Source organism: Natator depressus, chromosome 4 (genome assembly GCF_965152275.1).
Source record: "Natator depressus isolate rNatDep1 chromosome 4, rNatDep2.hap1, whole genome shotgun sequence".
NCBI classification, from domain to species: Eukaryota; Metazoa; Chordata; order Testudines; family Cheloniidae; genus Natator; species Natator depressus.
In genome coordinates, this window is record NC_134237.1 from 120971269 (window position 1) to 121115447 (window position 144179).

The 144179-nt window shown below is 41.2% G+C and overlaps 3 protein-coding genes across 5 annotated transcripts in view; 2 read left to right on the forward strand and 1 right to left on the reverse strand.

Moving 5' to 3' along the window:
• Window positions 1–215: 215 nt before the first annotated feature.
• GRK4 (G protein-coupled receptor kinase 4) lies at window positions 216–73764 on the reverse strand. The gene is made up of 16 exons (XM_074951778.1): window positions 73707–73764; window positions 54845–54940; window positions 52826–52938; window positions 43457–43534; window positions 39933–40033; window positions 35326–35418; window positions 34118–34181; window positions 33592–33732; window positions 23907–24097; window positions 9541–9578; window positions 7348–7437; window positions 5487–5695; window positions 4354–4491; window positions 3435–3572; window positions 1994–2125; window positions 216–269 (listed from the first exon to the last, which is right to left on the reverse strand). The coding sequence occupies exons 1-16, from the start codon at window positions 73756–73758 to the stop codon at window positions 216–218; spliced, it is 1728 nt and encodes a 575-aa protein (XP_074807879.1). The 5' UTR covers window positions 73759–73764.
• A 562-nt stretch (window positions 73765–74326) lies between these two features.
• On the forward strand, window positions 74327–110331 carry NOP14 (NOP14 nucleolar protein). The gene is made up of 18 exons (XM_074951779.1): window positions 74327–74838; window positions 80985–81119; window positions 82640–82781; window positions 84840–84985; window positions 86697–86834; window positions 88745–88867; window positions 89922–90053; window positions 91490–91772; window positions 93067–93197; window positions 93469–93554; window positions 94373–94508; window positions 96187–96288; window positions 101057–101210; window positions 103499–103658; window positions 106191–106338; window positions 108062–108180; window positions 109468–109623; window positions 110019–110331. The coding sequence occupies exons 1-18, from the start codon at window positions 74641–74643 to the stop codon at window positions 110116–110118; spliced, it is 2589 nt and encodes an 862-aa protein (XP_074807880.1). The 5' UTR covers window positions 74327–74640; the 3' UTR covers window positions 110119–110331.
• Window positions 110332–124667: 14336 nt separating this feature from the next.
• Window positions 124668–144179, forward strand: part of MFSD10 (major facilitator superfamily domain containing 10) — a 33718-nt gene continuing 14206 nt past the window's right edge. The window contains exons 1-7 of one of the 3 annotated variants that reach the window (XM_074951794.1): window positions 124668–124782; window positions 130432–130624; window positions 134929–135025; window positions 137133–137236; window positions 138373–138531; window positions 140101–140289; window positions 143111–143219. In XM_074951794.1, the coding sequence (XP_074807895.1) occupies window positions 130451–130624; window positions 134929–135025; window positions 137133–137236; window positions 138373–138531; window positions 140101–140289; window positions 143111–143219 (832 nt within the window). In that variant the 5' untranslated portion in view covers window positions 124668–124782; window positions 130432–130450. Of the gene's footprint in view, window positions 124783–124923; window positions 125037–130431; window positions 130625–134928; window positions 135026–137132; window positions 137237–138372; window positions 138532–140100; window positions 140290–143110; window positions 143220–144179 lie in introns of those variants that run through there. The other 2 variants (XM_074951793.1, XM_074951795.1) reach the window with 2 other exon arrangements.

Genomic DNA, 144179 nt, shown 5'->3' on the forward strand with positions numbered 1-144179 from the left:
ACATAATATATCACACACTTACACTTAAGTGGCACTCATGGCTTTTTTACAATAAAGATTTAGTGAAAATATACATCTTAACACTTCAAACTAAAGTACAAATATACAATATCTGAAAGCCCATACATAATTTTTTAAATTTATAATACACTTTACATAGATAAAAACATTCAGAGTTCATTCATCCTTTTATTTTTGGACTATAATTCTCTGATTTAGAGTCTAGAGGACTCCTCTTCATCATCAATGTAACCAGATTTAAAACAGACCTGAGAAAGAGACAAGACAAAATGGCTGCATTTAGTTAAATAAGTAGCACAGCTGGTGTTTTGTGGCTGATTTGTTTTTTTGTTTGTTTGTTTGTTTTAAATAGAGTCCATATAATTTTTCTGCTAAATAAGTAGTTTTGTGGATATCAAAAGGAAGCAGCAGGCACCTCGAACCAAAGCTCAGACCATTTTCACTTCGTCTAACTTTATTTTAATTCTTTCCTTGTGAAGTCAGTAATAGAAGACAAGATTTATAAACAGTATTTCATAGCCAATTGAAGGACCTCAACCCATAAAACATTTGCAAACATTCTTCATCAATACAAAGCCCAGTTTTTGAGGATAGCTTAGGCAAAAGAAAAATTATAATCAGCAATAAGAATGCAAAGTAAAACTGAGGTCAAAAGACCAACATTTTGACTGCAACCATGCTAGCCTAGGAACTATTGGTACATTTGCAAATTAGTTTTCATTCACCAGATGGGCTAGCACAGTGCCTGCAAAAGCTGAAGACAGTATTTTGTTATGTAGTCTCCTGTATATCAGCCAGAGACAACTGTACTGGATGAATCAGTAACAAAATGTCATATTACTGTGTAAATTAGCCTACATATTTTGGTTCTATGTTTTAAGGCCTCAGTGGATTTTCTGATACTTGGACAGTGTAGGTATTAAAATATTTCTTCTTTTATATTTTTTCATATGAATAGCTGAATGTTCACATTCAGTGGAAACAGTTTCAAATCAAAATAATGCAGATGTATAGTCTTCCCTCAGTGTAGATATCTAGCTCTGAATAACTTAAATGGGAATCATGCATAGGCAGCCAAAGAAGACTAGATTCCTGAATAACGTATAATCGGGTAACACATCATTCCTAGGTTAAAAACAAACTGGAAATTTTCTTATAGGTACAGATCAAATATATTTTCTAAAAATGGAACTCTGTTGTTTTTCCTTGCTTAAAGTGTCTTTTTTATTGTAACCAAAAGGTCAGTTCACACCAACATTCAAATGCCCAACTGATGACAAAAATGTTTAATATGCAATTATATTGCACAGCTATATTGTAGATGCTTCATGATTTGTTCCTAGCAATTTAAAGTAACTAAATCTCTATTGAAAGCCAACATTACTTCTATGGTTCTTTACTGGGATGAACTCATCCTTCTCAAAACAATTTCACTCCGAATTTGTATGTGCTGGTCTGCATGTGGAACACACTAACAAACAGCCTATATCGTTCAAATCTATATGCAACAGACTATATTAAGACAAACTATGTTTCTCATGTCTTTTATGATAAATATTTTGGGGTACAATTCCTAAAGATTGGTCAATTTTAAGATATTTTAATATATTTATTAAACATTAGGTCTTAGAAGTGGAGTCAACTTGTTGTTTGGGAGATGGTGTAGCTATACATGGGTTTCCCAGTGAACAACAACTTATCTCAAAATCTACACACCCTTAAAATATCCTGATGTTTGTCTCCTAACATTTTTTTCTTCGGAGTCACTGTCCATTCAGTGATCATATCAGACATCGACATTTAGTCCAATCTACAGTTTTGATGATTTTTTTCCATTATAAGCCTTTTTTATGCATAGTGAGAGATGATCATTTGATAAACATTTTAAATTAATTTAAAAAGCAAAGGCAAAAAAGTAATTATATATTTGTATTGTATAAGAAAAACAAAAAGCCATAGGCAGTACTCTTACCCCTCTCCTGAAGAGTCTGTGAAAGAAGCCTCTCTTTGGTCTAGGAGTATCTTTGCTCGTATCTAGGTCTGTTGACAAGGTGACATCAGTTTCATATATATTGAGTTCTTGAAAGCATTCTGTTTCAATCATCTACATGGAAAGAGAAGAGATACAAATGAAAAACTCAGTCATATAAAGACCTCCAGACATTATTCCAGTTCATGTAAGTTAAGAGTGGCCGGTGGGCTAATGGCAAGTTGCCAGCATAACAACTGGATTCTTTGCTGAACCAGGGCCACATAGAGGAAGACACAAAGTAGCTTTAACCACCTTTGTTCAACCTAAAAGGTATTTTATTTTACAATTAGTCCCCAAAAGCCAGCACGGCTGCCAGGGATCAGCCGGAGACAGCTGCTTTCCTTACCACACCATCTTTATTGCACAGGCCAGTCCACTGGATTTATGGCTCCTTTGTGACAGTGATCAGGCAAAAAGCAGACACAGCATAAACATAAATCTGGGCCCTTATGTGAAGAAACTAAGACCAGCTTTCTATAATTCTTGCTTGAACCATAACATAAAAGCACTCATATAAGTATACCCCACATCCCCCCACCCCACCCCACCCCACCCACACACACACACTTACACTTCGCTGCTGAAATTTCCATTGCCCAAACTGCAACATGCACAACTTCTTGAACTGGAACTGGATTTAATCCATGCCAGATACATAAACATGGATATCTCTTTCTCCCTGTTTCAGGGCAGCCTAACCTGGAGCAGGTGAAGCTGCATATGAAGTCTCATTAATTACAATCAATCCAGTGTGCCCGCCACATTGGTAGGGCGAATTAACTCTAAACATGGTCCTAAATGAATTCATTCATTAGTCAGTTTGGAATACTTATTTAGGAAGCAATATCAAGTAATGTTTGACTAAAGTAATAACTGCTTTTCTGAAAGCCTAGAGCAAGGAGAGTCCACAGAGTTCTACACTGTGGCTCTTGGCTGTTCTCAACATGAATACACAGGTAAGATCTATTTGAGATGCCTGTAAAAACAGCTAACGTTGAGTACATTTATTTTTTTGTACTTTGAATGGCACTCCTTCAAGTCCCACTGTTTTGAATGATAATATTAGAAATCTTTCAGAGACAGGGTAAAAACAAGAAGTGTGCTCATTGTAGCGGATGCTATTGTTTTCTAGGCAGCATTCACTAAAGCATAGGGTGGTGCAGCTTCCATCTGTTCAATTTTATGCAAGTTACATGTGGCTCTTGGACTCCTGTCAAATCGTCAGTGGGACTGTTGGGAACATTCTGGAGCAAATGCTTGAAGTAAAAAGGAAGTTTCATTATAAAGTCTGGTTAAGGAAGTTAAACAGTTTTGTTTAAACATTTTTAAATGTTCATTATTGTTACACTAACACAAACAGGACTTGTTCAAAGTACAGTACCTCATTTTGCCAAGGGATTGAGACACAGCCTGTAACAAATTTGGAATAGAAATCATCATCTGTATTATCCAGGTTCACGCCTTTTACTGTGGAGAATTGCTCTATATCCAAGACATCCTTACAATACACCGCACGTGGCTGCAATATGAAACAATGATTGCTTCTTTGAGATAATTTTTATTTTCAGAGAAAATTGGGCAATTAAAAAAAAATATCTTCAGTTCACATTGTTTCCTATTCACTATTTATTTACCTGAACACTGAAAGGATACCACTACACCCTCTAGACTAGTACAGCTTAACCAGTGGTGTGAGACCTGTAGGGGGTCATGAAAGGACACCCAGTGGGTTGCATGCAACCAAGAGCAGCAAAATTAATGGTCACTAGGAGCCATGGGGAGCCCTAACAAAGGAAGTACTATAGCAGCTTGCTCCCTCTCACTTCCTGAGGCTGTGGTAGTTGACTCCTGCTCTGCCCACTCACTCCCAATCCCAGAGATGTTTCTCAGTGCCCAACCTTCATTTGTCAGGACAGGGGAAGTAGTGATTTAAAGAGCTGGGGAACCAACTTCACAGCCCCTTGGAGCTGTACTTTATTCCATGGATCTCAAAACCCTTTACAAAAGGAAGTGCCATATAAATAGCTAAATATCATCATTAAACAACACTGAATTACATTTGCATTGTGTTGCCCATTTAAATAATTTTGTTAGGACTCTCTGGAGATAGGACTCTCCTAAGTCTTTGCACAAAATTCAGGTCAATCATCTACAAATATTGCCACCTCCCTATTCAACCCCTTTTGCAGATAATAACTAGCTTCTGCACCCTTCCTATTTTCCAGTGCAAATTGATTTAATTAGCATAGAAGTATATTGTGTCTATTTAAGTACTAGACACATCTGTCTCATCTACTTACATCTGGTAAAAACGGAGGTTCTAACATGTTTGCTTCCAGTCTCTTGAAGTTAATATTCTTGAAAATGGGATGCTGCTTTACAGCAGCAGCTCCATCTCCAGTGCACCCCAATCTTTCCTTTGGATCTTTGGCAAGTAACTGCACAGACATAGCGAACAGATCATTGAATTCGTCCTTTATACATGCCCTTTTAAAGTTATCTTTACAGCATTTTTCAATAGAAAAATATATATTAGTTTTATTTGGCTCCTTTGCTTACTGAAATCTGCAATTGAAAGCTGTACCAAAATGTTAACTTTTAAAGAACTGGAAATCTGAAATATGTGGCTTAAGAGCATTAAAGTATTTTCATTAGACTAGTTTAAATTAAAAACATTCTGTTTTTTAATTATTATAGATTCTACCCATAGAGATAACTTAGCAGCTCATTAAACATACTTATGTTTATATGCTTGGTGATCATATATGCTTTGCCACATATCTCGCTTTTCTCAAATGCAGATCTAAAATTGGTACAGTATCTTACTAATTCTAGACAAGACATTTTTGTAAATCAACCAGAACAGATATATATTATAAATATTTTTCTAAAGAACTCTTCAACTGTGTAACTGCATGTTATCTACCACATTTAACTGGATTTTACTTCAATCGATAAAGGTTAAAAAAAAATCATGCTGTCCTATTATGTGGTCTTTTTCTTTACACAAGAGAACTACTATGCTGCTTTTCTATCACATCTTCCCCATATTAAATCCCAGGGTTTTTGTCTTGAGAAGGCTTAACTCTGCCCTTGGTTATGCTATGTTCAAACTGGTTTAGCTTGAGGATATGGACTACTACACTTATAAAGTACACCATTTTGTAAGCTACGCTGCAACAAACATGATCTTCCTTCAAGCATTAAGAGAAGTCCTCAGTTCCTAAGTCTGACAACAACAGCATGGAATTGTTTATGGACTTCTATCACATCAATCGTTGAATCACAAAAAGAGATGAAAACGACCTATGCAGGTCACCTAAGCCATGAAGTATGAAAAATTTCCAACATAATAAAGACACTAAAATTTAAAATTTCAGCTCTTTAAAGAGTTAGAAATTTAATTTCCAAACCTCTACGTCTCTTCACCCACCATCCTGCAGATGGATTTTGTCTCCTCTGAGAATTTGTCCGAGTACACTTCCTGGTCTTCCTTCACTCTTCGCTCTATCTCATTCACTTTGACCTTTTCCTTACGCTTCCTGAATGGTGATTGTCCCTGAATCATTTCATAAATTAGGCAGCCAAGACCCCACCAGTCAGGGCTGAATGTATAGCTTTCATTGTTGAGGATTTCTGGAGCTACCAAAAATAAAAAAATAGAAAGATTCATGTGTTTTAGTTGTTTTCCATTATTTGATCAGTAAAACAAATCCACTAAGCTAACATTGCACTCTGCCTAAAAAGAGACTGTACAGTAATAGTCGATGTCCAGAGTTACAGAAAGTCCTTATTCCCATATTAAGCGCTTTTTTGCTCAGCTAACTGTAGGTCTTTAATTGCTTCTTTTCTAAATCAATATGAGCCTTGAGCCATTTTTTAAAAGAAGGTAAAATTTTCACAAGCTAAGCACCTAAGATTTAGGAGTCCAAGCCACATTTTCAAAAGTGACTTATGCACTTAGGAGCCTAGAGTCTAACTGAATGTCAATGAGATTTAGGTGCTTTTGAAAATTTTACCCAGAATAATTAACTTTTTGAGATGGCTATATATAAAATTTAATTTTGTAGTTTTATCAGACATGACCTTGTGAAGCTGGCAGACCAGGTGCCAGCTCATGCCAAGGTCCCTAAGCCTCACTGAACACTTTCAAGTGCATCGCTGGAAACCAGCCTTGCTTACTTGTTTGTTAGCACTATCAGAATAAATATTAGAGTTATAACAATGCGTTTAGACTTTATGGAATGTTTGTAGGATGCTGCATGCATTAATCCTACTTATATCTGTATCCCATGTTATAAGGTAACGTTTAAACATTTTCTCTGTAACTATAAAAATATTTGTTAAGACTGTAAATTTCCCACAGTCAGGAGACAAGCATTACCATGTGTGAAATATTAGTTTACCCCAAGAGGTGTTATTTCCTGGCCATCTGGAAGGACTGCTGAATCCAAATGGGCCATTTTGGAACACAGACTTTGTCAATTGTCCCCCCACCCACCCACAAAGAGGTTATGTGCAGGAGCGCTCATCCTATCAGCTTGGATTCTATGGTGAGGGGGGATAAAAATCCCTGACAAGGAGAAACTGGATTTTTTATGCTGTCTGGACTCTCAGGGACAAATATTCCTAAACCTAAGCAAGAGATCCCCATGCTGCCTGGCATGGGTCAGCCTGAAAGGCCATGCAGAGCTGCTTATTATAGAAGCTTATAGTACCTTTTTAACCCTAAGACTAACTCATTTGTGTACATGTTTTTTAACCTTGTTAAAAAAAGAACTCTTATTTTCTTAGTTAATAAATCTTTAGTTAGTTTATTACAGGATTAACTACAGGCATTGTACTCTGATCTCAGCCCAAAGACTACTGACCTGAGGTAAGTGACTAGTCCTTTGGGACTGGAAGTAACCTGAATATTCTGATTTTTGGTATAAAATGACCATCTATCACATACTTGCCTGGGTGGCAAGATAGACTGGAATGCCCAAGGGGACTGTCTGTGTCTGCATAGTAAGACTGGTTATTGTGCTAGTAGTTCACACTTGTTACCGGGTTGGTGAAATCTAATTATATAATATACAGTCTGCCCTGCTTTTTGACAGTCTGCCCAGAGGCTGGAACCATTACAGACAGCATGACACACCTATTCACATACTGTACCCTTTCTTCACACTAAGAATGTCCCAAAACCAAATCAAACCCAGTATGATTCTGTATTCTAGAGTCACCTATACTTAAGCAAGTGTAATCGACCTCACTAGTATGGTTTAGCTAGATAAAGACATTTTACATACCCATGTATCCAACTGTTCCAACCCGCCCTCGGACTGTTTCTCTTTCTGGGATCTGCACAGCTAATCCAAGATCTGAAATCCTGATGTGTCCTATTTACATTGAAATTAATTGCACAAATTCAACAAGGAATAAAATATTAGCATTTTCAAATATATGGGATTTCCATAATATCCTTCACCCTCCATCCCCCCGAAAAAGAAAAAAAAAATCACTTATTAGGCCTAAGACATTACCTACACCGATGGAAGGGCTTCTTCCATGGGCATAGGTAGTATATCTCCCCAAGAGGCGGTATTTAGTTCAACCGAAGAATTCTTCGGTGTACCTAGCGCTGGTCTATAAGGGGGGTTAGGTTAGTATGGCTACATCTATGAGGGGTATGGATTTTTCACACCCCTGACAGACTACGCGATCCTGAAGTAAATTCCACACCCCCCAAGAGACATAGCCATAAGCTCTTTAATCAGTTTCATCAAAAAACACGTTTGTGTGGTCTTATCCTTCCATTTAACAAATTGGAAAAAAATGAGGCACAGAACTAATATGCTCAAGTTCACACAAGAAATTTGTGGCTGAGCATGGAACAGAATACTTCACATGAAAACATGACTGTAGGCTGAATAGGCTTTATGAGTTTCCATTTCAACTCCTATGTTTATTCAGCAGCCACAGGAATGGCAATATAGTATCATATTTAAGTCTTATTCTACTGTATTAAGCTTCTTGACTTCTTAGCAGAACGTTGGCGCTTGCTCCATTTCCTTCCTTACATGAGAGACTATGCAAAATTATCAGTTTCCTCTCGAAGACATTGTAATAAGTAGAACAGAGTGAAAACCAGAATATCCATCCCACAGGAAATTCTGATATTTCAACATTTGTTTCACATACTGAATCAAAATTTTTCAAAGAACAAGTTCCAAATCAAAAATTTTTGAAAGTGTAAAATTAAATTAAATATTTTCAAGTCAGTTCAACATTAAACTGCATCAGCCAATGGTTCTGCAATGCCTCAAGGAGTTGTAATTCAGGTGTGTCATGCCCTTATTCCTCTGCATAGGCCAGGCTCCCTAATCAGATTACAGCTACTATGATACACTACACTCATTTAACTCCCATAAGGCACCATGTTGCTTGGTGAGAGGGGAGACCACAGTGCATCATCGGAGAGAGTCCACCCACGGAGCCAATTCCACAGGGAAAAATGGGAGCAACACAAATTACCCAAACCACAACTTTCACGAGATACTGTGTCACCATAGGTAGTTGCAGCTCAATGTTGAACTGACTCAAAATTAAATATTTTGGTTCAGTTCAACAAACCAAAATATTTTGATTTGGGTTGGATGTATTCCTAACAAACTAATTGATTTTTGTGCTAGGGGATAAAAATCAAAATAATCAGGCAAAAATCTAAATTTTGCCACACACACAAAAAAATCAGTTCGGTAGAAATTGTATTTTCCACTGAAAAAATCATTTAAATGGAAAATTTCCAACCAGCTTTAGTAATAAGAAAAAGAAAACACATTTTGATAGCTTTTAGGACAGGGGCAATGTCTTCATACATGTTTGTACAGTGCCTAGAATAGTAGGGCAATCTCAGTGCAGGTCTCTAAGCTTAACTGTAGTATGAATATTACATAATTTTGCATAGAGCATTTAGAAGCAACTGATAAAAATGAAGAATATCATATATAAATTAGCACACAAGTGGAAGATCCTAGATACAAACTAGACTTTCACAAAAAATTCTTGTAAATGGGAAGACGGTGATAAAAATAGATTTTATATAAATGATGATGCCCCATTTTGTAAGTGTCTCAGACTAAGTCTTTTACTCCTGGGGGAAATCTGTGCTACTGTGCACACCTGTATGAATCCTTGTTTGCAGAATTCAGGAAAAATTGTCTTCCAGTCAACCCTGTGAAGACCTCAATTAGCTACATTAGATCCAGTACTAAAAGCTGTCTGAAAGAATCAAAGAATGAAATTGCAGTGTGTTCTATTACTTTCGGTAAAGCAAGAACAGCTAATTTTTTCCCACTCATATAAGCACACTTGCATGCTAATATTTTATTATGTCTAGTATTATAGAGAAATTGCTAAATCCCCTTAAATTTCTTTGCACTGTACTCAGAATACATTTACACGTTTTTAGTGTACATGCCAAGAAGTTTATGTTTATTTACCACGGTCATCAAGGAGAATATTTTCAGGCTTCACGTCTCTACAAAGCAAAAACAAAACAAAAACCAAGTTATCTACAAAGGAAAATTATAGCCACTATCAGGTGTAGTTTTTGCAGAAACTACAAAATTGCTTTCCTTACAAAAGCGGGACTTACGTGTGAAGAGACTATAAGAATCTCAAGTTTTGCAACTTTATCTTTTATAATACATATTTAAACAAAAACCTGATGAACTATAGATTAGGAAGCTTAACAGTAGAAATTTTAGAAACTGATCCCTTCCCCCCCTGCAGAAGACTATGATGAATCCAAAACAAAATTTCCCTGGAAAATGTTGACTTTGGGGGGATGGAGGAAAATCTAAACACATCAACACACACACACACACACACTTTAGGCAAAACCCTGGTGTTCAGTGTTTTGACAGAAAAGTTGACTTTTCTTTGGAAAGCAGATACTCTTCAGGAAAAATTTAATGTAGCTGATTTGCAATGAAACATTGGGTTTTCAGCTACATTAAATTTTTTTAACTTGAATCTGATCCCAGTATAGGTAGAGAGGAAAGTTTTCAACCAGCCCTAGTCAAGAGATCTCTCTACCTATATTGGTATCAGATACATGACAGCTACTACCATTTTAAAAATACATTTGTTGTAAACAACATTCTTATAGATTCGTAGATATTTAGGTCAGAAGGGACCATTATGATCATCTAGTCTGACCTCCTGCACAACGCAGGCCACAGAATTTCACCCACCACTCCTACAAAAAAAACCTCACACCTATATCTGTGCTATTTGCTATCTGTGCAAATCGTAGTTTAAAGACTTCAAGGAGCAGAGAATCCTCCAGCAAGTGACCCATGCCCCATGCTACAGAGGAAGGCGAAAAACCTCCAGGGCCTCTTCCAATCTGCCCGGGAGGAAAATTCCTTCCCGACCCCAAATATGGCCATCAGCTAAACCCTGAGCATATGGGCAAGATTCATCAGCCAGCTACTACAGAAAATTCTTTCCTGGGTAACTCAGATCTCACCCCATCTAATAGCCCATCACAGGCCATTGGGCCTATTTATGAATATTTAATTACCAAAACCATGTTATCCCATCATACCATCTCCTCCATAAACTTATAGAGTTTAATCTTAAAGCCAGATAGATCTTTTGCCCCCACTGCTTCCCTTGGAAGGCTATTCCAAAACTTCACTCCTCTGATGGTTAAAAACCTTCGTCTAATTTCTAGTCTAAATTTCCTAGTGGCCAGTTTATATCCGTTTGTTCTTGTGTCCACATTGGTACAGAGCTTAAATAATTCCTCTCCCTCTCTGGTATTTATCCCTCTGATATATTTATAGAGAGAATCATATCTCCCCTCAGCCTTCTTTTGGTTAGGCTAAACAAGCCAAGCTCCCTGAGTCTCCTTTCATAAGACAAGTTTTCCATTCCTCGGATCATCCTAGTAGGAATGGAATAGCTTGCATAGCTTCCCTAACGTACATGGACAGGGATTTTTCTCCCGGGCCCGTCCCACCTCACAGAGCCCTAGAGCCCGGGCTCTGGCCAGAGCCCAACGCCTACACTGCAATTAAACAGCTGGTTAGCCTGAACCCCACAAGCCTGAGTTAGCTGGCATGGGCCAGCTATGGGTGTCTAACTGCAGTGTAGACATACCCCTCAACTCCCTCTGCAGTTTCACCTGGGTTAGCTGTGTGTTTGTGTCCTACCACTGTTCTGAAGTGTGGCTTTATAATGTTAAGTAGTTGCTATTCAAGGTATCTGAATTTCATTAGTGGAGGAAGAGATTCCAAAGAATATGTCTGAGCACATGCTGATGGTAACAATCATCAGAACCCCGATTCCTGCCTATTACACAGAATGAGGAAATTGACAAAATACAACTTCAAAAGCCTACTCAATGACTCCCGTTATGTTGGATTTATCTGCATTCACTTTCTACTTAACACAAATGTCTGAAGGATTTTTTCTGCTGAACGTATTAGCAAGTTTTGCATTAAATGTACTTCAGTTTGTTAAATTAAGAACATAGAATACCGAGTATTAGGGATGTCAAGCAATTAAAAAAATTAATCGTGATTAATCGTGCTGTTAAACATAATAAAATACCATTTATTTAAATATTTTGAGTGTTTTCTACATTTTCAAATATACTGATTTCAATTATAACAGAATTCAAAGTGTACAGTGCTCACTTTATATTTATTTTGATTACAAATATTTGCACTGTAAAAAACAAAAGAGATAGTATTTTTCAATTCACCTAATACAAGTACTGTAGTACAATCTCTTTATCATGAAAGTTGAACTTAAAAATGTAGAATTATGGACAAAAAAATAACTGCATTCAAAAATAAAACAAAGTCCACTCTGCCCTATTTTTTGTTCAGCCAATCGCTCAGACAAACAAGTTTGTTTACATTTGCAGGAGATAATGCTGCCCGCTTCTTGTTCACAATGTCACCTGAAAGTGAGAACACGTGTTCTCATAGCACTGTTGTAGCTGGCGATTCATATGTCCCTTCATGCTTCAACTATGATTCCAGAGGACACGTGTCCATGCTGATGATGGGTTCTGCTCGATAACAATCCAAAGCAGTGCAGACCGACGCATGTTCATTTTCATCACCTGAGTCAGATGCCACCAGCAGAAGGTTGATTTTCTTTTTTGGTGGTTCGGGGTCTGTAGTTTCTGCTTCAGAGTGTTGCTCTTTTAAGACTTCTGAACGCATGATCCACACCTCATCCCTCTCAGATTTTTAAACAGATTCTTAAACCTTGGGTCATGGGCTGTAGCTATCTTTAGAAATCTCACATTGGTACCTTCTTTGTGTTTTGTCAAATCTGCAGTGAAAGTGTTCTTAAAATGAACAACATGTGCCAAGTCATCCTCTGAGACTACTATGACATGAAATATATGGCAGAATGTGCATAAAATAGAGCCGGAGACATACAATTCTCCCCCCAAGGAGTTCAGTCACCAATTTAATTAATGCATTATTTGTTTAATGAGCGTCATCAGCATGGAAGCCTGTCCTCTGGAATGGTGGCCAAAGCATGAAGGGGCATACGAATGTTTAGCATAACTGGCATGTAAAAATACCTTGCAATGCCGGCTACAAAAGTCCCATATGCACACCTGTTGTCACTTTCTGGTGACATTGCAAATAAGAAGTTGGCAGCATTATCTCCCGTAAATATAAACAAACTTGGTTGTCTTAGCAATTGGCTAAACAAGCAGGACTGAGTGGACTTGTAGGCTCCAAAGTTTTGCATGGTTTTCTTTCTGAGTGCAGTTATGGAACAAAAACAAAATAAATCTACATTTGTAAGTTGCACTTTCAGAATAAAGAGATTGCACTACAGTACTTGTATGAAGTGAATTGAAAAATACTGTTTATTTTTACAGTGCAAATATTTGTAATAAAAAATAAGAATATAAAGTGAGCACTGTACACTTTGTATTCTGTGTTGTAATTGAAATCAATATATTTGAAAATGTAGAAAAACATCCACAGATATTTAATAAATTTCAATTGGTATTTTATTGTTTAACAATGCAATTAAAACTGTGATTAATCATGATTAATTTTTTTCAGTTAATCGCGTGAGTTAACAGAGATTAATCGACATCCCTACTGAGTATACAAAATAGCAAAGAATTTTATTTTGTGTTGCAATTCTGTACTTAACCATAGTATGTTTTGCACTTGCCTTAAATACCATTGATAAACCATATCTTCCCAATTAAAAAAAAGATTTATAAAGACGCATAAAATGTTTGACAGGGTTCCTTCCCCACTCTGAACTTTAGGGTACAGATGTGGGAACCCGCATGAAAGACACCCTTATTCTTACCAGCTTAGGTTAAAAACTTCCCCAAGGTACAAATTTTGCCTTGTCCTTGAACCGTATGCTGCTACCACCAAGCGTTTTAAACAAAGAACAGGGAAAGAGACCACTTGGAGACATCTTCCCCCCAGAATATCCACCCCAAGCCCTACACCCCCTTTCCTGGAGAGGCTTGAGAATAATATCCTAACCAATTTGTTACAAAATCATCAGAGGCCCAAACTCCTGGATCTTGGAACAATGGAAAAATCAGTCAGGTTCTTAAAAGAAGGATTTTATTTTTTTTAAAAAAAGGTAAAAATCATTTCTGTAAAATCAGGATGGAAAATACTTTACAGGGTATTCAGATTCAAAACACAGAGGATCCCCCTCTGGGCAAAACCTTAAAGTTACAGAAAACAGGAATAAACCTCCCTCTTAACACAGGGAAAATTCACATAAAACAAAAGAAACTAATCCGCCTTGCCTGTCTTACCTATACTGGTTGCAATATTGGAGACTTGGATTAGGATGGGTTGGAGAAGATGGATTTCTGTCTGGCCTCTCTCAATCCCAAGAGAGAACAACCACGTAAACAAAGAGCACAAAACAAAAGCCTTCCCCCCCACCCCAAGATTTGAAAGTATTTTGTTCCCTTATTGGTCCTTTGGGTCAGGCGCCAGCCAGGTTAGCTGAGCTTCTTAACCCTTTACAGGTAACAGGATGTTGCCTCTGGCCAGGAGGGATTTTATAGCACTGTATACAGCAAGGTAGTTACCCTTCCCTTTATATTTATGACATTGTTAAATTATGTTTTAAATTGTTTCCACTTTTCATAGCATAAAGACAACACACAAACTAAAACAGAAAACTTAATATAGGTATAATTCTCCTTAAGAGATAATATCTAAAACCATAACAGCACAAATTTTTAATAAATTGTAATAATTGTAATAAATAAGGACAATTCTGAATAAAAGAAGATGATGCATTGAACAATTTAGATCAAATTAAATCTGGTAACACTTCAAGATTCATATTCACAAATTAACCCATTTCTTGGCAGTACATCTTCATTTCATTATTCTTAGAATAATGGTGATGTACATTTGCTCATGTTCAGGTTTTACTGAGTATATAACCAGTGAGATCAGCTAGATGCAGACTATTTAGGAGATCAACAAATCAGTGTAGTCAGTGCAATATTTTTCTTCAAGTAAATGAAGATTAAAAACAAACACATGGCAAAGGATTAAAACAATGTGATTTAAAACCATGATTTTGAACCTGTGGTCCGTGGACACCTGGGGTTCCACAGACGATGTCCAAGGGATCCATGAAAGGTAACGATGAAAATAAAGTTTCAAATTCCAGAAAAGACATTCAATTTTTCTGATCAATCAAAAGTATATGAATACCCCCACCTACCCCATCAAATCTAGAAGTGTTGTCGTTACCATAGAAGCTCACAGTTTAGTGCCTTTTCTCACACTGTGTCAAATGCCATGCCTAGCACATGCAACATTTATAATTACATTTGGTTCAGTCAGTTTTAACCCTAAGACTTCTGTGGTAGGGGCCCATGCACCACTGGTTGAATTTCCAAAGAGGTCCTCGATTTGGAATTTTTTTAGGGGTCCGCAAATGAAAAAAAAGCGTTGAAAACCACAGATTTAAGAGACTACAAAGATAATGGTGGTCAGAAGGTAGTGATTTGGAAAGCATTTCTGTTTCACATAGAGAAAGTTAAGAATATTTTTTAAAGACTGCATAAATTTTAGGCTGAAAAATCTAATCTCCTTTAAGGATTCGAATCTGTTTAGAATTTACATGCCATAGTTTACCCAAACACAGTACTCTCTGCCTAATTAGGACAACTCCCAGGGAACTGATTAAAACCTAACCATACTTAATAGCAATGACTGTTGTTTAATGGGGATAGTAATTAATTTCTGGCATGATTTTGACAGCCATTAGCTCAAGAACTACTGGAGCTACAATCCAGCTGTTGAATGGTGCCTAAGATGAGTTTCCAGGCCTGGTGGTTTACGAGATATTGGACTTCGGAGCTGATGGTGCTTTTTCTTCTTGGGCTGCTCTTATTTGAGATAGCAGCTTTTTTTTTTTATGCCATGGCAAAGTCACCATCCTTGCTGGAAACACAGGCCCCAATCCTGCATTGTGATCCCTAAGTATGTAACACTTCACTTGAATGGACCACAATATAGGATCAGGGCCGCAGCAGGCAACTTTAATGTTGGGAATGGAGACCTCATGACTGGACTTTTTTCTGCAGCCAGGGAAATGTGAGAAGATTGTAAGAGGCATAGAAGTAAAACTGGATTTTAAAAAAATAAATACTAGAAATTACACAAGGGCTGGTTCTGTGGCCATTATGTTCTACATGGAAGCACATGTATAAAAACCCAAACCATCACAAAGACTACACAAAAACCCAGCTGCACCTTAATGTTGGATAAGTGAATTAAAATCCCTGGATGAAAGGTGCTGTAAGTACAGAATATTGTTAATATTCCTGCTTAATTGGGGCACATTTCAGTGATTTAGTGATATGCAAAGGACAGAACGAGCATGAGACACGTGGTAAAGATATAAGCATCACTAAAAGCAGTTTTCAGTCCTCCTTTGCTGTGATACGTGTACAGAGTGATCCCATGTCCTGGAAAACCAGCAATGTCCTTGTTTTCAGGGCCTGTGCATGTATGTTTTTTCAAAGCAGTGTTCTGTCCCAGTTTTTGTAACCCCGTGAAGACTCTGAGCAGCTGCAGGAGTTGTTAGCCAGCAAGGCTGGACACTAGGTTATCAAGTGCAGGGACCAGCTACCAACAGGCTGGCCACATACTGCCATGTTTCCTTCCTCTTCCATGAGCATGACAGACAGATCCTCTTGAAATCCTGGACTCTTTGAGGGCTAGTGCAGTTTCCTGGTCTTGTTTACAAAAGCTCTCTCCCCCTCCTTCCCAGGCACATAATCCTATTTCAAAGATGCTCGTAACCCTACTACATTGCACCAGGAACGGGACTGTAGGAGAGAAAGGGAAGCAAGTTGTAACCCTTTCTTCCGTAAGTACAGCTTTTTCTCTTGGAAAAAATCTGGTCACCCTTATCTAGTCAGGAGATGTCAGAACAGCTTCACGACTGCTTAATCTTGGCTGTTAGCTTGCTTTTACGTGCCAACAACTTATGGTAATATGCTATGCAGAGAGTCTCACAAGCTGCCACCAAGCAGGCTCATTCGTAATGCAGGTAGTGCCCTCTGGGCTGTCCTTTAAAACACAATGGGCCCCTGTAGCTTGACAACAATATTACTATCACTCTCTAAAGAAAGAAAAGGAGTACTTGTGGCACCTTAGAGTGACTAACAAATTTATCTGAGCATAAGCTTTCGTGAGCTACAGCTCACTTCATCGGATGCATGTAGTGGAAAATACAGTGGGGAGATTTTATATACACAGAGAACATGAAACAATGGGTGTTACCATACATACTGTAACAAGAGTGATCAGGTAAGGTTAGCTATTACCAGCAGGAGAGCGGAGGGAGAAAAAAAACCTTTTGTAGTGAGGTTCCCTGCCCCTCTCCCGCCCTCCAGCTGGTAATAGCTCACCTGACCTGATCACTCTTGTTACAGTGTGTATGGTAATTTTGACCATTTAACATTTTATTTTAAAATATAAAGTTATTTGGAAATTGAATAAAATAAATTGAAATTTGCTGTGTTTCAGTGTTAGTGAATCTGCATTTTTTTTTTTGCCAAAAACAAAACAAAAAAACCGATGACTTTCAGTCAAAAAGTTTCACTCTGTCATTGGTGATGACCAAGGTGTCCTAATAAAGAAAATTATATTGGTTCAAGTTAATCCTGCCACTTTAGAGATTAAGAAACGAACAGAACACCACAATGCTTTCAGCTCCTCCTGAAGGAATTACATTAGCAACTGAAGATAAAATCATTCCCAGAAGTGTGTAGACATTGATTCTGGACATACAACAATGAATTTTGGCACTGCAAGTTGCTGTATAGGTTTAAGAGCAATTCTGGTTAAGCAAAATGTGTTAAGATCAGTTCAGTTTTCTTCCATTGCACACTACGGGCCCATCTGCGCTGAGAAACTCAATTTTAAGAGTGTTGAGCACCCTCACTGAACTCCATTTAAAGTGAATAGAAGCTACAAGAGTTTGTGAGTTCTGGAAAGTCAGGCTTTAGATAATTATACTAGATAAACAGCAGTAAAACCAATCTGGACTACAACATAACATTACTATTATTCGTATTATCGGACTGCCTAGGAGTCCCAGTCATGGATCAGGCCCCATTGTGCTAGGCACTGTATGAACACAGAACAAAATGACAATCCCTGTTCCAAAGAGATTACAATCTTGATCCTGTTCCAGTTTTCAAGATCAGTTCTTGAAAAGTTTTTAAAGTGAAAAATGTTGCAGTTTTATTGTGTGTTAAGAATGGAGCTGAAGTTAACAGTTAATGGCCTCCAGAATGCTTTCCATGTAGCTAAAGGAGGAGCGCACTGTTTCATAAATCTATTGATGAACATTCCTCCCGTCCCAACCAAGTACAAGTCACCACTGGAAAATTCTTGTGATAGGTTATTGAAATAAAGTGGGCACAGTCCACTATCTAAAAAGAGGATGATTTTTTCAATGTAGGTATGTATGCCTAAACAAGGTAATGCTACTGATTTCAATTTGATTCATATCAGGGATTACTCACATGTAGAGAGTGGCAATGCACAAGAAGATTCAAGCTCTCTCAAATGGTCAGCACAATTCTAGATGACAAATGAGTGAAGTAAAATATTTATGAATTAATGCTCCAGTTCTACAATGTGCTGAGCATCCTGAACTACCAATTAAATCCATGGCAGTTGAGGGCACTCTGTTTCTTTCAGGGTCAGGATCATGGCTTGTGAAGAGTTGTGGCATCTTTAAGGCAGAAAAAGCATTAAGAAAGATAAATAGATTTTATGAAATTGGATTACTGATGTCTTAGTGTATAATAATGCAAGCAGAAGATTTTAAGTGCACCCTGCCCCCCCAACTCCCTGCACCTCGCACCCCTCCTGCACCCCAACTCCCTGCCCTGAGTTCCGTGCCACACCCTGCACCCCAACTCCCTGCTCTGAGCCCCCACCACACCCTGCACCCCAACTCCCTGCCCTGAGCCCCGTTGTATCCCACACCCCTCCTGCACCCCAACCCCCTGCCCTGAGCTCCCTCCCACAGTCCGCACCTCTCCTGCACCCCTGCTGAGCCCCCTCCTGCACCCCAACCACCTTCTCCGAGCACCATCATACACCCCTTCTCTGCCCCAATCCCTTGCCCTGAGCTCATGCCTGCACACTGCACCCCCTCCCACACCCCGCACTCCCTCCCCCGGCCCTGCATACAATTTCCCCATCCAGATGTGGCCCTCGGCCCAAAAAGTTTGCCCACCCCGATCTACTCTCAGATATTATTTTAAAAGCTAACAGCAATAGAGGACCTTCTGTACTGGAGGAAAGTGTAGAGAGGTAGAGCATGTTAATTATTACAGTTGGAGAAGAAAACAAATTTGTAAAACACAAACTGGACTCAACTGAAAACCAAGTCAAGTTACATGAGGAGGATTACGGATTTTTCCACCAAATCCTGCGTGGAGGAAGTCAAATTATCTGTATAAATTTCTTCAAACTGACTGCCTTACGTTTTAGGCTTTACCATTTCCACATAGATAGATTCCTATTAAGAAATCAGAAAGCTCAAGAATTAAACACAAGATTTTAATCACCACAAAATGCAAGTGACCTATGTTCTGAACATAGCTGTGGAAACGGATTATATTTTCTACATGATTTCTATAATCAGATTTTACAATTACTATATTCCTGATTCTATAAAGAAAAGCATTTGAAAACACTAATCAATTAACATTTTTTAGGGGTAGCTTCTTCCCTGACAGGTACAGTATATCAAAACAACAAACCTCTTTCTGCTTTAGATGAAACTGACCATTTTATATTGAAGAAGGGGAGAGAGATTTGACAGAGTCCACATTGCAGTCATAATATCATCCAGATATTTTCTAGTTTTATTCCTCAGGGATCACTGAGTGTCAGACCTTATTTCCAAATGCCTACTTTTTTGACCATTTACATATTAGGCAGGGACTGCTTTACCAAGTCTTACACTGTGCTGCATAGATAGTATAAGTATTAGGACTGAACGTAAGTCTTTTTCCTGAATGTGTGCAAATTATCCAATATATGGATGTGTACTTATCTCTGCTCATTGGTTCTCTTACATATGAAGAAATGCAGAAAGCAATAAGAATAGTTTTGGTTTCTGACTGGGACATAACTTTATCCTGAGTTATTTGCAGTGATATTCTGAAGGTACTGCACAGGAATGAGATTGTTGTTGAACATCAGACAGTTTTGCAAGACTGATGTCTCTAAGAAGCACTTATTTCATCAATTTCTATCATCATTTATTATATTGCATAAGGAAGGAGAGGGCTCAGACTCAAGCAAGAACATACAAGATTGTAGAATTTTTAACAGAAAATAAAAAACAGGGATCCAACAAGCAGGTAAGGCTCAATCTCTTTCAGGTTATGTTAATATTTAACAAACTAGGTTCAAACACTCATCACAGCTTTTTATTTAACCCTGAATTAAAGGATCCAGCCACAGGCCCTGTTGAGGTGGCAGCACTTCAGAAATGAGTCTGGCAGTCTCAACCTAGCTCGCTTCTTATGGTCATCTCAGAAACCACTAGACAATTTGGCACAATTAACAGTGCCCGATCTATGACTCGGGGTGCTGTAGATTAGGATTAATATGTATCTGCAGATTTGGGTAGAAAAGAACATAACAATGGCCTTACTGGATCAAACCATTAGTTCATCTAGCTTAGTATCCTCCCTTCTGACAGTGGCCAGTAACAAAAGCTTTAGAGGGAATGAACAGAATAGGGAAATTTATAGAGTGATCCCTGTCCTTCAGTCCCAGATTCTAGCAGTCAAAGATTTCGGGACACCCAGAGCATGGTGTTGCATCCCTGACCATCTTGGCCAATAGCTAATATCTTTCATGAACATGTCTTTCTTTTTCCACCCTGTTATACTTTTGGCCTTCACAACATCCCCAGCAATGAGTTCCACAAGTTGCCTGAGCGTTGTGTGAAGTACTTCATTTTGTTTTTTTTAAACCTGCTGTCTATTAATTTTATTAGGTGACCCCAGTTCTTGTGTTATGTTATTCACTTTCTCCACATCACTCATGATTTTATGGACCTCTACCATATCCCCCTTAGTCATCTCTTTTCTAAACTAAAAACAGTCCACAACTTCTTAATCTCTCCTCATATGGAATTTGTTCCATACTCCTAATAATTTTTGTTGCCATTCTCTGTACTTTTTCCATTTCTAACGTATCTTTTTTGAAATGAGGTGACCAGAACTGCATGCAGTATTCAAGGTATGGGTATACCATGGATTTATATAGTGGCATTATGATATTTTCAGTCTTATTATCTATCCCTTTCCTAATGGTTCCTAACATTCTGTTAGCTTTTTTGACTGCTGCAGCACATAGAGCAGATGTTTTCAGAGAGCTATCCACAATGACTCCAAGATCTCTTTCTTGAGCAGTAACATAATTTAGACCCCACCACCTTGTATGTATAGTTGGGATTATGTTTTCCAATGTGCATTACTTTGCATTTATCAACACTGAATTTCATCTGCCATTTTGTTGCCCAGTTACAAAGGGATCTCACAAAACTGGGTAACTCTTTGGTCAGCTTTGGAGTGAACTATCTTGCGTAATTTGGTATCATCTGCATATTTGCTACTTCACTGTTTACCCCCTTTTCCAGATCATTTATGAATATGTTGAACTGCCCTGGTCCCAGTACAGATCCTTGGGGGATCCCGCTATTTACCAATCTCCATTGTGAAAACTGACCATTTATTCCCTCACTTTAACCAAATATTTGTTTTAACCCTATCTTTTAATCAGTTACTTATCCATGAAAAAAGAAGAAAGAAAAGGAGTACTTGTGGCACCTTAGAGACTAACCAGTTTATTTGAGCATGAGCTTTCGTGAGCTACAGCTCACTTCATCGGATGCATAGCATATCGTGGAAACTGCAGAAGACATTATATACACACAGACCATGAAACAAAAACTTCCTCCCACCTCACTGTCCTGCTGGTAACAGCTTATCTAAAGTGATCATCAGGGAGGGCCATTTCCAGCACAAATCCAGGTTCTCTCACCCTTCCCCCCCCCCCCCCCAAAGACACACATACAAACTCACTCTCCTGCTGGTAATAGCCCATCCCTCTTTGAAACCTCTCTTTATAATGCGCATGATAATCAAGGAGGGGGGTGTGTGGGGGGGGGGTGAGAAAACCTGGATTAGTGCTGGAAATGACCCACCTTGATTATCATGCGCATTATAAAGAGAGGTTTCAAAGAGGGATGGGCTATTACCAGCAGGAGAGTGAGTTTGTATGTGTGTCTTTGGGGGGGGGGGGGGAAGGGTGAGAGAACCTGGATTTGTGCTGGAAATGGCCCTCCCTGATGATCACTTTAGATAAGCTGTTACCAGCAGGACAGTGGGGTGGGAGGAAGTTTTGTTTCATGGTCTCTGTGTGTATATAATGTCTTCTGCAGTTTCCACGATATGCTATGCATCCGATGAAGTGAGCTGTAGCTCACGAAAGCTCATGCTCAAATAAACTGGTTAGTCTCTAAGGTGCCACAAGTACTCCTTTTCTTTTTTCTTTTTACGAATACAGACTAACACGGCTGTTACTCTGAAACTTATCCATGAAAGAACCTTTCCTATTAGCCATGATTACTTATTTTGCTTAAGAGCCTTTGATGTGGGACCTTGTCAAAGGCTTTCTGAAACTCCAATTACACTATATCAACTGGATCACCTTGTTCACATGTTTACCAATACCCTGAAAGAATTCTCATGAACTTGTGAGGCATAATTTCTCTTTACATGCCTCTTTCTCAAAATATCATGTTAATATGTGTCTGATAATTCTGTTCATTATGATCATTTCAACCAGTTTGTCTGGCAATGAAGTTAGGCTTACTAGCCTGTAACTGCCAGGATTGCATCTCAAACCTTTTTAAAAAAATCAGTGTTGCATTAGTTACCCTCCAGTCATCTGGTACACAAAGCTGATTTAAGTAATAGGGTACATACCACAGTTAGTAGTTCAATTACATGCATGAGTTCCTTCAGAACTCTTCAGAGAATACCATTTGGTCCTGGTGACTTATTACCATTTAATTTAAAACTTGCTCAGCATCAAATGAAACCTATTGCAATTGTCATCCACTTCCATAAATGCTCTTTTCACTCAAACCATTTAAAAAAGGAAAAGGATTCAAATGCTGTTTATGAATAATTGACAGACTGCTGCTTAATTAACTGAGAAACACACTAGTATAGATATAGACAATAGAAAAGCCTATTCGTTGTTAGGATAAACTACTAACCCAGTATGGAAGAAACATCAATAGTTATATACTATTAAAGAAAGTAAGTTGAAGTACTTTCAAATTAAAAGTAATATTAAGGGAAGAAGGATGATTTTGTAGTGAAGCCACAAGTCTGAAAGACCTGGATTTTATCTCTGACTCTGCCATTGACTTCCTGTAATACCTTGGGCAAGTCATTTGACCTTTGCATGTATCAATGTCTTCCCCTTTCCCAACATTTTATCTATGAGGAAAAGAGCCCCCTTTTTTATAGTTTTATGCACACATTCACAATCCCAGGTTATACTAGGTGCTTTACAGAACAAATAAAGAAGTAAGAACCTTGACCCAAAGTGTTTACAACTGAGTTTATCCTCATTCATTGCAGCACATCTGAAGTACAGCAGAGGTTAATGACAGACACAGATCATAGCAATAAAGTCACATGGTTATTCAGTTATGGTATGTGCACATCTTGATGGTTCAGTTAATTTAATAAAAACAATGTTTTGTGTGAGACAGAGCCTGGCCTAGGAATTATATGAGAGATATTTCAGATGGGTGCCATGGTAAGTGGCATTCCCCAGTTGTACAGCATTCCCCACCACTGAATTTGTACTTGCAGGGATCTCCTCTCTCTACATCTGAATATTGTTATGTCCCTGACACGCATCATTTTCCAGGGAGAATTCTTCCATTATTTTATAATAGTCAACCATGGATTGATGCTTATTTTAAGTGTATACAGACTTTTTGGATAAGAATTTTAACAGAAGAGGGATTAGGAAACAGCATTTCCAATTTCCAATTCCAATTCCCACCACAGTCAGAAAAAAAAAAATGCACAATTCAATGGAACTAATAGATCATTAGCACACAGAAATAGGTATACAAAATAACTTAACAGCTTTGAAGCAAGAAAAGTCAATTTAATCCTATATGCAAACATGCAGAGTTGACAAGTTTCAAGACATACATTATTGCAGTTAACACTTACCTGTAAACAATTCTCTCTCTGTGTAAGTCCTCCAAGCCGCAGCAGAGCTCTGCAGCATAGAAAACAGCCCTTTCTTCATCAAAGCCAGGATTTCCCATGTTGTAAATGTGAAACTTCAAATCCCCTCCATTCATAATGGTTAATACTAAACAAAGGGCATCTTTAGTCTCATAGGTGTAGGATAAACTAACCTAAAGACAAAAAATACTTGTTGGTTCATTCATGACCCCCAATTTCATCCCTTCTTTCTAATTCAGTCAGTAGATAGTACTTTTATAATCAACTAATTAGGCAATAGGTTAACTCTGCTAATGTTATGTTTTGGACAACCAGCCATTTTAAATTTTCCAGAGAGTATGGAGAAAACCCCAAACAATCACCATTGTTAATTCTGGGGCAAAAGAATCCAAGCTGATCATCAGCCAAGACCAATACCACAGTATGATAAAAACTTGTATAGGAGAATGGCTTATGCCCCCTGAAACACCACCCAGACACTGGATCTCTTATTGGCAGTGCTCTTCAGTTTTCAGTCCATATGGATGAAGATAATAACTTGCACACAGAATACCTTTCCATGTACACTCAGAAATGAGTAATCACTGTTTCCAAAAAGTGAGACTTAGAGAAGCACAGAGAGCTGTAAATTGCCCCAAGTCCGACAGAGTCAATGACAGACCAAAGTATATAACCCAGAATGCCCAACTTCAAGTCCCTTACTCTAGTGGCTAGAGTAGTAATTTCCTTTCTTGATAACAGCACCCTTTAACCGTGAAATGAAGAGCTGCACAAAGCCAAGCATAGTATCTCCTCTCATTGGTTAGCTGGAGGCACAGTATCCAGAATGAGGCACCAGCAGGGCAGGCAGAGAAGTGAAAAAGCCAGAGGGGGAGAGGAGACAAACAAAATAAAAATACAAAGTGGAAAAAAGCTACATCAGAACAGCCACAGGAGTCTGTATAACATCCTGCATACAAAATACATCTCAAAATGTTTGCTTAAATTCAGTACAAACAGAAACACACATCATACATTGTCCAAGAAGCGAGGTATGGACAGTATGGTAAATAAAAGTGAAACACTCAGTTATAAAGCCAATACCCAGACACTTAAGGTATGTCTACACTGCAATTAAAAACCGCAGCTGGCCTGTGCCAGCTGACTCAGGCTCATGGGGCTTTCACTGCAAGGCTGTTTCATTGCAGTGTAGACTTCCAGGTTCAGGCTGGAGTCCAGGCTCAAAGACCCTGCAAGGTGGGGAGTCCTAGAGCCTGGGCTCCAACCTGAACCCAGAAGTCTACGCTACAATGAAACAGCCTTGTGGCCCGAGCCCTGCAAGCCTGAGTCAACTGGCACAGGCCAGCTGCACGTGTCTAATTGCAGTGTAGACAGACCCTAAGAGCCACAAACAAGAAGAGATTATGTGCTTTCAGAGATCTTTCCAGAGATAAAAAGTTGATGAGATGAAGAAATATAGGGATGTTGTTCCAGACCACAGAACTGAAGAAGGAAGCCTAGTATCTATGGCAAGATTGTGTGAAAAGAGGTAAAACTAGAGAGACACCCTGTGGCTATTTCTAGACTAGAATTCTTGCTGAGGCTGGTACTCAAGTTAACTGGCAATTAAATGACTTGACACCACAAATATTTGTTCCAGTAAACAGAACACTGTGGCTTACCCTAGAATTCGGTGGGTCTTGATTAGCATTTACAAAGGTGTTAAGCAAGTAGAGATAACTGGCAGTTGATTAACTTGCAGTAAAATCTCTAGCCTAGACATAGCCTGTGTGTGAAGCAAGTCTGTGGAAATATTTAAAAATGCAGAAGGCAGTTTTAAACTGGATCCTATTCAATGTACATGTGCAGTGGCAATTTTCCTATCAAAACTGTGTCTCATTCATATTCCTCATCCTGCCCATGTGCTATACGTGTTGATGTTAGTGCATGTTTGGGAACTCAGCTATTCCTTAGTTCCTCAGGGTGCAGCAAGACAGAAGATTGTTTTGCACATGAAGCAAATAAACTTTGAGATGTCTTCCTATACAAAAACCTGGGCAATAAGGTGACTGGCTAACAGAGGTACAGATGGTTAGGCTGATACAGCTATGCAACAGATAAACTAGGTTAGAACCAAGTTGCAGCCTGATAATCCCATTCTAGCCCTGACTGTAAGCAGAGTTGACATGTGATACAACCACATATTAGAAATAGTGTGTCAAATAAGGGCAAAAGTCAAATGCAGAGTCAGTCATGTTATAACCTTATATCTGCAATGTAGACAGGTCTTTACGGTGCTCTGCTATTCCCACTAGACAAATGCAACTCCCAAGTGAAATGAAGTTGGAACTACCCTCTAATTCTTTCACGTATAAATCCCATGAGAGGGAGATCAATATTACATATTTTATTTCTCAGAGACAGATAGAATGGTGGCTACCCTTATCAATTTTTCAGGATTCTATATTGACAAATTCTATGATGCATGAGTTAGTCTTTAAAGTTAACTGGCCTTCATTTTAAAGGACTTGAACATTTTAGCTTTTATAGGTAGCTAAATGCTCATTACTATGAACAGATGGGATTAGCATTGGTCACAGAATGGAAAGAGAGTCAATATTAATAGATTAAAGGCAGAGGGAACATTATCTAATCTACTCTCCGGCATAAAAAACACCATAGAATTTTTCCTGTGATTCTTGTATCAAATCCAATAACATCTGTTTGAGCAAAAGCATATATTTTTGAAAGAATTTATTCTTGTCAAAAGATGGAGAATCTATCACATCCCCAGGTAAACTGTTCTAACAGTAAATTATGCTTACTTAAAAATGTGCACCTTATTTCTAGTCTGAAAGTTGTCTAGCTTCAGTTTCCAGCCATTATATTATACCTGCTCTACTAAATTAAGGAGCAATTTTTTCCCCATGTAGATACTTTTAAAATGTGATCAAATTACCTTTAAAACCTTTTCTTGGATAAACTAAACTGATTGAGCTTCTTTAATCTCTCATTTTAAGGCTGCTTTTTAATTTTTTTTTCCAGTTTGCCAACATAGTTTTTAAAAAGTGTTGAGACCAGACTGGACATAATCAGAGTCGATAAAAAATATTTTTTAATTTGAAAATTGGATTTGTTTAAAATGAAATTAATTTCTTTTTTAAAAATAAAGCTGTTTAAAATTATATTTGAAATGACACTCTCTCTTAAGGTCTAAACTTAATATAATCTATTCAAATAAAAAAATATACTGCATTAATGAGCCCTCCTTTAGTTATACACAGAGAAAACCTTTAACTTCTGAGGTCAACTCAGCCTGCATTAAGTAAGTATTTGTATTATTTTCAGTCTTTACAATGGAAGTGAATCTGGATATTTACACTTTTCCAAATGCAAGTTCTTTCAGTTTCTCTTGTGTAGAAAAGCTTTTGCCTTAATTATTTTTGGTTTCAGTTTAGCTAGTAGGTGCAGAGAGAATGTTTTCTTTATTTGTACTATTTCCTTTGAAGTCAAGTAACCAACTGAGAGATGATGAAGCAGGAAAGCTTGTTTTCCTCTTCCAACCTATAAACAAAAATCAGGTGGGAGAGGATGAAATCTATTACTTCTAAAAACTTGATGGATATGTGGTCAAATTTTCAAAGAGATATTTAATACCTGATGAAATCTTCAAAAGTCTCTGAACAGATTACCTGCCTAATGTCCATTGATTTCAATAGTAGTTGTGCACCTCCCCCAGTTTAGGCACTTTTGAAAAGCCCACTACGCAGCTAAGTTTTTAGGCACCTAAATACCTTTGAAAGCTGGCCCATTGTGATCAGAAACAGTCAATTCACTAAACTACTGTAAATATTTCATTTAATATAACAGGGGTGGTCAAACTGTGGCTTGGGAGCCGCATGCAGCTCTTTTAGAGTTAAAGTGCGGCTCGCGGAGCTCCCAATGCCCCCATCATTCTCCACCTACCAGACTTGGGAAAGGGAGGGGGAACTTGGATCCTCTGCCTTGCAGTAGGGTGGTGGGGTATGGGCTTCTGCCCAGTGGGAAGGGGATTGTCGGGGCTTCAGTCCCACAGGAAACCCCAGCCAGGGCTCAGGGCTTCAGCAGTGGGCAGCTGAAGCCCCGAGCCCCGGCAGGTACCTCCAGTGGGACAGAAGCCCCAAGCCCCAGCAGGCACGCCCCGGCTCTCCAACTTCTGAAGATTGTCATATGTGGCTCGGGGTGGGGGCGGGGGGGGGGGGTCAGAAAGTTTGGCCATCCCTGTAATAAGTTAATTTTCCAACATATTTAAGGTAGTTTTATTTATCTAGATATAAATATCTAGGGAACTTTTAGCACACAGCATCAGGTGCACGACGGCAGTTAGTGCATGACACATTGGAGGACTGTAGATTTATACCCCAGTCTACTGCACGCTAACTGTTCACCTAAACATAAAAAAACAAAAGCAAACCACACTTTTAAATGTTGGCTCTGTGCAATTTCAATTGAATTCCAATGTCCATCTTGACACAAATGAGTAAAAGAGGTCATCTAATAAAAACAGAAAGGTGGCATTCACTATTCTAACATAATAAAAATGTAAAAAAAAATCACAATTAAGAATTTGCATAAATGTATGTTAAAGCATTATACTTTCTTAAATACATGTGTACATATGTAAAGCAGTGGTTCTCAACATGCAGGCCGCACGTGGCCCAATTAGCACACAGCTGTGGCCCAGCCAGCCCGCTGGCTGCTTTCTGGCTCTGCATGGTAGGCTCAAGGTCCAGGCTGCAGGCTCCTGCCTGCCCTACACAGCACCACACCAAGGTCGGGGTCCAGGCTGTGGGCTCTGGGCTGCCCTCCCGACCCCGCACAGCAGCAGAGTCCCCAACCCTGCACTGTCCCCCGGCCCTGCGTAGTGGGGTCAGGGTCCCTGCCGCCTGCCCTGCATCCAGCACTTTGCTCCTGGCCCCACTCTGTGGAGGGGACTCTGGGCAGAGGGCGCTGGGTACTGTGGTTCTCAACCTGCAGCCTAGGTAACACTTTGTGGGCCGCATATGCATATGATGGGTCTCCACAGATCTAAAGCTAGATTCACAAAGGGTCTTAGGCACCTAGAAACAACACAGGAACAACACTGCAATCCACAAAGCCTGAGTTAGGCATCCAGGCTCCCAGTACAATGAATGGGGAGAGAAAAGTGCCTTAGACTACGATTCACAAAAGTCAGCCTGCTAGGTGGGGAGCTGCCTAAGCTAGCAAATGTGAGATGCTGGTGAGAGGGGTGTGTGCTAAGCCCTGCCACTCTCACAGAGATAGGCACCTAAGTCAGGACTGTCGGAGGGTGCCTATATCTGTGATTCTAAGCTGTGAATCCTCTCCTGAAGGGAAGCACCTAAGGCCTTTTTTTGCAAGAAGCCAGGGGGAAAGAGGATAGAGGAAAAGAAAGAGGAGCACCTCCCTTATAACTTTTAGTCCAAGCAGGGATGTGGGAGCGCTCCGGTTCAAGTCACCCCTACATCTGAGGAGAAGGGATTTGAACAGAGATCTGCTACCTCTCAAGTGAGTGCCCTAACCACTGGGCTACAGGATATTCTGATGAGGCTCACCCTCAGTCTCTCCTATTGAAGCTGTTGTACTTTGGATAAACAACTGAATAGTAATTGGGCTAGACAGAGAGAGAAAAAAGCACCAGTATAAGAATGACTCAATAGCCCGGATTAATGCTCTAGCCACCAAACAGCACCCATCCTCCCACCCATGGAATTAGGACCCAGTCTTATGAGGTACTGGGCACACTGTGCTAGTCCCATTTTTTTCTTTTGGGGCTGAGAAGGAAATTTTCCTCTCACTGCCAGATTGGCCCAGGCGGGCTGGGTTTTTTTCCCACCTTCCCCAAAGCTCATTAGGGACCCAGTGGAATAGGTAAGAAGGTTAGGTCAAGATGTCACATCTTAGTAGGGAGCAAGTGTCCAGGGTCCAATTAGCTGATAAACCAGAGCTGGAAGGGGATTTAAGGGAAGGTCTCCTGTAAAGAAGCCTGGGGCTTCTAAAGTCTGATACAGTGGGGAATCAACCCTCCCTTTTCCCAGCCTCCCTTAACTTTCACATGAGGGGCAGGCAGCAGGGTCCCAGCAATAGCCTGGGACCAGGCTGGGAAAGGGAAGTCCCAAATAGATGGAAATAGAGGAAAGAATGAAGACCTGAACTGTATGATTTATTGCTGAGTAATCCCACATAAATTAATACAGCTGCCACCTAATTAAGCTAAATCCTTTGCATCCTCATCCTGAGTGGCCAAGAGGAAGTTGTTTCCCTAAAGAAAGTTCAAAGTAGTACAAATGCAAAACAAGATTTAAATCATTAATTAAAACAAGCTTTCTTGATTTCTAATTAAAATCATGATTAAAATTGGTGATTTAAAAATCAAAGTAATTTAAATCAATCCACCCAGCCAGTAATGGTCTCGGTCATGCCACATAACATGGTAATATTGCCTCCCTACTTCAACTTGATACGTCCCTACCCTAGAGGTCCAAGGATCACATCTACTCTTTTAGCAACCACATTGCACAGGGAGAGCTAGAGTAAGATTACTTTTATTCTTTTGAAGTGATGTTACACAATTGGAATCTCCATCATTGGAGAATTTTTAAGAGCAGGTTTGACAAACACCTCTCAAGGATGATCTAGATAATACTTATCTTTGAAAAGTCATGGAAGATGGGAGAGATTCCAGAAGACTGGAAAAGGGCAAATGTAGTGCCAATCTATAAAAAAAGGGACATAAGGACAACCCAGAGAATTACAGACCAGTCAGCTTAACTTCTGTACCCAGGAAGATAATGGAGCAATTAGTTAAGCAATCAATTTGCAAACATCTAGAAGATAATACGGTGATAAGTAATAGTCAGCATGGATTTGTCAAGAACAAATTGTGTCAAACCAACCCGACACCTTTCTTTGACAGGGTAACAAACCTTGTGGATGGGGGCAGGGAGAAGCGGTAGATACTGTCTCCCATGACCTTCTCAGAAACAAATTAGGGAAATGCAACCTAGATGGAGCTACTATAAGGTGGGTGCATAACTGGTTGGAAAACTGTTCCCAGAGAGTAGTTATCAGTGGTTCACAGTCATGCTGGAAGGGCATAATGAGGGGGTCCCACAGGGATCAATTCTGAGTCCGGTTCTGTTGAATATCTTCATCAATGATTTAGATGATGGCACAGAGAGTACACTGAAAGTTTGCGGACAATACCAAGCTGGGAGGGAGGAGTTGCAAGTGCTTTGGAGGATAGGATTATAATTCAAAATGATCTGGACGAAATGGTCTGAAGTAAATAGGATGAAATTCAATAAGGACAAATGCAAAATACTCCATTTAGGAAGGAACAATCAATTGCACACATACAAAATGGGAAATGACTGTGTAGGAAGGAGTACTGCGGAAAGGGATCTGGGGGTCATAGTGGACCACAAGCTAACTATGGGTCAACAGTGTAACACTATTGCAAAAAAAGTGAACATCATTCTGGGATGTATTAGCAGGAGTGTTGTAAACAAGACACGAAAAGTAATTCTTCTGCTTTACTCTGCGCTGATTAGGCCCCAACTGGAGTATTGTATCCAGTTCTGGGCACCACATTTCAGGAAAGGTGTGGACAAATTGGAGAAAGCCAAGAGAAGAGCAACAAAAATGATTAAAGATCTAGAAAACATGACCTATGAGGGAAGATTGAAAAAATTGGGTTTGTTTAGTCTGGAAAAGAGAAGACTGAGAGGGTACATCATAAAGGTTTTCAAGTACATAAAAGGTTGTTACAAGGAAGAAGGAGAAAAATTGTTCTTCTTAACCGCTGAGGATAGGACAAGAAGCAATGAGCTTAAATTGCAGCAAGGAAGGTTTAGGTTGGACATTAGGAAAAACTTGTTAACTGTCAGGGTGGCTGAGCACTGGAATAAATTGCCCAGGGAGGTTGTGGAATCTCCATCATTGGAGATTTTTGAGAACAGGTTAGACAAACATCTCTCAGGGATGATCTAGAGAATACTTAGTCCTGCCATGAGTGCAGGGGACTGGACTAGATGACCTCTTGAGGTCCCTTCCAGTCCTAGGATTATATGAATTAAAGTCACATTAGCATTTTAAAACTTTCATACAGGGAAGAGTGTTACGGTATAGGTAGATGTAGCAAGATCAAATAAAGTTTCAGTTTTAATATCTAGTGCAGCCTTATAACTTATACTTGCAGGAAAATGATTGTGGATTGTGAGCCTTGTCTTCACAGGTGAAAAAATATTATCCTTTATAGGAATCTATTTACGCATGGCTTAAGATGCTAATGAGATTTCTTTGGCTAGCATGGTTTCCCTTCTCTAAGCTACCAGAATTCTATGTTTGTTTAGAATAAAGTTTATCTTCTCCTATGCAGAATCTATAAAAGCAAAAACTTAGAAGCTCAAGCGCTTTACAACTCTCTCTGAAACATAAAACAAAATACATCTATTAATGGATTTTAACTAGACATTTATGGATAGCTAATCTTTAAATAATAGCAATTCACTAATAAAGATAGATGATCCTAGCTGGAAAAACAGTTTTCTTAACATATGTATTCCTTGTATTTTAGGCCATCACATCTGTTATTTAGTGATCAGGGCTGTGAGTTGGTCATAATTTATTGGGAAATGTCATGGTGAAAGAGTTGAGACATGGAAATGATGTTGAGTTAAAAACCATCAGCACTCATACTTTTTATTTTATACCCAACACAGCTTTTCAATTCACCTCCCTTTCAACTGTATTGCATAGGCAGTGAGAACTTTCTGACATCAAAATTGCTGTAGAGCAGCTACTTTTCATAATTCTCTTAGCATGTATATGGCATTATAGTGATGAATGTGATTGAAATAGCTACAGATATAAGAAACAAATATATACATTTAAAAACTTAAATAGGTGATCTTATAGACCTTCGGGGAATTATAGTTCTCACTAGTATAGTATATTGTACCACCACTGTGTTGTCATTGACCTCCTGGTTCCCATGCAGTCTATGGTTGAACTCTGCAGCTCTCCATTATGACCTCTCAGTATTCCTCCACTTACCATACTATTTACCCACAGCATTCAAAAGTCTTAAGAAGTTAAAAGTTGTGTATTTTTGTTGGGGAAAAAACTGATATAATGGAAACCATGATTCCAATGAAAGTCAAAATAAAGGTCTAACCTCCCAAGTTGCTCAGGAATAGCAGTAGGATTCAGAAGAAGCAAGTATAGATTTGGGGAGAGGTGTGGAGCAATAAGACTAAGGAGAACATTACTAAATTGAGTGGCCATATTAGCAACCATTGGCTGCAGCAAAACTAGGATCACATTCATCATTCAGATCACAGTCTGGCCCTCTTTTAAATAGGGAGAAATTTACCAGAATTATATACATTAACATAAGACAAAGCACCTTGGCTGTAGACTAGACAAAACTGATAGGCCAGAAATAACACATACATCCCACGCAGACCTAAAATGTACAGGGTAACATTGCAAAGATAATTGTGTAACTGGACTATTAAGCACAGTTGAGCAGATTTTAATTATGGAAGAGTATTGCTGACCAGCTGCCACTGGAAGAGATATGAATAAAGACAGGCCTATGAGAGACAAACTTGTATATTTCACAAGGCCAGAAATATATACTTACTACAAATCTACTATTCACTTTTTCTAAAATTCTTTTTTCATTTAATGCCATCGATTCTCCTTTTCTCTTCTTTATTCTCTTTTTTTCTAGCTTTTTACAAGCATACATTTTTCCTGTTGCCCGCACTTGGCAAGCACATACCTAATGGAAAGAGGAAAGATATGTCAGATGTATCAGATTTTAATACTGGAACAAAAACAGTTTTCTCTTTTCAAACCCCCCTCTGGAGCCAGAGGACAAGTAAAATACAAGAGAATCAACTAAACTGTTTCATGGGTGGACACACTGGGTTGTTTGTTTTGGGGGGTTTTTTTTGTAACAACCGTGAAAAAAGAATTGCTACACAAACCGTCTTGTTAGGTGCAAGTGTTTAAAAGTAAAAATGCTGCCTGTTCGGTTTGGTAAATTGGCAAATTACAAATGATCTAATCAAATCTGTTATTTATTCAAAGAACGAAGAGTGTAAGTCACCTTTTCCCCGTGTTCAAGGAGTTGCAAACACAAGTAGAGTTCTCACAGTACTCACCTCTCCAAATCCTCCTTTGCCTAGTACTCGGTAATGTCTAAATGTGTTCTTGGTTACTGGTTGCCTAATTGACAGAATGGAATAATTACTGGTCTCACTTCCAATTATATTTTTTTTGTTTTTCTTTCAGAGCCCTGTTTGTTTCTGTTTCTTCCCTCTTTTCCTATATAACTTCCATGACCACCAGACTACCCAATGCCTTTCCTTCAGCTGAGCGGATGAAAGGATTAGAATAGAAACTGAATACCAAAGGAAAGGTGCTTTTGCTCATGGACACTAGCTCCCCCTTGTGGGCAGCAAGCAGTCACTACAAGCAGAATGAACAAAAATTTAGGATCTATGCCACCCCACCGCCATGCATGTTGGTTGTTCTTCTCATGCATGGTTTGTGAGGAGACAATATTTCAAGCTGGGATTTTCAAGTGTTCACCACTGACTCAATTCTGTTCCCACTGAAGCCAATACAATTTTTACCACCTTGCTTGTTCTATGTTTCAGAGGTATTTGGTCTAGTGGTCTGAATAAAAGTTTCCTAGTTTTCCTCCTGCATCTATGTCTAGCTTGCTTAAGGTTTTTCCAGTAATAGAAGCCTACAGTGAAAATTATGGTTAGGCACCTAGGAGCCTAAAGGAGCAGGCTTGATTGTTCAGTACTTTTGACATTCAGCAACTGCCACTGACCTCCCTGGAGCTTCTAGGTGACAGCTCTTCTGAAAAAATTCAGGCCACTTATTTAATGGCTTAAAATATGGATATAGGATCCTAAACATAGGCCCCTCTTTTAAAAATCTTGGTTGGGCAAGTCACTTAACCTGTGCCTCAATTAACCCACCTGTAAAACCAGCTAATTATCTGACCGTACAGTTGTCTGTAAGGATTAATATAATTGTATTAGAATAGCACCCAAGGCACCAATCAAGCTCAGAACCCCGTTGGGGTTTGCACTATACAAACACATAGAAAGATTTTTAAAAGTTTAGAGTAGTTAAATGTAAAATGCTTTGAGGTCATTAAACAGATGCTTTAATTATTAATACGTCTACTACAGCTCCACTTGTTTGTCATCTCATCAGCCCATTACACCTTGTCTTTTACACTGTATGTTCTTTGAGGCAGAGAATGTCATTTACTATATTTGTACAATGGGGCCCCAGGTTGGCTAGCTTTTGCGTACTACTGCAATGAGTGTTACATATGAAAATACCTTACCTTTCCAACCATTTCCACTGTAAAAAATGGGAGAAATAGATGCTTTGTTGGTAAGCTTCAAATGGTGCTCCACTTAAATAATCCTGGATAACCCTGCAAAAACAATCCATGTTTATGTTGGTAGACTGGCACTATCAGGGATGAGAAGCTAACCACTTCATTAGACACCAATTTAGATGTATCAATTAATCTGGAGGAAGGTGGAGTGAACATATTACTGCACTACACAATGAGTTTACCACACCGCACTACAAAATGAGTTTACTGGTCCTGCCTCAGAGAGAGTGAGCAGTTAGTACAATTCCACTGAGAACTATGCCTGTAGGGTCACTAGTGAGTGCAGAGGTAACAGATCTTGCTTATTTTAGCAGGAAAATTTAAAATAATTCTTGAGGAATTAGAGATCAAAATGACTGATGCACCAGTAGATCTAATTTTAAGGTGGCACGGGAGGTGAGACATCCCCGCATAAGCATGTCCTGTTTGGGGATTGCATGTAGAGGCCTGCACTCCCTTCCCGCTGACCATAAGGAGATCCAATTTTGGGACAAGAGGTGAGGGTGTCAGGTGTCGAGACAAAAACAAAAGCACTTCTGATCAGCTTTCCAAGGCAAGCCTGATCAGAAGATGTGGCTCACCTTGAGAGCTGGTATCATTGTCCTATCATGAGTACAGATGCAGTGATTTTAAAAGATGTCTGTACATCAACAGCATGGTACTATTGAAAGAGGGATGAGATTGCAATTTAGCTAGATCAAAAATCCTTGAAGAGCTCCCACTGTGCTTCTATTTTTTACCCACATGCATTCCTTTCCCAGAAAGTCTCCATCACCTATACCTTTCCCAGAGATAGCATCAACATTAAAAAGAACAGGAGTACTTGTGGCACCTTAGAGACTAACAAATTTATTTGAGCATAAGCTTTCGTGGGCTACAGCCCACTTCATCGAATGCATGCGGTGGAAAATACAGTAGGACGATTTTATATACACAGAGAACATGAAACAATGGGTGTTACCATACACGCTATAATGAGAGTGATCAGTTAAGGTGAGCTATTACCAGCAGGAGAGGGGGGGGAAAAATAACAAAAAAAAACACACAGTCTATCAGGTTACATTACAACTGCCAAAAAACTTCATTGCAAAATTAGATCTCTGAAGACTCATAGGACAACTGACAAACACCTTTTAAATCAGAGTTATAAGCAGCACAGTTAACAAGGCCTTTGAATTCCCAGATGCAGGTCAATGATTCAAACGGAACAAAAGTATTTTGTGCCTTGAGATGAAACACTCTTTAAAGCACAGACTCTGGTTTGACATAGTTAACTGATTCAAAACAAGTACACTTAAAGGACTAATTGTTAATGGTTTAAACATGGATTTAAGGCAAAATTCTCCTTTTAAGATCAGTTTGCCACATTACAGAGAGAAATTATCTTTAAAATGTGATTAAGTACTCAATGATTTTTCCCGAATTCTTTTCCAGAATAATCCTGCTAGGCAGTGGGTGTGTTGAGAATGTTACTTATTAATACTAGACAATTGTTTCAGATGGGTTTTATCAAAACTGTTAAAGTGGTTTTGGAATACAAGTTCCACTGCTAAGGTGACAGAGTTGCAATGCACAGTTTTGCATCCATATCTTTCATTTACAGAATGCATGTAATTGTGCCCACCGAAATAAATGCCTTGTTTGGTGGGGAAAAAAATAAAAGCCCCTCTGTGTCTATGCAGAGCAGACAGGATCTCAATTTTTAAAGACCAATACAAAGTAATTGCCTAGCATACAAATTATCTGCCTCAGAAGAATATAGAGCTGAGTGGACCCTTTTCTGGTATTTGAACTTGGATCATTAAAACCACCCTTCCAAACCTGACGGTTAGGCCTCTGCACCACTTCCCTCAAACTAAGCAACACAATGCAAGATGAGATAAAAGGTGAGAAAGCTTCATCTTCCTTGCTGAACACAGACATTCACTCAAAGTCCAAAAAAAGAGGTGGTCATCTGTTTAACTTCTTAGTAGTGTGTATTCTGTGTGTCTTTTTTTATTCTCAAATTATGCAGAGTATTTAGTTTTCAGTTGCATAAGCTGTGACTCAAATGTTGCAGGCTTTCAGGCAGACATGATCAAGCATGCATAGAAGAACCAGTAATATTAGAAGTGTAAGGGCTCTAGGAGACCAAACATTTGTAAATATGTACAATCCTTTCAAGAAGAGTCCTTTGCCTGGTGTAGGTGTCTGCAATGTCACTGTATTACTTGAGAACAAAACAAGTTGTGGTAAATAGTCAGTAATATTAATCATGATCGCTCATTTAAAACTGATTTTCAACCATAATGTTGAAATACTGTTGTTGGCCACAGTCACATGGATTCTAAATAGGTATCCCTTTGTTTATCCCTGGACACTGCCAACTTCAAGTCTAGACAGTTTCCAAAAAAATTACTTAATAGAAGTTTTGGGTATTACACAAGTCTTGATTTATGATTTTACACTTTTTTTTTTTTAAATTAAAGGAAAGGAAAAATAGTTTCTCTCCTTTACTGAAGTAAAAAATAGTCCCCTACAAATGGGGGGGGGGGGCAATGAAACTATACACAAAGTAAAACTGGAATAAAGAGAAATATTTTTCTCATCTATTTCAGATATAAAATCTTAGCTGTTACCATTAATAATGGGTACAAAAATTTCAGGAAGTAGTGTGATTTTTTTCTTAATCTGAGGTTTTTTAAATGCAGTAAATCAGAATATTTCCCTATCAATTTGATTGGTTCACAAGAACAAAAGAATTAAGAGAAATAGAAAGGCAGGTTAACTCTGCTGCCCATGAACAGCCCTAAAGACTTCAGTTGGACATTGTGCAATCAGAATGCTCTGCCTCCATAGATCACTTTGAAGAACAGGAGCCTTTATCCCTTCCCACCTTTTCCACAAATATATGGGATTCATACAGCTAAATTCCAGAAACTTAGTTATTCATCCCCTGAAGTTCAAAGAAATTTGTCCTAAACCACATTTAAATGTTTAGGATTTTTTTTTTTATTTTAAATGATGAGCACTCCATCCCCTCCAGACTCCCCTTCCACCAGCAACTCAGACAGATCCCAAGTCATGATGCACAGTGAGGAGGCCTTCGATCCTCACCAACTGTGTCTGCAAAAGGAACATTTGCCTAAGTAAAGGTCTTCTAGCTTCCACCAGCCAATTTATTCTGATATACTGCTTTGTTTCAATAGAGGTGTAAGTTGCCACCATTTCCCACAGCCAGCCACTAGTGCAGGAGTGGCCAACCTGAGCCTGACAAGGAGCCAGAATTTACTAATGTACATTGCCAAAGAGCCACAGTAACACGTCAACAGCCCCCCATCAGCTCCCCCACCCTGCTCCCAGCACCTTCCACCCACTGGCAGCCGCCAATCAGCACCTCCCAATCAGCTGTTTTGTGGCATGCAGGAGGCTTGGATGGGGAGGGAGAGGAGCAAGGGCATAGACTCAGGGGAGGGGACAGGAAGGGGTGGAGTGGGGGCAGGGCCTGTGGCAGAGACAGGGGTTGAGCAGTGAGCACCCCTCGGCACATTGGAAAGTTGGTGCCTGTAGCTCCAGACCTGGAGTCAGTGCCTATACAAGGAGCCACATATTAACTTCCAAAGAGCTGCATGTGGCTCCGGAGCCACAGGTTGGCCACCCCTGCACTAGTGGGTTCTTAAGAAGCAATAGTTTTTACTGTTCTTGAAGTGACAATCTCAGCTTCCAGAATCATATCTTGTCCTATTTGTCTGCTATCTTGAGATCAGAGCACTTCAAGGACAACCTAATGACTCCTGAGCTAGCAATGTAATTAGTATTGCCATCTGTCCTGAAAATTGTAGGACCGTCCTGCTGTGTAAGCATTGGGCCTGCAATTCTTTTATAAACAGGCTGCTCCAATAAAGGATTTCCTAGCACAGTCTAAAAACAAGACAAGGAAACTGCCCTCAACACGTCTCTGTACATCTAAAATCCTGACTTGTAAGAGGAAAAATATACAGTTCTCCCACATTCAGTTTTTTGAACTTGTGAAAATACTTGCCTGGTAGCGTAGTGTGCTAAGTCATTATGGAGACTCCAAAAAACTAATTTAAAAACGAAAGAGGGAATTTAACTCTGTTTTTAAGTGCGAATTTCATCAGTTTTAAAAGTGGAATCATTACTGAATCCTCAATAAATACTAAAAGGGGGCTGCAAACAACAACAGTTGCAGAACTTCCAGAAACCAAAAAACCTAGTTTTAGCTTGATAAACATGTTTTTGGTCTGTATGTATTCTGCTCTCGCATTGTATTTGTGTCCCAGATTATGTCTTTGGACACATTTGTGCAACTCCCATCAAAGTCAAGGCACAATAATAATCTCACTTCTGTTACAGCACAAAAGCAACTCTAAGAGCAACATGAGTGCTGAATACACTACACAGGAAAACAAAGAGCACTAGATTCCTGGTTGTGTCCTCACCAGAATTTCATCTGATATGTCCCTTTAAACTTTCCCTGTGACCTCCCTGGAAATACAAATTTTCAGTGTACTTTTAGCCAACATTTTTAGTCAACATTCACCACATACCTAGTGCAGTCATTAAAAAGATCTTTGCAAGGGTTCTGCTCCAGTCTTGTTTTACATTCATTCACTGCATCCTGAGGTATTTCCGGTAAGTGGGCTGCAGACTTTACATGATACAAACCAAAAACAATAATAAAAACAATTAGTAATCTAACAAAGATAAAGAATCATAAAAATGTAGGGCTGTAAGGGACCCTCCAGAGGTCAACTAGTCCATCCCCCTGCACCCAGGCAGGATCAAGTATATATAGACGATCCCTGAGGTCTTTGTCCAACGGGTTCTTAAAAACCTTCACTGATGGGGATTCCACAGCCTCCTTTGGTAACCTAGCCCAGTAGGTAATTAGCCTTTATAATTAGAAAGTTCTTCCTAATATCTAACCTAATATCTCCTTTGCTACAGATTAAGCCCATTGCTTCTTGGCCTACCTCCAGTGGACATGGAGAACAATGAATCACCATCCTCTTTATAAACAGGCCTTACAATACTTGAAGGCTTATCAGGTCCCCCAATCAGTCTTCTTTCCTCAAGACTAAAACATGCCCAGTTTTTTTAACCTTTCCTCATAGACCCGTTTTTAATAATATCATTTTTGTTGCTCTGGACTATCTCCAATTTGTCCACATCCTTCCTAACATGTGGGACCCAAAACTGGACACAGTATTCCAGCAAAGGTCTCACTAATGCTGAGGATAGCCAGGACATTTACCACCCATGTCTTACATATGACACTCCTATTAATACATGGTATTAGCTTTTTCTTTTTTTTTTTTCCCCCAGCTGCATCACATTGTTGGCTCGTGTTTTATTTGTGATACACTATACTCCCCAGATCTTTTTCAGTAGACTACAGTAAAAGCTGTTTTATCTGGAATGTTGGGGAAACGGGAGGTGCCAGTAAGTGAAAAATGCCGGTTAACAAAGAGGGAAGGAGTTCGGGTGCAGGAGGGGGTGCGGTGAGGGTTGGAGCACCCTCATTCTTTGCAGTTCATCCTAATTGAGTGACCTCAGTTGGCTCCCCTGGAAATCCGGTCACACTGGTTCAGAGAGCATTCTAGTTGGTGAAGTGCCGGATAAAACAGCTTTTACTGTACCTCCCAGCCAATTATTCCCTGTTTTCTATTTGCACATTTGATTTTTGTTTCTTAAGGCTATGTCTGTATTTACAACAGTGTGCAGTGTACATACATGGCATGCCCTTGAGCACAGGTACAAATAGCAGTGTAGAAAGTGAGGCACTGCTTAGATGAGTTGAGTACAGACATGATGCCAGAACAGTATGGTCTTTCAACCAGTTTTGCACCCACCTTATATTTATTTCATCCAGACCTCATTTCCCCAGTTTGCTTATGAGTATGTCATGTTGGACTGTGTCAAAGGCCTTACCAAAAATCAATATATATCACGCCTGCTGCTTCCCCCCATCCACTAGGCCGGTAACTTTATCAGGTTTGTTTGGCATGATTTGTTCTTGACAAATTCATGTTGGCTATTACTTATTATCCTATTATCATTTTGTAGGCACGTAGAGGATTGTTTAATAATTTGTTCCACTATCTTTCCAGGAATTGAAGTTAAGCTGACTGGCCCATAATTCCCCAAGTCATCTTTAAAAAGGGGAACAAGAGATGTGCTGTGTTTGCCTTTCTCCAGTCCTCACCCATCCTCCACAAGTTCTCAAAGATAATTGCTAAGAGTTACGAGACTGCTGCAGCTAGTTTCCTAAGAACCCTAGGGTGAATTTCAACAGGCGCTGCCAACTTGACTACATCTAACTTATCTAAATAATATTCTTTAACTTTATCTTTCCCTAATCTGGCTGGGTTTCTTCCCCTTTGTTGTTAATATTAATTGTGTTATGCATCTGGTCACAATTAACCTTGTAGCGAAGACTGAAGCAAAACAGGCATTAAACACCTCAGCCTTCTTGATATCATCTGTAGCTCTCCTTTTCTGCTAAGCAGAGGACCTACACTTTCCTTCATCTTTCTCTCACTCCTAATGTATTTAAAGAACCTCTTCTTATGGGCTTTTTATGTCCCTTGCCAGGCACAACTCATTTTGTGCCTTAGGTTTTCTGATTTTGTCCCTTCATGCTTGTGCCATTTTTTCTGTACTCCTTAGCAATTCACCCATATTTCTACTTTTGTAGGATAGTTTTTCCACTTTCAGGTTATTAAAGAGTTCCTGATGCAGCCATATTGGCTTCTAACTATTCTTCCTATCTTTTCTTTGAATTGGGATAGTTTGCAGTTGTACTTTCAATATTCTCTCTTTGAGAAACTGTCAGCTTTCCTGATCTACTTTATCCCTTAGATTTTCTTCCCATGGGACCTTGCCTACCAGTGCTCTGAGTTTGTTAAAGTATGTTTTCTGAAGTCCATTTTGCTTATTCTGCTGTTCTCACTCCTTCCTCTCCTTAGAGTTCATTAAATCGATCATTTCATGATCATTTTCACCCAAATTGCCTTTCACCTTCAGATTCGCAACCAATACTGCTCTCTTCATCAGAGGAAGTTTTCTAACTGGTTTAAAAAACAAATAACTTCAGCTAAATAAATTTTAAAACCAGTTAGGGACATGGTGGTTAAGTGGCTTAAGAGGCCTGACCAGTTTTCACTGGTTTAAAGACCGTGCCAGCTGTTAAATAAGCTTCCAGAGAAGATGAGACTAATCCAGAGCCTGAGCATTTTTAGGACACCCGCAAGATCCAGATCTTCCTTAAGATAAAGCTTCCTCAACATAACCAGAACAATTGGAGGGGATAGGGAGAAAAGAGGATGTAAGTTATATCCCGGGCAGAACTTCCAATAGACAGAATAGGGAGAAGAACAGAGACTCCTTGAATTCTACTGGGGACATCTCTAGGCAGATCTAATTTACCAGGGCAGTAATCAGATATTAATAAACTCAGTAGGAGCTGTGGGTGCCCCGCATCTTCTGAAAAATCAACTCCTGTGTTTCTCAAGCTGGGCAGACAAAACCTGAAACACTTTTGAAAATTTAGACCTAAATTTCTCAAGGCCACACAACATGTCAGCTGCAAAGCCAGATCTAGAACTCAAGAGCTCCTTGCATTCTGATGATTCTCATGTCTCTAAACCACACTACTTTAAAGTAATATGCTAAAACAGCAATTTAGCTACTTTTTGACATTTAGATGTCAATGGGTTTTAGTCCAATCTCACAAAAACTCTGCTTGCCCAGGACTAGTAATTTAAAAAAAAAAAATTACCATACATAGAGAAACGTTAAATGTCATAGTGCTAATGAAAAATAATGGTAGAGGGCAGTCAAGCTTTGTGCTTGAGTTAATGAAGTTTCACAACAATCTTGAAAGGAAGCGCTAGTCCACATTCCAGAATGACTTGCAAAATTTTGTTAGAGTTTCTCATTTTGAGAGAGATTTACTTCTTAGTATATAGAAAACTAAAACAGCATCTGAAATTGTTGCAGTTTTGAGCTCTAATTTGGTCAGCTCTTACAATGCAGTTTGACAAAATATTTTGCAACAGGATATATTTACCCCGTTAGTGAAGTATGTGTCTAAAACTTTCAGACCACAATCTTTACGCTTTTCATCTGAAGACACTTCATACTCGGCCTAGGGAAAAGGAATGAAAATTAAATTAGATCCATTGTTACCTAGTACTGCAATAGTAACTGTGATGCCATGTGATTTCTATCACAAAATATTGGGAGGCATCTCACCTATGGATTATAAAATGTTCTCATCTATGGAGTTCAAGAATTTAGGGATTTTTTAGGATGCATACTGAAACAGATAATTATCCACACCATCTTATAAAAAGGTAAGTATCCCAAAACTGTACCTTTCCTAAAACATACTGAAACTGGAGATTTGATTTGTAAAATCCCAGAAGCTGTGTCTTAGAAGTATGCATAATTACACTGAAATTATATTTCACATAATAGGAAGCCTTACACAGCAGGAGGAAGATATGCATAATCTTAGGCTGGTTAGTCTGACATCACTTCTGGGCAAAATAATGGAAAAGCTGAAATGGGATTCAATTAAGAAAGAATTAAAGGATGGGACTATAATCAACACCAGTCACTTTTTTATGGATAATAGGTTTTCAACCTGATTTCACTTTTTGAGATTACAAATTTGGTTGATAAAAGGTAACTGCATACAGATAATAAGACTGTGTAAGGCATTTGACTTAGTACTGCACAACAACGTTCTGACTGAAAATTAGCACTATACAATATCAACCAAGCACATGTTAAATGGAATAAAAACTGGCTTAGTGATGGATCTAAAAAGGTAGTCGTCAACCTCATTGAATGGAGGTGTTTCTAGTGAGATTCTGCAAGATTGGTCTTAGGCCCAACATGTTTGATCAGCAATCAAGCAGCAAACATAAGAATCACTGCCAATAAAATTTGTGGTTGACACAAAGATTGGTGGAATGGTAAATATTAGCTAGGACAAGGCAATCATACAGAGTGATCAAGATTCCATGGTAAATTAGTTCCATTCAAACAAAGTGTATTTTAATACAGACAAATGCAAGATCACACATATAGGAACTATATATAGATATAGATAGATAGATATAGATAGGACATACCTACGGAATGGTTGACTCTATTCTGGAAAACAATAACTCTGAAAAAAAGATTTAGGGGTGACAATGGACAAGCAATTGAACATGAGCTCCCAGAGCGATGCTATGACAAAAAGAGCTACCGCAATCCTTGGATGTATAAACAGGAGAATAATGAGTAGGTATAGGGAGGTGACTTTACCTCTGTATACAGCACTGGGGACACATACTAGAATAATGCATGCAGTTCTGGTGTCCCCATTTTTAAAAGGATGGGGAAAAATTGGAGAGAGTGTACAGAAAAGAGCCACAAAATTGATTCAAGGGCTAGAGAAAATGTCTTACACATGGGGAGCTTAAATCTCTCAATCTGTTTGGTTTATCAAAAAGATAAGAAGTGACTTCATTACAGTACCTTCATGGGGAGAAAATATTAGGTAATAAAGGAGTCTTTAATCTAGCAGAGAAAGGCCTAACAAGAACCAGTAGCTGAAAGTTGATGCTAGATACTCGGCACAATTTTATAAAAAAGGAGTATGATTACTCCTTGGAACCAACTACCAAGGGAACTTGTAGATTCCCCTTCTTTTGAGGTCTGCAAATCTAGACTGGATAGCTTTCTGGAAGGTATTCTTTAGTCAAACAAGTTACTGGAGTAACCTGGAGAAATGTAATGGCATGTGATATACAGAAGGTCAGACTAGAGGAGCTAATGGTCCTTTTTGACATTTAAACCCCTCCTCCCCCAAACTATGAATACAGAGCTTCATCAGTTCAAAGATAACTGTTATCACTCCCTGTGAGACAAGAAGGTATTATCCCTACCGTACACAGAGACGGACTTCTCAAGATAAAAGTTAAAGGGACACACAACAAGAATCTTGTTAAACTGACTAATGATAGAGAAACAAGCCGCGTGAGGTAATATCTTTTATTGGACCAACTTCTCGTCTCTCTCACCAACAGAAGTTGGTCCAATAAAAGATATTAAAGAGACAAAGTGGGTGAGGTAACATCTTGGGACCGATATGGCTACAACAACAATAGAGAATTCAGATTTCTGATACAGCACCCACTAAATAGTAGATCTTGAATTTAAAAACAAATTAATATCTAAATGAATGTCTCTGAAATAATTTTCTGCTCTCCTGTTGACATTTATGAGGGTCTATTCAGCAAAAAAGAAACTGAGTGAATGAGTGAGGGAAACATCAAGACTACATATAAAATGCAGTTAAAAGCACAAGGTAAAACATGGAAAGAAAAAAAATTGCTAACAATACTAATGCTAACAGTTACTGAAAGCTTAGGTGTTATTAATAACTACAACAGGTACATTTTCAAACAAGTGTTATTTCATGTTCAGTGGTATCTCTAAGGGTCACATTTTCAAAGGGAGTTTGAATTGTGTGCACTTAACTTGAAATATCTAGGTGGCTCATTTTCAGAAGCACTAATACCTATAACTTCAAATGAAGTCAATGTGTACAGGCGCTACACTTCTCTGGAATAAATATACATCAGGTTCTTCAGTGTCTCAAGCTGAGCACCCAAATATTAAGACACCCAAAATTATAAGCTATTTTTGAAAATTTGGTTCTAAATGACTTATCTAAAGTCACAATCAGCAGCACAAGCAGGACTGGAAATCCAGACTCCCTGGAATCCAGTCCCATTAACAATCTAATAAATTATCCTCAAGACATAGCTTTTCTACTTGAATATTTTGATTTTGATCACTTCAAAAAAGTTCAACCATTAAACAAGTAAGTCAGTACTTTTGCATGAAATTAAAATAATACCTACAGTGGAAGTAAATTCCGCAGCAATGATTGATCAACTGCAGCAACACATTTGGTATCTTAACATTTTTATATTATGCCAAAGAAGTTAGTCACATAATATAAACTTTTAGCCTTATGATTTTATTTCCACTAATCAGGGACAAGCATTTCATCTAATTTAGAGGAAGCTAAATAAAGCTTGCTTCAATGTCATCTAATTTCAAATATTCTGCATAACAAAAAAAGTTCAGAAGGAAGTTTGAGTCACTACCCCAAAGTACAATTTCTTCACACTTTAGTAACCCCCACTCCGGATATTGGAATGGATTTATGGTAAGGCGAGGACTACTTTTGAGGTGACTAAAACCTATTCAATCATCTTCTCAACTCTTCCTTTTCTAAAGCCATACAACTGCCATAGGTGCTGGAACTAGGGGTGCGAGGGATGCGGTAGCACCCCCTGGCTTGAAGTGGTTTCCATTATATGCAGGGTTTATAGTTTGGTTCAATGGCTCTCAGCATCCCCACTGTAAAAACTGTCCCAGCACCCCTGCAACTGCCTGAAGATTTTTCAGACTATCTTCCTGAGAGTTAATGATTATCCATCTTAAAACTGTAACAATACATAAACTATGTAGCATGGCTTAATACTACCTTGCACTTGCCATTTCATCCTCCCAACATATTTATGTTGTAGAAATCAAGTTGTCCCTAGGATAACAACAGAGAATACACTAAATTGAGAGATGCATTAGGCTCTTAGAGGTTTTTTTTTCCCTTTTTGAACATGGATCCTCCTTCCCTGACTCTATACTGTATTTCTGTGTCTCAAAAGTAGTTCCTGCCTGAATATGAGGAAAAATTAAAATCCTATGCTGGACAGCATATGCTGAAAAACTTTGATACAGCTTGTGTTCTCAGGACTCTGTGTAATTATGATATGCCAAAGGAGAAAGTTTATAGAAAATTAGGCCATTATTTGACTACAAGAAAACTGGCTTGTCTACTTCACACCATTACTTTTGTCTGTTTTGAGAACTTGAGTTAGCTGGCTGAAGCTCAATCCAGAAAAGAAAGAGGGGATCCTGGATGGTTGAGGACCTATCTGGAAGAGATGGAAGATATCATAACTGACCCCTTTGACTAAGAAGATATGCCAGCCCTTAGACTGTAAGATTCACAATTTGGGGGTCATGTTAGATTCTGAGATGCTTCTGGTTTTATCTGGCAACAGCAAGTCTCAAGAATACTTCCTCTCCACCACTTTTCGACTGGGAGAAAAAATTGCCAACTCTCTCCTCAGATCAAGGGCTCACAACAGCTATCCATGCCTCTGTGAGATCCAGACTAATTTAATAGGAACAATATATACAAAGCTATACAAATATACTTCGAGACCACTCAGAAGATACAGCTAGTGCTGAAAATGGCTGGTGCTTAATTAGCAGCGTGGGTGTCACATGAAGGATGACATGTGTGGCAAAGACAGCATTGCCTTAAAGTGTTAGTTTCTAGGAATTGGTTTTGTTCCTGTTATCTTAGGTATAGTCTATACTACAAAGTTAGGTCAACACAAACTGCCCTGAATCCGTGTGTCTACACTTAAAATTTGTCTCCCATCGATGTAAGTTCTCCATTACACAGACAAAGTAACACCACCTCCCCAAGCAGCATTGAGCCATGGTCAATCTACTGAGGTCAACAAGCCCAAATGTAGACACTGCATTACCTATGTCAACCCTAACAGTCCTCCAGCAGCTGTCCTACAACGCCCAACACTGACCACTCTGGTCACAATTGTGAACTCCACTGCACAGGAGACACGGAGACTGGAAGCCCAACCCACCCCCTCTAAAAGCCTGCATTTTCTTGAAATGCCCTTTCCTAATTGCAGGTTTCAGAGTAGCAGCCATGTTAGTCTGTATCTGCAAAATGAAAAGGAGGACTTGTGGCACCTTAGAGACTAAAATTTATTTGAGCATAAGCTTTCATGAGCTACAGCTCACTTCATCGGATAAATTTGTTAGTCTCTAAGGTGCCACAAGTCCTCCTTTCCTTTCCTAATTGTCCATCTTGATGAACACAACTGGCAACTCTCCATTGTTGTATGCAACTGCACAGCTGGCTGTACCAACTACACGCTCCAGATGCGCTCCAGCCTGGAGTAGACAGGAGATATTGGCTCTCGGCCTGGAGCGAGAAAAGGCTGTTCCGAGCACAGCTACGGACCAGACATAGAAACATGTACAACTATGAGCAGATTGCACACGGGATGTAGGAGAAGGGTATGACAGCAATCAGCAGCAGTGCCACTTGAAAGCAAAGGAACTATGGCAGGCATATCAGAAGGCCAGGGAGGCCAACGATTGATCTGGTGCCGAGCTGCAGAGCTGCCACATTTACAAAGAGCTGCATGCCATACTTACAGACACCCCCGCCCCCACACACACACACCCCCCACTGTGGATACCTCCGAGAAGTCTGAGTCACAGGCCCCTGGCATGAACAGCAAGAAGGAGATAGAGGAGGAGGATGTGGGACATGTGACCAATGGGGGGTGAGGGGCCCGCTATGCCCTGATCCAAGACCTGTTTGAGGCTCTACCACAGCCCAGTCAGTCCCAGCAGTTGAACATGGGTGAGCCCAATGCAAGGCAAGAAACCTCAGGAAAACAAATGTACATTTATTTCCCATTAGTGATGGTGCCCCACAATTTAGCAGGAAACAGCTATTGATTTTTTGTTAATTTACTCATACTAAAAGAGGAAGAATAGCTATCTACTTTTCACTCCCTTGTAGAGTTAAGCACAGTGGCCATGAGGAACAGTTTCTTTATGTACACAGGGATGGCCCTTGAATCTTCCTGAGATATCTTAATGAAACTTTCATGAGGTACACTGCAATCCTCTCCCGAAGGTTTCTAGGGATGGCACCCTTCTTTCTTTCTCCTCAGTAGGAGGCTTTTCCACATCAGTTGGAGAACTTCGGCAGGCACCATTACAATATGCTGTTACCTACTCAGAGGCCCCAGGTGGCTCCAGGATGTCAGCAGCAGCTGTGTTCTCTGTGCCTTTGTTACCCTCAAGAATGACATATCAGCTAAAATTACCACTGCCTGTGCAAAATGGCGCCCGTTTTCAGTGCCATTGCCCTGTTCTCATAGTTTCATGCAACTGAGCAATTCCCACCTCATTTCCCTCACCCATGGCAGGCCATCCTCGCCATGGCTGGTGCTATTAGTGGCACCAAGTACAAGCACTCCAAAGTAGAAGTGCCAATAAGCATGTCTTAGCTTAAACCTTTAGGGGAACAAGGGAAGGGAGTTCTGAAACTTAACTTCCATTTTCCGTAGCAACTATACTGACAATACCACCTCTGTATGTTTTATCCATAGCTGCTGCCATTGCGGCCTTGAGGAGTTTCCCCTCCACACCTGTGGAATGCCTGAACCAGATAGGGAGAAGAAGAGGACGATTTGGGATGACTTAGTCGGCAAGATTCTGCAAGTCAGAGGGCCTGGAGGATGATCAGAGGGCCTGGAGGATGAATACTGTATGGAGGAGAAAAGAGTGGACAGGAGTACCAGCAGAAAAATGAGAGGGAGATGCAACAAGACATAATGGGCTTCTTTGGCAGAAAACACAGATGCTGCAGATTCTTGTGGATTTACAGGTTCAGCAATCATGGACTAGCATTCCTTTGCAGTCCATGGAGAACTCCAGTACAGCACCTCACTACACCCCACCTCAACCTTCCATGTTGGATCAGGGGCTACATTCCTACCCCTGCCACTACACTCAGGGGAGCACTAAGGACAATCACAGCTTTACATATACTGACTTGTGAGAGCCAGTGTTTATGTATGTGTAGCTAAAATGGATATGAATGTTCCTTCCCCTTCTTTAACTTCAGTTCCATACATTTATGAAGGTTCTAAAGTATCTGCTTTTAACTTGCACCAATTTTTTTTTGAAGTGTTTATGTTACTCAATGAAATTCTATTGTTTGGGAAATAATTCATGTTTATTAGTTCTCAACATATGCTGCAGAACGCTTAGCAGTAGCGAACCCACTTACTTTCTTGCTACTGTACAATGTGAGAACTTAAAGGATCAGTGACCAAACCATGTAATAATCATAAATGTACACCAAGCACCACAAAATTAATAGGTGCATTGTCAATGTCATATGCTTAGATGTACTTCAAGCACCACACAATTCATAACGGGCCCCCAAACAGCAGGGCCACGTACAGCACAGTACACCACAACGCATTACTGTGGCTCGCTGTTAAAGTGTTCTTTCAAAGCCTCCCTGAGCCATATAGCTCTGTGTTGAGCATGTCTAATAGCCCTTGTGTGCCTATTCAAACTCAGTGGACAGCCACCTCAAACTCATGGCAACTTTCCCCCCTTTGCTTCACGGACATTATGCAGGACACAACAACCAGCTATAACCATTGGGAGATTTTTCTCAATCCGAGCCAACCTTGTGAGTAAATAACGTCAGCACCTCTTCAATCTATCAAAAGCATGTTTAACATTCTTCATCTGCTAAGCCAGCAGTTGAATATTTCCTTGGTGCTGTTGAGGTGCTAGTATACAGCTTCGTGAGCCAGAGGAATAAGGGGTAGACTGGGTCCCCCAGGATCACTATTGGGATTTCAACATCGCCAATAGTAATCTATCGGTCGGGAAAGGAAGTCCATGCTTGTAGCTTTCTTAACTGTCCTGTATTCTTAAAGATATAAGTGTTATGCACTTTGCTTGACCAGCCATCTTTGATGTTGATGAAGCATCCCAAGAAATCCACTAGTTCTCAAATAGCCATAGAAAAGTAGCCATTTTGCTGATGTACTCTTGTGGCAACGTGGTCTGGTGCCAAAATAGGAATATGCATGCCATCTATCGCTTCACGCAGTTTGGAAATCCCATTGCTGCAAATCCATCCACTATATCCCACACATTGCCAATAATCACCATCCTATATAGCAGGACATGATTAATGGCCCTGCACACTTGCATCACAATGGCCCCCCACAGTGGATTTTGCAACTCCAAAATGACTTCCTACTGACCGGTAGCAACCTGGCATTGCAAGTTTCCACAGCGGAGAAGTAAACGACAATAGCTCTGTCAGTACAGCTCTCATTCTGGTGTTCCAGCTCTGGGGCAAATTCAGTATACAGATCCAGGACTGTGGGCTTGCGCATCCAAAAGTTCTGCAGCCACTGCTTATCATCCCAAACCTGCATTATGATACAATCTCACCAATCAGTACTCATTTCTCAGGCCCAGAAATGGCACTCCATCATTTACAGCTGCTCCATGAATGCCTCCAACAATCTTGAATTGGTTCTTGCTATGTCCCACAGCAATCTGCCCTTCAAGAAATCATCATGTTCCCTCATCTCTTCTTGCAGCTCTGCAAATAGAGTATTGCGTGTCCTGTGTTTGCAATACTCATGGCAATAGTTCAGAGCTCTGCAGGCTCCTTGCTTTTATCAGTGATGGTGGAGAGTGACAAGTCCCACATGGGTTTGAGGGATTTTCAAAATAGGCATGAAAATTATAGGATAGAGATGACATTATGCAGTGGAGAAAGTTGCATAATAGGAACTTGTCCCCACAGTCCCAGTCACCCCGTGTGACTCATTTCTGCCCCACTATGCATTGCCAAAACTTCCTGAAAGACACTGTGTTGGAGAACAGTGAGCTGAACACTGGGCTACCTAGGCATGGTGCATTGCACTGTGCATCAACACAATCATTCCTGGGGAATGCATGCAGTACCAATGCAAGAAGACAAGTGCGCACAGCAATATACTAACTGCGGAAGCTTTATGTCAAGGTAACTGGGGTCGGCAAAAGTTTGTAGTGTAGACTTACCTTTAGTCTATGTCTACACATACAGCTGTGCAATTGTAGTGCTAAACTGTAGACACAACAGCAATGGGAAGCATTCTCCTATCACAGTTAATCCATCTCCCTGAGAGGCAGTAGCTAGGTCACCGGAAGAATTCTTCCATCGACCTAGCGCTGCCTATGCTGGGGATTAGGTCAGCAAAGATGTGTCTCTCAGAGGCGTGGACTTTTCACACTCCTTAGAGAGGCATGTCAATGTAAGCTTTTAGTGCCGATCAGCTTTCAGAGAGCACCTAATTCAACTGATATCAAGTGAGATACTGAAACCTAGATCTGTACATAAGCAGGAAGAGCATTTTCAGTGAACTTAAGGTTTCCCCCAATGGAGCCCAAATTTATTGACTTCTAAGGCACACTACAAGACGTACAAATTTACTCCAGATTTTGTCAGAAGTTGTAGCCCTTAAGGGCAATGAGTTTCTTTTGCCGAGCTCTCTTTAGTTGACACTGAATCAGTTTGGCTACATTTTAATGGCTGTGGTATTAGTATGCATTTGGAGCTAGAGAATGTGGCAGGCACATTTTATAAAACTTAAAAATTCCCTACTTGCGCCAGTTCCTAATTCCTCAGAAGAACAAGGCTGGAGGCCTTCTGGCAGAGTCTACTGCTTACCACCGCATCCAGGAATTCAATGCATGTCTTCAGATCTGGCCTAGTGTCACAGAACTGTCTGAAGAGAAGTCTCCCTATTGGCTGCTTGTCACAGAGCTGGTTATAGTTTTTTTCTGGGTAAAAGAAGAGATTAAACAAATGACATCATTACAAGCCAGAGTGCTGTTCTTGTCAGCCTCCACCCCAAACCCTGCTTTGCCTCCAGCATTTATAATGATGGTGTTAAATAAATATATAAAAAGGTGTTTTTAATTTATAAGGGGCAGGGGGTCGCACTCAGGGCCTTGCTATGTAAAAGGGGTCACCAGTACAAAAGTTTGAGAAACACTGATTTAGAGCATTTATATGGCAGCTTCCCATTCAGGTAGGACCACCAAGATTTCATGCAATCATCATTAACATGTCAAAGGAGCAGGGCTAAACCACCTGTAAGGTCACAAAGGCAAGTGACAGAGACTTGCTTACCACCACTGCTGCTTCCAACATCCCACCACACACACACACAAAATAGTGTAACACTTTTATATTAAATTAGCTGCTAATTGCCTATATATTAAGGAAAAACACTTACTAAGGTCCTGTATATTACATAGTGGAGTGCCAGCCACAATGCAAACAAAAGCAAGCTGATTCCGTAGACCTTACTCACATGAAGAGTCTCATTACCATAAACAGCACTACTCATGTGACCACGTACTGTGGGATCAGCTTCCCTATTGAATTCCACTATAATCATTTGACCAAAATACCTGTGGTTCATATATTCAACATCAGATAGGGTTAGTAAATCATCAACAACAATTATTTGTATTATTGCAGCAGCTAGAAACACTAGCCATGGACCAGGGCCCCATTGTGCAAGGTGCTGTGCAATCAGTGAACAGAAAGATTTTCTCTGTCAAAACAGTCTTACACTCTTAGTAATGCTTGGAGGAAAGTGTAAAACCCCCCATAATGAACTATTATGCAATAACAAGTCCATCGGAAAGCTTCTTCCTAAACCAAGCAGTTGGCCAACATCCTGGAACAAATATGAAATCAGCATCTCTACCCTTCCTTCAGAGTGTATGCACATTAATGATGCACATTAAGGAAAAGGGTGTGTTTTTTTAAATAAGCATGTCCAAGGACAACTGGATCTTGAATTTGGGAGCCAGCCAAGGTGGGTTTGGTATGTTTTTCTGGTGGGCAAGGGAATAAAGACCAAAGAGAGAAAAGGGGGGCAGGGAGGACAAGAGAGAGAGAGAGAGAGAGAGAGAAAGAAAGACCAAAAGCAGAACAAGAGGGGGGGGAAATGTGGATTACAGTATTAAACAGTATAGTTAAATTTTGTGGGTGGGGAAAGAAAGCCGATAGTTCCTGTTTGTCTTACAGATGCCAAAGCTGATTAAGAAGTTTCATCTTGATAGTTTTATTTGCAACATCTGTGTCCAAAGAAAGAATTAATGCACTTTCATGGTAGCTTGATGCTTACACAGAAGCTTTCAAGTTCAAAAGGTTTCCCACTGAAGGGGTTTACATTTTAATTTCAGTTCTTCAGAGCTGATTTAAAGAGGCTTTAAAAAAATAAACAAAAGAAATATCCAATCTGAGGCAATTATAGGTTATTGCTTCAGAAAGGCATGTTGTCACAGTCACAGCAGTATACCCAGATTTCCTTGAACAGGCCACTCTAACATTGTTGCTAGTAACTCGTTAGCATCTGCACTTTTAACATTCTGATGATGAAGATGCTTCGTTTTTAAGATTCAAACCAGAACATAACGATGTCTTTAAATCACAAGTTAATGAGATTTCAGGAGCAGTTTTCTTGGGCACAAATCAACAGTAGCTGTGATGTTTGGTTTCCCCTCAAGAATTCTCAATTAAATTAGAGGACTTGAGGTAGGATTACAAACTAGCAAAATATCTACTCAGAAGCAAGAAGAAACACCTTCATTGGATAATGACATACTCCCACGAGAAACCAGACTTGTGTATTATATACACACACACACACACACACACACACACACCTACCGATTGAATGTCTAAGATCTTCACAAAAACTGAGATGTGGTAACTTTAGCATTTCCTTCCATTTCTTACTGCGTCCATTCCGTTTGCCACACCCTCCTAAAAGGAAAACAAAGCCCTGTGTAAACAAGAGTGGTCTACAGGTCAATCCAATGCTACAATATGCTCTCTTTCCTCTGCACAGCATATATTGTGGTCTTGGGTCATTCTCATTTCTACAGAGAGGTGCCAGGTATTTTGCAAGTGGATTGGACTATTTTTTCCTGCAAGCAAGATTATCTAAACAAGCAAATGTGAGTCTCATAACAATTCCCTCATTGTCTTTAATATCTCTGGTGTATTCCAATTTTCTACCATGTGCAAAAATGTTTAGCATCCATGCACTTTGTACTTGCATGCAGAACATCATCCTTCTGAACCCATAATTCAAATTAACTCTTAAAATTAGACATAGGATTGTGACCCACCCACAAGATCAGAAAAACTTCCATCTATCCAGCTGTGCGTATTTTATAAGAAAATTCACAGCTTTGGAGAATCTGAAAATATCTAGGTATATCCAGCAGGTTTAGGATAGGTCAGAAGTCTGTAGTGAATTTCCTTCCTTTATTAGCATCACAATTTCAATATCATATTAACAAGTGTGTTTCTATCATTAATCTTTAAAGAAAGTAAATATAATCCCACATGTATATTCTGATGCCATACAGAGTTCAATCAACATCTTGAAGGTGCAATTTCAAAGGGTCCTCAAATGCATCTGGCTCCCTTTACCTCCCAAATGGTGTTTTTGTTTTTGTTTTTTAAAAAAAAAAGGACACAAAAGTATGACAGAACAAGGAAACAATGCAAGACTGAAGAAGTCAAGAAATCATGACCATTAAAGTTAAGGAATTAAGCACACAAAATTCAGGTTTTACTGCAATGTTAAAAAAACAAATTGAACATGAATAGCCTTTTCTATTCCATTTTCCATGTAAGAATAAGCATTAATACTACCACTATTATGACAGCACACAGGGGCCCAAGTCATGGACCAGGATCTCGTTCACCACTGTACAAATACATACTGTATGTTTTATCGTACAGACTATATAATATACAGGGTAACCAACATGATAGAATTAACCGCTGTAGAAACTGAACCTTTCGAAGGCTATCAACTTTGATGTTATATCAAGAGTAGTTTTTCACATTTCATAAATACAAACAGGATTTCTTTATTAATTATCTCATGAAGGTATATTTAATTCACTTATTGTAAGATGAAGGTAACAATATAAGATTTTAACTTCTCTACACTTAGACCTTAAGATGTCTATTTTCTTAACACAGTGAAGATGTGTATATGTATACATTTTGTGGAGAGGCTGAGTGATCAATAGATATGATCATTTTAAAAGAGATTGTTATGAAATGTATCAGTTTAGGCATATCAAAATATTTCACAGATATATAAATTTCATGCTTCACAGAGGTTTTTAAAAAGCATTTAATTTTACATACTGAACCAATACAAATGTGTATCCGCATGACAGAGCAGAAGCAGACAGTGAGACATTTTCGAAGCCATATCCTTTAGCAATGAAAATATCACAAGATACCATTAACCACACTTGGGAGGAGACAGGAAGGGTAGCTGTGCACAACACAGTTACAGGATGCATTAGATTTACCACAGTGTTCTGTTTTTCTCTAGCTCTGCCCAGCCTCAAAATTCACCACAAAAAGGTGCAATATTACAAGCATCTTCCCTACCAACCATTCCAGTTTAGGAGGATATCTTCAATGCTCCAGTAAAAAAAGTTTAACATGTCTGTCTGTCTGTGTAATCTGATCTTTCAAAGAGACCCATCTCTAGTGGGAGAAGTGGGGGGCCTGTGAATCCAGGGGAGGTCAACTTAGAAGAAAAAAGGGCCAAGTGGGGCAAGACTATGTATGGTAACATGTCTAGGAACCCTAACAGCCATGCATACGCTAGGTTCCCAAATGCCCCGTTGGTCTTGGGTCCTGCTGAACTAGTTCTCTGTTGGCATTCTATTGTTACTTTTCTAAAGTGGGACTGACAAGACAAAGATACTGCAATTGCAGCTTTGAACAGGCAATGTTGTATGAGGTATCAAATAACCCAGTTAGTGAGTTTGATGGCACACTGTCCACCTATAGCAAATGGGGAGGAGACATGCTTTGTGATTGCAACATTTTGTTGCAGAAAACTTCTGATCTAGGACGTATGCTAAATAAACCAGCTTCTAAAGACACAAAAAAGGTAAGGTTTCAGAGTAGCAGCAGTGTTAGTCTGTATCCACAAAAAGAAGACCAATAAGACCATTGCACTGATCACCGTAGTTCAGGCCTCAATACTGGTAAATAATCAAGAATGCCTACTGGTACTTTGCCCCAAATATTGTGAGAAATTTGTAAGTCCTTTGTTCCTCAGTTTACAAAAAAGGGAATTTTTTAAAGATCACAATCCAGTCACATTCATCCTCTTTTATAAAGTTGAACATCTTGTTCATGATATACTACAGTCAACAGCTTATTTGATTCACTGCAACCAGCCTGGTTCTATGTGCTCTGGTTCCTATTATAATTAGGAACATATCTATAATAACATGCAAAGAACAAGTCAGGCTATCCAGTGTTGAGAATACCGAATGCATCAACAGAGGATCCAACGAGGTTTTTTGGTTTTATTTTTTAAAAACAACACTCTTAAATACTCTGTTTCTGTTAAAAATTGTGCAGGAGGGCAATTTGCTTTTCAGCTGAAGACTCATCTTATTGTGCATCTTGTTACATTTCTGTAGCAACTCAAAACCAGCTATAACTGAGGCTGCAACGATTATGGTGTGTGACAATATCTATTGATTCCAGAGCTCCTGCCCTGAAATCTCACTGAGAGGTGCTTCAGATAAATTCTTATAGAAAGACAGGTGCTGTGCTTTGCCAAACAGAAATGATGAAACTGACAGGTTCTGAAATCTCTGCTTTATGGCTGAGCAACAGGCTTCAAATGTAAGAGAGTCCTAGTTAAACATAACACATGAAGGAAGCAACTGAATACTGACAAAATGTGCAAGTGCTTATATACAAAGTCTAAATACTAAGATGGGCGAACTAGAATGCCTGGCATTAAATGAGAACATTGATATAATAGGCATTAAGGAAACTTGGTGGAATGAGGATAATTAATGGTGCATGGTAATACCAGGATACAAAATACACAGGAATGACAGAGTGGCACCATATGTGAAAGAAAGCAGAGTCAAATAAGTAAAACATCTTCAGTGAATCCAACAGTACGACAGAATTTCTACAGATAGAAATTCCATGCCTGAACAATAAGAGGATAGTGGTAGAAATATTCTACTGAAGACACGACCAGTACCGTGACAGAGATTGTGAAATGCTCAAGATTATTATTGCATTTTCTGCCTTTGTAGCCACTCTAATGGAGGATTTCAAAATAACCCCATATTAACTGGATGTGTGTCATCTCAGGATGGAATGCAGAAATAAGGTTTCTAGACACAATAAGTGACAGCTTCTTGGAGAAGCTTTGCCTGCAAACCACAAGGAGAGAGGCCATTCTTGATCTAGTCCTAAGTGTAGCACAGGATCTGGTACAAGAGGTGACTATGATCGCTGTTACTGAGCAGTTCACCTGTAATGTAATTGAATTTAACATCTTTGTAGGGGCAAAAAATTCCAAAGAAGCCCATCACAGTAGCATTTAACTTCAAAAAGGGAAACCACACAAATATGAGAAAGCTGGTTAAATGGAAATTAAAAGGAACAGTCACAACAGTGAAATGCCTGCAAATAGTATGGAGACTATTTAAAAATATCTTAGAGACCCAAATGAAATGAAATTGCATTGGTCTTCACGACTGAGGATATGAGGGAGATTCCCAAACCTGAGCCATTCTTTTTAGGTGACACATCTGAGGAACTGTCCCAGATTGAAGTGTCATTAGAGGAGATTTTGGAACAAATTGATAAACAGTAATAAGTCACTAGGACCAGATGGTATTCACCCAAAAGTTCCGAAGGAACTCAGATGTGAAATTGAATAACTATTAACTGTAGTCTGTAACCTATCATTTAAATCAGCTTCTGCACCAGAATGACTGGAGGATAGCTAATGTGACGCCAATGTTTTAAAAGGGCTCCAGAGGTGATCCCGCAATTACAGGCCGGTAAGCCTGACTTAAGTATCAGGCAAACTGGTTGAAACTACAGTAAAGAACAAAATTGTCAGACACATAGATGAACATAATTTGTTGGGGAAGAGTCAACATGGTTGGTGTAAAGGGAAATTGTGCCTCACCAATCTACTAGAATTCTTTGAGGGGGTGGGTCAACAAGCATGTGGACAAGGGTCATCCAGTGGCTATCGAGTACTTAGATTTTCAGAAAGCCTTGACAAGGTCCCTCACCAAAGGCTCTTCAGCAAAGTAAGCTGTCATGGGATAAGAGGGAAGGTCCTCTCATGGATCGGTAACTGGTTAAAAGATAGGATATAAATGGTCAGTTTTCAGAATGGAGAGAGGTAAATAGTGGTGTCCCCTTGGGCTCTGTACTGGGACCAGTCCTATTCAACATATTCATAAATGATCTGGAAAAAGGGGTAAACAGTGAGGTGACAAAGTTTGCAGATGATACAAAACTACTCAAGATAGTTAAGTCCGAGGCAGTCTGCGAAGAACTACAAAAGGATCTCTCAAAGCTAGGTGACAGGGCAACAGAATAGGAGATGAAATTCAATGTTGATAAATGCTAAGTAATGCACATTGGAAAACATAATCCCAACTATACATATACAATGATGGGGTCTAAATTGGCTGTCACCACTCAAGAAAGATCTTGGAGTCATCGTGGTTAGTTCTCTGAAAACATCCACTCAATGTGCAGTGGCAGTCAAAAAAGCAAACAGAATGTTGGAAATCATTAAGAAAGGGATAGATAAGACAGAAAATATCATATTGCCTCTATATAAATCCATGGTATGCCCACATCTTGAATACTGCATGCAGATGTGGTAGCCCCATCTCAAAAAAAGATATATTGGACTTGGAAAAGGTTCAGAAAAGGGCAACAAAAATTATTAGGGGTATGGAATGGCTGCTATATGAGGAGAGATTAATAAGACTGGGACTTTTCAGCTTGGAGAAGAGACAACTAAGGGGGGATATGATTGAGGTCTATAAAATCATGACTGCTGTGGAGAAATTAAATAAGGAAGTGTTATTTACTCCTTCTCATAACACAAGAACTAGGGGTCACCAAATGAAATTAATTGGCAGCAGATTTAAAATGAACAAAAGAAAGTATTTTTTCACACAACGCAGTCAACCTGTGGAACTCTTTGCCAGAGGATGTTGTGAAGGCCAAGACTATAAAAGTGTTCAAAAAAGAACTAGATAAATTCATGGAAGATAGGTCCATCGATGGCTATTAGCCAGGATGGGCAGGGATGGTGTCCCCCGACTCGGTTTTCCAGAAGCTGGGAATGAGCGACAGTGAATGGATCACTTCATGATAACCTGTTCTGTTCATTCCCTCTGGAGCACCTGGCATTGGCCACTGTCAAAAGACAGCATACCGGACTAGATGGACCTTTGGTCTGACCCAGTATGGCAGTTCTTATGTATGCCCCAATGAAACAAAAACCACACACACACACACACACACACACACACACACAAAAACCACCCACCACCACACACACAAGCATACACAGAGTCAGAGGACCACAAAAAAAAAAAAAGCCATAATGGCAAAACAGAGTAAAGAAATGGTTAGAGGCAAAAAGGCATCCTTTAAAAATTGGAAGTCAAATCCTAGTGAGGAAAATAGAGAAGATCATAAACTCTAGCAAGTCAGGTGTAAAAAGTATAAAAAGGCAGGCCAGGAAAGAATATGAAGACCAACCAGCTAAGGACACAAAAACTAACAGCAAAACTTTTTCAATATATCAGAAGTAGGAAGTGGAGAAAGTGATAAGGAAGTGTTATTCACCCCTTCACACAAAACACAGACCAGAGGTCACCCAAGGATATTAATAGGCAGCAGATTTAAAACAAACGTGGAAGTATTCCACACATCATACCATTAACCCGTGGAATGCATTTGCCAGGGATGTTGTGAAGGCGAAGAGTATAACTGGGTTAAAAAAAGAATGAGAAATTCATGGAAGATAGGTCTATCAATGGCTATTAACCAAGACGGTCAGGGACGCAATCCCACACACTGTCTCCCCCTAAACCTCCAACTACTACAAGCTGAGACTGGATGACAGGGGAATTGTTCACTCAATAGTTGCCCTGTTCTTTTCATTGCCTCAGAAGCACCTGGCATTGGCCACTGTCACAAGACAGGATACTGGGCTACATGGACCATTGGTTTGACCCAATATGTCCATTCTTCTGTTCTAATTAGCCACTAGTTTAGCCTCCCTCAGATGTATCTATGGGCTAGATAGGTCTCCAACAGTAAGTGATACATCTTCATATGGGGGGGAAAAAGGGGGGAAACTGTTGTGAGAATGACACTATGGTTATGACTGAAAAGGCACTTTAATAAGAACAAGTTTTCAAGCACTTAAGAGTTTCCCAAAAAACATTACCCCTTGGGATGAAATTTCTCATGTTTACTTTCAGTGTAAAGAGGCAGAGTGGGGGTGCAGACTCTGGGGTGGGGCCAAAAATGAGGAGTTCAGGGTGCAGGAGGGGGCTCCGGGCTGGGGCAGTGGGTTGGGTTGTCGTGGGGGCGGGGGGGGGGGTTTGAGGGCTCCGGCTGGGGCTGAAGGGTTGTGGGTGCAGGAGGGTGCTTTGGGCTGGAACTGAAGGCGGGAGGGGGATCAGGGCTGGGGGTTGGGGTGCAGGAGGGGGTCAAGGGTGCAAGCTCTGGGCGGTGTTTAACTCAAGAAGCTCCCAGAAGCAGTGGCATGTCCCCTCTCCGGCTCCTACACAGAGGCGCAGCCAGGCAGCTCTGCGCGCTGCCCTGTCCGCAGGTGTTGCCCCTGCAGCTCCCATTGGCTGTGGTTCCCAGTCAATGGGAGCTGTGGGGGTGGCACTTGGGGTGGGGGCAGTGTGCAGAGCCCCTTGACTGCCCCTATGCATAGGAGCTGGAGGGGGGACATGCCACAGCTTCCAGGAGCTGCATGGAGTGGGCAAGCCCCCAATCCTACTCCCCAGCTGGAGCTTGAAGGCCGGATTAAAACATCTGGAGGGCCGGATGAGGCCCCCGGGCCGCAGTTTGCCCACCCTTGCATTAGATCATTTTTGAGTTATCAGGGCATGATACATTAAATGTTTCCAGCTGCTTTTTTAAACATTCAACTAATCATTTTGAAGAAAGGATGGCTGGTTTTTTTGCCTACCTTATATGAGTCCTCAGTGAAAAAACAAAGATGTTTGTTGCAAAGAAGTCTTATATGTGACAATGAAGAAATCTTGTTTGGAAATAAAGTTTAGGAAGCTGAGCATATTTTTCAAAGCAACAGATGATTTTCCTCTATATAGTCAGCCAGAAGGTGGTCACATTACTATCCACATTAACGTGCATTTATTTCAGTGATTACACTGTTCCTTGTCATTCTGGCGATAGGCAGAAGTAAAGAAATTGGACTCTGTACTATATGATCAAAGTCTTTATTAGCGAAGTAATGGTAAGATGCTCCTAAGTAAATCCATAAGATCTATGCGATAGGATCCAGTGACTAGCGCAGGGGTGGCCAACCTGAACCTGAGAAGGTGCCAGAATTTACCAATGTACATTGCCAAAGAGCCACAGTAATACGTCAGCAGCTCCACATCCACTTCCCAGCCCCCAGCATCTCCCACCTGCGGGCAGCCTCTACCAATCAGCACCTACTCCCCCCACCATCAGCTGTTTCATGTGCGCAGGAGGCTAAGGGGGGGGGAGGGGAGAGGAGTGAGGGCATTGCAGGCTCAGGGGAAGGGGCAGAGTAGGGGCAGGGCTTGGGGCAGAGCAGGGGGTTGAACAGTGAGCACCCCTCAGCACACTGGAAAGTTAGCATCTATAGCTCCAGCCCCAGAATCACTGCCTAGGTAAGGAGCCACAGATTAACCTATGAAGAGTCGCATGCAGCTCAGGAGCCACAGGTTGGCCACCCCTGGACTAGAGCACTAGAAGACTTTGGGCAAGTCACAATATCTATTTCTCTCTTAGTTTAGCCACCTGTATATTGCAGATAAAGATCCTATCCACCTTTGAAAAATACTTGAACTCTATGGTTCAAGAGCACTCAGGAAGTGCAATACTATGGGTTCATGTTTGCTTCCACAGAAATACTTGCACAACTAACTCCAAAAGCCAAACAATCAGATAACATTAGATGAGAAAGCCAAGTCAGCCCCACCCAGCAGAGCTCTGAAAGCACACAACTGTATCAAAAACACACTACGTGCTTTTATCTGAATATGTGATCGAAGGCTTGGTCTTCATCATTTTTGAAAAAGTTCAGTGACAGGAGATACAAGGAGAACACAGATACAGAGTTACAATTCCCCTCCATCAGCCATAAACTTGCATAGTACATGATTTACAGGCTCAAACCCAAGAGCATATAGTAATACACAGCACTTTGGGTACCCACATGGCCCCACAGCATGCCAACATTTAATGGCTGACTTAGAACAACGCTTCCTCAGCTCTCGTCCCCTAACGCTCCTACTCTACTTGCGCTATATTGATGACATCTTCATCATCTGGACCCATGGGAAAGAGGCCCTTGAGGAAGTCCACCAGGATTTCAACAATTTCCACCCCACCATCAACCTCAGCCTGGACCAGTCCACACAAGAGATCCACTTCCTGGACATTACAGTGCAAATAAGCGATGGTCACATAAACACCACCCTATACCGGAAACCTACTGACCACTATACTTACCTACATGCCTCCAGCTTTCATCCAGACCACATCACATGATCAATTGTCTAAAGCCAAGGTCTAAGATACAACTGCATTTGTTCCAATCCCTCAGAGAGAGACAAACACCTACAGGATCTCTATCAAGAGTTCTTAAAACTACAATACCCACCTGCTGAAGTGAAGAAACAGATTGACAGAGCCAGAAGGATTCCAAGAAGTCACCTACCACAGGACAGGCCCAACAAAGAAAACAACAGAACACCCCTAGCCATCACCTTCAGCCCCCAACTAAAACCTCTCCAGCACATCATCAAGGATCTACAACCTATCCTGAAGGACAATCCCTCACTCTCACAGACCTTGGGAGACAGGCCAGTCCTCGCATACAGGCAGCCCCGCAACCTGAAGCAAATACTCACCAGCAACTACACACCACACAACAAAAACACTAACCCCAGAACCTATCCCTGCAACAAACCCCGTTGCCAACTCTGTCCACATATCTATTCAAGGCACACCATAGTAGGACCTAACCACATCAGCCACACCATGAGGGGCTCATTCACCTGCACATCTACGGATGTGATATATGCCATCATGTGCCAGCAATGCCCCTCTGCGCTGTATATTGGCCAATCTCTACGCAAAAGAATAAATGGACACAAATCAGACATCAAGAATTATAACATTCAAAAAACAGTCGGAGAACACTTCAACCTCCCTGGACACTCAACAACAGATTTGAAAGAGGCAACTCTTCAACAAAAAAAACTTCAAAAATAGACTCCAACGAGAAACTGCAGAACTGGAATTAATTTCCAAACTGGACACCATCAAATTAGGCCTGAATAAAGACTGGGAGTGGATGGGTCACTTCAAAAACTAAAAACGAATTTCACCATGCTAATTTCCCCCTACTGTTACTCACACTTTCTTGTCAACTGTTTGAAATGGGCCACCCTGATTACCACTACAAAAGAGATTTTTCCTCCTGTTGAAAATAGCCCACTTTAATTGAATTGTCTCATTAGAACTGACCCCCCAGTTGGTAAGGCAACTCCCATCTTTTCATGTACTGTGTATATATATCTTCCTACTGTATTTTCCACTCCATGCATCTGATGAAGTGGGTTTTAGCCCACGAAAGCTTATGCCCAAATAAATTTGTTAGTCTCTAAGGGTATGTCTACACTACAAAATTAGGTCCAATTTACAGAAGTCGACTTTTATAGAAGCAATTTTATACAGTCGATTGTGTGCCCCCCCCCGACTAAGCACATTAAGTCGGCGGAGTGCGTCCACAGTACCGTGGCTAGCATTGATTTTCAGAGCGTTGCACTGTGGGTAGCTATGCCACAGTTCCAGCAGTCTCCACCACCCATTGGAATTCTGGGTTAAGCTCCCAATGCCTGATGGGGCAAAAACATTGTCGTGGATGGTTTTGGGTACATGTCATCAGTCGCCCCTCCCTCTGTGAAAGCAATGGCAGACAATCATTTCGCACTTTTTTTGTGTGTGGGGGGGGATGCCTGCAGACAAGAGCCGTGCGGAGCCGCTTGCGCACTTCCGTCTAGGAGACGGACCTGCTACTGGCTGCTTCCAGGGCACAGCATGGTCCACAGTGCCAGGACAGGCAGGAAGCCTGCCTTAGCATCCCCGCTGCGCCACTGACCAGGAGCCACCCGAGGTAAACCTATGCCCCAATCCCCTGCCCCAGCCCTGAGCCCCTTCCGGTACTCCAAACCCCGCATTCTCATCCCCACTCCAGAGCCTGAGAAGCCAACTCAGAGCCCTGACCCCCTCCTGCACCCCAACCCCCAGCCCTGAGCCCCCCCAACCCAGAGCCCCCTCCTGCACCCTAAGCCCTCATCCCTGGCCCCACCCACAGCCCTCACCCCAACCCTCTGCCCCAGCCCTGAGCCCCTCCCACACCCCAAACCCCTCATCCCCAGCTCCGTTGCATCACGGGCATCAACAATTTTCTTCAACTGGATCGCCAGAAAAAAAAGTTTGAAAACCATTGCTCTAGATTAACATTAATTTACTCATTTCACACATCAATTCCTTATTATCCCCTCAGAACAGAGAAATAGCTACTTCTCCCAACAATCCCTTACAACAGGGGTGGGCAAACTTTTTGGCCCAAGGGCCACATCTGGATGAGGAAATTGCTTGCAGGGCCAGGGCAGGGGCTTGGGGTGCGGGGGCGGAGTGCAGGGGCGGGTGCGGTGTGCAAGAAGGGGCTCAGGGCAAGGGGTTGGGGCAGAGGAGGGGTGCAGGGGGTATGAGGGGGCTCAGGTCAGGGGGTTGGGGTGCAGGAGAGGTGTGGGATGCGGCAGGGGACTCAGGGCAGGGAGTTGGGGTGCGGGGTGCAGGAGGGGTTCAGGCTCCGGCTCAGCACCGCTTACCTAGAGCAACTCCGGGGTGGCAGCGGTGCGCACTGCGGCCAGGGCCGGCTCCCTGCCTGCCCCGGCCCCGCACCACGCCACTCTGGGAAGCGGCCAGCACCATGTCCTTGCACGGCCCCTGGCAGGGGTGGGGGGAGTGGCACGGAGAGCTCCACGTGTTTCCCTCGCCTGTGGGTACCTCCCCCGAAGCTCCCATTGGCCACGGTAACCCGTTCCTGGCCAATGGGAACTTTGGGGGAGGTACCCACAGGCAAGAGCAGCCTGAAGAGCTCTCTGTCCCCCCACCTCCACGGGCTGCAGGGACATGGTGTGGCCGCTTCCCAGAGCGGCGCGGTGCCACAGTGGTGGCAATCCCACGGGCCGGATCCAAAGCCTTGAGGGACCGGATCTGGCCCACAGGCCGTAGTTTGCCCACCCCTGCCTTACAAGGACACTTGATGATCACTTTAGATAAGCTGTTAGCAGCAGGACAGTGGGGTGGGAGGAAGTTTTGTTTCATGGTCTCTGTGTGTATATAATGTCTTCTGCAGTTTCCACGATATGCTATGCATCCGATGAAGTGAGCTGTAGCTCACGAAAGCTCATGCTCAAATAAACTGGTTAGTCTCTAAGGTGCCACAAGTACTCCTTTTCTTTTTTCTTTTTACGAATACAGACTAACACGGCTGTTACTCTGAAACCTGTCAGAAAGAAGAGAGTGAAATTGCTTTTTCAAACTGACCAAACTTTCTAACATCTTTTATCTCAGAATATTCAATAGGTATTCACTTGCCTTGACCAGAAGATTTCTGCAGGCTGTGAAGCTATAGAGATAATCCACAGTATGACCAAGGCCACAATTTAAGACAGACACTGTAGAATTATTCTGTTTGTAGATGTCAAGTTTGAGACTATTTGAGTGTTAAGAACGGCAAAAAATTGGCAGATGTACCAGTCCCGCTTGTATAAGCAAAATGTGTGCTAGAAGCAGAATATGTTAAAAGTAATAATGAAACCAACACCAAAGAAACAGAAGCATCAGGGAAGGCAAGTTAATTTCTCTCTTCCTATTTCACATTACTCAGTATGGTCTTTGATGAACTGACAGGATGGAATAGTTGTGTGAATCGGATACTTCCTTACAAAAGCCAGAAAGGGAAAAAAAAAAAATAAAATCAGGAAGTGACCTTTTTAGGCTCAAACTTTTTGGGATCTCTTGTGTGGACTGGACCAGGCTGAGGTTGATGGTGGGATGGAAATTGTTGAAATCATGGTGGAATTCCTCAAGGGCTTCTTTTCCATGGGTCCAGAAGATGAAGATGTCATCAATATAGCACAAGTAAAGTAGGGACGTTAGGGGACGAGAGCTGAGGAAGCGTTGTTCTAAGTCAGCCATAAAAATGTTGGCATACTGTGGGGCCATGCGGGTACCCATAGCAGTGCCGCTGATCCACTTCCTGGACACTACAGTGCTAATAAACAATGGTCACATAAACATCACCCTATACCGGAAACCTACTGACCGCTATTCCTACCTACATGCCTCCAGCTTTCACCCTGACCACACCACATGATCCATCGTCTACAGCCAAGCTCTGCAATACAACCGCATTTGCTCCAACCCCTCAGACAGAGACAAACACCTACAAGATCTCTATCAAGCATTCTTACAGCTACAATACCCACCTGCGGAAGTGAAGAAACAGACTGATAGAGCCAGAAGAGTTCCCAGAAGTCACCTACTACAGGACAGGCCTAACAAAGAAAATAACAGAACGCCACTAGCCGTCACCTTCAGCCCCCAACTAAAACCCCTCCAACGCATTATTAAGGATCTACAACCTATCCTGAAGGATGACCCAACACTCTCACAAATCTTGGGAGACAGGCCAGTCCTTGCCTACAGACAGCCCCCCAACCTGAAGCAAATACTCACCAGCAACCACATACCACACAACAGAACCACTAACCCAGGAACCTATCCTTGCAACAAAGCCCATTGCCAACTGTGCCCACATATCTATTCAGGGGACACCATCACAGGGCCTAATAACATCAGCCACACTATTAGAGGCTCGTTCACCTGCACATCCACCAATGTGATATATGCCATCATGTGCCAGCAATGCCCCTCTGCCATGTACATTGGTCAAACTGGACAGTCTCTACGTAAAAGAATAAATGGACACAAATCAGATGTCAAGAATTATAACATTCATAAACCAGTCGGAGAACACTTCAATCTCTCTGGTCACTCGATCTCAGACCTAAAGGTCGCAATAGTAAAACAAAAAAACTTCAAATCCAGACTCCAGCGAGAAACTGTTGAATTGGAATTCATTTGCAAATTGGATACAATTAACTTAGGCTTGAATAGAGACTGGGAGTGGCTAAGTCATTATGCAAGGTAACCTATTTCCCCTTGTTTTTTCCTACCCCCCCACCCCCCTCAGACGTTCCTGTTAAACCCTGGATTTGTGCTGGAAATGGCCCACCTTGATTATCATACACATTGTAAGGAGAGTGATCACTTTAGATAAGCTATTACCAGCAGGAGAGTGGGGTGGGAGGAGGTATTTTTTCATGCTTTGTGTGTATATAAAAAGATCTTCTACACTTTCCACAGTATGCATCTGATGAAGTGAGCTGTAGCTCACGAAAGCTTATGCTCAAATAAATTGGTTAGTCTCTAAGGTGCCACAAGTACTCCTTTTCTCTTCATCAGAAAGGAGTCTTCCACATCCAGCCCATCTTACAGTTATTTCCATAACTGACATATATACATTTTAAAATATGTATGTATGTGTCAGTTATGGAAATAACCTTGAGATGGGCTGGGTCTGGAAGACACCTTTCAGATGGTATCTCAGTTCTCTATTCAGGAAGATTATACTTTGGATAAGATGACCTGACTCACAACCATGGGACCACAGGTCCTTATTCAATATATTCAGAGCTGCCCACGTTATGTATCGAGTATTCATCCATCACCTGAGGGATGCACTTGGTAGCTTAGGATACCCCAAACTATAGAAGGAAAAGGGGAAAGAGAAAAGGTAGCAGTATTTACAAGAGCTAAAAATGTCTTTTTTAAATGAAAGATTAGATTCTGCAGAAACTGATGACATTCACCACTGATAAGTGGATTTTCAAGACCTGTATGTTTTTATAATACAGATGATTAGAGTGTATGAATCTTTATTTACAGTCCCTGAAAGCACAAATTTGTGTATACCCCAGTCTCACTTGCCCATATGCTCTCAAGAAATAATATGAAAGGTTTTGTTCATTTTTCTGTCAGTTATTGGGGCTTAGAAGAAACCCTCCCCATTGGAATTTGTTTCCTACTTGCAAGGTCTAGTAGTGTGTACATGTCAGAAGATGTCTGCCCAGGTATCACCACCTATAGTATCTCGAGATAATAAGAAATACCTGCTTTTACCTGAGACAAAATCCTGCTTGCCTTAAATACAGGAGTAGTCCAATTGACTTCAAAGACACTTTTTGCATAGGAGATCAAATGTGTACTCTGGGGCAGGGGAGGGAGGAAGGTCATTTAGTCTTCAGAAATAGAGCACCTAAACTGGTAGAATTCCAACATCAAAACAAGGAAATGTACAGCCTTTAACCTCTTCCTACACTTAGATTGACCAGCTATGTTGCTCAAGACAGGTGTGAAAAATTCACATTTCTGAATGACATAATTAAGCCAACCTAAATCCCTGCATAGACAACGCTACATCGACTTAGCTACTGCCTCTTGCAGAGGCGAATAACCTCCCGTCAGCATAGGTAATGTCTACACTGAAGCGCTACAGCACCGCAGCTGCAACACTGCTGCCGGGGCAGTGAGTTATATGGGCCCGCGGTGCCCGTGCTCCAGGAATATTCCGGGCCTGTGGGCACGCCTCCACCAACGTTCGGGGCCTCCTCCAATGTCTCTCCCCCGGCCCTGCCTGCCGCCCCCACGCGCCTCACCTGGAGCATCTCCTGGCCCTGCCTGCTGCCCCCGGGCAATTTAAAAGGGCCTGAGGGCCACCGCCACCACCATCGCTCCGCACCACTCCCAGAAGCAGCTGACACGTCCCTGCAGCCCCTGGAGAGGAGTAGTGTCTCCATGCGCTGCCCCTGCCCCAAGCGCCGACTCTACAACTGCTGCCAATGGGAGCTGCGGGGGCAGTGCCTGCGGGCAGCGGCAAGCAGAGACCCCCCCGGCCCTCACGCCTAGGAGCTGCTGCCAGAGGGGTGTGCAGGTCACTATCGGGAGCCGCCCGAGGTAAGCGAACCCCCTGCCCCAGCCCAGAGCCCACACCCCTCACACAAATTCCCTCCCAGAGCCTGTACCCCTCACCCCCTCCCGCACACCAAAACCCTGCCCCAGCCCAGAGCCCGCACCCCAAATCCCCTCACACACCCAAACTCCTCCCAAAGCCTGCACCCCGCACCTCCTCCTGTACCCCAACCCCCTGCCCCAGCCCAGAGCCTGCACCCAAACTCCCTCCCAGAGCCTTAGGCAGGTGGGGGTGGGGGCGGGACTTGGACCCGTTCTGGGCACCACCAAAAATTATACAAACCTGCCACCCCTGGCTGCTGCTGTGCCACTGTAGTGTTTCAAGTGTAGACAACACCTTAGACATCTAAGTTTTCTTCATACTGCTTTGGCTGTATAAAGTGAGTGTAAATGGGCCCAATGCATTTAAGAGGCACTTCATCATACGAAGTGAGCTGTAGCTCACGAAAGCTTATGCTCAAATAAATTGGTTAGTCTCTAAGGTGCCACAAGTACTCCTTTTCTTTTTGCAAAATCTGATAGTTTCAAGACAGCATGAAGCATGGTCGAGTGATCTGATTTAGAGTCTAAGGCTATGTCTATGCTACGGACCCTACAGCGGCACAGCTGTACCACTGCAGCTGTACCGCTGTAGGGTCTCCTGTGCAGCTGCTCTATGCCAGCAGGAGAGATCGTTCCCACCAGCATAACTGAACCATCCCCAACAAGCAGTGGTGGCTATGTCTGCAGGAAATGCTCTCCCACCGATATAGTGATGTCCACACCAGTGCTTTTGTCAATGAAACTTGTGTCGGTCAGGGGTGTGTTTTCTTCACACTGCTGACTGACAAAAGTGCTAGTGTGGACAAAGCCTGAGAGTCAGGAACTCCTGAATTTTAACAAATACTTTGAAGTAGACCTTTTCTATGGATTTGACCAAGGCATGCAACACCTCTGTTTCAATTTCCTTATCTGTGAAACGCAGATAATAGCCATCTACCTCACAAGGGTGTGAAGGATTAGTGTCTATAAAGTGCTTTTAAGATTAATATTTTGCCTATCCCTATCTGTCATGAGAAAGTCTCAAGTTAGAAGAGCTGTGCAGTCCATAATTAAGAACATAGTCCCTTTTCCTCTATCATGGTTTTGGGAAGTGGAAATGGGTTTAACTTTTCGCAAGAGCACAGTAGAGTAGGAAAAGTAATTAGCAAATTCAAGTGAAATATTTATGCTCTAATAAAAGTAATGTAACCTGCTCCTATCCAACTTCATGCAATTTCCCCATTTCATAGCATGAATTATTGATGTACTCCAACATTATCTGAAAGATCCTTGGAGCTATACCACTTTAGACCAACTGAGGATTTGACCCTTTATGTAAAAAGCAGCAACTATGCACTTCCCTAGTCTCTCCTGCCCCTTCACACTATGCAATGAGAGATGAGAAAAACTGCAGCAGGAGGAGGAGATGTCTCAGAGATCTGGATGGTTTTTGCCCCACCTGTCCAGCTCTCTCCAAGTGAAAAGTTACTCTATTTCTTATGCATCCATCACCACAGTATCTGAGTCAGTTTCATGCACTCGCAGCCCTCACACCAACTCAGGATAAAGGGGACAGCAACTAAGCTAATGTGGGGTGTTCCTGATGAAAGCAACAAAAGAGATCTTCCCAGGACCAATGAGTGCACTCCACATGTGGCAAATACATTACTGTTTGAGCAGCACTTTGAAAAATGTAAGACACATCAGGATGCTTCCAGGACAAAGACCTAAGAGACTGAAGATAAGTGATCAGTGATCAGGATTCCAAGCCAAAATATGTTGTGCTTGCTCATCTCTATATAAGGGGGAAAAGGGAGAAAAATACAAACATAATGTTTACCCACAGTCATTACTACTCACAATAAATTTAATCTTGGGTAGGACTGGTCATATCAAGCCAGCTGCTGTCGAACTATAAATCTGAGAGTACAGTAAAAACTCTCATTCTGGTCAGTCATACCATCATAATTTATTCTATATTTAGTGGAATCTAAACTAAGGAGGCAACCCTATGTTAAGCAGCCACTTGAAAGTATTCCCAGTTACCACTCTATCCTTAGTGGGACCTGGCTCCAAGCTCTACTCTGACCACGTGCTGTCCACACTCTCCCCATTTCTTAGATCATTCCAATGCAAACTCCAAACCCAGGCTGCAACACCACAGATGTATATTTTCAGAGGAACTAATCACTCATCTAGGCTGAGGCAGTCTTTTTAACTAACACTGGGAGATATATCAACATTGTAATCATTATTCTACTTTCTAAGCTCAATTTCAAAGCTGAAGACTGATTTTTTTTTTTTTTTTTTTGGTTCAGGCTGCTTAAGACAAATTTCACCGGATACACATACAGTATACATGCCAAACCCATTTAGAGTGGGAGTGACTTGCAAAACTTATAGGGCCAGATTCCTCCACCCTTACTCACTTTGACTCATCCCACTGAAATCAGTGGGACTACTCAGTAAGCTACCCAATTAAAAGTAGGAGGATCAGGTCCAAAGAGAACAAGAACAGTGGAGCTGAGAGCCAGGATCTACTAAGGGCAAAGAGGGTAGTCTGAAAGCTTTCACATGGCCACTTATGCAAGTCTGGGGAAGCTTTCATGTAACCACTTATGCAACCGTGCATTCAGAAAAAAAAAAACCTTTTTGAGAGAACAATATTTCAGACTTCTTTAAAATATGGTTGCTCATTGGAGAGGCCATCTCAAAGTTAGGAGACTTTCTGCAATTATACAGTCAGACACTTTCATACCAAGCAATGTAAGACACTCAACCGGAAACTGCAGGCGACATTCATCAGATACTTTTGAGGTTGTCAGGGATTTTGAGGACAAGGCAAAAGTTTCTTAAAGTTTTTGACAAAGTTAGACCCTATTTCAGATGAATAGATAGCGTCCTCCTGCTAGTAACCCACCTTCCCATAATCACTTTTTGAATTAAAAATAAGGGTAAATATCTCTCTGAAGCAGCCGGCAAAGTCATTTGCACCCAGCCAGCAGCAGCCCCTGCTTCTCTTTACAACCCCGCCGCTCCCTGCCCCCTTCGAGTCCCCCCTTCCCCAAACCCTCTCGCCTCAGTCCCCATCTCTCCTCCTTCCCTGGCACTGTGCTCCCCTCTGCCGCCTGCCTCTCGCGCCCCCACCTCTCTTCTCACCCTAAGTCCTCCCCTCGTGCCCCCCTCCTCCCCCAGCACCCCGTCCCCTCAGAGCCCCTGCTCGGCGCGCACATCCCTCCTTCGCCCCCTCCCCTGCGCTCACCTTCCCTGGCTTTCAGCAGTACCGTGTTGGCCACGATGTTCTCGATCTCCATGATCAGGGCTCCAACCCCGCTGCCCCCCTCAGAGCCACCACCTCCTTCGCCCCCTCCTCCTGCCCCGCCACCGCCGGGACACCCGGGCTCCACTCATCCGGCCCCGAGGGCTAGTGCTGGGCTCTCCTCTCCCCTACCACCCGTCCCTCACTCACTCACTCACTCACTCACCGCCCTCTCCCTCCTCTGCTCAGGGGGGCGGAGAAAGGGGACGGGCGGGCCGGGGCCTGCCCACACTGGGCAGGGCTATGCCGCGCTCCCCCGCCTCTCGCCCTTACAGCTCCGCCCCGAAGACTACAACTCCCAGCAGGCAATGCGCTCCCCCGGCCGGCGGCAACTTGCGTCAAAGCTGGCTCGTTGGTAGCTAAGAGTAGTAAGCACGCGCGCTCGGTGGAGTGTTCCCTGCTAGGAGTGACAGAGGATTCCTCGCCTCTCACCCGCGAGGGTGGAGCATTGCATGCCGGGATATATAGTCATGTAGTTCCTACCGCTCCGATCTCTTCTCCTACAGAGCCTAGCCGCTACTACCACTAAATCCCGCGGGATGTCGGGGTCAACTCTCGCGAGAGTTGTGGCCGCGTTCCTGCTTAGCTTGCTCTGTACGTGATGTGAGAGGTAGTCAGTAGAGCAGCTGGACAGGCTGGTGAGGGACCCTGGTCGCCCCTTTAGATCTCAGACTGCTTAGACGCTGTCGCGCGAGGTGATGCGTCCAGACAGCAGGGGGCAGCTTGGGGCCGTTTAAGGTCGGGCGCTCCTGGTCGCCATTTTGTTTAGCGTGGCTTCTCCCACCCCCCCAGGCCTATTCCTCAGGAGCCTGTAGAAGACTGTAGTCCCTGGTTCTTTATGCTGCTGACTGAGTATTGATCCCACCCGCGCATTACGATGGGGAAACCAACTAAGCAGAGAAGAAAGGGCCAAGTGGCTGCCAGGGCCACGGGCCCGAGTGGGGCAGGGATGGCGTTGGTCAAGAACAACCCTTTCGAGGTGAAGGTCAACAAGCAGAAATTTAATATCTTGGGGAGGAGAACCAAACATGATGTGGGGCTGCCGGGCGTGTCGCGGTCCAAGGCTGTCAAGAAGGTAAGGCTGGGGGGAGGCCACTCATCAGATGAGGAGAAGGTGCGTGGATCCTACCACTCTGGAGCAAGCCCCTGCTGCCAGATGGGGGCAGTGGTGTTGGACACCCACAGATTGTGCAAATGATGGTACGTGAACTGTCTGAACTCAGGATTCTATAGCGTGGCTCAAAGGGTTTGATGGTACAAACCTCACCAAGGCTGCCCTTATGTCATGTTGGGGTACAACCCCATTCTCAAACTCTATAGCCCCGGAATAGAGTATAGGCCAGTGAGCAGGGATTTTTTTTCCAGCCTTTGTTATTTACTTGGTCTGTGACTTTTGATAAGCTACTTTATTCTGATAACAATGAACATTATCTAACGGGCCCAGAGAGGACTGGAGGCCTATTTTAGTTAGTTGATAAACGTTGATAAATCATCCCTGCTCTGGAAAATTGTCAAGCAAAAAGCTTGCTCTGTACCTTGATTTATCTGACTTGAAAATGACATTTACCTCACTCAAGGATTGTGAGACTTAATGTTATAAAGCCCTTTGAGACCCCAAGATGAAAAATGCTATAGTCTAAAGAACTATACATCCTATACATTCACATCTTGAATGCTACGTGCGGCTCTGGTGTGTCCCCTGTTCGCGCCCCCCCCCCCCCATTTCAAAAAAGGATATATTGGAATTGGAAAATGTACAGAGAAGGGCAACAAAAATGATTAGGAGGTATGGAACAGCTTCTGTATGAGAAGAGAGCAAAAAGAGTGGGACTATTCAGCTTGGAAAAGAGATGACAAAGTGGGAATATGATAGAAGTCTATAAAATCTTGACTGGTGTGGAGAAGGTGAATAAGGAATTTTACTCCTTCACATAACACAAGAAATTGGCATCACTCAAATTAATAGGCGGCAGGTTTAAAACAAACAGAAGTTCTTCATATAATGCAGAGTCAACCTGTGGAACTTCATGCCAGGGGATGTTGTGAAGGCCAAAACTACAGCAGGATTCAAAAAGAATTTCTGGAGGATAGGTCTCTCAAAGGCTATTAGCCAGGATGGGCAGGGATGCAATGCCATGCTCTGAGTGTCCCTAGCCTCTGCCAGAAGCTGGGGGTGAACGACAGGAGATGGATCACTTGATGATTGCCTGTTTTGTTCATTTCCACTGAAGCACCTGGCATTAGCCACTGTGGGAAGACAGGATAATGGGCTAGATGGACCATTGATCTGACCCAGTATGGCCGTTCTTAAATACAAAGTACTTTTTTGTGATTATTATGATGTTGATCCAAGCTACACTGGTCGAACTGGTGGTATGGAGACCACAATGTCAGGATGCAATGTGGTGATGCCTCAAAATGCCCCTTTAAGGGTGTTCATGAAAACTCAGAATGTCTCAGTGAGTTTTGTATGTCCCACACCCTGAGACCATCTCTGAAACTGGCTCCTAACACTGTTAGTGACTGTCCCTGCTGTTGATATCAAGGTCAGAGCTCTGCCTTCAGGATAAGGTGACTTAGTAATCACTGAAAACTACAGCCACATTAGTTGAATGGTGAAAATACATTAGCCTTCATTTCCTTTCACCTTGCTAAGGATCATAGTCAATATCTAATAAGTGTGGGAGATCTAACATAAATGCCCCCAAACTCCTTCATAAGTGATTCAGGCTTACTTTCCAAGAAAGGTAATACTGTAGCTTGCTGGACTTACAGATGAGGGTATGTCTGTGCTACAGTGCCACAGATTCAGCTATGCCAGTGTAGTGTAGACACTTACTACAGTGACAGGAGGGGTTTTTCCATTGCTATGGTAACTCCACCTTCTCAAGAGGCAGTAGATAGATTGATGGAAGAATTGTTTCATCAACCTAGCTGCATCTACAGTGGGGATTAGGTCAACCTAACTATGACGCATGAGGTATTAAATTTTTTACAGCCTTGAGCAATATACGTAGGTTGACCTAAATCTTAGGTATAGAGTAGCTTCAGACAAGATTCAAACTTCCCCAAATGGTCTATACCAGTGGTTCTCAAACTTTTGTACTGGTGACCCCCTTCAAATAGCAAGCCTATGAGTGTAAACCCTCCCCCCCCTTATAAATTAAAAACACTTTTTAATATATTTAACACCATTATAAATGCTGGGTGCAAAGCGGGGTTTGGGGTGGAGGCTGACACCTCGCAACCCCCTGAGGGGTCCTGACCCCCAGTTTGAGAACCCCTGTCTATACCAGTCTTTCTCAGTGACCGGTCCATGGCAGCCTTCTTGCCAGGCCTCAGATTTTCGTGACACAGTTTAGGAAGGCAGCAAGCCAGTACCTGGTATCAAAAAGGTTGAGAAACACTGGTTTATGTCATAGTGGGAGTTTAGGCCCCAAGCCTGTCAAATGTTAACTTCATTAATATTTATAGTCTCTTTGATTTCAGTTTAAGGATGTGCTTAAGTCTTTGCACTACGGGGCCTTAGACATTTTTTATTTTATGGGAAACACAGTTATCTGAGAAGACCAAGAGGAATAAGCCTGAATTACAAAGGACCTGTACCCAAAGTGAACATTGGTATTTTGTGGGGTTTTTTTAAATATTACTTTAAAGTTTCCCGTCATTGGAAAGGAAATTGTTAGGCAAGTGCTGAGATAAGACTTCTGCTTTTCTTTTAAACTCTGTGTTGTTATCTCATCTATCAAACTACCCTTACCCAATTTGTCTATTTCATCTGTCAACTGCATCCTCTACTCTCTGTATCCTAGATTGAGAGCTCTGGGGGAAGGGACTATCGTCTTTGCTACTTCTTTGTATTGTGCTGTTCCTTGATTAGGATTCCATGGTGCTACTGTAATATAAATAACAGACAACCGACTGCAGCATCAGAGTGGTTATTCTGACTTGACACCAAGTCCATAGCCATAAGCACCACCACATTAGAGAACATCTTGACTACATACATACTGTATATCTGGGAGCCCAGTAATCTGATGCATCCCTTACTGAAGGCATCAGAAGTACTTCCCAATCTGCCTCTGCAAATACAGCATGAGTGATGTAAGTGCAGTACTGGATTGTATTAAATCTGTGTTAAAAAATAAATTTCTTTTTCTTCACATTCTCACTGCTATGTATATACCAGGGGTGGCCAAACCACAGCTCATGAGCCACATGTGACTCTCTTACAGTTAAAGTGTGGTTCGTGGAACCCGCACACCCTCCCCCATTCTCCACCTACCAGACTGGGGGAGCTTAGGGCTTCTGCCCTGCGGTGAGGGGTGATGGGGCTAGAGCAGGGGTGGGCAAACTTTTTGGCCCGAGGGCCACATCTGGGTATGGAAATTATATGGTGGGCCATGAATGCTCCTGAAATTGGGGGTTGGGGTGAGGGCTCCAGCTGGGGGATGCAGGCTTTGGAGTGGGGCCAGAAATGAGGAGTTCAGGGTGCAGGAGGGGGCTCCAGGCTGGGGCAACGAGTTGGGGAGGGTGGAGGCTCCAGCTAGGGGTGCGAGTTCTGGGTTGGGGTGCAGGAGGGTGCGCTGGGCTGGGACCAAGGAGTTCAGAGGATGGGAGGGGGATCAGGGCTGGGGGTTAGGGTGTGGGAGGGTATCGGGGTGCAGGGTCTAGGCGGTGCTTACCTCAAGCAGGTCCTGGAAGCAGCGGCATGTCCCCCTCTCTGGATCCTACGTGGACGCGTGGCCAGGTGGGTCTGCATGCTGCCCCGTCCACGTGCGCTTCCCCTGCAGCTCCCATTGGCTGTGGTTCCTGGCCAATGGGAGCTGCGGGGGTGGCACTTGGAGTGGGGGCAACATGCGGATCCCCCTGGCTGCCCCTACGCATAGGAGCTGGAGCGGGAACATGCCTCTGTTTCCGGGAGCAGGGCAAGCCATCGACCCTGCTCCCTAACAGGAGCTCAAGGGCCAGATGTGGCCCCCGGGCTGTAGTTTGCCCACCCCTGGGCTAGAGGCTTCTCACCATCAGGGATGGGGGTGGTCTCAGGGCTTCAGTTCTGCAGGAGGCAGCGCTGAAGCCCTGAACCCCGGCAGATGCACCCCAGCTTTTGAACGTCTGATGATTGTTGTATGCAGCTCAAAGAGTCAGTAAGTTTGGCCACCCCTGGTATATACCATCCATCAGCAAACAGAATTTAGAGATCTCCTTCAAAAGAAAAACAAATCTATCTGAGAAATACTTCAGCAGAAGGGAAACTGTTGTTTAATTTATCATCGTGTATACTTTGAAAACCCTTGAGAAGCCCTGTATGAGATAAAGTTACTGTGAATAAAGGTAATCGATGAAAGGGTGCCTAATGCACCGCTACAGACTAGGGACCGAATGGCTAGGCAGCAGTTCTGTGGAAAAGGACCTAGGGGTGACAGTGGACAAGAAGCTGGATATGAGTCAACAGTGTGCCCTTGTTGCCAAGAAGGCCAATGGCATTTTGGGATGTATAAGTAGGGGCATAGCCAGCAGATCGAGGGACGTGATCATTCCCTCTATTCGACATTGGTGAGGCCTCATCTGGAGTACTGTGTCCAGTTTTGGGCCCCACACTACAAGAAGGATGTGGATAAATTGGAGAGAGTCCAGCAAAGGGCAACAAAAATGATTAGGGGTCTGGAACACATGACTTATGAGGAGACGCTGAGGGAACTGGGATTGTTTAGTCTGCAGAAGAGAAGAATGAGGGGGGATTTGATAGCTTCTTTCAACTACCTGAGAGGTGGTTCCAAAGAGGATGGTTCTAGACTATTCTCAGTGGTAGAAGATGACAGGACAAGGAGTAATGGTCTCAAGTTGCAGTGGGGGAGGTTTAGGTTGGATATTAGGAAAAACTTTTTCACTAGGAGGGTGGTGAAACACTGGAATGCGTTACCTAGGGAGGTGGTAGAATCCCCTTCCTTAGAAGTTTTTAAGGTCAGGCTTGACAAAGCCCTGGCTGGGATGATTTAATTGGGGATTGGTCCTGCTTTGAGCAGGGGGTTGGACTAGATGACCTCATGAGGTCCCTTCCAACCCTGATATTCTATGATTGATTCTAATATGTGTCAAGATGGAGAAGTGGGGGGTTTTGGCCAAAAATATTACAAAGAGAAACTGCATCATGTTAAAAATTCCTTGAAAATTATATACATGTACATAAAATAAATGGATGGAAAGGGAACATAAATTCTACAGTATCTCATATGAAGTAAGACTTCCATTATTTAGTAATCCTGACATCAGCAGATTCTGCACCTGTGACATGGGCGTAAAAGGCTGTAGCTAGAAACTTCAGCTATTTTGCTGCCCATAATAGTTTGAGAGTTCACAATAATAATAATAATAATAATTAATAATTAACAATAGTATTTCTCCCCAGGAATCAGCTAAACTTTTTTTTAATGTTTTATATTGCCACTGACCTTTTTGAACCTAACATTGAAGGTAGCCAGCTTGATGAAAATGTATTGGTTGTGATATTGCAATGTGAGAGCAAGAGATGGTAAATTAGTTTCCCACCTCCTTTAATATTGGCCTGGGTTTTACAAAACTTTAAAATGGTTAATACTGGTAAACTAAATGTCTTGTTTAGTAAGCTCTTGAGGGTTTTTTTTCCTTTAAGAAAAAAGGCAAATCAAGTCCTAATATAAGATACTGTATTAAAAGCACTAGAAAGAGGTGTAGCTCTCTGTTTATCTGCAAAACAGATACAATATAGACATCCCCACACTGGCCTGCCAAATTTCCCTCCTCTGACCTGCCAAATATACCTCACTGCTGACCTAGAGGGTCTGTTTTCAGGGTGAAATAGGTAGCTCAGTATCTGTACCTGTTCGATTACTGAGCTCTCCTCTGAGGCTGCCGACAATGGTTGCAGCTAGTACTCTGCTTGAGGTTTTTTATATATAGATAGATTCTTTCTTTTACACAATGAGCTGGACTGAGATGACCGTTCTTCATTGGTAATGTTTATAGTTGTTTTAGGAGTATAATAAAGTATACTAATCATTGAATTAAATAAGGGTAAAAAAAATAATTTTACAGGATTGATTAGAATTGGTCTTTTTATAGTCAACAGTAGTGTTCTCATGTTCAGTGTGTGTATATGTGTTTGTGTTTGAATAAATTAGGCCTTAATTCATTGGCTTCAGGTGTGCTTTTGTTAAGTTAATGCTTTGATCTCTTTTTCAGCGTACACAAACTTTGCTGAAAGAATACAAAGAACGGGAAAAGTCCAGTGTATTTAAAGATAAGCGTTTTGGTGAATATAATACCAAAATAAGCCCAGAGGAGAAGATGATGAAGAGGTTCTCTTTGGAACGACAGGTAAAGTATAGGAATGAAAAATAATTTTTAAAAAGTAGATGTAGAAATTTTTAATTTGCCAAACAAAGTTTTCTGTAAATAATACATTGCTTGGCCCCTAAGGATTATACCAAAACGTATACCTAACTTTCATTTTTTTACTCCAACACATTCTGTTTTCTGAAAGCCTATCTGCACCTTTTATTCGAACTAAATTAATTCCAGAATTAGAGCTCATAAAAAAAATTATAGAAAATTTCAGAATTTTTGGTGGAAATAAGAAAACCAAAAAATTTTGGCCAAAAACTGAAATAGTTTGGTTGTTGGGGATTTGGGGACTTTTAGAAATTTTTGATTTTTCATATGTAAAGGAGACATTTTTCATGAAAAAAATATTTTGTCAAAAATCAATTTTTGTATTAAAAAGGTTTTTGCCCAGAAAATTTTTGATCAGCCCAATCCAAAATAAAGATTTTAAAGCTGAATTATTTTAACATTTACAAAATTGTGATTTTGGGGGGGGGGGGGTTTAAACTAGACAAAATTCAATTTCATTCCCACAAAATGTAAATCCTTTCCTTGTCATTAAACACTATTTCATGTTCTTATCGACACTCCTGAAAAAGGCCGTTTCCCTTGATGGCCCATGAAGCTCATTTTATGCTCTTACCACTCTAACACATGATCCCCAAACTTTTTACCTCGTGCTCCCCCCTTCCCCTTGTTCTCCCCCCTCGCCAGGAGTGGGGCCAGTGCTCCAGGAGGAGAGGACGTGAACAGGGTAAGGGGGCTAAGACTGGGGCCACAGCTGAGGGTGGGACCGACAGTGGAGCCAAGGCCAGCAGCTGGGGCCAGGAGCAAAGCTCAGTGGTGCTCTCTCCCTGCCCCCTGTGGGGGCTGGCCCAGGCCCCAGCCGCACCCCCTGAACATTCCTCCGTGCCCCCCTCTGGGAGTACACCCCACAGTTGGGGGACCTCTGCTCTAAGAAGTGGAATCGGTTTGGAATACTACTTCCATCTATATCGTGTTTGGGCTCCTGAGTTATGCAGCATGGTTCCATGTGCAGAAAATTCTAGGAATAAGATTGTTATTGGAAAGGTTAACTAATTTTTTAGTGGTTATTAAGTCTGAAACATTTTATTTAAAAAAAAGTGTGGTTTTTTTTTTTACATATACAAAATCTAAGCTTGCTTTTGTAGTAATTTTACCATTTTTTAACTAATAAAATAAGCCCTTCCCCAGAATACTGTGCCTGATTCACCACTTACTTACACTGGTTAAATTCTGTAGTTTCTACGATGGATTTAATGGAGAGTAAAAACTGGTGTGAGATGCTCACAGTTTCTCGCTTTAATATATCTGAATGAAATTGAAGACTTGTTAATGTTGTTAAAGTAACAGAGAAATGAAATAGGGTTCTTCTGGTCTAAACTGAAAATATTAGCTTTTGGGGGGAATAAATCTTTGTTGACTAGCTGTCGTTAACTGGTATTAATCTGAAAAATGTCTCATTACTAAATTGGTTGGTTTATTTTTCACAGCAAACTCATGAAAAGAAAAGTATCTATAATCTCAATGAAGATGAAGAATTGACCCATTATGGCCAATCTTTAGCAGATATTGAAAAACTTAATGATGTTATTGATAGCGACAGTGATAATGAAGAAAGAGGAATATTGTCAGGTAAGAAAAATCAAACTGATACCTTAATACATTTTTATCCAGTGTAATTTTCATTGTTAATATAGCGGTGTGAATTGTTGTGTACCCTGCTTTCATTGAAAAATAATGTAAAGAAAAGTTTCAGATTTAAATCAGCCTTCTGTTCTCTTTAGTCTGATAGAAAATGGTGATTAGAACTGGATAAGTGCCAATATCATGTTGAAATTTTTAACCATTCACGATTTTAAGAAATGCGTATAATATTTCATCACATCATAATTGACTTTTCACATATGGATTATCTTTAAAGTAAGTGCATTCAGAATTAAAATAAACTCTGGTTTAAAATCAACTATTTAGAGATGCCAGGATGCTTGCAAGTATGGTACATTATAGGTGGCACCAATAGGAACACCCGGACTTGAGGCTGCCTGATATATTCCATTATAAGAAGACCATGTTTTCAGTTGCTTTATAACTTTACACACACACACCTGGGGCTGAATTGCTTTTTGGGGGGAAATTTCAGCACAAACAGGGCAGCCGTTTCTCAGAACAAAGTTAGGGAAAAATACATTGTTTTGTCCATGTTAAAACAAATAACATTTTGTTTCTTACATTTCTTTGGACCAGATTATGAACCCCCTACTTACAATAGTGAGCAGTTACTCACACAGATAGTCTAATTGAAGTCAGTGGGATTTCTTGTGTCAATAAGTGCTCACTAATGTGAGAAAGGGGTTTGCAGTCTGGTCATTTGGGTATAGCTGTTCATGGGTGATGTAAATTAAAATTCTTTCCATACTGATTTTTATCTTTTCTATTTGGCAAATCTAGAGCTAGTTTCTGCAACTCTTAGTCATGTGAGTAATCTATATTTATGCAAGTATCTCCCTTGACTTGGAGAGGTCTACATATATCAATAAATATTGCTCACTGAATAAAGGTTGTTTGCAGCTATGTTTCACTAGATAGATAGGTAAAAGCCAACCTGGCTGCTTTTTGTTTACTTCCTTTAGTTTATCTATGTCTTTAATGTCAATAGAAATGTGCACACCTCTTGCAATAGTGTTTGTGAATGTTATGCTAATGAGTAAGTGGTAGGAGTTCATGCAGTGTAGGCCCTATTGGACTACTGCACCTGAGCAAAGCAAATTGCAGGATCATGGCCTTAGTTGTGTTAAAACAGTAGCTGATTTCTTTTTAACTTGATGAAAGATAGCTTTAAAGAAAAAAATAGATATTTAATTCTGTAGCCCACTAGATTATAAACACGTTACATAAAAATTTTGTTTTAAACAGGTTTTCAGGTTATTTCGTTTTGGGGTAGTCGTTGAATAAAACCACTGAACACACAAATTGTCTCACATAAAAGTTAGGACAGTGAACACAAGCAAAAAAAATCTGCTGCTGAGGCTAACATACTATCCCTAGGTTCCTCTCATGGGGCTTATGTCCTTGTGATAGCTGAAGCCTTGGTCTGCCTGTTTGTAGTCCAGTGGAACTAACCGTGTTCTTAAAATTAATTGTTTCTAAATATCTGCGGGATCAGAGCCTAAGTTTATGTGCTCTTACAAATTAAACACAGTCAATGTCTGGTGATTAAAGCACATTCTATTCCTGGTGTAGACCTTTTCTGGAATGTTGGTCAAGTCACTTGACTTCTCTGTGTTCTATCTGTAAAATAGGAATAATAATGCTTATCTTCACATTAGTGTTGTGTGGTTTAATTTAATATATTAAAGTGCTTTGAGGCCATCAGATAAAAAGTGCTATATTGCTGTCTTAAATCAAAAAGTATCTTTTGCCTGTGTGTATTTGAAAGGAAACTTAACAAAGTTTGGAAATCCAAGGTCATGGTGGGAATCCTTTTCTGAAAAGTCTTATCTTAACTTAGGCCAAACATCAAGCTTTATCAGCAGAAATGGGGTTTAAACCTTGGTTAACTAGCTATTTTATTCTTGCATGGAATCCATCATTTGCTCCTGTGCCTTAATAATAGGGAAATAGCAACCCAATAGCTTAAGGAGAGCATAAATCTATAGATTCATTTAATCCTTTCAATTCTCTTTTTTTCAGCTGAGCTAACTGCTGCTCACTTTGGAGGGGGTGGAGGTCTTCTTCGTAGGAAAGCACTCATTGGGGAAGAAGATGAAGAGGAGGAAAAACCTAAATCTCGCAAGGAGCTCATTGAAGAGCTGATTGCCAAATCCAAACAAGAGAAGGTGAGTTTATAGCCTTTGAATAAAAAAATCTGGACAGACAACATTAAGTACCACATCATTTTCCATGTGAAAACTTACAGAAGACAAAAAACATTCAATAAAACCATTATCCGCTTTAGGACATGGAAACCACCCACTCCTCTCTCTTCACAGGAAAAGAATATTGGTGGCACAGTAAGCAGAGGGGATATGGCTTTCTAAATATATAGCCAAAAGATCATATACCTGACGCTGTTTACCTTGGGAAAACTGTATAGAGTGTCTGCCTCTCTGTAGGTTCCCAAATCCTCCACCGATGAACTCTGTTTGTGTGGCTGATTTGTTTGCCATGATCTGCCCTTGAGTCACCCATTGCAGGTTTGTGCTACTTCCTTTGCCAAGGGTGCTTAACGCTGCAAAGTAGGAGTTGATGTGAACTAATTTTTTATTATATATTAGGTTTTGACTATATATGGACCTCATTTGCTCTTGATGCTGCAGGTGATCTTCCTTTACTCCTAGAGGAATTCTGCGCCACTGCACTTGCACAGAATTATGTCCCCTGCAGGTTTCTTTGCTTCCCCGCAGAAAAATGACTTTCTGGCAGGGAAGCAAAGGGAAGCCACAAGAGCGGTCATGAAACCCTCCTCAGCAGTAGGGTTTCGGGTGCCCAGGGCAGTCAGCAGAAGGGTAAATCACTGTGGAGCATAGGGTGGGACTGAGGAAGACCCCTACCCTACACCAGGCTCTCCTGTAAGTCCTGGCTGGGCTGGGGAGGACAGGACTTCCTCTTCCCCTGCACGGCATCTGGGGCCGTGTGAGACCCACCCCCAGATTTCTACTCTGGCTGTAGGAAGGTCTGCAAACTCTCTCCCCTCCTGCGCTTCCTGCGCCCATCGTTCTTCAGCTGCAGGGGGATCACTGTATAGGGAGCTGCTCCCACATCTGCCCAATCCCCATGCATCCAGACCCCCCTCATACCCAGACCCTCCTGCTGAGCCTCACTCCCCCTGCACCTGGACCACGCCAGCGAGCCACCCGCACTCGGATCCAGACCCTACCAAGCCCCAGCCCCTGGATCCACGCCCCACTGAGCCCCACTCCCCCAGCATCTGGACCCCCTCACCAAGACTCTCCTGCCGAACTCTATCTTCCCCCACTCAGACCCTTCCCCCACCCGCTGAGCCCCAACTACCTTCATTTGGACCCCCATGCAGAGTTGCATTACCATTGCACCCAGAACACCTCCAGCAAGCCCCTGTGCATCCAGATCCTGCCCGGACCCACATTGCCCCACACAGAACCCTCTCAAACCCACACCTGGATCCCCCCTCACTAAGCCCCTCCATACTAGGAGCCTGCCTTGCTGAGCCTCCCTGTCCACAACTGATGCACCTGGCATGGAGGGGCAGGGCCCTGGGGTATTTCTGGGGCAGGCCCTGCCCTTGCACTGTGTCTGGGTTGGGTGCAGCCTCATTGCTGAGTCTGTGTACCGGGGGGGGGAGCTGAACAGTGATCTCCCACCTCTGTGCAGCCAGTGGCCTGTACTTCCCAATACTATGCTGGAGCCTCCACATTTATTTGACAAATAAAATTTGCAGAATTTTAAAATATTGTGTGCAAAATTTTTAATTATTTTGGCACAGAATGCCCTCAGGAGTATTCCTTGTTCAGTTACATACATTACCAATTGAACAATAATTATGTTGTATACATATTTTTATTTTTCTAGAGAGAGAGACAAACTCAGAGAGAGAATGCCTTGGAACTCACAGAAAAACTTGACACTGACTGGAAAGAAATCCAAACCCTTCTCTCCCACAAAACCCCCAAGTCAGAGAGGAAAGATAAAGAAGAGGAGAAACCCAAGGTAAGGTTTTGGCAATACAGCTTGTTTTGTTGCAACTGATTTGACACCAGTGCTGGAACCAACGTAGTGATTGAGAGTGAAGGGGGAAGTTGATCACTAGTTATTTGTAGCTGATCATTTCTTTTTAAAATATTAAAAATACACCTCTACCCCGATATAACGTGCCCCAATATAACATGAATTTGGATATAACGCTGTAAAGCAGCGCTCTGTGGGGCGGGGCTGCGCGCTCCGGTGGATCAGCGCGTCAGAGTGTCTGGCTCCCACACGCTGCTCTGAGCGGTGTGTTATGGGTGCCAGGCCGGGGCCGAGGGGTTGGATATGGGGCAGAGGGTCTCAGGAGGTGGTCAGGGGACAGGGAACAAGGGGGGTTGGATGGTTTGGAGGTTCTGGGGGTGGGGCGGTCAGGGGATGGGAAACAGGGGTATTGGATAGGGTGTGGGAGTCCTGGGGGGCCTGTCAGGGGGCAGGGGTGTGGATAGGGGACAGGGAGTGGGCGGGGCTTGGATGGGTCAGGTGTTCTGAGGGGTCAGTCAGGAGGCGGGAAGTGACTATTAATAACGGAAATGCTCAAGGCTAAAGCAAGTTTGATATAACGCAGTTTCACCTATAACACGGTAAGATTTTTTGGCTCCCGAGGACCGTGTTATATCACGGTAGAGGTGTAAATGCCCGGTGTTTTAGTTAAATTGAAAGAAATTCTACAGCCTTTGAGGGAGTTTCATGTCAGAATTATGAGGTTGGAAGGATCTTAGTAGATACTAATTTTAGAGAAAAATAAAAGGATTCATATTAAGTATTTTAAGACTTATACTCCCAGTAAGTGCATCATAACTCTGGCTGCCCTTTGTCCTTTTTCATTAGCTGTTGAATTTGAGAGAGAGTCCTTGTTGGATAAAAAGGCGAACAATATTCTGGTTTATTTTTAAGACAGACATTTTCCTGACAACTTAACATCTGTTTGAAAAGGACATTGGCTGACTTTGTAAATGTCTTTGAAATGTCTTTTGTACACAAATTCTCTAACTTAGCAATAGCTTTCTGTGGCAGTAACTTCACTTCTGCCTCAGTTGGCCTATGAAATCTCTCTTGAGACTTTAAAAAGGGTGAAAATACTAGTGATTTGGGTAGATTCATTGTGAAAGTGAACCCAGAAATTCTAACAGGTAGACAAATCTATTATTCCATGAATAACTGATCAGGTTTTTTGCTAGGGACAGGCATAATGGGTGTTAAATTGAGATGTGAGACCCCTGTGGATTTTGTTTTGAGATCTGTTGGATCTAGAGAAAATGTGAATCGGTGCTCTGTTGCATTCGTATGCAGTTTGGGAGATAATTCATAATCTGGTTTAGTATAAGAGGAAAATTTTGTCAGACTTATTTCTCTAAGTTTTTAGACAAGTGGCATGGTCTAGTGGGTTACAAGTGTGACTGGGAACTAGGAATTTCTGAATTCCAGTTTCATCTCTACCACTGATTTTGCAGTGTGGCTTTAGGCATGTTGATTAATTGTACCTCAGTTTCCCTATCTGTCAAATGAGGTTAATGACTTCATAACAGAGATGTAACTCATGTTTTGTACAATGCTTTGAAGATATAAAGTGCTATGTAAGTTATAATTGTATTTAAAAAATCTTGTCTATAATTTTTAAGGGATATATTTTCTTATGACTTCATATTTTGAGATGTATGTATGTTTTGTAGAATGAGAATTTTCCTGGAGGGGGAAGTCTTCATGAATTTCAATTGCCACCCATTAGTCTTTCCCTTAACCTTGTATTGTGTTGGCCTTTCTTCGCACCTTCTCCAGAGCCAATCATAGTAATTTCTGAACAAGCCAGAGGGCTTTCTGTGGAGGAGCACAGAAAGTAATATATTTATTAATTATGAAATTGTGTATTTCTTTAGCCTGATGAGTATGATATGATTGTTCGAGAACTTGGGTTTGAGATGAAGGCGCAACCCTCTGACAGGATGAAGACCGAGGAAGAGTTGGCGAAAGAGGAGCAAGAAAGACTCCAGAAATTAGAGGTACCAGAGTGTTTCAGATTGTATTGTAGCCCTCCCATTGGTAGTGACCTCTTACAGTTTTTTGACATTGCTTAACCTCAGTTTGAAAGCAGTCATACTAAAAATTGCAGGAGACGAATCTGAGAATAAGTCCCCTATTCTAATGGCACTATTTGCATCACTACACTGATCTCGTGATTTACCCTTTCTATTTTTCCTGGATTTTTAATTTGACCATTTAAAAAAAAGGGCTGAATACTTTGCTTGTGAGATTACATAGCAAGAGAACTAATTCCCTCCCTCTTCCCCCAGTTAAAAACAAGTAGCACATTGGCTATCTTTTATATATCATTCAGACCAAAGATGTGCTTAAACTTTGTTAGATGAGCCTGGTCGGTGCACAGGAGCTGAGTTAACTTCTGGGCAAATCCTGCACGCTTCCCTCCTGTAGCTGCAAAGGGTCCCCTGGCAATTGCGCTGACGTGATTCTGCTCTGTGGAGGGGTAGAATTTGCCTGGGAAGGTTTGCATGTTCCTGACACAATATGGAGCTCAGTGCTTCCTGTGCATCAATTTCCCAGAGAGTTAAAATTCCTTTCAAAGCTTATATTTTGTTCAAACCCATTTTAAATACAGGAAATACTCATGCACACTGCAGAAACATAAAACTCTGAAGAAGCTACTACTTTCTGGTAAATAATATGTTTACAGAAATATGTATTTAAGATAATATATGTAGATAAATAAATATTTCATTACCAAAGATACACAAGGCTTTTGATAAATGATCTATTTCAACACCTTCCAAGTACAATTTAGAATATATACAGTCAGACTAATTTACCAGTTTCACCCACCAAAACAAGGAAACTCAAGAGTTCAGGCTAATATGTTATCATGCCTCTGCTTTTTATTGTTCCTTCCTCCCTTCTGCTAGGTGAATAGTGGTAGTTAAGAATTTATTTTCTCTTTGATTTTCTTTTCTTAATTATCTGTATTTTCTCCAAAATGTTCATACAAAGTAATTTAGGTCGTGTACTATATTGTCCCTCCCCTGAATTTATTTTAAATCACAGGCTGATAGACTGCGTCGAATGCATGGAAAAGATGAACAGGAGAACAAAAAGAAACCCAATCATATGTCAGCTGACGATTTAGCAGATGGCTTCATCCTGGATAAAGATGACAGATGTTTACTTTCTTATAAAGTAAGAATTTGGTTGTTTTATAGTGACTTTCAAAGTCACTGAAATGAAGAGAAAATCATTTCAGATGAAACAGAACCCTTTTCTGTTCACTTTATTATTTTTATCTAGGTGCTGCACTTTCCCCCTGAACTTCATTCCCTGAAGTAGGGCTGCTTTGGTCATGCTGGCAATGTAAAGCAGCCTAAGGCCAGCATAGAGAACCACCCCTGTGTAGGGAGATCACCTGGTGGTGTAATCAGCATTTTAGCTCCTACATCATCCACTTCTATGCAACCAGCATAAGGGCTATAGATGTGGTTTCCCTTCACCCAGAAGGAACGAACTGGTACACAACAGTTCTGGGAGATCATAAAAGTGACTTAACGCAAACTTTATTAAATGCCGCCTCCTCCTTCCCCTGAGTTGTGCTGTGTATCTCTTAGCTGCAGCGGAGGATCAGAGCTTTCATAAAGTCACCTTTGTCCTTCATATGGAGGGATCACTGTGTTTTGAGTGCATTGGTTTAGATGAATGATTATACTATCTGAAAAATGACCCTGTAAAAACAGCATAGTGGCGTTTCATGTTTGTCTTTCATTTTCTCAATGTCAAATATACTTGGTTAACAAGAAAAAAAAGGGCTCGGTTGCTGCAAATTATACATGGCATCTGACAAACACCCTCATGTATAATCACCAGGAGTAAAGATCCTGTAACTAGGTATGGTGTATGAGGCAGACTATAAAGAGATTCATCTCCAGGGTCAGTATTAGTTCTACACTTCCAACAGGAATAAAAGGTAGTAAAACTTTATTCTGGGGGCAAAGTTTTCCTTGTCTTACATCCTTTGTAATCTCATTGAGAACAGTTGAGTTACAAAATGTGCAAGTCAGAACAGAATTTGGCCCACCCTCAGCTCTTATTCAGGTCAAGTTGTTGGTGCTTCTGACATCTTGGGATCAAGCCCATATTAAGAGCCAAATCCCCCTTGTCCTATTCATACAAAAGTCCCATAGAAGGCACTTTTTAAATAGAGTTGAAGTCTTCCATTTGTGGTGCAACTCTTTGGCTACACACACTGCTCCCTGGCTGCCCATCTTCCAACTTTTCCATCCCCAGCACTGCTTTTCCTGCATGTCACCTGACTGCCTGTCGCTCAATTGCTCCCAATCCACCCCAGCTTTCTTCCTCTTGGTTTCTACTGATCCATCTTCCCTCTACAACTGGTACCCTGTCTTCTGTGTACTGTCTGAGCCAAACTTCCATCTATAACCAACTGATCCACCTGATATACCAGTAGATTTTAAATAAGGTTCAACTTGTATCAAATTCAGAGATGAGAGGTCATAATCTGATGTATTTCTAGTAACACAAGTAAGGACGTTATTTTAAATTATAATTTTAAACCCAACAGTATTCCTGTAAGCTATTGTATGGTTTCTTTTCTCTGTTAATAGGGTGGAAAACTAAATGTTGGAAATGAAGAGGAGGAGGGAGAGAGTGAAGAAGAAAGTGAGGGAGAACCTGGTAGAGAAGATGAGGAAGAAGCAATTGTTGAGGAAGATGATGCTACAGATAGTCCCTCTGACCTTGAATCTGACATGGGAAGTGAGGAAGAGGTCACTGCAAATGAAGAACAGAAGAAGAAACACAAAGGAAATGAAAAGAAATTGCAAAGTGAGGAAGAAGAAAATGCTAAGATAGAAGCTGCCAGATCTGAGCTTCCTTACACATTTACTGGTAAGATTCCGACAGACAAAATCCCCCTCTACCTATTCACTCAATTTGTTGGAGCCCTATGTATCTGGTGCCATCAGACTCCTTGTTGTTTTTGTGGATACAGATTAACACAGCTACCCCTGATATTATGTATCTGAGGCGCCACATCTTAATTGCACTCCTTCTGGCCAACGAGTACTGGACATGACTCTTCATGTCTTGAAAACGCGATTTGTTGTCAGCAAGCAGAATTTCTCTGAGTAGCATGAGAAAATCCTTTTCTGTCCAGGAGCTGAGTAGGCTATTTCTACTGCCCCTTTCATCCCTAGAAGTGAAAGACAAAAAGCCTTGACTGAAATCAAGTTTCATGTAAGATTGTGCCCAGTTTTGCCTCAAGACCAAACGTACAGCCTGCACAGAATGGTGTTGTCTTGCAGAAAAGAATAGACAATAATTTTCTAGTATGTATTGAAAGCTAGGAACAGGTGTGCTTTGTGTCTGAAATAAAGTCAGCTTGTCTTAGAAGAAGCTCACAGAAGTGGTATGCTGCCCGTTCTTAACATATAGTGTCTGTAATAGAACACTGTGGGACTTATCTTTAGAATAGATCTGTGGTTGTGGAGAAAGGAAACTATTCTGCATACTGTACAGGATATTCATTCTTGTTAACTGAATATTTCACCAAATTAGTATGCCAGTAGGGAATACTGAAGTACAGTATTTAAACGAGCTATGCTGAAATTAGACAACCATTCACACCACTTTGCCAGAGTGTTTGCAGTTTCCATTTGATGGCAGGTGAAACAATAACATACATTGAATATAAAGTAGTTTAAATTGAATCCAGCAAAGAACTCTAAGGAAATAAAATGGTTAAGGTTTTATAAAACACTATGACTGGCACATGTGTATTTTTTTTTCCATTAGTGGGTAGGCTCTTATATTTCTTATATGTTCCATAGAGAATGCTTGGTTATTGTGACTTTAAAATTACACAGTTAGTGCTATTATAAAAACACAAGCCAGAAAATATAGAATTATGGGTAAAAGGACACTGAGCTTTAGTTCTGCTCGTGTGTGTGGTGCAATCCAGTCTTTAACTATATGCTTGCATACTATGTCTCAAATAACACAATGTTAATGTTTTTATTAATGTTTAAAATATGTTAACTTAAAAATGTTTCCAGCAGTTTTATTGTTCTGTTCTGATTTGAAATAGTTATTTTCCAAAAGTTTGTTAACATAGTAAATATTTTCTAATTTATATTTAAGTTCAACTGGGTATGCTTGATTTTTGTTTTTATTTTTATAATAGTTCCAGAATCCTATGAGAAACTTAAATCTTTACTGTTTGGAAGAATAATAGAAGAACAACTAGTTATTCTAGAGAGGATTCAGAAGTGCAATCATCCAAGTCTTGCAGTGGGAAACAAAGCAAAGTTAGAAGTATGTTTGAGTTTTTAAATGAACTTTGAATGCTAAAGTGAATTTGCTAAGTATTCAAGGAGCCGTTTGAAATATATTGGTTTTGTATTCACGTTATTTGAAGAAAACTTTATCCAAACTGTACATATGGGAGAAGCTAGGCAGTGTTCGTTTGCTATGTTCTGTCTCATTATTTTTCTATGCTTTTAAAAATATCTATATTTAAATACATATCTATACACATACAAAGAAAAAAAACTGTAATGGTTTTAACATGGTATGTTTCTTGCAGAAACTGTTTGGCTTCCTTCTGGAGTACATTGGGGACTTAGCAACTGTGGAGCCACCAGAGCTCAGAACAATTGACAAATTGGTTCTGTAAGTAATAAAACATGTTCATGGTGGTCCGAAGGGAAAAAATAGTTGCCTGGTAATAAAACACATAGTGCGTTACTTAATTTAAATTATCGTACTAACATTGAAAGCTACTGGCTTTCTATTTACTTCATTGTGTTTTAACGTTGTTTCTTTTAGTGCCTTAGTCATTAATTGTATTAAAAAGCTTCAAACATTCCAGAAGGAAATTAATAGAATTCTCAGTTTGCATGGGACCTTCCATAGGTGTTAGAGCTATAGAATTATGTAATTACACACACACAAACTATTGTAGAGGAAAGTTATTTAGATTACTAAGTCAATATGACCTTAAAATGCCACATCTGGGAAAACACGAAAAGCTGATGAAACTGTCCCATTGCCTATTGAGCAGAGTCTAAGCATCACAGCATTCTGAACACACATTCCGAACACACATTCCATTTACTTCAATATCTAGACACAATTACTCTAAGAGTCATGAAATTCAGAAAGAAGTCTTCAGATCATGCTACCTTAACATAGTTTTTGAATAAAACAGTATATTTATGCATTAGAAATTCATATTTAAAAAACCCACAAGCCTATAAGTGAGGGTATATTTCACAAGCCCTAATGAAAAATGTCAATCTAGTAAATCAAAAGCATAGCAGCTACATGTGTGCACCCATTAATTGTCTTCTGCAGAAATAATTTTATTCAGAGTAACACTTTGTGTTTAGCCTAGCACAAATAACATTTCCAAAGATGCATAAAAATCATAGTTCTTTATTAATATAAATGGTGTAACTTCATGGTAACTTGTGTTTTCTTGTTAATAGGCCGTTGTACAGTCTTTGCCAGATGTTTCCTGAAGCTGCAAGTAACAGCGTTAAGTTTGTCCTCCAAGATGCTGCACATGAAATGGAAGAAATGATTGAAGTCAAAGGCCGTGCAACTTTTCCAGGGCTAGACGTGGTAATTAACACATTTTGTTTAGAAAAGTCTGTTGCCTTTTCCGTTAGTGTAAAATACCAGGGTGACATTAAATCTTGTTTTGCATTTCACAGCTTATAATTCAAGGTATGACACATTGCAGCTTCTGTTGGTTTTCTATGCCCTGAATGTCCTGTCCTGTAATAAATGAATATTACAGAACAGAAGCATGGCAGCAGAAATATTGAGAGGAGAAAACCCTGTTTGATTCTAAATGAACTGATTTGCAGGTTTTTTATCCAGTCTTAAAATAACTGAACGTTGTTTTGCCTGAGACTTGAGCGTAGGATTCTGCGTGTTCCATGCAACACTTAATAACATTGCTAAAATTACTGCCACCTAGAGCAAGGCAAGGTTGTCCTTCCTATCTTTGATCAATGAATATTTTTTTCTCAGTTAAATAAACTGTTTAAAATAAAAAGTCTCCACAGAGATTTAGTATCCTACAGTGCAGAAACTTTTCTGCATAATTAAGAAACAGAACTATGGATGTAATACAATAATATTTTGAGATGTAGATTTGATAGACAATAAATTAGGGACCTTGGAATGAAATAGTTGATCATCGCTCTTTACTAGTGCTTCACAGTTCTATTGGCTATCCTAAATCTATGAATAGACTCTTCAACTATAGGCAGTTGGATATTTGGGAATTCAGGATGGGATGCATTTAAAATAGTGACAACTTATTGTTTGATAACGTGCTAAAAGGACAAGCTATAAGTCAATGTTTGATTCGGAGGGAACTGCTTGCCTCATCTCTCCAGGCTTAATGGAGTAGTACAAGAGTGAAGACTGTAATTAGTGTACTGGAGTAAAACAGACTAAGAGGAGACAATTAGCAGACACGAGATTTTTAAGATTGGGTAGGTTGGTTTTACTTGAGTCGTTATTCCAGTGTGGTTTGGGCAGTGCTTGTGGATGCATCAAGGAAGGCTGTGTCCACTTCTGGCTTCTACATTTACTATGTCACTGTTACAATTACTAGATTAACTGAACCACTGACCTCTTCTCATCTTTTGGGATGGAATTCTTAGACTGGGCCATAGGCTGAAGTCCTCTCTGATCAACCATGATTGCCTCAGCAGGCCTGACTTATCTTCAGTGCTTGCAGTTCATTTCACTCTGAGATCCAGTAACCAAACAGCCTTCTTAGAGCAAAGTATTATTTATTTAGAACAAAAGCATTATAGAGAAAACGATCCATTTTCCATATAGGAATCCTGGTAGGTCTGAGCTTCCAAACCTTCAAAGACCAACAAGGTGTGGGTCTCTTCTCTTAACTCACCAACCAGGTCTCTGTCCAGCTACAAGGAGAGTGCTCATTAAAAGCTGTTTAGTCCTTTTGATCACCCACATTGTCTTTCAAATTTGTGCCATGATGTCCTTATCTGGGGAGCCATTGTATTGCCTGTTCATTCTTCCAACAGCTCCCATTGAAGTAAAGCAGTATAGACACACAATAAATATTCTACTGCTCCAATATGTTGTACAGTCTCTCGGTAACTAGGTTACATATCAATCGTTACTTCTCAGTATTCTTGAGATTACTACGTAGCAGGTCCATGTCAAGAGTCACATTATATGTAAAACCAATTAAGATACTCAGAAAGTTATTTACTGTATTCTAACTTCTTAATCTGTTTTATCCTTTTTTCAGCTCATTTATTTGAAAATTACTGCAATACTATTTCCTACCTCTGACTTCTGGCACCCAGTAGTAACACCTGCATTGGTATATATGAGTCAGTTACTTACTAAGGTATGTCTGTAATATTTTACTTCAGTATAAAGTTCAATCCTTCCATTTCTGTCTTATACTCCAATTTAAAATGCAATGAGATTAAGATATATATTTAGAACATTTTTGAAAGAATAGCTAGGAATATGTTTTGGTAGTGTGTTTATATCAGTAACTGTCAGGAAAATATTTTTAGTTGAGGAGTAAAGTCCCACTTAGAGTAAAGCCTTACTCTTACAAGATCACATCCACTGAGTTGTCATACAAAACTCCACCCTTGAACTTGAGTGCCTGGTATTAAATGAGGATGTTGCTATAACAGGCATCATAGAAACTTGGTGGAACGATGATAATTAGTGGGACACGGTAAAGCCAGGGAACAAAATATATATGACAGAATAGTTCGTGCTTTTGGGGGAGTGGCACTGTGTGTGAAAGGAAGTATAGAGTTAAATATAGAAAAATCACAAATGAATCAAACTGTACCATAGAATCTGTTATGGCTTGAAATTCCATACTTGAATAATATCAACCTCTTGACCGGGATGGTGATTATGAAATGCTCAGGAAGATTAGGGAGGCTACAAAAACAGAAAATCCAGTAATAATGGGGGATTTCTACTATCCCCATATTGACTAGGCACATGACCTCCGGACGGATGCAGAGATAAAATTTCTAGACATCACTAATGACTGCTTCTTGCAGCAGCTTGTCTTGGAACCTACAAGGAGAGATGCAATTCTTAATTTAGTCCTAAGTGTAGCACAGGATCTGGTCCAAGGTGAATATAGCTGAACCACTCGGTAAAAGCAACCATAATGTAATTAAATTGAACCTCTTTGTAGGGGGGAAAATGCCAAAGAAACCCACCAAAATAGCATTTAATTTCACAAAGGTAACTACACAAAAATGAGGAAGCTAGTTAAAAGGAAATTAAAAGAAACAATCACAAGAGTGAAATGCCTGCAAGCTGAATGGAAACCATTTAAGAACATCATAATAGATGCTCAAACTAAATGTATACCCCTATGACATTTCAGGGTACAATCCAGACCAGTGGGAGGTTGTCTCACCACCTGTCCTGCAACCTCCGATGCATCACAGTGATTTGCTGTTGTAGCTTGCAACCTGGGTCCCTCAAACATCCAAACAGTTTGGAGGTCATACCCTGAGTGCCTGTGTATAGCCGCAGCACGCTCCAGTTACACTGTGGCTTCCACCAGTCTTGATTATCATTTACAGAGTGACTGCAACACACTTCCAGTCCTGAATTTTTCCCCAAAATGTGTGTTGTGCTTTGTCCAGCTCTTTCCTGGACAGTTCCGAAATTTTAGGTCTGTTGCCTCATGACAGAACAATATCCAACAATTGGCTACTTTTAAATGGAGTTACCCAAACAATTCAGTTTAAATGCAACACTGGATTAGTTAGATAAACTTGTTCTATTCTTTAATCAAAGTAAAAAGAGAGAGTTTAAGTGAGTACAAGTATAAGGCATTAAAGTCAGAAATGTTTACAAAACAAAGATAAAATGCTTCCTAGTACTAAAACTTAACAAACTAGACTTGGTTCAAGGTGGAATTGTTACCACATGCTCCCAGCAACGGGGCTGACCAGATTTCAGGTCAGGATCTCTCCCAAAGTCAAATGGCTATTTTTTTTGCCTTAGGTGAAAGAGATGGATAGGGAGGTATACCTTGGGGTGTTTTTGTCCCTCACTTCTATAGTCCAGTTCCCCTTTTATATGCATTTTCTGAGGCCTACCCCTAAATCAGGGTCGGCAACCTTCGGCATGCGGCCCATCCGGGTAATCTGCAGGTGGGCTGCAAGACATATTGTTGACATTGACTGTCCACAGGCACGGCCCCCTGCAGCTCACAGTGGCCGCAGTTCGCCGTTCCCGGCCAATGGGAGCTGCAGGGGGCTGTGCCTGCGGATAAACAAAATGTCTTGCGGCGCGCCAGCAGATTACCCTGATGGGCCACGTGTCGAAGGTTGCCGACTCCTGCCCTAGATAAAGTTTATTTCTGCTGTGAGGATGGAGATGGAGGCACATGGTGAAAGAGGTTCCATGCTGCTGTTTGCTAAAATGCAGAGCTGTTTGTTCCGGTCACCCTTCCTTACCAAAGAATGGCCACTTGACAGGTGATTGCCCATCAACTTTGATCACACCTGGCTAGAGGTGTCTGCTTGTCTTTTGTCTGTGAGGAACCAGTTTATCCACTTCCCAGATTTGTCTGGTAACTATATTTGTTATAATTTCAGCTTATATTCATAACTTTACATATAGTGTTGCTACATAAATTGCACTACGGTATTACTGACCAGTGAGGTATTAGTTTTCAAATGATACCTCACAAAGCATAATTTTACATATTATTACAATAGTGTGTAGGCTGTGAATACTGGAGTGAATTTGATCACAACCCCAAATTAAAAAACAACAACAGAGGACCCAAAAAAAAAAATGCCACCATCACTAAACCACTGAGTAAAAGAGGTGTTTAGAGGCAAAAAGGCATCCTTTAAAAATTGGAGTCTCATCCTACTGAGGAAAATAGAAAGGAGCATTAACTCTGGAAAGTCAAGGGTAAAAGTATAATTAGGCAGGCCAAAAAAGAATTGGAAGAGCTACTAGCAAAAGCCACAAAAACTAACAGCAAACATTTTTAAATACTTCAGAAGCAGGAAGTCTGCCAAACTATCAGTGGGGCCACTGGACAGTCAAGGTACTAAAGGAGTTTTCAAGCAAGAAAAGGCCATTGCAGAGATACAAAATGAATTCTTTGCATCGTTCTTCATTGGAGAGGATGTGGGTGAGATCCCACACCCGAGCCATTCTTTTTAAGTGACACGTCTGAGAAACTGTCCAAGATTGAGGTGTCAGTAAAAAACCTGGTGGAACAAATTGATAAATTAAACAGTAATAAGTCACCAGATGGTATTCCCCCAAGAGTTCTGAAGGAACTCAAATCTGAAATTGCAGAACTGCTCACTATGGTATGTAACCTATCATTAGGCTTGGTACCAGGCTCGGTACCAGATGGCTGGAAGATAGCTAATGTAACATTGATTTTTTTTAAGAGAGGCTCCAGAGCTGTCCTGGCAATTACAGGCTGGAGAACCTAACTTCAGTACTGGACAAATTGGTAAAAACCACAGTAAAGAACAGAGTTATCAGGCACATAGATGAACATGATATGTTGAGAAAGAGTCAACGCTGCTTTTGTAAAGGGAAATCTTACCTCACCCATCTATTAGAATTCTTTGAGGAGGTCACGTGGACCAGTGTGATCCAATTTATATAGTATATTATATTACTATAGAACGACTTTGACAAGGTCCCATACCAAACTACACAGCCAGGAAAGTTACAGATGATAAGGCAGAAAATATCATAAGGCCACTATATAAATCGCTGATATGCGCACATCTTGAATACTGTATGCAGTCTGGTCTCCCCGTCCCAAAAGCGATATATTAGGACTGGAAAGGGTAAAGAGAGAGGCAACAGAGCCAATTAGAGGGGAGATTAAAAGGACTGAGACTGTTCAGCATAGAAAAGAGACCACTAAGGGGAAGATATGATAAGAGGTCTATAAAATCATGAGTGGTATGGAGAAAGTGAATTGGGAAATGTTATTTACCCCTTCACATAACAAAAGAACCAGGGGTGTTAAATTAATAGACACCAGGTGTAAAACAAACATAAGGAAGTACTTCTTCACACAACATACAGTCAACATATGGAACCTGTTACCAGAAGTTGTTGTGAAGGCCAAAAGTATAAGTAGGTTCAGAGAAGAATTAGATAAGTTCTTGGAGGATAGGTGCATCAATGATTATTACCCAAGATGGTCAGGGATGGAACTCCATGCTCTAGGTGTCCCTAAATATCTAATTTCCAGAAGCTGGGACTAGACAACAGAAAATGCATCATCTGATAATTGCCCTGTTCTGTTCCTTCTGCTGAAGCATCTGGCATTAGCTGCTGCCAGAAGACAAGATGGACCATTGGTCTGACCCAGTAAAGCCATTCTTCTGTTAGTATATAAAGTCTGTGAGAGTCATGGAATATAGTGGGTACATGATCCAATTCATTAGTGATGCTATCTTCCATATATGCTAATAGCTCTTATTTAAGAGGGATAGTTGATTTTATTTATAAAATATCTATTCTGTCCCTCCAGAACTTGCCTAACTACATTAAAATATATTGAACAGAAGTGTCTCATTTTTCTTAAAGCCCTATTTATATAATTGAAATGTCCAGATTCAGTTGCTCCTATCTCATATGAAGTGCAGAGTTACTTTGAAATCTGGTTGTTCTTTAGTTCCTTTCTAAAAGTGGACATCACAACCTTGCGATGCAAACTGTAGGACCGAAATTTAACAACAGACGAGCAAATAATAGAATAAGTATCACAGAAACAAGGCAAGATATAAAAAGGAAGTAATTCTTGTTGTGCTTTAGTGCCCTCTAGTGGTTAAAAGTGGTTAAAGTAGTTTTGGCAAGATTTCTACTGAATTCTGCACATCCTCCCTTCAATGAGGTAAGGTGTCAAATTTTCCTAGGGAGGAGCAACATGTATTAAAAATGACCCCCGTTAAAAATGTATTAGCTAATTTTTTAAAAGCTGCTAAAAATGATTGGTGGTTTAGATCATACATTTTTTGTGAAACTTATTAAAATCTCTCTATCAGAGGTTGTTGTTTTTGCTCATGGCATAAAGCCTTAATTTTCATACTAATATGTTAATGCAGGGGTTTTTTTTTATTTTTTGTTAGTGCCAAGTCATGACACTACAAGATGTTATTAAAGGATTGTTTGTGTGCTGTTTGTTCCTGGAATATGTATCACTGTCTCAAAGATTCATACCAGAACTTATCAATTTCCTCGTTGGAATGCTTCACATAGCTATACCCCAAAAACGACTACAGAGTAAGTTTGCTTGGAATGATAAATATGAATGTGCATTTGTTTTTATACCTCAAGCTTCCTTGCAATTAAAAATTCCACCTTCAGAGCTTCATGTTGCAAATAAAAGGCCAAGTCATCTCCTAGATAGATCTCCTGAGCTGACCAGGAAACTAAGCTCTCAAATGCTGCAGTTCCCAGGAGATCCACCAGACACAAGCGCCATCTGTGTAGAAGCCTTCTTCCACACTGCTTCCCAGCCCCCAAAGAAAAACAGCTCCTTCCCCTTTGGGCACCATGGTGTAGTGAGGAAACCAGTGTGAGTTAATGCTGATAAAGTTAATTTCTGTGGAGTTGTGGGGGTAGCAATTGATGCTGCAGACTGCAGCTGATGCTACCCACTCCTCACCTGATAACCAGAATGCCAGAAGAACTGCAGTGGGATTCCATGCAATCAGGATACAAGGAAGGTGTATGCCACAAAGCTGATATTCTCCCTCCTTGCATACCTGCCTGGATTTGCCTCCCCTTGCACTCATATTAACAGAGCGGGAAATCTGGCCTGTAATGTAGAGCAATCTTCATATTTAGCACTTTGCGACCACATCATTCTGACTGTCTCTTTAATTTGGCCTTTTCTACTTGCTCATGATTTCCGTGCCAGCCTCTCTCTTTTTCTGGGCACTCTTCCTCAGTGCCCCATTTCGAAGTGCAAAGATGACATGTTTTTTTCTTTGTCAGGGAATTTAGTGACAGTAATTCACCAATAAGGGGAAGAGGAGAGTTGTTGCCGAATCATGGAAATCAAATGCTTGCTTGCAATACTTTCTCCATTGTTCAAACTTTGATATGATTTATTGCCGATAGGTCTGTAAATTGTTACCAGTGTGAAACTTCCCAACATGTAGTGCTGGTTTCTAATTATGTGTGTGGTGAGGGAAAGTTAAATAAAATGTCTGTTAGTGGTATAGCAACACTAATCTATATAGATATTAATTACTTCCACATAGAATATCAATATTTTTGTGTGAGATATTTTAAAGCTTTGGTATTTGAAGCATGTATAAAAATCCAGTCATATTTTAGAAATTCACATTAGAACTGTTGACATATTTGCTGTGCAATTTAATATGGCTTTGACAAGTACCTGCCAAATATTTCCTTCATATGATTGTCCTGGCAGCTTGGTTGTCTGTTGACACAGGATATTTAAAAATGAGTTCACACCTAATTTTGTGATACATATTGATATGCTATCATACCAATAAATTCCTTAATATTTATTTTTAACAGCTAGTAACATAATTTAATGTAACTCCATTATTTTAACATTGAGGGCCTGATCCATCTGCCTTTCATGTGAGGAAGAGATGTGGAACAGATCCTAAGAGAAGATTGGGAGAGTATGTCTCAAATGCAGATTCAGATGTACTTAAGGCTTTAGAAAAAATTGTTCCCCTTTTAAAAAAAAAAAAAAAAAAAAAAGTCCATTGTTCTTCCTTTGTGGGAGAAATGTCATTTTTAGGCAGGTAACCTTTGGTAATATATTGATCAAACATACGAGTAGAATAAATACTGTCTGCCATTCTGTTAGAAGTAGAGCAGATAAGTATAATTTAAACATTCAGGCCCTGATCCTGTGGACAGTTATGCACATGCTTTACTTCACTACCATGAGTAGTCGGATTGACTTACTGGTACTACTTACAGTAGTAAAGTTAAGCATGAGCATTGGGGCCTTAAAGCCAAAACCTCATCTGTCTTTACCCCCGAGTTGTCTTTGTACTTTCAGGGCAGAGACTCTTCTTGCATACGTATAAAGAGCCATTTGCATCAATGTCAATATAATATATAAATAACTTAATAGAATTATTTTTATTTTCGTTGCTAAAAGGTTTTGAAATGAGCTCCTTTCTAAGCCTGCAGGGCTTAAAAACCTGTTCATTGCACAGATTTATTTTTCTTTATCAGGGTTGGCAATTTCCCAGGGAGAATTAGTTTAGGACAGGGTGCTGTGAAACTTTTCCTGACGTCACTGTCCCTACTGCTTTGCAAGTTCCCTCGTCCAGCTGATCTCTTATTCTGATCCTTACAGGTGCCACCATCTTTCTCCCCTACCCCCCACTGACTTTATTACTGGGCTAATGTTTCTGTAAAAAGATTAGCGTTGTGTATATTTGAAATAGCCTAATTTTAATAAAGGATCTTTATAAAACTATAAATTTTCTATAAATCAACTTTTTTCTGTTTTAAGACTAAGTTTTAATTGTGAGAACTAATCTGTATATAACTGTTGTAACTGTGTTTTTTAGGCTATACTCCAGTGCATCCTTTCAGACCAGCAGGAAAAAATTCAAAATTACTCTTGGTCTGTGATAAGAAGGATATGGAGACATGGCAAAAGCAAAATCTGCCACTCAGTATTATGACTAGATTAAAGGAAAGCAGCAAAACAGAAATGAATCATTTCAGGTATGTGAAGAATATGTAAGGGGAAACTCCAAGTTATTTCTTGTGTAACTTCGGTGACAATGTTCTGTCAAGCATGTTACCTTCTAGGACAAAAGCTGAGGGTGGACAAGTGTAATAAATTATTTTCATCATATGGTTCTTGTAACATATTAAATAACGAAATATACCATTCTTAGGGTCTGATGCTGCAAAGTGCAGAGCACTTTCTGTGGGGCAAAGCACCCCCAACTCTTTTTGGCTTCAGTGAGATTTGAGGATGCTCAGCACCCCACAGGAGTTGCTAAACATTTTGACGGGTCAGATCCTTAAGCAGCAAATAAATCTTGATTACATGAAAAAATAACCACATCAAAAGAACATTATTAGGATTGCAAAGTCAAGTGCTCAGAAGTTACGAGAGTTAAGATAGCCTGTGGAACCTTAATTCGACCCAGTTGTGGGTATGCATTGCGATTCAGTGTTCAGTTACATGATCACATTCTGTTTTTCCACAGAGTCCTAGCCTTGTTCAGTGCACAGAATGGATGATATTTATTTAATGAGCAGCTACTGAATAGTTTCTCCTCGTTGTTCCTTGTGTGGCCATAGGCCTTATTTACTGCACATTATTCAAATCCTGCTCTGAAGACAGAATTATTAATTTCCTCCTGCGCTTTTCTGTGACACTCATCACTATAATATCTGAGTGCTTCACAAACATCAATGAATGTATCTTCACAAAATCCTTGTGAAGTGAGGGAGTGATATTACCCCCATTTTACAGGCAGGGAACTAAGGCACGGAGATTAAGGTCAAAAGCTTCCACTAATTTTCTGTGCCAATTTGAGATTCCTGGGACCTGACTTTTTGGAGTAAGTTATAGTACTTTATATATTCAAAGCATAGCTCCTACTGACTTCAGTTGCAGCTGTGAGGGCTCAGAATAGATCAGAGCTGCCGTGACCCAGTGCTTTACATTCTGTGACCCAGTACTGGGTTGTGACTCACAGTTTGAAAATCACCGATCTAGTCTGACCTGCACGTTGCAGGCCACAGAACCTCACCCACCCACTTCTGTAATTAGAGCCCTAACCTCTGGCTGAGTTACTGAAGTTCTCAAATAGTGGTTTAAAGACTTTGTTACAGAGAATCCACCATTTACACTAGTTTAAACCTGCAAGTGCCTAATGCTACAGAGGAAGGTGAAAAACCCACAGGGTCTCTGCCAATCTGACCTGAGGTGAAATTCCTTCCCAACCCCAAATATGGCAATCAGTTAGACCCTGAGCATGTGGGCAAGACCTACTAGGCAGATACCTGGGAAATAATTCTCTATAGTAACTCAGAGGCCTCCCCATCTAGTATCCCATCATACCATCCCCTTGGCCATGTCTCCCCCCCCGTCACTGTCTCCCTGTCCCAGTCACTTTGCACAGCAAGTCTTAGTTCTTCCCTGGCTCCTGGTTGGATCTGTCTCCCTTCCTCCCTCTCACCCCCCCCCCCCCCGCCACCATTTTTCCTTCTCTGACTTCCAGTACCAGTCTTCTTGGCCAACCAGTTCCAGCCTCCCCCATTTCTCCAGTCCTTGTCTCACCAGACCTCTTATCCCCTATCTAGTTCTTTCCTTCCCCTCAGTCCTGCTGTTGTCCCCTCTGCATTCAAATTAGACAGATTTCTCTTCCATGCTGCCTGAGAGCCAGGGAACATTGAGAGTTTAGGAGAGAGAGACTCCCTGCTCTCACTTCCAGCCCTTGACACCCCTCTGGTTGGGAGCAGTCATTGTAGGGAAAGCTGGGCTTTGCCACGTACAGCCCTAGGCTGGAGCATGCCCATCCACTCTATGGGGATGGCACATGTGGAGTCCTGTCAGCATTAGAAGATGTTAGGGGATGGAGCCTGCTCAGTTGCTCTGTGTGAGGATGGTACGGGCATAGTGTAGGCAGCACTAGCAGTTCTGGGAAGCTTGGGCCATGCTCAGTCAAGATGGAATGTTCAGAAATTTAGCTACTACAATTGAAGTCTCTACTGACATGTGCAAACTGAAATTGTTCAGAGGCTTATAACTTGGCCAGTTTTGGGTGGATTTTCACAAAGATGTCAAATAGCACAACCCTGACACAAAAGCCAACCTCTGCTAAATTTTAAGTGCCTCCTCCAAAACATGAGGACACTAGAGCTCTTCAAATAAAAGGTTGCAAAAATATTTTACCATGGGCAAAACAAGCTATTTTTTCTAGCCTTATTCATGAAAATGACTGAACATATTTGGCCAAAATTTTCCAAAATAAAAAAAAAAAATCAGCCTGAAGCAGGCAGAAATGAGAAGAGAAAATTTCAGCCCAAACAGTTAGTTTGGCAAAGTTATAAGCAGCAGAAAACAAGGTTTTCTTATTAAGGTTGCCTGACGCTTCGCATTAAAATAGGTGGCACTATCAACACTGCCTATAATTTGTTTAGTTTGAAACTCTTGAAACTTTCATCTGCATATTCTAATTATGCAGTAAAATTATTGCAGATATGATTTTAACATGGCTGTGTATATCTCTCTAACAGGTTATCGTGTCTAGCTGTGTGTTTGGATCTCATTAAGAAATGTGCAGCTCTGTATGAATCTTTGTCATCCTTCCATGAAATAATGCAACCCATCAGAGCACTTCTTACAGAACATATACCAGTGAGTGAATACCCTAAACAACTGCAGGTAAATGTTCCCCAAAAACCTAATTGCTGATGTAGAAGTTAGTAAATTCTGGGATCTCAATATGTGCTAACAAAAAATGTAAAGCTAATTAAAAATAAAAACAAAGTGAAATATTTTTTCAAAGGCCAAGCATGTTATCTTTTTAGGATTTGGTGTGCAGATAGCTGGAGTATGAATCTATGATGCACTAGCCTGCCGCATCCTAAGGTCCCTGCTGCTGCACACTAAAAATTCTGTAAGGCACATTGATCTACTACTGTTATACTATAAAGTCACACCTCAGCTTGCTGTGCACTAAGTTGGTATATAGACAAGCCCTTAGACAATTTGAAGACTAGATGAGTGTTTCTGTGGAAAAGTTGGAATGTGTACATAATGTTTTGGATGGACATTTTTCATGGTGCAGCCAAACCCACCTTTTTAAGAGCAATGTTCCCTCTAATTTTTTACATCCATGTGCAGAATGAATTTTGTTATGTGCACCAATATGGAGGTGATGTGTGGCAGGGGTGAGGGCTGAGGGCTTTGGAGTGTAGAAGGGGGTGCAGGGCTGGGCTCTGGGGTGGGGCTGGGGATGAGAGGTTCAGGGTGCTGGAGGGGGCTCAGGGCTAGAGCAGAGGGTTGGGGGGCGGTGAGGGCTCTGGCTTGGGGGATGCAGGCTCTGAGGTGGGGCCGGGGATGAGAGGTTCAAGGTGCGGGAGGGGGCTCAGGGCTAGGATGCGGGGATGGGGGGTGAGGGCTCTGGGGTGGGGCTGGGGATGAGGGTTTTGGGGTGCAGGCTGCCCCGGGGCTGCAGCAGGGGGAGAGGACTCCCCCCAGCCCTCTCTTGCTGCAGAAGCCTGGGGCTGGGGGAGAAGCGCCTCTCCCTGCCTACACAGTCCTTGATAGCCTGCTGCGCGGTCGCACAGCTTAGAGGGAACTTAAGTGGAGAGGGTAACATTTAAGGCATCTCCATTGTGGTAACTCTTTAAGTAGCTCCTTTTATAGGAATAGCATTCTGGCAGTGCTGTTCCTGAGGATCTTGTATGAATCTGTAAGTCACTGGTACAGTCAAACAAATGTATCAAATAAAGTAACAGATACCATGGGCATGGGTGCCTTAATAAAACCAGTATAAATATGTATTGTCAGCTTCACCAGTTAAAGTTAGTTAGCTCTTTCTTTTCCAGAGATGGAAGAATAAGATGATCTGAGTGTAGCCTGACTCTCTTTTGCATTCAATGAGGATGGACCCTCCTATTTAGCAGTAGCGTCCTCTCTAGCAGAAGAGGCAGGATGAAATAGGTTAGAGAATAAGATGTAATGTAGATGGCATGGAAAGGCCATGTTAGAGTCACAAAATGTAACCCTTAGAGCAATGAATATTCAGCCTTAGAGTTTTAAGTTGAGAAACAGGAGCTGAGTTAAACTAGGTTTTGTCAATTGTCAGTCATGCCAACCTGGCCTCTTTTTTCTCTTTGGCCACAGACCCTTCCTGCTGTCCATCGCAGCACCCCCTGTCGACCTTGGAAAGCCTTTTGAAAGTAGCCAGACCTGAAGGTTTAAAACTCTTCAGGACTAGCAAATATCCTAAAGGTTAAGTGTGATCTTACTAAGAGAGAAAGTAGCTTGTTGAGGATGCCTTAGCCAGGAAAACATTATTCCTGAGACAGCCGATAACTGGTTTGTAAAACATGGTATCTTTGATTAGCTTTTAAAATCCTAACCTCCTCTGCATTTTCAGGAGTTGCATCAAAATGCTCTGAAAGAGATAGAGGACAAAGGAAAACACTATACCCCCTTGGTGTGTGAGAAAAAGAAGCCTGTGCCATTGAAATTGTATACACCCAAAATAGTGAAAGTGTAAGTACAGTAATCCTTATAGAAGTGAAGAAAGCAAAACTGCAGGTTAGGCATTTAGGAGCATAGAGAGAGGCTTCAGCTAAAGGCTCTTGGTCATTCTTTCCTAAATTTCCAAGCAGAGTAGGGAATGGAATTGCCATCTCCTACATTAGGTGCACACACTGCCAAGGATTGACTACCCAGAGAAAGGGAAGGAGGAATCCTGAGAAATTAAGGACGGATTGTCTTGTTTTATGGCTAGAGTATAGGACTGGAAATCAGGGGATCTGGAGGCTATTCCTGCTCTCTTATTCATTTCTCCCTCAATAATAGATTCATAGATGAGCATTTGATCTGACCTCCAGCACAACATAAAACACAATCTGGGTATCTGTTTAAACTGGTTCTTAATTTTGGGGGTCTGTCTAGACTTCTCAGCTTTCCTAGATTCCCAGATTGTCACAATGGCCAGAAACACGTTTTTTATCTTTGGCTGACCGAGAAATTTCACCCCTTCCTATCAGATATAGACCTTTCCACATACACATCATGTATATCTTTTGTGTTCTGGGTTAGATTATAGCAACATGGGATTAACTTTGAAAGGTATTTGGTAGCTTTTACTAATACCGAATGCAGTTACGCTCTGACTCAGGTAGACTGGCAAGGGCATATTACACGCATACTCTTCACTGGCTGCTGCTTCATTTCCAGACAGAGGCACTAGTTACTATCATAAATTATCTTACGTGTTGGTCTCCGTTAAGATACTGCATTTGCTCCACCATTTGCATTCATACTGAATTCCTTCTGGCTATTTGCCGAAATGGTGAAACAAATCAAGTATCCGCCGTTCCCCCACACACACAGACACACCTCCCCCCCTCCCCCAAATTTATCGTGAGAAATATTAACCTTAGAACACATTGTGAGAATTCATTTTTGTCCAGGTTTCCCACTAACTACGGACAACTGGATTTAGCCAGCTAGTATGGTTTTCTCAGCCTCTATACTTCTGAGTATAGTGCTACATGTGGAAGGTTGCTGTGTATTGGCTCTCTGGAAAATGTTGTCTGCTCTTTATCTAAATTATGTAATATAGTCAGTTACTTTTTTTTATGGTATCCTATAAATATGTAATTATAAGTGAGACTGTTAAGCCCTTGGTATTGAGAGTTGCAATAGGAGTGTGCAAAGACGTAGAATATCAAGAAGTAACATCTATATAAAAGCTAGTTCCTGTGAAGTATAAAAGAGTATGCTTGACATAATAATTTATGCTTGTTCATACATGCATTCTAATTTCAGCCTGGAGTTTGGGAGGAAACAGGGAGGCAGCAAGGAGGAGCAGGAAAGAAAGAGGCTGATTCACAAACACAAACGTGAATTTAAAGGAGCTGTTCGGGAGATCCGCAGAGATAACCAGTTCCTGGCTAGAATGCAGCTTTCAGAAATTATGGAAAGGTAATATATGGTTACTGGCAGTGGAGTTACTCTGTATGCTGGCCAGTGTTCACTCTTAGTCCCTATCAGGACTGGCATGTTGGTCAACCATATTTTGAGGTCAAACAGTTGTCTGACAACTTGGGAGCAACCGCTACAAGACTTGCAATGAGAGTTACCTGATGATTATTGCTCATCAACCTCTATATATTTTGCATGTGTTTGAATGTTGCTGTTACATTCATATAGTCATATAATGTATATTTCTAAGTATCATATCTATAATATTTGTAACTTAAACTGTAGCAGAGGCAGTGTTTCAAAAATGTAGCTTTTTATAAATATTAAAATACATATTGTTTTGCTATTTTATCTGATATCAGAATAAAGATTTAAACATGTGTTTGTTTTTATAGGGATTCTGACAGAAAAAGAAAAGTGAAAAATCTTTTCAATAGCCTTGCTACACAGGAAGGTGAATGGAAGGCAATGAAGCGGAAGAAGTTTAAAAATTAGACATTGACATTCTACAACAGGAAACCCTGGGACATTATATTTTTACTTTCAGGTAAAATATAAACTGATGGGTTTTGAGGAGACATTATATCTAGGTGCATTCCTTTTGTGGAAAACAAGTGCCTTCAAGAACGGTCTGAAAAAGGATTCTGATAAGTTGGTTAGCTGGCTGTATTTTTTTCATGTGAAAAATAAAGATAACATCCTTTTGTATTTGTTGTATTTGTTGTACTTATTGTCATATTAATGAGAAATATTTTGGTGAATAGGTGTTCAGAAAACTGTACAGATTGTGCGTTCTTGACAGGAACTTCTGACCAATTCTGAGTGTCCATATTATGGTGCTTTGTATGGGTATTCTAAAAATCAAGTAACAGGCATAGACTTTTTTGTGTATTTTTGATATTGCAAAATTGCTGACGTTGAATTAGCATCACAACTATATAATACTTGGAGTTCAAGCAGTAATGTTTTAATTAGCATTTAGCTTCAGGAAAGTAGGATTCGTGTACTCTAGGGCTTAATGGAACTAGTTTATTGACAGTTGGTGCCTGGTTAAAGCTCAGCATCCATTTATCAATTCAATAACTTGACATTTGCTTCATATGTACTGAATCTTAATGTTGACCTCAATTTACTGTTCTAACACTCTGTGTAACATGGGTCAGTTAAACAGACTAGCTCAGCACCTTCATAACTATCTGATTACTCTCCCAGCTTTAAATCATATTTACATATTTCATCATAAAACAAGTTCAGTTACTGACAATGGGTACCTGAATGACCATTGGAAAATATTTGTACTCTGTGTTCCATCCGCTATATTTGTGGAGAAACACTTCACTATGTAAAGTTGGTCACTTGAATTGGATCAACATCCCAATCTGCCTATATCCTAAATTCATCCATGGCTAATTATATGTGCAGCGAAGAAATAATTGTAACTTTTTCTGCAAAACTTTTTTTTTTTAACTACATACCTTCTATAATTACTTTCCAGTTTCAAAATGCTTAAAGTTATTCTAAAGAAGAGGCTAATAAAGGTTCTAAAGAACCTCTGCAAAATGAAACCATTTTTACTTCACAGCTGCACAAACACGAAACCCTTAAACTGCAGCTCTACTTTGAAAAGTAGCTATGTAAAAATGGCAACTTTTTCCTCAACCTGCTGCTCCTCATGTGTAGTTAATGACTTCAGAGACAGTAAATATTTACTGGTTTCAGAGTAGCAGCCGTGTTAGTCTGTATCCGCAAAAAGAAAAGGAGTACTTGTGGCACCTTAGCGACTAACAAATTTATTTGAGCATGAGCTTTCGTGAGCTACAGCTCACTCCGATGAAGTGAGCTGTAGCTCACGAAAGCTTATGCTCAAATAAATTTGTTAGTCTCTAAGGTGCCACAAGTACTCTTTTTTTTAAATATTCACTGTTTTACACTGTACTTACTAGTAGCCTTACAGAGACAGCAGAGCTGTGGGAGAGTGAGTTGGATTCTTTTCTATATGTATCATTCATAGAATTGTTCCCCTAGGACCACTCATATGAGAAGTTACTCATATGTGCAATGCTTTGCTGGATCAGGGTTTAAATTCCAATAGGAAGGACGGATTCTAGCCTCAGATCGCTCTATGCAATCCCATTCTTTTCTGTCTACATATTTATACCATGCTTGTCACAATGGTTGTCACAGTGGTATATAGAATCCAGGATGGATCTCCCTACACATAAACATACAGTCTACTTTCTTCTCCCCTTTTAAAAACCTGAAAACTAATTTTTTCCAATATTTTGCACTCAGCTATACCCGTACATAAGGACAGTGTTGCACAGGTGATGTCAACATCGGTCCTGCACGATTTTTATTAATGGTGGTGACGTCCATGAGCCAGAAAAAATACAGCTTATCCTTAAATGCCAAGTTGAGTTTGCCAGGCTAGTGGTTAGAATAAACAACTTTTTACTTTTAAAGTAAGATGATTTGATTTGATATATAAACACAGAACTTCACAATGCCATATTTAAATTTCCATTTCAAAGTTGAATACATAGTTTTCTGAACTGTGTGTAATTGCATAGTCAAAACAAGAGTTTTAATATGCACATGTATTTACTGTGATTGTGCATCTGTATAGTTCCTAACTATTCACTTCTGTGATTGTGTAAGTGTACAATGTACACGCAAATTAGAAATGGAATCACATGTTCATTTTTAAACAGAGTTCTGGAGAGCTGTCATTTTATAATTTGGCCAATTTGTGAATGAAAAATGGTGGTTTTGACTTTAACGTTTTCTTGAAAAACAAAGTAACTCCAATCAATCCAGATGCAAAATTTATACTAAGCTGCCTCAGACTAGCCACAATGTTTTCTTTTTACCTTCTCGAATTAGATTTACAATGAAAGCACCAATAGACCCTGAAATATGAGGGTACAAATGAAAAACTGTGCTGATACTTATATTTTTCCCTTTAACGCCAAGAAAAGCATACTTCATTTTTGCAAAATGAGACTTTTTTTTGTATCAAGATTTCTGATACAAAAGAGATGTCACCTTATTTGGGAAAGTTAATTTTTACTAAATCTCAAAATTAATGTTGCAATATAACTGATGAGTATAAGTATAATATAAGTAGCATAATGATGCATCAATTTTCTGCATTTAAAAAAGTTTATTCGGTGTTAAAAATCCAGTGCATAATATGTACATGCACTCATGCTGCATAAAAAATGAAGATTTCCTGATCTGAAATAGTTTTTCACTTTTTGAAATGTCAGATGTTTAGTTAACCATTCCAAGAATCAACAAGGATGGCTGCAGTCTTCAAAGGCATTTTAAGCAGTTGTTGTACATGTTTGTGTTTCCACCAGATGCATCATGGAAATTCTCCTTTTTTGTATTCTCCTGATCTTTAAAAACAAGACATTTTGTATAAGACAGCAAAAAATTAAAAATGAACAATTTTTTTCATACTAACTTGCCTGCCTTAACCCTGCTGCGCCACTGGACATTTAGCGGCCGGAGATTGTGCTTGACTGGCAGAGCCTGGGATGGTAACCACTACACTAGCTCTTATTAAAATATGCTGTTTTAAACCCTGATCAGATTTCTCATTTTGTAAGAGGGAGCAACCAGTGCTGTTATAACTATATAATTCTAATATTTTAAACCTGTCACTAATAATAGCACAACATATATATGGCACTTTACATGTACAGAGCACTGTACAGACATTAAACAATCCTCAGGACACACAGTGATAGTGGCTAGTAAATACCCTCATTTTACAGACAAGGAAACAGTGTAGAAGTGACTTGTCCAGTGCCACTCCTCAAGCAAGTAGGAATTCATGTCCTCTTTATTACCATTCTAGGGCAAGCTATACATACATTGTATATTCTCACATTAGTGTTGACTATACATCTGCTTAGAAAGGCAGCTTGTAATGTCAGCATGTTCATATAACTTTCTTAGGTTGTCCTCTTTCACAGACCAAGCATGCCAGATTCAGGAGGTTTCAAACTGTTGCTTGTTACCCTGACATTATAATGCATGTACAACACTATACTGACAATATACTGTATTATATTTGCGCTCTGTCCTTCAGGCTCTTGAGGTTGAGTTTGTTTGGTTACTTTGGTCATTAAACCATTATAAAGCAGTGTTTCCTGAAAAATTGTCTTGCCTGGTCATATCCTTTGCACCACAGGGCATCTGTACAGTAGAAGAATTCCTCATAAATTGTATCTGTCTGGGACCTATTTGTCAAAAAGCTCCAGACACCATACAAAATATAATATGTAAACAATGGTTTAAAAACACAGTTCTATCACTGAGGACAGAGATCAAGTTGGGATGTGTTCTTGGGTGCACTCAGTTTTGGGCAGTTGAGTTGTGGAAAGTTTCTTCCACGTCTATGTATCTAAGGCAAACTGCTCCACAGTAGTGTTATTTTTAGGCTGCAGAACTTGGTGTGAATAGTCCTAATGTAACAAATGAGTACCTAATTTCTTGTGCAGAGTGATTGTTTGTTTCTCTTATTAGGGAATACATTAAATACCTGCCAGGATCGTATTCATAGGTATCTTATTTCTAATGGGACCTATCACCACAGTCAGCAGGAATATCCAGTCTCTGCTGCTGCTCCTCCAGGAGTTTCCTGTAGACTGCAACCTCTGCATCCAACTACAGCTTGATACTCAGTAGGGTCTGGTAGTCTTACAGAAACATGGACAAATGAGTTTTGGTCTCTAGTAGCTCACATTCTAACTGGACAGTGATTACCTGGAACCCAGCCACCTTCTCCAGGTGACGAGTCTCTTTCTCCTCAAGTTGTTTGTTTCTCCAAAGCTTCATTCTGGGCCCTCAGAGCATCAGTGTGGTTTTGCAGGTCAGTTACCTGAAATGAATACTTGTTGATCTCATGATCTTAATATCTTCATCTTTGGAAGCTTGACTCTTGAGTGTGTCATACTTTGCTTTATATCATTTCTCTGCTTTAGAGTGGTTGTGATTTGGGCTCCTTGATTTGGGCTCTGATATCATGCAGGGCAACAGCATGGTCTGGGCAGATGGACTCCAGGTCTACAGAGAGTTTGGATCCCTGGATCTGTTTCTGAAGGTCAGTGATCTCATCCTCATGAAGTTTCTTAAGAAATGCAGTCTCATCCACCAACAGCTGCACCCTCTCTCCAGGTCAAGTTTCTGCACTGTGCATTGTCTACATCCTGACAGAACTCTCTCGGGGTCCTGTCAGCCTTATCTGTTATGAAAGATATTAGCTGTAATATGTAAATTACAGTCTGGCTTAAGTGACAGACTGTTGTTCACTTAACACAAGGTCAATTCATTTTAGTTTTCTAACTTGGTGTGAGAGATTCCAGGAAGGAAAATCACAGAGTTACAACTAATCTTTCCCTTTGTTCAGCTGAATGTTCATCCCTCAAAGTCAACCCATCCCAGAAAATAAATAAATGTTTTGTTACACATTGAGATTGGAGTTCATAAAGTGTGTTCTCCATTCATCAGAAGGACTTTGATATTAGCCACCACACACACATGGAGGCCGTAAGCAACAAATAAAACCCCTTTGAGCTGGAGATAATGCTTGAAATCAGTTTTGATCCTATGCACCACATTATCATTTATCACAGTGTCTAAAAGTTTGTTGCCTTTGACCCCAGGCAGCCTCATTGACTTCAGCAAGAGTGGGAAGATGAAAGCTGGTGCAGAATTTGGCTAGCTATACTCTCCGTGCATATTGTGATTTGTGTAATATCCTTAGTAGAGATAAATTTTTACTATATCTGCCCAGTACCTACTTTGATGAGGCCATGCTCTCTGATTGGGGCCTCTGTCCATTACTGTTATGCAAACAATAATATGATTCCCAAATCAAATCATTCGATCCTTCCCCTGAGTTTAGGGGAACTTCTTATCTGCATTTTGCAACACTAACCCTAAGGATGCTGAATTGCCTGAACATTTCCCTTACCTTTCAGTGCCGGTGGTTCTTCACATCTCACCCTCCAGATGTCAGTCTTTTCCTCCTGATTCCCCTGCTCAGTGTCAGCCACCCCCTTTTCCTGAGTCATCTTCTCAGCTCCTTCATCTCTTTGAACCCGTGCTCATATTCCTCTCTATCGCCAGCAGCTCCTGTTTGGAATTGCTCATTCAGCTCCAGCAGCTCGGCCTCCAGGGCTTGTTTCATCTGCTCCAGTGACTTGACCTTTTCAGTGTAACCAGTGAAGTGCACATTGAGCTCCTGCAGTTCTTCCTTCTCATTGGGATGAGATGGGTGATGGATCTTGGGCTCAATCACCACCATAGTTCCTCAAAATCCTGCTTGGCCACAGGAGCTGCTGCACCATACTTTCTGGGAATCTCAAGAAACTGAGTGAAAGCCACAATGAGAAGGAGAAGGGCTTTGAACCCTCATCCTGATGGTGCCACTCACAGTCAGTCTTCTGAGAGTATGAGGCCCTCAGTATTGGAGCAAGCTCTTCCCAAAAGTATTGGTGCTTCCATTGGTCTCTGATTTGGGTTGCCGCACTCATGCCAAATGGGCTTAATGAAGCTTACTAAGGGTTTTTTTTTTATAAGGAGCAAAGGAATGTGGCAATTGCCTTGTAAATGCAACATCTTTAAGAAAAGTTTAAATTAAGATGATGACTGCTTGTCCACCATTGACACTACCCACTTTATTAGCTGCTGTTACATTACATTGTAACGAAGGCCACAAAGTCAAGTTACGTATTCCAAGTTCTGCACTCCTATGCTGTATACCTTTGTACATATGCATTTGGCTGTGCCTTTTTGCCTGTTCAACACAACCAATTAGTGTTTTATTATGTGTGTGTTGAAGCGACTCCCGTCTGGAAAATGTGGGTAATTGTACTTATCCATGGGATCTGAACACAGAATGGATATAAAATGTTGAAAGAGATGAAATCTTGTTTCTTCACAGAAGAATAACTCCTGCATCTAGTTACAGAGTAACAGCCGTGTTAGTCTGTATTTCGTGAGCTACAGCTCACTTCATCTCACGAAAGCTTATCCTCAAATAAATTGGTTAGTCTCTAAGGTGCCACAAGTACTCCTTTTCTTTTTGCATCTAGTTAGAATCAAAAGGTTTGTTTTAAACAATGCATGTTTAATAACAGGACCCACAGGATTTCTTTGGAATGCCGAAAGATGACATTCAGATAGTAGTTACTAGGTTACAAGCAGCCTGTTACTGTTGTTGGAGCAGCCCACTATCAGGAGCTGTGCAGGAAGTGCTGTTTTAGCAGCATGCAGACAATGCCGAGAGACCCCCAATGAGATGCACCTTGGACTGATCCTTTCCAGGAAACCTGCAGGTTACCTACTTGTTTTTAATAAGACTGGAGTGGGAACCCCATGCCTAAACCTAAGTAGTCTATTATTACATTAGGATCTAGGGCCAGATTTTGATGGTGATTACTGTGAAATAAATAGAAAACCTCTATGGACATTGACGGAATTATTCTGGATTTACACTGATGTACCTCAGATCAGAATCTCACATTCAGTGTTTGGAGCCCTTTATTCCATTTAAATAAACACAAGGAATCAAAGGTGTTAACATGACCATGAAATTGTCCAACATTAAACAGTTTTAAATAAAGCTTTGTATTCAGAGACCTCAGCCTGCTTAGTACCATGGCAAACACATTAGTAAAAATCATTTTAACATTTTATTAAAGATACAGAAAAGGAAAAAAACAGTTAAAGCATTTGAAATGTTGAGTATTAAGTACGATTTTTACTTTAACAACATATCTTGTTCCCTCTCCCTTTAGCTGTAGAGAATCTTTAATGACATTCCTCCTCCTTGTTTGACAGTCTCGGATGGTAATAACTGCTCTTTTGGGGAACAGAAAAGTTAGTTGAGATGTTGTCGTTGTCAAGAGAGTCCAATCCCATTTTCTAGAAAACAACACCGATCAACCACACACAAAAGAAAAGAACAGCAAAGGTAGAAAATGTAGCTTTTGTCTCTGGTGTTGACTCTTACTTGCAACCTTGCTGCTGGAGACACAGGCACAGCACGTACCACTCTGGGTCTCTGATGCATCCGAGCTGTAGCTCACAAAAGCTTATGCTCAAATAAATTGGTTAGTCTCTAAGGTGCCACTAGTACTCCTTTTCTTTTTGCAAATACAGACTAACACGGCTGCTACTCTGAAATCTGGGTCCATTTATACAGCCAAAAAGAAAAAAAAAAAAAAGCAAAACCCAAAGCCAGTCTCAGAGCCCCAGTCAACTGACCTGTAGATGTCTGGGTTCTGGCTAAAGCCTAGGTTTCAGCAAACACGTACACTGCTATTTTTAGCCCCATAGTGTAAGCCCAAGTCAGTTGACCTGTGCTCTGAGACTTGCTGCCACAGGTCTTTTTGTTGTTGTTGTGTTTGTTTTGTTGGCAAACTTGTACCAAGATCAACTGTAGAGATGTGAGGAGAGAAGGCAGAAATATAGGAAGTTAAGTGTGGGGGAGAGAGAAGTTACTAAAGGGAAGCAGGAGGAGCTGCCGAGACAGTGAGACAAGAAAAGGTTTCTGAGGAAAAGCAGGAGGGGTTGTTCAGAGAGTTGGAGGAACCGCTGGGGGAGGACTTTTACGAGTCAGAGTTTGGCAGCCTCACTGGATTCTGTTGTGAACCATGTAAATATTCATTCAACAGGGACAACATTTGGATTAGCTTAGCCCTGTGGCAGAAAGCAATTCCCTCACAGTATGAACAGTGCTGAGAAATGCAGATTAAACCAGAGTTAAGGCTGAGGCAGAAAACAATAGAAGGAAGGAAGTGCACATTTAAAGAGGGGACATACTTGCAGAACCAGAACATTTCTATGGAAAGCAGTTTACTGGGACAGACATTTTGTGTGGTGCCTTTGATATTACAACAACTCTGGGTGAATAAGAGATTTCTCCTCTCTTTCGCCGGCTTCTACAGAAAACTCCTAAGATTTTGTGACAGCGTCTTGTCACCATGCGAATGCTGGATGTTTCTGGCCAAATTCTGAATTTGAATGCATTTGTTTCAATGGCAGCCTCATGCACAGAGGAAAGAATACAATTTGGTAATGTGACTTCACCTTAGGATCAGAGAGGAAGCAAAAATCAAGTCCTTTTAAAAACTCAAATATATTTGATGAGTGGGGGAAAAACACATTGGACAGCTATGAAACGTGTGCAAGTAGAATATATGTTAATGTGCTCCATGCCGTGAAACCTGCTCCCCTATGCAATTTCTGTGCTTTATGCTTAGCAGAGGTTAGAGAGGGACAAATATTCCCCTCCTGCACACCACATAGGCTATGGAGCAACAGCAGAGTTGTTCTGTGGTCATTATTGCAAACTGACAGTGCAACAGGATCCACAGACCCTGCATTCCTTTGCTAACATTTGAACAGAACTAGATGAAACCATAGTCAAAATGCCTACTCCTGATCTACACCAGAGCTTATATTATTGGTAGCACTGATGCAGCTACTCTTTTGTTTAAAAAATGGGAAAGGGATTACCTACTGTACATCAACCCTTTGCCTGCTTTTTTGGGCTAGGGGGGTTGGTGTGCTGCAGCCAATGCAGAGAGCTTCATATTCAGCTGTGAACTGCCTTGTTTTTCTTATTTTCTGTTGCAAGATTAATGTTCCCCCAGTGTAGTTCATTTTGAGTGATTATTTGCATACAGATTAGTGAAGTCCTTCAGTGAGATTCCTGTGATGGCTCCCAGAATCTGACTCACCACAATGACACTTAATTCTCCATGATCGTCCTCAGTTAAGGTCTCAGAGCTTTTTTTAACTAAAAAGTTTAACTCTTAGAACAGCCTCTTGCTGGCAAGTGTGACAGTGACAGGAATAGAACCCTGGAGTCCTGACCTCCATCCAAGAGTGTAAACACTATTGTATTATCAGAGCTCAGCAAACATGGACAGAAATTGAAACAACCAATGTGTAGTTAGGGTGCGGTTTTTTTAGAATACTATTCTATCTAGGCTATTATACTGAATTATCATCATAGTATCTGAATACCTATGGCAGTGAGGCCAGGTTTGGTGGTATAGTGAAGCTATTTATTTAAACATTTTGTGTAAAAAAATTTTTTTTCTCAAAAAATTAACATTTGAGTTGTTAGAGTAGATGGTCCTGCTCATGAGGAAATTCTCATGCATTGTTCTGGAGTTCCTCTGAAATAATGAAATATTCAAGAAGAGTGTTGAATGGAGTGGTCAGGACTTAAGAAAAAGCCACTGTAGGATACAGGGTGGGTTGGAACTGAACCAGGCCAGAAGTTGCAGACTGTAGGAACAGAGGCAGTGCTGTGAGCAGCAGAACAGGACTGCAGATTATATTGATATGGAGGTTTATGAAGCCAATAGCAAACGGGGTCACAGGTAGGATCATGTCTCCTTATCTTGCTACCCAAGGTAACACACTTGCAATGATATAGAATTCAAATCCCACTGAATCATTTGGATTCTGATTAGATTTCTGTCAAGAGGGTCTTTGAACTGGATTAGCTTCAAACTGAACACTCCGTTGAAATGAATAAGGGAAATTCATGTCTTGGGGCTTGGTCCTGTAGAATTATTCTACACAGTACCCCTCATTCTCTAATAACCTAGAAGGACCTTGTTTCCTTGTGCTCCCCATCTACCTGTCTGTATCCATTTGTCTCTTGTCTTTAAGTGTCAGCTTTTTGGGGCAGGGACCATCTTTTTGTTCTGCATCTGTACATTGCCTAGTACAATGGGGTACCGGTCAATGACTAGGGTTTTAGGAGCTAACCCAATATAAATAACAAAAATAAGGAACCGTATCCATGATCAATAGCGGTTTGCAAGTCCACTCTTTTTTCTTTCACACACTGAACCTGGTAATGAACCACTCATCTCAACAACTGAATCTCAAGATGCTGTGTGAGACAGTGATATCCTGACAGATTAATCCTGATGTTTAGACTAATTCCTCCAAAACTAATCTTCTGGGGAATAAATGCCAGGCATACAATTGTTGGGAGAATGTAAAGACCTTGCCAGAGTTCTGATGGGCATAAATCCAGACCACAGAGGGTATTGTATTACCTTTAAAGAGAACAAAAATCCTTTCAAAGGCTATACGGCTAGACTTGATTTAGACTTCCACTTTGTGCCTGAGTCCCTTCTTATTTAAAATCGCCCATGCTATGAGAAACCATTATAAACCTATTCATAATTGCACACTTCCAGTTTGATTTTGGCACGCCAAATACTATAGCTGGATTTTGTCAAGGATTAAGCAAGCTGGTGTAGATATCAGCCTATCCAAACCCTCTCAGTCTGAAATGGAGCAATAACTTAACGTTTGCAAAGAAAGGAGCATGTTATGACAGGTGCTTACTGGTCTTTCACAAGGACCTTTTTATGTTTGTACTGGTGTCCATCAGACTCTGAGAGAGATTGGTTTATTAAAGCCACAACTAACTGCTGCTATGCAGCAAACTCATAGCACAGCAAGTTGTGTAGCAATCAGTGATCCACAGTTCCTTTCTTCTCAAAGGAACTGTCAATCATAAACAGTTCTGTTTGCGTCCTTTACTACTACTGCTGCACTGGGTGGGATAGGGTAAAATGGGGCCCAGCTGGGGCTGCCCTCTGATCCAGCACTCTTCAGACCCAGAACTCTGTTGGGGAGACCCCCTCTGGGATAACAGAAACCATATGATATACCATCTTCTCCCCTGCAATGCGGCCTTTTGGAAAGACACTGCTGGAAGCTGGCACAGCAGGTGAAGAAAGCAGTGCAAGCAGGGTCCAATGGACACTGGTGATAGCATCAGAGTGCTTTCTGCAGCATGAACTCAGAGCATTCTCTCTCACCTGTGCTGCTTGGCAGTTTGCTCCCTCCTGTCTCCTCCTCCAGTCTCCAGTCCCCTTCTTTCCTTCCCCCTTTCTAGCTAATTCCCTCCTGACATAACCACACTGAAAGAATTTAAATAACCAAACCAACCAACATGACATTTGGAGCTTAGTCCTGGACTCATGAGCCCATTGAGCCATCGCACTGTTCGTATTGCTTGTATGGTCTATCCATTTCTCCTACCTTGTATCTGTCTTGTCTAGTTAGAAGGTAAGATTTGGGGGCAGGGGCTGTCTCTTATTGTCCCTAGCACAATGAGGCTCTATTCTTGGTGGACCCCTAAGCTCTACTGTAATAATTATGATGAACAATGAAAAATAATTGATTACATCCACAGGCAGCTTCATAAATTGTACGTTTAAAATATAATTTCTTATTTTTTACCTTACAGGCCACAACTTTCCTCCTTTCGTTGAGGATTTTGGCAAACTTTGGAGAACCAGGATGGTGACATCATAACTTAAGGCTGAAATCTGAGCTACAGCTCTCCAAATGCCCAGCTATGGGCAGAGGGGATGCTGTGTGGGGAAGGTGTTTGTCTAAAACTTAGCATTCTCTTTATATAATTTAGGGCAGTGATATGCAGACCTCACTGGTTCAGGAGCCAAATTGGCGATCCACATTATCCAAAAGAGTCACAGTTGTGCGACTTCATTGTTTCATTTACTATAGTACTATTCATATTTAAACAGTATGATAGGGGAAATATTTCGTTTATAATATATATTATTCTCACAGCACATATGTTAATAACTTAGTGCAAATTGATAACTTAACTGGGTAAGAACATCCTGATTGGTTAATAATGTTAATATCATGTGTTGCAGGAGACACATTAAAGAGGCACTTGTGGTGCAGGTGCCTCAGTCTGAGTATTACTGATTTAGGGGCTATGAAATATGTAGTTCAGGTACCAATTGCAAGTTATGATGTCTCCATTCAAATACAGATAAGCAGAATGCAACTCAGGCTCTACTTCGCTGTGCTGCTGTTATTGCTGTTTTCTTTAAAATAAATCGTGTTAAAACTTGTTGTCAGTCAAAAATAATAATTAAAAAAATCTTTCTTAAAAACATGCTAAATTTACATTGTTACTATAAAATCAAAATTTCTTGCTGCTGGTTTTTAGCATGTTGCTAACTGACACTTATTTTCTTTTCTCTTATTTAAACAAGGTGCATTTCTGCAAGACTTGTGCTATGTAACTTTCCTGTGTCCTATAGGCTGAGTGATGGAGCAGTACAACTTTCATTTACCTGTGAGAAACTCAGTTTGACATGGAGGTGCAAAAGTGCTTCTGAAAAGAGAATGGGGAATTCTGAAATCTATGCTGAGAAACAAAAGCAGAAACTAATCTAGGTTGTGGTAGAAAGCCCAATTTTTCTTGGTCTGAGGATCACAAAGTGCTTTGCCAGTATTAATGAATTAAATCTTACAGCATCCTAAGGTAGGTATTATCTTCATTTTGCAAATAGGAGATACGGAGACACGCACAGAATAAGTGACTTGCCAAAGGTCACACAGGAAGTCTGAGGCAGAACTGAAAATAGAATCCAGGAGTCCTGACTTTCAGTCTTGTGCTTTAACCACATGACCATCCATAATCTAATATTTAAAGCCACTATCCATACAAATACCAAATGACACACAGCATTTATATGAATGGGCAAGGGAGTAAGATGTTAGGTCAGAAGATAGACTGAACCACTGCCGTGGTGCCAAAGTTTGGTAACAATATGTACTGATGGAGAACAGGCTGAGTGAACTGGCTGTGACAGTATAGATATGAAAAATTATGTTCCAAAATTCTCTCACTTTCCTAGACATTAGATATAAAAATTTAAAATGTAACCCTGAAACGGACACTGGGCCAGATCTTCAGCTGCTGTAAACCAGCACAGCTCCAGTGAGTGAAGTCAATTCAGCTATGCTATATTACACCAGCTGAAGAGCTGCCCTTACTCAGACACCTTCATTTTATTTCTTTTTCTTTGTGGTTTTCTGTCACAAGAATCCAGAGTTTATTTGTAAGAGATTAAACTTTTTCTTAATAAAAACAAGCATGTGCACACACTAAAAAAATCACATTCTGTTAGCCTTGATTACACTAGGGAAATTTTGCAAATATTTCCTGCTGAAGCTAACACGGGTGGTAGCAACAGAAGGGCTTGTGTAGATAGGAAGTTGTTATTTTAAGTACTGTGTCTTAAACACCAACGCCAGCATCAGCCCCTGACCCATTTATACCAGGGCTTCCAAGATTGCTACTTGTGTTGGAGCTGAACTGGTGGGCAACAAAGGGAAATGTCTGCAAACTTTCCCTAATGTAGACAAGCCTACTGCAAGAGAGAAATGTGCCTGAGCACAGAATTAGGAGTCAGAAACTTCTGTTTGTATTCCAGCTCTAATACTAACTCTATGGCCTTGAGGGTACTGTCTGCCTCAGTTTTTCCTGCTGTAAAAAGGAGATAAAATAATTATCTCACAGGGATTTTATATTATCATTGGTTTTCATATGACCTGCATCACATTTGGCATCTATAACTCACATGTTTGTACAGTTGACGTTGTATGACAACCCTAATACCCTCAGTGAGTCATACATGAAAAATGGAAACATTTCCTTTTAGATACGGATGTAACCTCAACATTTTTAACCAAGACCTTTATAAATTCTTTGCTGGATGTTGAAATGTTTGGCCAACGTTAACCTTAGATTGAAGCTACAGTCTCAAGCTTAAGGTAGGGCAGTTTACCCGGCCGTCTCAGGGGAGGAGCAGTTAACAGGCTGGGGCAATTTGTGGGGCTGCCCCGGCTTTGGGGGCCAGTTTGTGGATGTCTTGGGTTTGGCTGGTGAGTTAACAGGCTGGGGCAATTTGTGGGGTGCTTCCTTTTTTTTGTTTTTTTTTTGGGGGGGGTTATCTGAATGAATCGGGGGCTCTAAAAAAGAGCTGCTGAGGGGGACTTGACACACTGCCAACTCGTCCCCCAGCAGAGTTCTCCTCTGAGGGCGTCTCCCTGCCCGGGGAGTGAGGCTGGGGGCCCAGTGGCACCCATGGAAGATGTTCCCTCGGCAGGACTCAGCCCCCTCCAGCCCAGCCGCCGCCGCCGCAGCCCGGAAGAGGAAGCGCCGCGGCCGTGTGGAGCGCTCTTCGGCTGCGCTGCCGCTGGTCCCCGTGCCCCGGGCGGCTCGCGGCGCCCCCTCGCTTCCCCGGCCGGCCTCGCGCGGGGAGGAAGCGGCGGGTAGGAGCGCGCCGGGGCGGGCGGGGCGGAGGGACTCGGACAGGGGAGGGCTCTGTGCCGGGTGGGTGGGGCGCGCGCGCGGGGAGGATCTGTGCCGGGCACAGTGAGCAGGCTGTGGGGCTGCCTCGGATGGGGCGGGGGGCAGTTTGCCGAGGGTGTGTCCCGGATGTGGGGGTGGCAACCGCTCACACCTGGGGTCGGGGACAGTGGCGAGTACCGCAGCCTCCAGCAGCCCCAGCCAGAATAACTTCCCCGTAAGTGATGCTTCGGGCTCTGCGTCCCCCTCCCCTCCCCTCGCCCCCCCGGGCCCCCTGCTCCCTTCCCTCCTGTGTCTCTTTTCCCTCTGACAGGTTTCAGAGTAGCAGCCGTGTTAGTCTGCGTGCGCAAAAAGAAAAGGAGGACTTGTGGCACCTTAGAGACTAACCAATTTATTTGAGCCTATATGGGCTTTATGGGCTAGCTAGCATATATGCTCAAATAAATTGGTTAGTCTCTAAGGTGCCACAAGTCCTCCTTTTCTTTTCACTCTGGGGCTCAGAGGAGGTTAAGTAGTTTGTGAAACTGGCCCCGCTGCTCTTTCTCTCTCCAGAATCAAACCCAGTCTCTTAATGAGTCACAAAAGCCTTCTCCAGACTGGCAGGCAAATCCCGAGGTGGGAAATATGGGGTTTCCTCCTCCAGCAGAAGCCCAGCAAGGCACTGAGGTGTGAGATTGAGGCTGGCCGCTAACAAATGACTGAGGCCCTAGGTGTGAGTGATGGACCGGGTCCGCTTCCAAGTCAGTTCTTTGATTGGACCCGGGAGGCTGGCGTCCCTGGCAGGGGACTGAATAGGTGTAATGAGGGCTGGAAAGGGAAGGAGGAAGCAAGCAACAAAGAGGGGAAGACAGAGGGGATTTGTGAGGAAACTCAAAGAGGGAGAGGTTCAGGTGGGCTGCACACAAACTGGTTCCAGTAAGTGCAGAGATTTCTGTCATAGTTCTTGAGGGAATTGCACCTCGGACCCCTTCATGGGGGAGGCCTCTGAGATCTGAGACCTCTAGCCATCACCTTTCTTGGGGCAGCATCCCACCATCTGTTCCCTCCAGACAGGGGACTCAAGCTGCAGTTCCTCCTGCTTCACTGTGGTTCTCTCAGCAGGTCTGATTTCAGTTCAGCACCCACACTTCTGACAAGAACAGTGACCAGCCTACTCTCATAAAGCGAAGTAGTGTTTATTTAGAACAAAGGCTTTATAGAGGAAGCATATCTTAAAGAAAAGAAAAAGTTTATAGGCATGCCTAGCTTATCAGGTGTCACCCATCTTCCCCATGAAGACCCTGGCAAGTTCCAAAGTACTTCTAGTCCTGCGCAGGATCTGTACCTCTTGGTCACACAGTCTCATGTCCATTTGTGGACCAAGGGTGACTGACCTCTCTCCCGGGTCAGAGTTGTTTCTTTATACAGTTTTCAGTTCTTTGTTTGCCAGGCCTCTTGAACCATTATATGCACTTTCCCCAGGGGGTAAAACTTCCACAGACTTCTTACCTGCATGAGAGATTTGCATTAATTACCCCCCAGTGCTGTAACTAGACATAGTGGCGCCAGGGGTGAGCAAGTATATTTGCGTCCTCTACCATTTTTTTTCATTTTTCCACCCAGAGGTGACACATGTATGTATGGGGGGGGGGAATGCAGGGTTACGTGCCCTTCCCCCCCAGATTTTTTGGTTGCTTCCCCCCCCCCCCCCCGCAACCCAGACACGCTGGGTGGTCTGCTGAGGTAAGTCAGAGGGTGGAGGTGGTGTCCCTTCTCCCCCCCCCCCCCCCCCGACCAAGCCCTCAGCATGCTTCTATTTCTGCCCCATTATTTCGCTCCTGCAGTTTGGCTGCCCTGGTTATGGCTCTGATTACCCCTCAGTGATTTGAGTTCCTGCATTGAGCCAGAAATGCAATCACTAGCTAGCCCATAAAGATACATATAACATTTATAAAAAGCTGATACAATTGTCTTTGACTATTCCATGTGTTCATATTATCTGTCACATCTCCGCATAACAGTCTTTGAATGTTCCATGCTTCTAGAGCATTGTCTCCATCACTATTTCCTTGAACTAAAATATCCCCTACTATAGAATGGCCATTGCAGGAAGCAAGGTGGGCTGCCATGGCAGAGATGCAGTGTTGCTTGTATTGAATGAAGAAGGCCAGTATGGTTATGTATTATAAAGTGCAGTTTGGCTTGCTTGCTGGAGAAGAAGGTGAAGGCTTGAACAACAACCTCTCCTGACCACTAACCAGAGAAGAATGAGAATGAAAAATTCCTGGCCCAAGTTTCAAGGCCTAAACTAATGCTCACAGTTGACTTCAACTACCCAGCTATCTTTTAGGTAAACAAATAATCAGGGCTCCTGATTTTTGGCTTTATGTGATAAACATCCCTGTTTTAAAAAAAAACCCTGAAACTGGCATTTATCCAATAAACACCAGTAATGGTTACTTGTATCTAAGGGTTTGTCTTTGGAGAGTAGTATGTGGACTGCTGGGGTGTGATTTCTAAAGTGCACTAATGTGGCACATTAATTGGTCCATGATAACACTGCTGGTGTTCCCTAAAGTGTAGTAGTATTTGAAACAATGCTACATTAAAGTGCACTAGAGAACATTACAAAGAGGTTACTCATTACAATATATATATTACTTGTTACAATATATTCAAAGAGCCATAAATCCTATGATTTTTTGTTCATCTACACAAAACTCAAAAGTTGATAATAAAAAACCTGGGAAAACAGAGGCCCTACAAATAATGCTAAAAGTTTATAATTAGAGTGACTTGTAATTTTTTTTAAAAAGTGTCATATACTCTTACACATAAAGAAATAAACTGTTACATGTAGCAGTAGGTTCAGCTGCATTATGGCAACAATTGTTGTTACAATAAATGGATTGTAAGTGTCCTCTTTTGTTTACCCAAGAATGTTAGTTCTTTAATTTAGCTGCAATAATCAATAACGCAGTACTAAAGAATTGTAGAGAAAATATCTATCTGTGAACACAAATAGTTTTAAAATCTCCAGTGAGTGTTACTTGGTTTAGCACAATTTTATATCCCCAGTGGTTTGTACCTGGAATACAGATTATCTCCTTAATATAGAACTTATGCCAGACATTATTCAGTGGGCCTGATCCTGAGCAATGGAAGTCAATCGTAGTTTGGCTATTAACTGAAGGAGGATAAAGAGGTAGTTTTTCCCATTTTTACTGCTTGATTCAGTAAACACAGAATCTGAATTTAAATTTGTTGGGTTTTTTTTTGGGGGGGGGGGTTGTCGGGACCTTGGGAGGGAAGATTGTTATGTGAGTGTAGAGAAATTGTGCTGCAGTGTTTTGACAACACCATGGATAAAAATAGATTTTTTTTTAAAGGATATCTTAATTTAACAATTTTTCTTATTTAAATTAAATACATTTTTCCTTTAAAAAATGAACCTGTTTTAAAATTAAATTTGAAATTGTGGCAGCCTATGGTAAGGCCTAAACATACTATAATCTATTAAACTCACTAAAATAAAAATAATAAAATGCTACATCAATGAGGCCTCCTAAAATTTTAAAGATGTTAAAAGGGGCTGCATTTTTAACTATGTACAGAATCAAGGGGAATATCTTTAAATTTACAGAATAAGAGGAAGCCTATTTAATTTTTGAGGTCAACTCAGGCTTTATAAATGTGTCACAATGTCATTAACTGTATTAAGTGTATATGTTATTTTCAGCCTTTACAATTGAATGATGGTATTTGCATTTTCACAAATGTGAGTACTTTCCATTTCTCTTGTGCAGAAAAGCTTCTGCCTTAATTGTGTTTGATTTCAATTTAACTAGCAGAGAGAATATTTTCTTCATTTGGATCAGTTTAGGCAAAGTTGAAAACCCTGATTGGGAATTGAAAAAGCTGGAAAGCTTGTTTTCCTCTTCTAACCTCTGAAGAAAAACCAGGTGCGAGAGGATGAGATCTATTCATTCTAATATCTTGAAGGACATGCGGTCAGATATTCAAAGGTATCTAGGTGTCTAAAGATGCCAGTAGGCACCTAGTGCTTTGGTACTCTTGAAATCCTATTTGGGACCCATCTGCATCTTTATGCATCTAAATACCTTTTAAAAATCTGGTCCATATTTACCAGAAACAATCCGTCAATTCACTAACGTCAGTTAATACTATCTTTATTTAATAAATAATTTTAAATGCAAAACATGTTATGATACATTTTAATTATTTTATATTCAGCACATTTAAGGTAGTGTAATTTAACTAAGAAAGACAATTTTGAAATGTTGTACATTTTTATTGATTCCCAATTTTCATCCAAATGCGGCTTGACACAAATCCCAAATAAAAAATTATCTAGTAAATAAGAAATGCATTAGTCACCATTTTCTAATATTAAAATATTAAAAATCTGAATAAATGTAAACATTAAGAATATGAATAAATGTAAGCGAAACTATATAATTGCTTAAATGAATGTATATAGATGCACAATATCTTTCTCATTACCAAAAAGAAGTGCCAAATTTAGTGTAAAGACTATATTTGTTTGCAAATCAACATAATTAAATGGTTATACCAACTAATGAGAAAAACTTTCTTTAGGGAAATAACTAAAGTACAAATACAAAACAATTTAAAAACAATTATTTAAATTGATGTTTCATGCTTGCTGATTTAAAACACTTTAATTTAAAACACTCCACCTTGTTTGACAAACTGCTAACTTTTTGTACTATATCGCAGACAGACATATAGACAGACTGTAAATTCTTTAGGACATGGAGGGTCTTCTGTGTTTTTACAGTACCAAGCATAATGGGGCCCCAACCCTGGCTGGGGTCTTTAGGTGCTCCCAGAATACAAATAATAAAAATATTTTGCTGATAGTTATGCTAGCAGTACAAGAAATTAAAATAAGATCCTTGAAAAGTGTCAGCTGCCTTATAGTTATGCCCCTCCTATGGTTTTGTGTAGATTTAAAGACATACTAGTAATTTCAAATCGAACTTTGTTTTACAGTGTTTCTTGAGCTGCCATTGCTGAGCATAACACCCTCCCTGAAGTGATCAGTGAGTCATGCTGTTGTAGGTGTTTATACAGCACTAATCACTGTGGTATCTACTGTAGACATAAATGCTGTTAGATACCTGCCTGAGGAGACATTTCCATTCCATGGTTATGCTTCAATGCTGGATTGAAAATGTTTTTACAAAACAAGTCCAGAAAAATTGTTTGTATTTAAACATGAAAGAGGTATAGTTAGTGACACTATGACTTAGCACCTTTTATCCTGTTAAGACACAGATTCATTTATCTGGGACTGATTGTACCGAATGCTTGACGTTTTCCTTTGAACAGTGGTTCTTGCCATCATGCCCCACTTTTACCAGAACAAATGAGCTGCGTGACTAAGGACTAGGAATTGTGAGGCCGGGGGCCTGTTCTGTTTTACAAAACAGCCCCCTCCCTAGTGAACCAGGATTCTAATCTAGCAATTGCTATATTGTTGCACTGGGGGAAATGGAGTAAGAATGAGTCAGCAAGTTCTTCCCCTTTGGGTGAAATAACCTCAGTGCCTGAAATGCTTCAGAGTGAGTGCTGTTATTCTGTTTCAGAAGTGCAACGCCTGACAACATGGCCATAGAAAAGGGGGAAAGTAGCTGCCCCACCAGGGGCAAGTCAGAGGCTGAAGATGGCTCTGGTCGGGTGATCACCATTGTCTTCCTGGCACTCCTTATAGACCTGCTGGGATTCACTCTCATTTTGCCACTCCTTCCTTCAATCCTTGAGTATTACAGCAAGAATGATGTAAGTAAGAACTAAACTCTACCTGCTGAAAATACAGTCTGGGCACAAGGTGATCTGAAAAAAGGGGATCAGAGGGAGGGGGGATGTGTGGGGTGCCCGTTCCCCTGACACAGCTCAAAAGCTACATGCAGAATAAACCCCACCCGCAAGTCTGGGGTGTATTTAGATTGGTTTGTTTTGCTCTGCCTAGTAAGACTTTCTCACCTTTGCCACTGAGTCAGGGTCAGGTGTCTATGTTTGGGGAAATCCAGAGATTACTGAGTGGCTACTTCTTGTAATTGTCCTGAATTTGCCTTCCGCCTTGCTGTTCTTTTACTAACATGTGTCTGTGGCTGCCTGGTCTCCAGCAATGAGTAACGCTGGGCTTCCTGCTGCTGTGTGGCTCAGTCAGCTGAGTGAATCTCCATGAGGCGTGAAGCCCTGGTCTCTTGGTAACAAAGTCTGCAGTCTCTACCCTGTCTGTCTTGGCTGTGTGAGTGAGGGGGCCAGAACTGTCTCTCAAGCTCTGTAAGGTAGAAGGAGCTTTACTTTGGCTTCTTAACCCAGCCTTAAGTGTCCTTTACAGCACAAACCCATCGAGGTGTGGTGCTGTGCATCCATTGTTCCTCCTCCGTCTCTTGCGAGCTGTCTGTCTGACTTGCCATTTCTCTCTCGGCTATATTCTCTTCTCTTCCCCAATGTTCAAATCTATTTACATGACTACTCGATTACCAGTGCCAGCAACTAGGTTGTAATGGAAAATATTGAATTCTTTGTTGGCAGTAGGTTTTACGGGTAAGTAGATGCCTCTGATTAAAGCAATACACAGAGCTAGCTCTTCTGGTGATCTTTTTTTTGAGATAGTCCCCCCACCTCATTCTGTCATTGCCTTAAGACCTCTTACTCTATCTCCACCACTCTAATTCCCTTTCCTGTGGCTGCCCTCTTGCCCTGCGCTGTTTGGGTGGAGATGGGACGTGTGCTCCTGGTCCCCAAGCACTCACACACTTATGATCAGCAGGAGGGAGAAGTCCCCACTACTGGGTCTTCTTCAGAGCAGATTAGCAGAAAGCACATTGATGGAGCAATGAGCATCTGGATACAGCTAGCAAAATGCCAGTCAGCATGCTGCTGAGGTAGCACTGAACCCCATGATTCCATGTCAAATTTGGTACTGTTTGTGTAAACTGGAGACCCTCTTGAAGCTTTGCTTCCCCCCACCCTCACTCCAAAGGAAGGATTCATGAACCCCCAAAGCCATCTATGGCTAGACAGTCTGTACCTGTCAAAAACCAACGCCTTGATTGACAGAGTTATGAAGAAACATGTCACAGATCCACAGGATCTGTGCTACACCCCAGCTTTTAAACAGTCTCTTGGACGAACTCCTTCAGCATGGCTGACCCCAGGGAGTCCCACTTTTCCTTCAGGGGAGGTCCTGCAGTCTTACTGCCTCCTAAACTGTAGTCTCTGGACTACAGCACTCCTGCTTTATACTGAGCTCTGCCCAGTAAGTGCAATTGAAATAGACTTGTACGCTCTTCAGGGACTAATACACCCTTGCAAGTATTTGCAGTGACACCTAAGCAACATTTTCAAAACAGGATAGGCATTATTAGTCAACTGGAACACAGCACTGGAATTCCTTAGGTTATCATGGAGAAATAAAGGTTAAAGCATAGTCCATTCTGATCAAGCCAGAGCAATTCACCAGGCCAAACTGCAGTGAACTCCATTTTCCAGCTCACTCTCTCTGATTTCCCTACTCAGTCCCAGTGGAGAGCCCACCTCCTTCAGAACCAGAAGCCCACACTTATCCTCTGTCTCTGTCCTTTGTTCTCAAGGTGAGGTCTCTGCTCAGCTTCTCTGCTGAGAATGTCAATTCATGAGTCATTGGCGCTTTACTCCTGTGGGGAATTCTGCACCAAAAAAATTCTGTGCACAATATTTTAAAATTCTGCAAAATTCTGCGTATTTTATTTGTCAAAATAACACATTATAATCATGCCAGTTTCAATTATTTTGGCAATTTATTTCAAAATACCTGTCAACAAGTATGTCTGTAACAATACAGACAACAAAAAAAGATTCAGGAAATGTTTTTTGACAAATAGATTATTTACTAGGCATATTTTATTCATATAGAACTTTGAGTAATAATTCATTTAAACTACAAGATAGAAATTGTATATTCAGAAGCAGTACAAAGGCCTGGGAGAGCCAGGGGTAATGCAGGAGCTAAGGAAAAGGGAAATAATTGCTGCGAAGGCACCTGGGATTGAACCTGGAAGGTTGTTGGGTGTGGATGGGAGAAGTACGAAACAGTTTTTTTTTTTGTGGGGGGGGGGATTGTTAGGGAGTTGGGGAATCTTCCCCATGCAGACTCTGGCTGACTCCTAGCCTCTCCCAATCAGTCAGGCACATCTGCTCCTTTCCCCATATGTCCGTGTCCTTACACTCCCACTCAGCCACCCCTTGTCCCCTATCCCCATGTATCCCTGCACCCCCACTCAGCCACCCCTCCTCCTCCTGCCCCCATGTGTTCCTGCTCCCCCTTCTCTCCATCCCCATGTGTCCCTGCACCCCCACTCAGCCCCCTCTCCGCCATGTGTCTCTTCACTCCCATTCAGCTATCCCTCCCCCATCCCCATGTATCCCTATACCCCTACTCAACCACCCCCTCCCCTGTCCCCATGTGTTTCTGAACCCCGCCATGCACCCCCATCCCCATGTGTCCCTGAACCACCTCTCAGCCACTCCACCCTCCATTCCTATGTGTCTCTGCACCGCCACTGAACAACACCCGCCCCCATGTGGCCATGCACACCCACTCCCATTCAGTCCCCACTCCAGTCTATCTAGCCCTTCTGAACCCCAGTGTATGTGACCCCGCAGCAGCCCCGTGTGTCCTGCTCTCTCTGTCCTCCCCACATCCAGTGCTCTCTCACCTGGCCCCACGGGCAGGGTGCTATCAGGAACACAGTCTCTGCTCTCTCCCTATCAGATGCTGACTGCTATGGCTGGGGAGCAGTGAGCCATCTGCCTCTGTTCTGGCACCACAGCAGCCCCTGGTAGCCAAAAGGCGTAACTGCAGGTCCTCTTCAGCAGAATGTATTTTCTGTGGAGAAAAAAAAGTCTGTGGGACACATGAATTCTGCGCATGTGCAGTGGCACAGAATTCCCCCAGGAGTAGAGCTTGCATTGTCTCTCTGGACCCGGTGTTGATCTGGGTCAGTTTCAGTCAGTTTCTTAACAACTCTGTTCTGTTCACCCAGACAGCAAGGTGACGCACACACACCCATGTCTCTTAATCTTCCCTGAGAAAAAACTTAATCCCTTTTCCCTCTATTGGGCAGCAAAGCAAATTATGGGAGAAAATGGAGGCACACAAAGCCTCATAAAAATATTACAAAAAGTTCCTACTTTGTCACAACATGTTCCTCACTCAAGTAAAATATGAGGAATTTGGGCTGGGCTGGTGGCCTAGTGCTTTGAATAGTGAAGTGTAAACCTTGGGTCTCCTTCCTACTCCCAGTCTATTGGTCCCTGAGTCTAGGAGGTGGAAAGGAGACACAGAGCCTTGTGTTGTTCATCGGCATCCCTCCCGGTTAACTGAGTATCTTTAATGAGGGGCTGTGAATCTCTTCATAGCCCCTTTCTCTTTGGTACGAGGCTGATGACGGAGACACATGGTTTCTAGGGTGGGTGTGCAATGTGGAGGATAAACAGGGAGAGTCTCAGGACTCTAACAGGAATGTAGAAGACCTGGCTGGGATGAGATATGAGTTTGTAACTCAAATTGCGGCTTTATTATGTATAAAATCGAGGCTTAGCAAGTGTAGGAGTTAGTGCCTAGCTCAGTAGCATTTATTCACCATCTTCTGCTCTGTGTTCCAGTCATACGTTTCCATAGGGCATGATGGGGCAAATTCTACCCCTGCTGTATGGTTGCCAAGGACTCTACCTGGAGTGGAACCAGCCTGGCTCTGCTGTGTAGGGAGGGACTGGATGTTAGGAGCCAGCACATGGGCTTTGCATCCCATTCGTGCTTCAGAACCCAGCACTGGTCTATGGGAGTCTGTCTGTGCCACCGTGGAAGAGATTTTGAGAGAGAGAGGAAAGGTTAAGGGCAGAGTAAATATATCTGTGACTACACTGGTCCATCAGGCATATACCCCATACATACACCTGGGGAAGGAAGTTGTCTCAAGTGGCATTTCAGAGACAAAGCAATGCTACATTTTTGCAAATAAAGTCAAAGCCTGCAAGAGAGAGTTTGTTCCCTAAGAACCATTAACTGTATGACTTATGACTCTCTTTTGTAGGATGGTTTCTATCTATCACTTCAGCATGGCGTGGACTGGTTTGCTGCAGTGGTTGGGGTACCTCTGGAGAGGAAGTACAACACTGTCTTGTTTGGAGGTATGAATGAACCTGCAATCTAGTGTCATTTTCAGGCTCTCTTCTATGGTAATGTTTTTATTTGTAAACATATATCACCATTATTAAATTGGGACTTAGATAGCACAATAAAAGATGCCCTAGAAGTACCCAAGAGAAGCAGATTATAAATATTTGGTAAATGGTACTGCTTATATGGAACTGATAGCTCTGACTAGTCAGGCAAGCAGTTCAACCTATTCCACAGTCATGCTTCCTAGGCCAGGCCTGCTGTGCTTTACTACTTTAGCACTGAGTTTCCCAGGAATGGAGACAAATCAGCAGGGGGTGTTGAGTGACTAGAGGCTCACCATTTATACCTCAGCCGGCAGCCACGCTCCAGTGTCTGCGGAAGGGACGTGGCAGCTGTTCTGCAGAGTGCAGTACTATTTGTTGCCACCAGGGCACTTCTGTTGTGACTGAGTCTTCTCCAGCTCCTCCGTAAGTCATTGCAGGCAGCAAAGCAGTGAATCAAGGACTCTGAAAGGCTAATTCAGATTTGTTAATAGTGGGCAAGGGAAGGCAAGAGGCCTGTGTGTTGGGCCAGATGTGTAAACAACCAAGTTTACATTCTTGGCATAGGCTGTGATGTTGTGGTTTAAGCTGTACCATCTGCATTACAGTACCCTTCATTAGTGCTTCACACTTCATACATCCAAGAGACACGAGTGAACATTTCAGGATTCTGGCTGAGAAGGGGGAGCAACTGTTTTCCCCTGCCTTCTTCCTCCCTTCCCTGTATGAGACAGAGGTAGTGAGGAAGGGGCACACTTGTAGGCACAGCAATCATTTTGGGCACCAGCTGCCACAGCTGATGTTGACAGCCATCTGTGGTGACCACTGCTTATCATAGCAAATGTAATCATCTCCTTATTGCTTCGTACTTCCATCCTGCACCTGCCTCGTACCCACCTGTTGTCTCTTGTCTCAACTTGGATTGTAAATCTCTTCAGGATAGGAACCAACTGTTTGGAATATGTTTGTACAGTGCTTAGCATAATGGAATTGAAGCTCATAGTTGCTCCTTCAATGCAAATAATAATAATTAATAATTAATGTCCATCCAAATGAGAATGAACCTTGCTGCCTTCATTTGTGAGCTAAAGCTGTAAGTAGGTGTATGGCTTTTGTTTTGTTTTGGTTTTTTTGTTTCATTTTTTACTTTTTTGTTGTTGAGCAACCACAAAGAAATTATTCTCCCCCAGATACCCACATACTTGATATGAAATCCTGACTCCTTTAAAGTCAAGGGGAGTTTTACAGTTTTACCATTCAGTGGTGCAAAATTTAACCCATGGTCTCTGTGCATTTTCAGCCTTGATAGGTTGTCTAAGTAAGCCATATAAGCCAGCTCTCTCCTTTAAAGAAAAAAAGCTATAACAACAAAGCATTTTCTTGGCAGTCTGTCACAAAGGTATTACAAATTAATGAGGGCACTGAGTTAGAGATGGCAAGAGAAGAGAGGAACCGAAGATCACAGGGACAGAATGTAGGTTTCAAGGAATCTCCTCAGATATGTAGACTCACTGCCATTTATGTGAGGGAGTCACATATCCCGATATGTCTCATTGCTGCCTTTGATACCAAGGGGAGAAAAGATAAGCTAATTAAATGTGACAGATCCAAGTTCAGTTATCAAAAAATTACTTAAAAGAATGGTGTGTTATACTGACTGGCTGTTAAATCCTATATTATCCTCTCTCCATGAACAGGAAGAGTTTGCAGTCAGAGATAGAAAATATCAGAGAATTTGCATTTTTCTGACACACCCCTCCTTCCCCCATAAGTCTCATAGCTTTCCCATCTTGTTCTGGTTTGTCTGCATTTCCGTTTCCCTTGAAAACCCAGTTAAATTCAGTTAAATAAGAACTTAGCCCCAATATTTTGGGGGTGTTTGCATTCCAGGGAGATAACTGCTGTTCATGGCCACAGTCTGACATTATAATTGCATATCTTTTATATGTGTTTGAGTTGTTGGTTTTTTTAAGGGCCATAGTGAAGTGATAGGCCTTAAGCAGTTAGGCTGCCTTTGTGTTTAAGACTAAGGCAGCATGTCTTATGATTAAGTCTAATGATCAATCTTTTCTAGGTCTGATTGGCTCCATCTTTTCCATCCTGCAGTTTTTTTCCTCTCCACTCACGGGTGCTGCATCTGACTGCTTGGGGAGAAGGCCGATCATGTTGTTGACAGTGGTATGTCTGGCAGCCTGACTAGAATCAGCATAAATCAGATGTACAGAGGGAGGCCAGTGTGATTAGTGCTGCCTCCCCTGGCCAAGTCACTTGATCAAACTTGGGGGTCTAACATTAGGTACTTAGGGCCAGATTTTAAAAGGTATTTAGGTGCCTAAAGGTGCAAATAGGCACCTAGTGGGATTTTCAAAAGCGCTTATTTGTATCATTTAGGCAACTCAATACCATTGACATTCCAACATGTAAGATCACACCACCTGTACAAGTGCCTACATGTGGATTTAGGTGCTTGGCTTTAGGCACTCAATCTGAAAATGTTGGACTTAATCTTTTTGTCCCTGAGTTCTCCATCTGTATAACAGGGATAATAATATTATGTACTCCAGCCCCTTGTAAAGTACCTTGGGATCTTTGATTGGAAAGCATTTGATGGAAGTGCAACATATCATTTATTTATTGTATTAATGAACATTCACCAAACAGTTTCTCTCTTTGGTAGCTGTTACAAATTCAAATTTAGGGCTCTGATTATAGATATAATACAGCGCAAGTATGAACATGCATGAGGGATCTCGGCAGCAAATGAGATACACAACCCATCATCCAATAAAGTCTTTGCAGATTAATGCATTAAGCATGTGCGAGTTCAATTATTATTCACCAAAACTGAGGGCTAAAATTGACTTTCAGATCAGTGGATTTTGTCTCTTTTTTTTGTCTTAGAATTTTTCTGGGTTGCAGATTTTATTTAAATATTTTAATTATACTGGAAACCATTTCAGTGGCTGTCTTGTAAACAAAATGGAGCAAGTTGTACAAAGGTGTTCTAAACACCTTTCAATGCATAAAAAGAATAGATTTTGTATCGGACAAACTTTCTCTTAACATAATGTACAATAATGGATTATGTGAAATGATTACAGATGGGTTCTCCTTATCGCATTTTTACTGTCTGACATTCAGAGTAGTACGTGTCTGGTGAAATGCCAGTTTTTTCAAGAAAGCATTTGTTGTTTCATGACTAATGGAGCAGACATTGATTTTGCTTTTCAAACATTAGTCTAGCTAGAAAATAATCCTAAAATGATGCTGATTTTACTGTTTTATGTAAGAGAAATCTCCTCTTCTCCCTGCAGGTGGGGTTGATAGCATCGTATGCACTCTGGGCTATCTCTAGGAGTTTTGGTATTTTTCTTCTCTCCAGAGTCCTAGGTGGAATAAGTAAAGGGAATGTCAGCCTGTCCACTGCTGTAATTGCTGACCTGCACTCTCCAAAAACTAGGAGCAAGGGCATGGTGAGTTACAAATGCTGGCTATACGGATGGGATTTCTTGTTAATTTTTCATAGGAGTTGCATGTTTTGTTACTTCTGATATATTTTCACTGATCAAGTGATAATGATGACTTACATTTGCAGAGTGCCTTTCTTCCAGAAGGATGCCAAAGCACTTTACAAATTGACTTACCAACTTTATTTAAGAGTCATTTCACTCGCTGGTGAAATGCAACCAACTCTGGTGTGGAAAGCAATACTTGTATAGCATTGTAGCAACTGTTAAAGTGTCAGTACACTTCCTGTACTATAATGCTTATCTAACTGAAACTATAGGGTGAATTTTTGGTAGGCAGAATGTTATAATCTCTGTATTCTGGCTAACTTGCACTTGGGGAAAATATGTGGAGATTTTTAAATTCAACAATAATATCGAGTGCTGTTACGGTGCTTTTCATTTTCAAAGCACTTTCCACACAATAATCCTCACTATACTTCTGTGTGGTAAGCAAGCCAGTAGTACTATTCTTATTTTACAGATTATGAATTTGAGGCAGAAATACTAAGAGGCTGGTCTCAGGCCCAAGGTGGATTCAATTGCAAACAGGGTTAGAACTCTGGTGTTCCTGTTTCAGTCCTGTACTCAGACAGCAAGTGGTCAGGCCCTAGATTTTTTTTTTTTTTTAATGTTTCCTCTTAAAGACCCTGGACTAAATTCTGTGCTAAATTCTATTGAAGCCAGAATGCGTGCACAGGGTATAAATCGTCACAGTATTTAGCCTCCTTCCTCCCAGCATTATAGCCCAATCTGGTGCATTGCTTTAATGCTGAACGTCCAACCTCCTGCTCAAAGCAGGACCAATCCCCAATTTTTGCCACAGATCCCAAATGGCCCCCACAAGGATTGAACTCATAACCCTGGGTTTAGCAGGCCAATGTTCAAACCACTGAGCTATCCCTCCCCCCATGAGGCACCTTTACTATTTCCTGCACCATCATGGGTTTTTCTTAGAATCCACCAATCCTAATTCTCCCCTGGCCCAAGCCTGCTCACCTTTATCTAACTTGTATTTATAGGGCAGTAGCTGGGAATTGCAAAAGAACCATGAGGGATGAGAAACAACATTATTGCCACCAAGGTGGTACACATGATGCCCTGACACCATCCTACACTGAGCAGCTTTACAATCTAAAAGCACATCCCGGGGTGAATAAGTCCTGAACTGCATAAGCACATGGTTCACAAGCTTCAGCTCTGTTGCTGTTATCTCTGCCTTGCCATTCATTGCTGTTTGCCACACACTTGCCCCTTCCCTCGAGGTGGTTGTGGAGTTTTTTGGCATTTGCTTCATGGATGTTTAGCAAGAGACAGAATAGCTTTAGAACTGTCTTTCTGAACTGGATCAAAAGGTGTTTAATTCCATTACCTGCATAATTGATCACGCTTGATGTTGTGTTAGCATTTGGCACTACAATTTAGCTTCTATCAGAGTATGACAGACTTAAGTTATCAAGTTTTACAAAAAAAAAAAAAAATCTTGGTCATGAATAAACCTATGTCTAAAACTGCAAGTTTACTATATCTCAACAGGCAATGATTGGTGTTGCTTTCTCACTTGGATTTACCGTGGGGCCTATGATTGGAGCTTACCTTGCCATGGAAACAGGGAAAGGAGAAGTCTTCTATCTTCGGTCAGCTTTGCTTGCGCTCATGTTTGCTGTTGCTGACTTAATTTTCATCTTCTTCCTGCTTCCGGAGACACTCCCCAAAGAAAAACGGGTAAAATATGCTGAAAGTGGCTCTGAAAATCCATATTTCCTACAGGCAAGGGCAGGACTTGAAAATTATTGAAACAGTGGAAATGTATGGGGAGGGACACAAACTCAGGGATTTGGTTCAGTCCTTAGACCAGAAGTTAAACCCACCTAAACTGGCAATGACAGAAAGTAGCAGTTCTGATTAGCAATCATGTCTTAGGTACTGCACTGCATCAAAAATGCTTAGATAGTTACCACTGAATTTCTGTTGGCTACACTAAACTTCAAATTCTTCAGAAACTGATGGGGCCAATAGATAAGCCCTAGAATACTATGTCACCCTGAGCTGGTCCAATCTAGTTTGAAAATTTCAGACAACATTCTAACTCAATCATGAAAATACAGTGAAATTTCTTTAAGACATGATTTCTCCAATTAGCCAAAGCAGGCCATAAATTGGTTGTCTAATCTAAACTAATCAGGATACAGCTGTCAATAACAGTCTGGGAATCTCTTTCTAATTGTCAATATTTATAATGTGCTCATCATTGTAGTACCTAAGCAATGTATGAGACTAAAAATACCATGAATGCTCTGCTTGGTGTGGGAAGGATTGAAATTTCTATGTCTCACTCGAACTATGAACAAGAACTCCAACTTTGAGTGCATTATTAATTCTCCATTACTGCTGCACCAGCAGCACCCATGGGACTGGAGCACCCATGGGGAAAATTTAGTGGGTGCAGAGCACCCACTGGCGCCAAGCTCCTCCCCTCTGCCCCCCTCCCCCTGTGCCTTGTGTGTGCCGGCGGCCCCGCACTTACCAACTCCTCCCCTTCCCTCCCAGCGCTTCCTGCGTTCAAGCTCCAGGAGGGAGGGAGAGGAGGGGGCACGGGGCGTGCTCAGGGGAGGAGGCGGGGAAGAGGAGGGGTGAGGGTGGAGGAGGGGTGGGAAGAGGCAGGGCGGGGCTTGGGGGAAGGGGTGGAGTGGGTGCGGGCCTGGAGTGGAGTGTGGGGGGTCGAGCACCCCTGGCAAGATGAGAAGTCAGCGCCTATGGTCCCAGTGATGCCCCAAATTTTTGGGTGCCCTACACCATGTATGCTGCATATGCCTAAGGACGGCCCTGAAACAGGTTCCTCTGTAAGTCCCTGGAGACAGAAACTTGTAGCATTGGACCAAATTCAGCCCTGGGTGTAAGTAGGTAAAACTCCATTGACTTTAGGGCTTGCAGCAGGGCTTATGCAGTGTCATTGTCTCTGTCCCTCCCGCTAAGTAGCACCCAGCCCTTCAAACATACCCTCCGTTTACAAGGCACTTGTGGAATGGAGAACCCTCTGTCTCTATATTTGGGCATTTAGAATAGCACAGGAAAGTTTGCCTGTGCTATTCCAGCCATGGTAAAAACTTTAGACCTTCCCTAAGTGATGCCAGCAGGATGTGTCATGTGAAATGGCGGTTCCTTTATTCCCCCGCTATGATTTTTTATGGCTCTTTCATGCATCATGTCGTCTGAAATCCTAGCTAAGGACTTTGACACTTTTTCCCTGTGTACTTTTAAAAATTCAAACTATTCCTTTTGCATGTTTATGGCAGTCTGTTAGGGCTATGGACTCTCTTTGTAGACAGAGATGGTGTGAGAGTTCATTAGCTAAGGTCTGGACAGTGCTTTGAAGATATAAAGTGCATCCGTATTATTATGTAGGGATCTTCAATCCATCTTGTGGCTCCCCCATGCCTGCCTCATGAAATTATGATTCAGACCTGCCTTAAAGAAACCACTCCATTTAGCAATGGTGATTTCATATATTTAATAGTTTTCTCTAATTCTCTCCACCTTGATTTTTAAATCCAAATGCTTTGATGGTGAGACAGTAATTGACTCCACAGAGCAATCTATTGTGGGATCACAGAAGGCTCTGGCTAAGGTGAGGCATAAGCAGCAAGGGTAGATGAAATCTTAAAAAGCAGAGATTCCCCTCAGTGAAAAATTAGCAGATAAAAAATACAGACCACATTAGCACAATGTTTCTAGAAAGGATTTTTTTTTCTCATGATTTCCCAGTAGGTGTCAGTGGCTGGTTAAAAGGGTTGCAAATGCAAACAACAAAGAAGTAGCTTATATGCTACACATTGGGTCATTGGGTGTGATACAGATCGTGTAGCTGGTTGCACATGTTGCATGTATTTCAATAGCCCTAGGGGACCTGATCTTTGGGGCTTCTATGTGCTAGTGTAATACAAACAAATAATAATGTATGCCTTATAAATATGCAAAGCCAGTGGAGCCCATCTGGACAACAGGGAAGTGAAGATTGGTGAATGGAACACAGGCAAACTTGTCCTGTCCATTCTTAATAACAAAACTAAGAGAGGTAAAGTAAAAGCGGAGAAATGCTGTTATCTGCTGGTTATTTTTATTTGGCCCCTGACATATCCTGGCTTCAGGGTGATATGGGTATAAGCTAACCAATAGCCAAAATCAGTCTGTAGGTGCTTGGGGTAAAATTGTGCACACAAACCCGTTGTTTATATGTGTGTATCTGGTAGACATGCCATTAGCTGATTGCAGAGTTTGTGTATGCACCTGTGTATGGAGAACATTTGCTCATGTGGCCTGTGTCAAGTCTGGTTAGAGGTAAAAACCTTGCATTCTGCTTTCTGTGAAAGGTTTTGGTATTTTTTGTTTTTGTTAGAAATGTTCCACCTTTTGGCTACCAAGGGCTAGTTTTGAAGCACATTTATATGCATTCAAAACATTAGGATTGTTGGCAGTGGGTTGTGCAAACCTAATTCATCCTGCTCTAGTTCATACAAGCTAGCCACAGTTGCCTCTCTCTTCTTAGGTATCCTCCATGATGTGTGGATTTCAGGCAGGGATTGACTTGCTTAGTCCGCTGGCTTTGTTTCAGTTCTCTGCAGTCACCAGAGGAAAGGACTCACCTTCGAGGGAGAGTAAGTGCTGCTTGTTTTTTCACGTTATGCCATATGTGTTCCCTTGATGTGGCGGTGATTTCTAAATACACTTTTTCTCCCTTTATCTTGACCATTTCAGAAGCAACCCCACCTCTCCCCTTGATCTTTCAGACCTATGTTAACTATTTACAAAATGGGAGTTGCAAGCTGCATTGGGTGTTGACCAGGGCTTTGTTATCTCCAAGGGATGGCTTTGAGGTTTTATGTCAGGGGTCTAGAGCCACTCTCCTTTCCATCATTCCTTCTCCGTTCTGCGTGGGCATTAGCTGTAGGTACATCACAGCAAATTAAATGACCTAAAGAGACAGATCAAGCCATGAGTTGGGTAACCTTGTTTCCACAGTGCCAGGCTGGAAACCAGGAATGTCAGATCCTGAGGCATAGGTGCAGACTCTGTTGGCCTTGGATCACCCATGGGAAAAAATAGTGGGTGCTAAGCACCCACCAGCCACTGCTGTTTGACCACACTACCAAACAGCTGTTCAGCAGCTCAGGGAGGAGTTTGGGAGACAGTGGTGGGCGGGGGCCTCAGGGAGGGGGTAGAGCAGGGGTGGGGCAGGGAGGGGGCGTGGCAGGGGCAGGAAGAGGCGGGTGAGGGCAGGGGCTCAGGGGGAAGGGCAGAGTGGGGATGGAGCAGCCCTAGGAAAAAACTAGCAGTCAGCGCTTATGTCCAAGGCATTTTTCCCTCTAATTGGAGAATTTGGAATTTTGATTTCAAACTTCCCCTCTCAAAGTTTGGGGATTTTCAGACACAGGGCTTTGGCTGAGACTTTCTCTGAGTAAAGGTATTTGGAATTTGCCAGTCATACCAGTGAGTTAATCTGTCCTTCCAGCTACTGTAATGGTGGAAAGGAATAGTGTTAGACACATGAAACACATCTTATTCTGAACTGTGTAGCATAAAACCATATAAAACCATCTCCATCTACTTCTGTAAAG

Coding starts and splice junctions, on each gene's coding strand:
- GRK4 (XM_074951778.1), bottom strand. CDS start 73,758: ATGGAGATCGAGAACATCGTGGCCAACACGGTACTGCTGAAAGCCAGG. Junction 43,535..52,825: donor TTGAATTCCTGGATGCGGTG/GTAAGCAGTAGA, acceptor CCTTTTCCCTAG/GCCGAGTATGAAGTGTCTTC. Junction 34,182..35,325: donor CAGTGGAAATGGTTGGAAAG/GTAAGGTATTTT, acceptor TCTGTCAATTAG/GCAACCAGTAACCAAGAACA.
- NOP14 (XM_074951779.1), top strand. CDS start 74,641: ATGGGGAAACCAACTAAGCAGAGAAGAAAGGGCCAAGTGGCTGCCAGG. Junction 90,054..91,489: donor GATGTTTACTTTCTTATAAA/GTAAGAATTTGG, acceptor CTCTGTTAATAG/GGTGGAAAACTAAATGTTGG. Junction 93,555..94,372: donor ACAATTGACAAATTGGTTCT/GTAAGTAATAAA, acceptor TCTTGTTAATAG/GCCGTTGTACAGTCTTTGCC.